The following is a 144,179-nucleotide window of genomic DNA, read 5'->3' on the forward strand; positions in this document are numbered from 1 at the left end:
AACAATGGTGCTCAATTTGCTTGGGCCCACATACTACGAGTGAATGCCCTACTTTCAGAGTAAAGTTTAACGGGACTTGTAACGCGTGTGGTAGGTATGGCCATCAAGCGAAGTATTGCCTAATGCTTAAACGCATCATGGAAAATAGACCGCCTATAGCTTGGGCAGACTCACCTCGAGTTCCTGCATTGATGCCTACCCCACCCATGGAGCAACAATTGCCATTATAGCACATGGTCCCTAGAACCCAAAATGTGGTCCAAACCACACCATTGCCACCTCCAGTGCTAGGACCGCAACCCCCTCATCCAAGAGTTACACCTATGAACCAAATAGGTTGCGAGTCATCTAGTACTTATGTAGATTGCGAAGAGGACATAGACTCTAGTATCACCTATGGAGTCGACATGCTTGAGGAGTGTCCCATGTACTATATGGAAGACCATTGGGGACAAATCAAACCGGTATATCAAGCTACGGCGCTAGCAGCAAGAGGCCAAAACATTAATAGTTTTGCCAGGAGACCACCTCTTCAGTGCTACGAATGTGGTGGACCACATCGAGTAGCTGAGTGCCCCATTAGAATGCAAAAGAATGCCGCACTAATGCAAACAAGTCAAGGAAGTGCATTGGCAATGCTAATACTCACTTGTAATCGTTGTGGAATAGATCATTTGATCGCACAGTGTCCTAACAATCCAAACGCACCGAAAATCACACCATTGAACATAATAGAGATTGTTGATGGGACACCACCAACTATAAACATAGCACCAGTGAATGCACTCACACGGTCGATGCTCCAAAAGAAAAATTACATCCTCGAAGAGAGAGATGCTGCATCCATTGGCCGAGCGAGAAAGAAGAAAACACGAAGAAAGAAATCCCTTAATGCTTCTAGCTCAAAACCTAGTTCAAAGACTAACATAGGGACAGGAGAGGATCCCGTGTATATGAATGACCTTGAGGATGACTCAGATTTGATAGAGACCACAGAGACCAAAACTATTACTACAAAGGAAAAAGCCAGTGAGGAGGATCACGAGAGGGAATTACGACGAACACCAAAAGAGTATTCAAAGTTAAACCACCCAGTTGCGAATCCCCAAGATAAGCCATGAGAGACAAAAAATGAGGATTGCAAGAGAAAGATTGGAACCTATCCAAACCCAACAATCGAAATTGAACGAGTCCAACAACTGAGGGGTTTGGTGGAAGAAACTCAACGAACATTAGAACCTGAACCCAAACATATCCAGATGTCAGACACAGTGTTTCCCACACAAGTTCAACCTCACAAGAACTACAGACCGTTAGCTATACCCAGTATCATTCGGGAAGAGAGTGAGGGTAGGACATCTGAAAGTGGACACACACCTTTCCTACTAGAGAGAATGTTTGGTGAGGGAATGCCCGACCCCCTTGAGGAAGTGGAGATTCCATCTTCACCATTCTCTTTTCAGGGTCCTACGTCCCACAAGATGCCATTAAATGTTGCCAAATTGATGGATTTCATGTCTTCAGAAGTTAGAACCACCATCATGTCCAAACTATATAAAGACCCCGAGCTAGTCTCAGCTCTTCGAGCCTTCCTCAATGGAGAATTACAGGCCGGATTACCACAGTTTGCACATATGAACAAACCTGACTCGGTAATGAATGATGAGTAACATTTAGCACCACCATCTGACCTAGCGGGACATGAATCTGTAATTGAAGTACACGTTAACAAGTTGGGGCAATACTTTGAAGGTGATGAATCTAATGCTACTCTACCAATCACTACTAAAGGATTAACTATAAAGGGAGTCCTTGACGGTGGTGCGGGAGTCAGCATGGTGACAAAGAGTTGTTGGGAGTCTATGGGGCGACCTCACCTTGAAGCCACAAGCGTAGTGGTAAAAATGGCTAATGGATCTATTGTTACGCCTATTGGAATGCTAAAGGATCTCAGAATCAAGGTCTTAGGACACAAGGTAAGGCAGACTTTCATTGTTATGGATTTTTCCAAGCATCCTATGTCATTTGAGATGATCTTAGGGCGTCCATTCATGAGGGAAGCAAAAATGGTGCATGACTGGTCCAAAAACCACGTCTACTTACAGTTCCAAGACTCTGTCATTCGAGTTGATCTTTTAAGTGGTCGAATGCATCCTCTATGAAATAAATTCATCATTGATAATCGATCAGACACAACAATTCACTCAGCTCCATTATAGTATTGTTACACGTGTAACGAAGACACGGATATTGGGGAGAACTCTCCTTATATGGATATCCTACCCGGAATGGCTGAGTCAGACAATGTCGATTGGATACACCTAGCGGCAACTATAGATACATGGGGAGCTATAGGAACAACCTGGGTAACACCAGATGGGGAAGAGATACCACACATTGCACCAGTAAACATGTTAGGTGTAGCGCATGTAACATCCGATGATAAGAAAGAGGCACACCTACCTGAGAGTGAAACCAATGATTCCTCAAAGGCTTCAGGCCAATACACATCAGAAACGGAATCTCAGGGAGAAATGGATTCAGAACCTGAAGAAACATCGAGTGAACCAAGTATAGAAACTGAACACTCAAGGCCTAGTACGACCATCTATGGTAATTTATATGAGAGTGAAGAAGATACAAGCGAAGACCTATCAGGCGAGTCGAGTTCAAACATTTACCAAAATCAAAACCTTGACAAGAAACAAAGGTCATATAAGAGACGACGATATCGAGCAAATGTGAGAGCTAGGATAAACAAGGAAAGATCTACTGCAGAATGGCTTAGCTATCTAGGGGCATGTGATGCTCATCGAAAGCTAGTAGACAATTGGGGTGAACATCTCCAGAGTGTCATGTGGTGCAGCCCGCGACCCATTGACCTCGCTCAATTGGAGGTTACAAAGCCGAAATTGAGTCGAACTATAGGAAGACGTCAAAACCGAGAGTTAGCACAACAACAAAAGGAGGCAGAACTAAAAGAAAGGTCTCCGTCAGGACAAGAGCCTGTTGACTTACATACGGCTCCTGAACATTTTAAATCTTATACCATGGGGGAGCGAAAGGTTGTGTATGCCAAAGCCCAACGAATACCTACCAATGGAAGCAGTGGAGTCTATGATGATCCAGCGGTAGTTAAAGAGATAGAATTAGCAGAACCAGGTGAGGAGTCCAAACCAGTCTTTATTGCTCAAGACCTTACCGAAACTGAAGAGGCTGTACTTAAGGAGCTCCTCAAGGAATACAAGGATATCTTTGCTTGGACATATCATGACATGAAGGGTGTTCCACCTTCTATGGTGCAACATACAATTCCCATGATCAACACTGCTAAACCCGTCCAGCAACGACCATATCCAATGAATCCTAAGTACGCCAAAATTGTACAAGAGGAGATTGAAAACTTATCCAATGTGGATTCATATACCCTATTGAGCACTCAGAATGGGATTCTCCAATAGTCATTGTGCCAAAAAAGAATGGGAAACTAAGAGTGTGCGTGGACCTCAAGAAAGTTAATGCAACTACTAGGAGAGATCATTATCCCTTGCCATATTCAGAACATGTGATTGAGAGATTTGCGGGCAAGGAAGCTTATAGCTTTTTAGATGGGTACTCTGGTTAAAATCAAATCACAATTGCATTAGAGAACCAAGCTAAAACTGCTTTTATCACAGAGTTTGGAGTGTTTGCATTTCAACTTATGGCTTTTGGCTTAACAAATGCCCCTGCTACATTCCAACGATTAATAAACACTGCGTTTAAAGAATTTCTAAGGGAGTTTTGTGAAGCTTTCCTAGACGACCTTTGTGTTTATTCTTCTTGGGAGAAGCATTTGTTATATCTACGAAAAATATTTGAAAGGTGCAGATTTTATCGCATTTCATTGAACCCTTTCAAATGCCAATTTTGGGTTAAGCATGGAGTCATTCTAGGGCATATAGTGTCCAAGAACGGGATATCCACAGATGAGAGTAAGATTAAAGCCATTGCCAATTTACCACCACCTACTAACTATAAAGGAGTTCAAAGATTTATGGGCCATGTCGGTTATTATCGAAGGTTTATTTTAAACTTTGTCGAAATAGCGCGTCCATTGTACAAGCTTCTTATCGAGTTTCACTGGACGGAAGAATGTCATCAATCTTATGAGTTATTAAAGAAGGCCCTAAGAAGTGCTCCAATCCTGCGAACACCTGATTGGAATGTACCTTTTCATGTGCATATTGGTGCATCAAATTTTGCTATTGGGTGTGTTCTAACTCAACCAGGAGAACATAAATTGGACTACCCTATTAGCTTTGCAAGTCGCCAATTAAATGATGCCGAGATGAACTACACTACTACAGAGCACGAAGGTCTAGCTATGATTTACGCATTAAAGAAATTTCGCTATTACCTTCTTACTACCAAGTTTGTGTTTTATGTTGATCATCAAGCATTGCTATATTTGGTAAACAAGTCGTGTTCCACAAGTCGAATTACACGATGGTTGTTAATTCTTCTTGAGTTTGACTTCACCGTTGTTGTGAGGCCTGGGAGGAAACATGTCATGGCGGATCATTTATCTCGTATCCCTAATGGCGAAGCTCCTACGGGAGTTGATGATGAATTGCCTGATACTCCTTTGTTCATCGTTGAGACAATGCCTGAATGGAGTGAAAAGATTGTTAACTTCTTAGTTAATGGTTTTCCACCCAAAGAACTACGAAAAGATATAGCTCGAAAATTAATCAAGGAATGCGAACCCTATTGCTTACTGGCTGGAACTCTCTATAAGAGAGGAAAAGATGATGTTCTTAGACTCTATGCCCACGAGGATGAGTATTTATATATTCTACAAGAGGCACACATGGGCGTAGCTGGTGGTCACTTTTCAGGAAAGTTGACTGCCCGAAAGATCTTACAGTCAGGCTATTGGTGGCCCACTCTGTTTAAGGATGCATCACTTTTTGCAAAGGGATGTGATGAATGCCAACGCTTCAAGAAGCCACAAAGAAGTGATAGGATGCCTCTACATCCCATCAAGGTAACCCAACCATTTGAAAAGTGGGGCTTAGACTTTGTAGGACCGATTAGTCCGGCTGCACGTAACACGCAATCACGATATATCATTGTGGCTACCGACTATGTAACCAAATGGGCTGAAGCAAAAGCAACACGAAAGGCGGATGCAAAAACAATAGCTAAGTTCCTCTTTGAGAACATTATCACACGTTTTGGATGCCCCTTTGAGCTTATGAGTGACAATGGAACTCATTTTATAAATGAAGTAATAAAAGAACTCACATCAAACTTCATGATATCTCACCACAAGTCTACACCCTATTATCCCCAAGCAAATGGCCAAGCTGAGAGTACCAACAAAACTCTCATCTCCATTTTGACAAAGACAGTTGAGACTCATCGCACTGATTGGGACCTAAAGCTTACATCAGCTTTATGGGCTTATCGTACTGCGTATAAAGTTGCTATTAATTGCACACCGTTTAAAATGGTGTATGGCCAAGAAGCAGTTATGCCATGGGAGTTTGTCATTCCTAGTCTTCGAGTAGCTTCTCAAGAAGGTTGGGATGGTAACCCCTTAGTGGAGCGATTATATATCCTAGAAAGGCTAGATGAAGAGAGGCAATTAGCGGTGCGAAATGCTCTAGTGGAGAAGGATAGGAGAAAGAAGTGGTTTGATAGCCATTTAAAGGATAAAGACATCAAGGTTGGTGATAAAGTTCTTATGTACGGGGTACGTAATGAAAAGAAGAAATTGAAATACGTTGGTAAGGGACCATATCGAGTGTGTGAAATTACCCCGCAAGGTACCATTCGTGTGGAGACTCTAGATGGAGTTGAAACCATTGGATTCCTTAATGGGAGTAAATTCAAAAGATATTATGATCCTCTAAGCCCGGAAGAGTTGCAAGCCATCCATCAAAAGAAGGCTGCCAAGGAGCAAGCAGAGCTTAAAAAAATCCAAGCAAGAGTTGAGGCTCGAGAACGACAACAACGTCTTAGACGCCAACGAGAGGCTAATCTGGGAATCGCGGAAGCATTTTTCAAGGACACAAATGACGACTCATTAGTCCAGAGCTAGTTTGGTCTCCAAGGCAAAACCAATTTATTCCACCTAGCTCAAGAAGGGGGGAGTTCCATGAAGCTTCTAGTTCCTCACGTAATACATCCATAGAGGTAAAAGCTTCTACACAGCCTCCATCTATAGTAGTGGACCTCCATGAAGCTACAAAAGAATCCACACCTCCCAGTGTTCAAGAATCACCTGATGAACCACTTCAAGTTCGATCCTAGGAGAGTACCTTACCACCCTTGCAACTTGACGAGGCACCTAGGATAATAGAAAACTACTGGCAAAAATCCTCACCTATTACCAACTGGAACAATTGGTTTCAAAGGGTGACGAGCTCATTTCAAACGGTATGATCTACCCAAGGAAGGGGGGAGCGTTTGCTGACAATCATCACTCACTCACTTTCCTCTCAACCTTTCCCCCTGACCCCTTAATCTCCAATCTTAGGGAATTTATATATAAAGCCTTATACTCACAAAAACAAGATAAAAAAGTAAAAGAGCAAGAGCCATAACACAAAATCATAAAAACAAATTATGCACAAGAACACGACCCTTGTAATATTTGCACTCTAACCATCATCTATTTGCGTGTACAGATATGGCTAGTACGCTAGAGTCATCCACTCCTGCCTTGGGTGAGAGGTACCCTCGTTACTTTTCACAAATATTTCACATGGTCTTTCCAGTGCTTGCATGTGAATGGGATTTGATAGGTACGCTAGCATATGAGAGGAATTTTGAGGAGTTAGAATGGCTGGTACGTCTCTTGACCACGTCTGATCCATACTTAGTAGAGAGCGTTTCTCCCATTGCACAAGCCTACCCTTTTGACCAAGATGACTATAGGCGTCTAGTGACCTTCTTAGTAAACATGGGCATCTATGATGAAGAAGAAAATTTACAGGACTACACAGATGGCACATATGGTCTCATGGATGATGACTTTGTTTATCTCGACGACGAGGATAGGGGTTTAGCTTTAGGGTTTCCCCCCAACCTCTACAATATCCTATTCCCTTGACTCTCTAGGGGGAGTGCAAATAATTAGGTTAGGGTTCCTTATGTTTTTTGTTGTGTTCAATAAGTGTTGGTACCTTTTCCCACTAATGTGCCTCCTGGAGGTATTCTTTTTGTTTCCTAGTGTGTACAGGAGCGTGTTGCTATTGATAGGATTTGGACTTTCATGGAATCTTTATCTCGACTCACTCTCCAAATCAAGCGCGACCATCGACACAAACAGGTGTTTCTTGTCCATTAGCATTGCCCCTTATCTTTTTTGCATCTATGATTGTCTGCTTTAATTGTGATTGGTAGGATAATATCCAGCACATTTGCTTAGTAATAAACATTTAATTCAATGTAATTTTTTGTCATAATCACTTGTCTAGGTTTAAAAATCAAGCAATCCGACTAAGCTAGTTTGACCAAGTTAGGTGTTAAAGATCTTCTCTAATACCATGGGGAATGCCTTCCTAATAATCAATGGTTACTTAGGTTCTTAATCCGATTTAGGCAGCATTGTGTGAAATGTATTAGGGCTTTCTAGTGGGCTTGACTCTATTGACCTTTAGCTTAAGTATTATAAAGGGAGTTTACTTGTGTGATGAGCCTGGGGAGGTGTATCAGTGTGATATGACCCCCCAAAGTTACAAAATTAAAATGATGAAAATGAACAAACAAAAAATCAAAGTGCCACACTGTAAAATCTTAAGCTGGAAGAGAAATCTCAGCTTGATTTGGTACTTCACTCACATGTATTGCCTATGGTACTAGAGCCCTAGAGGTTCCCAGTGTGGACGCTTTTCCTTGAAAAGCAAAAAACCCAAGGCATACAAAATACGCACACACATCAAATTGAATCACTGTGAAAAGACTTTGGGGGGTCAGAGAAAAAGTAATCAGTCAGGCGATGATTTCATGAGAAATTCCTTTTATGGTAGCTTAACTATAAGGTCTTCTAGATATAGCCTCTAGTCAGCCCTCGAACATGAATACTTGGCTCTCGCGATTAAACAACTTACTTAACCACAGAAAATTAAGAAGCTTACCCATGGTATTAATATTCAATCTCTAGTGCCTTTTGACCGTCAAATTAGCGACCCTAGACTTGTTTAATTTTTTACCTTTACATCTGTTTATGCATTTGATTACATTGCAATTTATATTCATTGCTTACAAATTGTTTGAAATTCTTTTACCAATCAATTTGTCTACCTAAAACTGCATATGCTTTTTAATCACTTATGAGAATGCAATTACTATGCCAATGTTGTTTGATTTTGCAGTGACTGAAGAAGGCTAAGGACATTCATCTCAAATGCTCTTCCACCTCGACGAACAAGCTTCAACTCAATAGCTTCCGAGGATGGAATCTACATCAGGAAGGGGGGCATGTTAACCCTCACGGCTCACGGACACCCCATCACCTACGACGGACATGTATTATGTATTTGGTAGAGTCAGGTACCGGGCTTGTCGAACCAATAGGAAAAGGGTAAGAGTGATCGTCGATGAGAGGCGCACTCTAACTGGGACATTCAAGGGATTAGTTGGCTAAGCATGGGCGTCCAAGTGTGAATGGGGTGAGCACATATAAAAGCCAACTAAACCTAAAATTCACTCATTCTCTCATTTTTGCAATAGAAGAGTGCTCTTGCTCCATCTCCATCTCCATCTTCTTCTTCTTCACCTCCTTGTGTGTGTGTGTGTGTGAGAGAGAGAGACAGAGAGAGAGAGAGAGAGAGCGCGATCGAGCATTGCGGCGACATGACGACGGTGAAGCGGTTGAGCGCGACGTAGCGGCATCTCCTTCTTCTTCGCGGCGAGGAATCCTCCACGGCAGGAGCATAGAGCGGTGAGTGACACACCATTGCCCTCTTTTGAGCTTACTAGTTAAGCTAGTTGTGTGCTTGGAGCCGTCTATGGCTCGCACACAGTGTTAGGCAAGGCCCTTGCTTCGACAGTGCGGCAAGGAGCGCACAATTGCTATATAAGGAACCTCTTTTTGAATAAGTATACAAATACATACACACATATATAGATATGTATGTGCCTCTTACTTAAGCTTCTCCCACCATCATAACCTTCCACAAGAAGACCCTCTCCATCCCTCAAGGAAGCTCTAATCCTCCCCTCTTCCAAGCATGCATAAGTTTAGCTATGGATACCTGGCTTCATTCTCTCTTTTAGCCTTTTCTCCTCTCTCTCCACTTAGGTTTTAAAAAGCTTTAAACTTCTCAAGCTTTCCTTCTCCCTCGTCCTATTGTCCTCGCCATGAATGTTGCTTACCTATCATTATATCCATCCCTTAGAGTACTCTCATCCATCTCCCCCATTTTCTCAAGTTCCACTTGCTTTACTGAACAATGTCAAGCTCATGCTCTCAAAGTCCATCCCATTTCAAAAAGAAGAGATGGAAAACAGAGAAGAAGAAGAGACACCTCTCCCTCTCCCCTACAATCAGTCTTGTCAAGGAACCAAGAGAGACGAGTCAAAGATTTCCAACAACGATCGAGTGGAGACAAGAATATGTGAACTACCTCTCTCTCTCTCTCTCTCTCTCTCTCTCTCTCTCTCCTTTCTTTTGGTTAGAAGTATACCTAAACTCCATCTTATGAATTTGAGTAGAAATGCACATACACCCTCAACCACAAGAGGTGTAGCATAATATTTTTCCATGTTGTAAATTTAGAGAATTCAAAGTCATATTACACATTCAACTGATCTTTAGGAATTGTAGATAAGGTTGTAAGCACTTACATAATTGCATGAGATTTATCACGCATTCCTAGAAAATTTGCATCTCACGAATTGTAACTATGGTAGAAAATATCATTGCACTCATATCTTCATGCATGTCAATTGTAATAGGGTAGTAGACCATAACCACCACATATGCTAGAAAAGTTACACCCTAAACCCATTGCATTCATCACACTCAACTTTAAGTAGGAATTAATGCATTATCACCTTCTCACAAATAGTTACATATTCAAGACCCAACACAAAACTTAAGGTCGAGTAGAAAATGTTGCACTATGCAAAGATACTAATAGTACTTTATTCATTTTTGTCTTATTCTCTCAAGTTTTCTTTCTTTTAAGGAATTAGGGGGAGTAAGGCGATAGCTTCACAGAAGTGACGAGCATGTTGCTTGAACATAAAACGTCCACCGCTTCCATGGAGATACCCCATGGATAGCAAATGATGCAAGAAAGAAAAAACAGGGATACGATCAAAGACGGGGTTAACTTTGAAACTTACATTGAGACAAAAACCTTAACTCTCAAGAGACTCATTATTTTCTTAAGGTCTTGTTCAAGTAGACATTAAAAAGAAATAGGAACTAAGGGATTATGACTCAATGAACATCATTTAAATTTCAACTAAGATTAAAACTTTACTGAGAAGATTTGACATAAATAGGCCTAACATAACATAGAAGTTTTAAGTGTAAAATATGGGATGCAATGGAGGATGGTCCTTTCTAGCTAGAACTGATAACCATTGGTCTATTTTGAGCTCAGATTCATTCAATGCTTCTAGGATTGGAATTGGATGGGAGGGAGTCCCTACCGGGTGGGAGGACTCGCAGATGCGTCTAGAAATCGGCCTAGTATGGGTGAGCTTGATGATCGAATAAGGGAGGAAGATGTGATTAAATTAAGGAACTCTTTTAATTGTTTGGTAAAAAGAAACTTTGGAAAGACTAAGGACCTAAATGGGCTATCCCGCAATTGTTCGCATCAACCGGACAGTTGCTATGCTTCTTGGATTATTTATCTAAAAGAAACATAGATTAAATTAAATTTTCTAAAAGCCTTTGTCAAACAAAATAAAAATAAATAAATTAGAAATTGTGTAACGATGTTGCCTACACACGCGGCAGAGGAGATAGGTTGTCTGAGTCTTGGAGAAGGATATTAATATGCCTGGAGAAGTGTATGTGATTTCTCAAAAGATAACTAGATAACTTTAATAGTACTAAAGAAAAAAGAATTAAAATATTCTAAAAGAAAAAAAGATAGAAACAACCTGATAAATGCGCTCACAAGGATATGCAACAGATTACATGTTGCTTTCAAATGCTTGAAATGTATTCTCTAGTTGACTTGATTGAAATCATGTTTTCCTATTATCAAAATTATATCTTGGGAATGTACATTTACCAAATGGCTCTGCGGGAGAGTGGATTCTAGAGGATTATATTGTTGACCCAAACGTTAATCCAAATGTTTATGTAGTATATTAAATGAAGAACGGAGAAAAGGATTTCGGGTATAAAGATCAAACTTGGGAACGTGGGATACAAGTAGTTGGTAATAACCCTAATCTTAGGGGAACACATTGACGGCTATGCTCGGTCATGCCCAAGAAAAAAGCGTCGATGATCTTGAACCAAGGGTGAATTAGAGAATTCCCGCCAATTGGCCCTAAAAAGTTTGAGTTCAATTTAGTTTGATGACTTCAAATTGAAAGGTTGATCTAATAAGGAAGTATTTCTCAGGTTTAAGGGATTTGTGTGGGAAAAATGAAATGTTATCATCCCCTTGAGTTGGCATTAGGAGCAGGAGGATTCTTGTCTTTGTGTCTGCCTCAAGGGGGAAGGGATGTTAGGAATCGTGGTGTATCCATTTGAAGATGGTGCAATTGCCGATCCCTTGCATGGCTCTCACAGGAGCAGTTAAGTGAAGGAGAGAATGCATCCTACCCAAGATAAAAGTGAATCATAATCAAACAAAGGGAAGATTCTCATCAAGAGAGCAAATATTTGGTAGGTAAACCATGACCTTATAGAGAGGTATCAAGCTCAATTTCAACATTTGAACACTGAAAACATATATCTTTAAGAAAGGCTACATCTAGAGATGTAACTTCATTCATATAAAATGCACGATATAGACAAAGCTAAGACCAAAAGGGAGCAAAGACTTGAGAGGAGAGCAAAGTAAATAATACCACCACATGTGTGTGTGTGTATGCCCAATTTCTTGACTTTTTAAACAATTTTGCACTCATTCAAGCATGATTTAGCCCACTAATTGCTCAAAAAACACATTTGCATGCAATCAAATGCCAAAACAAGTGACCAAGATGCACATACATCTAGAAATTATGTACATGCAACTAAATTGTACGAAGAAAAGCATGAAAAAAAAATATAGAGACTATTTAGCAACATAATGACACGGTACCACACGTTTTGAATATAAGTTTCTCAAACTTTCTATAGCCAATGTGCACCAAGTGCTTAATTTGTACCAAAATCTTAATAACACAGTGATTTTTTGGGAAACATAGAAAAAATTGATGACAATTTAAGCGGTGGCAAGATCTAAACTCCATCGCAATCAAGAGGATACCTCAATCACCATAATAGAATCAATTCATTAGCTTTACAACCAACTAAGCAGCCTCGGATGTAGGTATCCCCCTTGTGGGTAATCACACCAGCACTCCAAAATTTCAATTAATCGGATCACAAGTGGTGTTCAAGAGAACACATCACTTCCATGTAGCAATAATTGAATGCTCATGGGACAATTATGCCAAAAATGGTACTTATAGACAAGAATGCGTCTGAGTAGTATAGTGTGTGTATGCTAGTCTCTAATTACTGAAAACAAAGATGGATTAAGGAAAAAGGGAACAATACTCAATCTGTGAAGGGAAACAAATCACCGTTTTCCATCAATTTCTCTTTTATTCCCATTAATCTTGCTTAATGAGAGTCTTAATTTAACATTAAAAAAGAGCTCCTCTAGCTTAGGCAACATGTATTCCCAACACTGGTGCAAAAAAGTTCGTGCAATCATACAATAGGGAATCACAAAGAATCAACAACCACCTCAATCCACAAATAACATAGATCTGACTAGGGTATGGAAACATCTCATGTGAGTGAGAGCCAATCAATGGAGATGAAGAAGAGAAATTTGTGAGCATAGAAAAAGGTACATGTAAAGCCATCGCATGGGCATCCTTCTCTCTTCATCTCGACATACCGTTGTCAACACACGGGCATGGCAAGATGTGCACTTACTACTACACCTCTACACACCCTCTACTACAAGCGCACACAAATGGAATTGAGAAAGAAGTGCAAGTGGTAACAATGCACATACTATTGTGCTCTACATACACATACATGCTTGGAAAGGAGTCCCTCGGATGCACATGCGAGCAAGCAAACATACTCATGATTTCTACAATATCAATACACAAAGTCAAACAGTGGTTAGTGTGAAAGAAGAAGAAGGAAAAGAACTCCATAACTCTTTCCAAGCGCTCTCTTCTCCATTCGCTCAAAAAGCGACATTCACATTTACAAGTTGACAATGCTCGGACGCCCAAATCTTTTGGAGCTATTTATTACGTAAAGTAACTATCTATACTCACAATCTAGCATTGTAACTACAAGTTGTAACTCTAAAGAGCCCATTTGTTAACCCCCAATTCAACATTACAATTCAAACTTGTGTAGTGTGCTAAAATCACTACTCAACTGATGGAACTCAACAAACTTAAATCATATGATAAATAATGCCTCTCACATGAATCTACAATAAGTTGAGAGAAGTTTCTTGGGTAAAACTCAATAAATTTTATTCATATAATTCTTTACCAGACACGAGAGTATCATTTGTTTTACTTTAACTTTGTTTTGTTTGATCATGCACTCTAGATTTCATTACCTACTAGAAATAATTATGCATACTTGAAACGCTTAATGTGTAGCCCATATTAAAGTTAAATAATTGACATCTTTGTAGGCATCAAAAGCATGACTTTTTTTTTCATATCGCGAGTCATGAATGGCATGTTGTTTTTGCATGTGTAGAAAAAGAAGTGAGCATGAACACAACGTGCATGTCCAAGTTGTTTTTTTTTCGACACACCATAGGTCCCACTGGGAGAGGTGCTTTTCCCTTCCGAATATTAGCCATGTTACATGATCGGGCAAGGACCGCTAACCATCGGGCAAGAGCCACGCATAGGCATCACCATGGCCACCTAATTGATGCACCACATGCCGAGAACGACAGAGAGAACTCAAATTTTTTTTCTCGACACACCGTAGGGCCCACTGGGGGAGGTGCTTATCCCTTCCAAATATTAGCCATGTTACATGATCGGGCAAGGACCACGTACCATCGGGCAAGAGCCACGCATAGGCATCACCATGGCCACCTAATTGATGCACCACATGTAGGGAACGACGGAGAGAACTCGTAGCAACCAGCTAAGAACCTTCTCCTCGGGCGACAAGAGGATGCACTCGAATGTCCAAGGGCAAGATCCCTAGCAACGTGAACACCAAGTGAGCACAAGGTGTCCCTCTAGAGTGTGACCCAACAGGGGGTTTGAACCTTATCGTTAGACCAACTCTTTGGGGACAGAGTAGTTAACAATGTTATTACATAGATTGAGTGCTTTTGGTTTTTTAGAAAAGAAACCATGATAAGATAATGGGGTGTTGGCACAATCCTCCTCCAAAGTTACATAATAAGAGGAACATGTACCGTTTCCAATAAACACCTCCAAAGCAGAAAGATGAACAAGTGCCATCTTGTGGATAATGTAAATAAGTGGTTGACGACCTCGAAGTCTCCGAAGGGACTTACGAGGACAGCATGTAAACATGGCTGCTGTAAAATTGGAGTAACTTTTGCCGAATTGCTTCCCATCTTTTGAAGCCCATCATTCTTGCCAGCTCACATGGCTTCATCCTGACTCACCTTGGCCATAATGTCATTGGCACTTTTGTGTACAGTCCTCCTGGATAGATAGAAGCTTTCACAAGGAACAAGGGAAACCATGATATATTTGCCAAGGCAAGGGAGTACTGCACAAGGGAAAGAGATCCAAATCCATCATGAGATTCCAATGCAGGGATTGTTGAAGCATCATGCTGTGCTCCCAAAGACTGTGCTACGAGGGGATCTTTGCCAGATTCAAATTCGCGTTGAAGCTCGCCCACTAAAGTTGTTTGGATTCCACGCTATGTATTTTTACGTCAGGATGTAGTATATAGAGTATCTATGTTGTTCCATCGAAAGTTATTCCATTGATGAGGGGAGGGCATCATGCTTTAATGTTCTTGGTCTTTTGTGTTGGCGACCAAATGGACCAGTAAAAGCTTTGCATCTTGGAAAACCAATCAGAGATCTCTCATCACATTTGGGTTTCACATTGGATAACCAAACACCTTATTTGCTGTATTTGCACCAAATGTTACAAGGCAGGATTATGAAACTGAGGATCCATGCAGCTATCTAACCGTCCTAGATATTGGATGGTCACAGTTACGCCCTGTGCAAAAGCTAACAAGGCTGAACTTAAAGCCTAAATGCAAGAAGATGGTTAGCTATGTTCACCAATTACATCGCCAAGGACGGAAACAGAACAAATTTCTACATCAGCCAGCACCAACAAATCATGAGTCCATCCAGTTTCAGACGCTCTTCTTTTCTTTCTTGAGTGAGATAGGAATGGCATGCACCTATGGCCTTGTTGGTTTTCAACCAAACCCTGTTAGTCAGTAAGTGTCTTGCTTACAGATCCTTTTTGCTTGTTTCTAAGCCCAGCTCTCCTTGACGAGCCTGTACCCAGCTTGCTTTAGCTCTAGACAGAAACACAGGGTCTGGGTGCTGCTCAGCCACTGATCTTGGCTCCCTCAGTGCCATTACTATATATACAGAAACCACCACATTCACAGATGCCACCGCCAAGCATCCACTACACGTCGTGTGCCATTGTGGAGAAAGAGCTGCCATGCCTACTTTCACGCCAGAGACTGATTCAGTCTATCTGGAAAAGATCCATAATAGGATGTGGGCAGCCGAGCCAGTATATACTATAGAGGAGATTACTTCTCAGCTAACAGAGATACTACATGGAGCAGCACAAGAGGCATACCCACATACTCAGCCTGATCAGAAGAGAGGATCTGGGAACATGCCTCAAAACAGTTGGTACGACGAGGAATGCAAAGAGACGAGAACCCAGGTCCAGAAAGAGCTTACACTTGGGATCATCACATATAAGCAGTCTCGGATTGCTCTTCGGCGTATAGTACGTCCCAAGAAAAGGGCATTTTTAGCCAAACTGGAGAAGGATTTATATCAGCTCTTCTTGAGTCAGGACTCACATGAGGCCTGGCGTTTATTTCACGAGCACTCATCGCCTCCGACAATTACTTCTCCTGAGATTTTGGATCAATATGTAACATCATTATATACGGTATCTGGACAGCCTCCATTACCAGATCCGCTAGAGCCATGCCCTGCTACTAGTACTTTCTTTACTACGGAAATGGTGGAAAAAGCCATTGATAAGATGAAGACAAGAAGAGCATATGATCATGAGGGTTTAGTAGCAGAACATCTGATCCATGCAAGGGATCTACTTTCAGAAGTCCTTGCTCGTCTGTTTAATCGGGTCATGTGTGAAGGATTACCTGAATCTTGGAAATTTATCTACTATCGTACCTATTTTCAAGTCAGGAGATCCTATGATACCCGGGAACTACCGTACCATTATGGTGGGTCACACATTGACCCGACTGTACGCATCCATTCTGGAACAAAAACTGAGTAGATGGGCAGAGAATGAGGGCATAAGGGCAACAGGACAAGCTGGATTCAGGAGAGGTTATTCCACTTTAGATCATATTCTTATGCTCAGAGCCATTATTGAGGAAGGAAGAGCAAGCAGGAGAAGGATGTATTGTTGCTTTGTGGATTTTCGGAAAGCTTTTGATACAGTGCCAAGGGCCAGATTGATGCGCAGAATGCAAGAGTTAGGGGTCCCCAAAGAGATTATCTGGGGGATCATGGCCTTAAACGGGTCAGTAACTGGTTATGTACGTACTCCAGAAGGGATTCCGACATTGTTCATTCCACCGTCGGAGTAAAGCAGGGATGCCCACTGTCCCCTACTTTATTTGGTATGTATATAGATGAGGTATCAGATTACATTGATAGAGAGGGTGACAAAGGTGCCCCACTTGCAGGGTCATGGATCCCTTTGTTGTTGTATGCAGATGATATTGTATTGATAGTAGAATCACCAGATGGAATGCAGAGGCAGTTAGATGCATTACATAAATTCGCGGAGGACAGCGGACTGTCGATAAATTTGGGTAAAACCGAAGTTATGGTGTTTAACACCACACCGCAGTGGGTTAGGAGATCGGCACCTACATTTGCATAAGGCAGGGATACAGTACAGTACACAGATGCATACACATACCTTGGTGTGGTATTTACAGGACCGAAGTTTACTCTTAAGAAAGCAGCAGATGCTAGATTGTCAAGAGCCTCTGCGGCCTTCGGAGGGTTGGAGAGGATGTGTTCACAAGTGCAGTTTCAGGAACCACGAACAAAACTTTGGCTCTTTGATACTGTGATGGCCTCGGCTATGCTTTATGGGGTCCAGATTTGGGGACCATCTGTGGATCAGGATAATTGGAAGTCAATGGAGAGACCTTTGGTATCTATGATTTCCCGAATGATTAGAGCCAAGGCCTCCGTACCACACGCAATTATCCGAGCGGAACTAGCTGCCCCTCCGATAGACATTGAAGCTCTTACCAGATCAGTGTCCTTTATACATGGTTTATGGGATACAAATAATTGCCGATATACTAGATTGGCCCTCGAATCCTCTCGACAATTAGCAATGAAAGGAGATACATCATGCTGGTATGCGCAACTGTCCTAGTGGTTTCAATGACACGGGTTCAGTATGGAAAGATTACCCCCCTTCCAATACTCTCTTGAGGCTCCATCACTCGCAATCACACGAGCGGAGATTAATAAAATCATTCGCCAGGATCTTATACAGTTCGACACTAAGAGGACATGGGTAGACCCTACACAAGAATTGGGCACGAAGATGGCCGACTACAAAGAAAACTTCCTACAGTTATCTGAAGATGGTTTTGTGATTCGCCCGAGCTACATGGATACCCACCTGTCTCATGGTTTGAGATGTGCTATTGGTCAGATTCGTACATCCTCACACCAGCTGGAAATTGAATTTGGCAGATTTAAGGGAATCCCACCTGAGAGCAGAATTTGCAAGGGAATCCCACCTGAGAGCAGAATTTGCAAGTTATGCGGAATGGAGCCGGAGACAGAATTACACTACATATGCCATTGCACCGTATACTATGAGATACGTGGACGTTTCCATTGCCTATTTAAAGAAGGCTTTGGACCTCTAGATAGAGTCATGCAATACCAAGATCAAAGGTGCTTAGGCCTGTACCTACTAGAACTACATCGGCACAGGGATAATCTAATGAGAAGACAGAGAGCACTACAGCCTCAGAGGCAGATCACAGATTTCTTCGGATCCAGAGAAGCAGGAATGGAAGGAGAAGCAAGAGGCCGACAGCAAGCACAAAGAAGTACCCACATTCATACCAAAGGCACCCTCATTGACAGGGCGATTGAGCTTAGGAAATCGAGACGACCACGACCGAGATGCAGAAGCACACTTCATCGGAGGAGATTACAACAAAGGATTAGAAGTATTCTAGCCAGACACCAAGAATGCTCCTAAGAAGTTTATCTAATATTTTGTATTTAGTTTTTCGCATTTATTTTCACACTTTCACACTTTCCAGACATTGTAACAGATTCACCACTTTTGTATCAGTTTGGTCTCATAGGTCACTCTGGCCTTTTGAAGACGTTAATATAACATTTCATTTCATTTCATTTCTCTCTCTCTCTCTCTCTCTCTCTCTCTCTCTCTCTCTCTCTCTCTCTCTCTCTCTCTCTCTCTCTCTCTCTCTCTCTCTCTATGTGTGTGTGTGTGTGTGTGTGATTTAGCTCTTTTGAGGATTGTACACCCTACTCATCTTGTATCAGCCTTTGTATCAACTCTCACCCATTCATAATATTCCCACACGCACACCCAGATTGTGTTGTGATAGTCCCCCAGTCACTACTTTCACCCCCCTACTCATATCCTACACAGTTCCAGCTAGCTCCTTAGTTCACGTCTAACAGTTAAGATTTTAGTGTTTCACTTTACTTCATTTTATTTTTGTACCCAGACATTGTATTAGATCCACCAAGATTGTATCAGTTTGGTCTCATAGGTCATTTTGGCCTTTTGAAGATATTTAATATAACATTTCATTCTATTTCTCTCTCTCTCTCTCTCTCCAGACTTCTTTAGAGCAGACACTGGACACCCGGAGGAGCTACCACCACAACAGAGCTCGTCGCCTTACACCAAAGGCACACTGATCGATCGAGCGACCGAGATGGGGAGATCCAGACGCTCACGACTGCGGAGGACTACATAGCATCGACGGAGGCTGCAACAGAGGATCCATACCATACTGGCGTGACATAGGAGCCGTCCCGACAGAGTGCCTACCTTGGAGGACATTGAATCTCTATAGCCTTTTGGATACTGATGTACATGTATATGATGCCTCGATTGTCAGAGAGCTCCATTGTATCAGCTCACCCTTTGTATTCCCTTTGTATCAGCTTTCACCCCATCCCTACCCACTATTTTCTTTTCAGTACTTTGTACTTTTTGTACCCAGACTTGGTATTAGATTCACCACATGTAACCTTTTGGTCTCATAGGTCATTTTGGCCTTTTGAAGATGTTAATATTACATTTTCATTTCATTTCATTTCTCTCTCTACACACACACACACACACACAAAAAAAAATAAAAAATTATATATATATATATAGAGAGAGAGAGAGAGACACACACATACATACATACATACATACATACATACATATATATATATATATATATATATATATATATATATATATATATATATATATATATATATATATATATATATATATATATCAAGGTTGTTCTCGTTTGTCGTACGGGCGTTTCGCTCCGTAGGGTCTATCTCATTGTGGGCAATTCGTTCCGTGCGTTCGGTTTTTCTAGCCATTTGTGACCGTTGGTGGCAATTTGACGTTGGCTCATGAACGTTGCTGGCCATTTTTTGAAGCCGTTTTGGAGCACATTTGCACCACATTGCATCATGTATCATATGCATAATACCCAATGCCCATTGCCATGGCCCATGCTCTCCCTCTTCCTATTTAAGCAATGCCGCCACCTTGTTCTCCAACATGCACAAGTTACAAGCTCTCAATGCTCCCATGTGCTAACTTCTAGGTCTCGAGTGACAATCTCTCCCTCTTCTCTCCCTTGGGTCTCTCCCCCTCAAGCTCCCATTGAAGCTCTCAAGTGACAAGCTCTCCATCTTCTCTCCCTCTCAACCTTGCATCTCGGCTCTCATAATTCACGTCTCCTTCTCTCTCCCACCCCCACCCCACCCCATCCTTCCAAGTTCCCTCTCTCTCTCTCTCTCTCTCTCTCTCTCTCTCTCTCTCTCTATATATATATATATATATATATATATATATAATGTATTGATACTAGTAGCTACATACTACATAATGCCTCCTCTTCATGAAGCCTTTGAGAAGCATTGCCGCTGTTTTGTGCGGGTGGGAGGCAAGTAAAACGCTTGCAAGTGGTGGTGCAAATATTGCCCAAAAGATATGACCTCTTCCGCCACCCGTCTCATCATCCACTTGACAAAGATGAAAAGACAAGCGGACCCATGTCCTAATATCCCCGAAGATATCCTTGTGGAATGCAAGAGAAAGTACCTTCCATTGAAGACACACAAGCGTAGAGTCACCTCGGATGAGATCGTGTCGCCGGATGTTGATAGCTCCAATTCGGAGGAAGAGGCCTCTCCAACTATATACATGGCTACCGGTGCCACCGCGGCCTCATGTGATGGTGGTGCCATCTCCAAGAAGTCCAAGAAGTGCAAGGCGTCGCGACTCAAGTGATGGTGGCTAGCCTCCGAAGATGGCAAAGCAAGCTTCTCTAGCTAAATCGGTGGGTGGATGCTCCGGCCCTTTGTTTTTCCTCAAGGACAAACAAAGAATCGCGGAAATAGAGATTGCCCACACGGTGATTGAATGCAATCTCTCCTTCAACATTCTTCGAGCGATGGAAGAGGATGATCATAGCGTCCATGGGAGGGGTGGACGGGTGTGTCATACCAAGACATGAGAACAAAGAAGCTAGATGAAGAGAGGGCAAGGATTGACAAGTCACTTGAGCTCGTACGTGCCGGTTAGGCAAAGTATGGATGCTCTATTCTCTTTGATGGATGGAGCGACCGCAAGAAGAGGGGCATCATCAACATTCTTGTGTCTTGTCCTCTTGGCACGTACTTCTTGCGGGCGGTGGATGCGGGTTCGAGAGGGAAGAAAGTGACCGGGGCATTCATTTCTGAAGCACATCCATAAATCCATTCTTGAGGTAAAACCGTAAACCTCTCTTTGTCACAAATGCTTTTTGTGTAGGTGGGTGCGGAGCATGTGTGCAAGTGATTACTGAATATGCTTCAAATTGCAAGGCAATGAGTAAGAGGCTAGAGAAGGAATTTCCATCCATAGTATGGACTCCATGTACCTCTCATTGCCTTCACCTTCTCTATGAAGACATAGGGGATCTAGGTTGGGTGAAAGATATCCTCAACCAAGCACTCTCCATCATCAATTTCATCAACGGAAAAGTGAGGGTGCTCGCAATTTACCGCACCTACTCCGACCTTGAGTTGAAGAAGCCATCGGCCACTCGCTTTGCCGCTATGTTGCTACTTCTCGAGCGGCTCTATGATGTGCAAAAACAAAATACAAAAGACCATGGCCTCCGATGAGTTCAAGGAATGGATGAATGGAGAGTCCACCGCTTCCCAACAAGATGCAAAAGCTTGGCAGGAGTTTTGGCAAGAAGTTAAGGGTATTGTCATTGTGATCTTGCCCTTGTACAAGGCTCTCCGCATGACCGACATGAAGGGGGAAACTATTGGGCTTCTATGGCACTTCATGGAGGAAGCTTACAAGAAAATTGAGGAGTCTACAATCCTAGATGGGCCTCCCGATGGAACACGGTATAACTACATAATACATTCTCTATATATTTTCTCAATTATAATATATTTGAATTTTGTACCTTCTCTATATTTACATGCTTGTTTCTCTACTTAGTACATTTCCTCTCTCTTCTTGTAGTGATTACCTCGAGGACTCTCTCAAGAGGGACGACATTCTCATCCTAATAAAAAAGCAGTGAGATTGGATGAAGAGACCTATTCATTGCTTTATGGCTCTCTTGCATCCGGCTTACAAAAAGTTGGAACTCTTTGTAAATCAAGAGCTTTTTGAGGAGCGCAACAATTACCTCTTTAAGGTGCTAACAGAAGAGGACATTGGAGCATTTCTCCAAGAGGTAATCAACTATAGCGACCGACGTGGTGCAGTGAGAGAGAGGAGTGTTGGGAGCTCATCAGTGGCCTAGCTCTCTGGTTCATCTGGCGGGCCCGCTGTTTCCGCATCTTTGAGGCTCGCCCTGTGCCACCAGCAGAGACTGTTCGTGACTTTTGGCTAGAGCTGATCCATACTCTTAGAGGACAGCTTGAGGGACTATAGGGCAGCTCCGACCGCATGCGGGAGCGCCGCGAGGCTTTCCTTCGACTCTGGCGCCCTGTGCCTTTCTACACCATTGTCCAGGGGGTGCTCAGATGGCACTACTGTCCACCTGTGTGGCTCTTCCCTCCTCCCATCTCTTGATTTAGCCTCATTGTATATATGCTGTTTTTTCATTGGGAGAGTCTCCCCATCATGCTTGTTGTAGCCCTCTCCTGCAGAGGTGGATGTAGCCCTATGGGCAGTTTTCATTAACTAATAGAAGGATCTTTTTCTCGGAAAAAAAAAAAACTATAGCGACCAACGAGGCACCGCATTTACTTCCAACTTGTGTTGGAAGCAGCAATCCTTGGTGAAGCCTCTATTTTGGTGGGAGAGCTTTGGCTATCAATTGCCCACTCTCAATAGACTTGCTTTGAGGCTTCTTAGGATTGCTCATCGGGAGCATGTGAGCGGAATTGGTCCACATACTCCCTCATCAACACCAAAATCCGAAACAAGCTCTCAACGAAGCAATTAGAGCGACTTATCAAATTCACTGTTCTTGAACAGACCAAGCCCACGGACTCGATGTTGCTATGCACCCTCCCCCCTCCCCTCCCTCGCCATCGTCCCCCTCCCCCTGCCTGCACTTTGCCCGCTGCCTGCACAGTTCCCGCTCGCGCTGCCCCCCTGCTCTCCCGCTTTCGCTGCCTCTTGCACAGTCGCCCGCTGCCCCCAGCCCGCCTTTTGCTGTTCCTTGCTGACCAGTGATTCCACCCCACCCCCGCTGGTTTGCTACGCAGTGAACCTCCCCCGCTCCACAGTGCAGTTCGGTGGAAATTTCGCCCTCAACTTGCCCGTTTTCCCCCGCTCTCTCCTCGTTCTCGTTTGGAGTTGGTTCACAGCGACTCCGACCCACTTCACTCGCCTCGACGCCTTCGACTCCCCCTCGTTCGACTCGCAGTAGCAGACACAGAATGGCGGCTTCTGCTCCACCTCAGAGAGACTCCACTGAAGCCCCCTCGCCCGACCCCACAAAACCCACCATCCGACTTGCTCTTTCGCCAACAGAGCAAACGAGTCTAGAGGCACAGGTGGTGCGCCTCCAGGCAACCTCTATTATTTGCAAGATTCTCGGCACCAGACCCAGCAGAGGGGAAGTGCGCGATCTCCTTCACGCCTGCCTTCTCGCAGAGGTGGGCAAGATATTCGTTGTTCAGCTTCTTGGCTGTGGCTACTACCAGATAGAGTTTGAGACTCTCGAGATGGCGTCCAAGGTCATTGCAATGAGCCCCCTAGCCATCAGTGCAGTCAAAGCACATTTTCGACAGTGGCGCCATGGTTTCGACCCAGCTACCGATGTTCTTATCGAGGAGGCAGACTTACCCAGCTTCCCCGGCCTGAGGAGGCAGTACCTTCCACTCCTTTCCAGGATAGGCTTAGCAATTGGGACTGTCCTGAGACCTCACTCGGCAGCCTCCGTAGTTGCCAAGGCGGCCGGCATCCCCACAGTACGCGTTCTAGTTCGGGACACCCACACCCTCCCGAAGGTCATCCTACTACCTCGGGTGAGCGGTCGGTGGTTTCGACAGAGAGTGGAGTATTCGGACCTCCCGAATTCATCTTGCGAAGGCCTGTCCATGAAGGAGACCCCGACCTACTCCACAGGCCCAGCCCCAGTCCTCAAAGGCTGGCGAGCAGCACCAGGCAGAGTCACAGAGTATGCAGGTAGAGCCACCCTCCGAGCCTGGGGCCCAAGCAGAGGAGGGCTGGCAGCAAGTTCGTGGTCGACGTCGGCAGGGGCCACCACGTCAGCCTGGCACTCAGAGTGGCCCTCAGGCTCCTGCCCAGCAGCAGTGGGTTCCCACGAGGAACCATTCCGACCCTCTACAGAGTAGGATGAGGCCCCTGCTCCTGCCTCCACCTCAGCCTCACCCTCGACAGCCCCCCCTCCCCCCGAGTTTCCCCCCTCCTCTTCAGCCCCCCCTCCGCCTTCTGCTCCCTCCGCCTCTCCACCTCGCCCTCCTACCTTTGCCGACCCCCCCCCCCCCCCCCCCCCCCCCCCCCCCCCCCCCCCCGCTCCCGCACCCTCCCTCCCGCTCCAGTCCCACAATCGACCCAGGTGGCAGGGCCATCCTCTTCTAGGAGATCTCTTGGCAGCGCCTTTGCCACGAGTCGCTTGGCGAGAGAGTGTCAGCCTTTCTTGCGACCCCCTCTTCTGGTACAGACGTCTCCCTTTGCAGTAGTCCCTCGTGGTCTAACGAGTTTCGACATTCGGCGTCGGTGGGACTTCTTTGCCTACGACTTTACGCGGTTTCTCGGTGACTCCTCGCCAGACCTTGAGGCAGCCTGCTTCAAGATTCACATTCTGTTCCTTGCAGCTACGAGGATAGAGGCCTTGGACTCAGCGGTTGGCTTCTCTTTTCTCCTGTGCCGCAGGGACCAGACTGAGTGGACTTTAGACTCAGTGTTGGAGTGGCTACAGACACAAGCCCTAGAGTTCTCTCATCACATGGGAGACCTAGGGGTTAGAGACATGCTTCAGACTCTCTGCGCATTGGCCAAGTTTGTTGTCACACCTCCAGACGCAGCAGGATGTAGGCACATTGTGGTTCACTTTTTAGCTGATACACAGTGCCCGCCCTGCTATGTACACATACACGAGGACTCTTGGACAGAGGAGGTTGTTTTACACACAGCTCGGTCTACTTGGGCTTGGGCTAGGCACTCTTTGCAGTCACACTTATCTCGAGGACGCTCGGATCCGGATTACCTCGAAGATAGCACGTTTAGCTGCTGCAGCAACATCTGTTCTCTCTCGCTCCCCATGAGGATCGTCTCATGGAACGTTCAGGGATTAGGTGGGCCCTAGTTTCAGCGTCAGAGAGGCAGTCTGCGTCAGGAGCTTCAGCGATGCCTTGTGGGAGGAGAGATAGACCTTCTTATGCTACAGGAGCATCATCTATGTGAGAGCCGCATTAGACATTGTGGTTAGCTTTTGCGTGGACGGTATGATACTTTTTGGTCAGCTGCTTTTGGACCTGGAGGCATCCAAGGTGGGATATGTATGACTATTGCGGATTCTTTGCAGTAGGCCATTGTGGGCAGAGGGATTATTGTGCCTAGCAGGGCTCAGTGGATCACTATGCAAGTTCAGGGTTGTCTTGTGGGCTTCCTGAACATCTATGCACCCAATGTGGCGAGTGCTCAAGCAGAGTTTTGGTCACAGATTGTTGAGTCTCTGCCGCAGCCAGAGCAATGGTGCATAAGGGGTGGTGACTTCAACATGTTGGAGGACCCCTCTGACAGGATTGGTGGTAGCCATGCTATTGTGCATGGAGTTGAGCTGGTAGCTTGGGAGAGGTTTTGTATGACTCTGAGGGTTTCGGATGTGTAGCAGCATTTTAGCTTTGTGAGGCCCCTAGATAGCCTGGCCTTCTCTTGTTCGGACCGTAGAGTGGGAGGAGTGAATCTATCGCTGATAGATCGCTTCTACACTACTGACCACTTCTATGACTTGGGTGGGACAATTGGCATTCTGGCAAGAACTTCCTTTTCGGACCATGCACCAGTGATCCTCACTATGACTGACAGGCAGAGGAGGGGAAGCAAAATGCTACGCATCCCTGAGAGGATCTTGGTGGACTCTACACTCAGAGAGCGAGTGGAGGCTCTTTGGATAAAGAGCTTCGACATGCAGGATTCTCCTGCTGATAGAGTGGCCTCAGGACTAGCTCAGCTTAGTCGATTCTTCCTTCAGGAGTCTGTAGCTCGCTTGGCTGCAGCGAGAGAGGAGGAGCAGCGTGTCCGACGAGGCGTTGCTTCCTTGCAGACGATGCAAGAGCAGCATCCAGATAGTCCTTGGTTGGAGGAGCAGTTACAGCAGGCTCGCCAGGAGCTTGTTAGCACAGAGGAGAGGCACCATGAGCTTGCTTTCCATCGACACGCATCTCAGTGGACCCAGGTGGGGGACAGAGTTACAGGCACTTTCTTTGAGGCAGTGGGACCTCGGCATACGCATGCCAAGGTCTATCAGTTGAGGAGGCCCGACGGGTCAGTTGCTTCAGAGCCAAAGGACATGCGTGCAGTTGCTACTGACTTTTACCGTGATTTACTGTCTGTAGAGCCTCAGTCTGAGCGACAAGATGCATGCAGAGAGCAGGTGTGGGCACAGATGCCTTGTCTTGTGACTGAGGAGATGCGTCAGAGGCTTGAGCTGCCTCTTCAGCTAGAGGAGGTGCACACGGCTCTTAGTACACTCCCCCGTGGTAGCTTTCCAGGTGAGGATGGCTTGACTCCTAGTTTTTTCTTGGAGTACTGAGACTTGCTTGGCCCAGATCTTTGCAGTGCTTTTCAGTACATCCTGCACACAGGAGAGATGCCTGACAGCATGAGTGAGGGCCTGATCTAATTCATTCCCAAGGCGGGTGGCTCCTTGGATGAGATCCGACAATGGCGCCCCATCACCATCCTCAACTCAGCCTACAAAATTCTTGCCAAGGCTCTGAGTTTGAGGATTCATCCACTTCTAGAGAGCATTATACATGGGACTCAAACAGGTTTTGTCAAGGAGCGTAGTATCCTTGACAACATCTGTACTTTTTGGGAGACTTCTGCCCTAGCGCGGCTCCGTGGTGAGGATCTGGTGATTCTTCTTCTCGATTTTGAGAAGTGTCGTGCATAAAAGCAATACGCATTTTATGAGTTCCTCAAAGATTTAACTTTGATCAAAGATCTGACCTCTCACTTAAAGTGAGGGTCAAAAATTCAGGAGTTAGATTGAGTTCTGTTACTCCAAACTTTCCCCGGATAGCAATGTATCCTTCGAGGAGAGGTAACAAAAATTCGTTGTTTCTGTGTTCAATGGTTCTCGTCCCACTGCGGGGATTGTATTTTTATGTACATCAAGGTGTACACTCTCAGCTTTTATTGCTGACTCCATCTGCTGCAAAGTATCTTGCAGATAGGTTTACAAAATTCGGGCAAAAGTCCTTCGTTAAATTTGTTCATCTTTCCTTCCTCAGAGAGGATCAAGAATGAAGCTACCTTGGCAAGAGTGAACCACTACTTGCTTTGACTCGCTCGTGTTCCTATTGGGCAAACCAATCCCAATCTTTTTGAATGCCCTCCTCAAAGCGTAGAGGAAAAAAATTTGTCGGAGAATTCAGCCTTGAATTGTTGTTGTAAGTTCCTTGCAGAGCTTTGGTATACCACCAAGTACTTGCAATCCCTCGGAGGTGTTTGGTCACATGCCTCACCTTCGACACTTCTCAGAAATTGCCGTTTGCAAAGGCAACTTCAAACTGTCGAATAAAAGCAATAGCTTTCAGGACATCTTCCCTTCCGTCAAAAGTATCAAGCTTGACTGGAGTGTTCCTAGGTCTAGAGACCTTCTTCATATCCTTCCCGAAATGACGGGATTTCTTGGCTATGGTTCTCGATTGATGTTCATGGATATCTTCTGGGTTCTTAAGTATCTTGAGCATTCTGCTTCTCAGATTCTCTAGTTTCTTGAGCATTATGCTCTTCTCGCCTTCTCAGAGAATCCCAAGTCTTGTGTCGCCTTCTTGCAGAGAGAAAAAAAATTCCAATTCTGCGAGCTTTTCCTGCAGGACTTAGGTTTCCGCCTGCTTACTTCTCTCTTGGCTTGTCACGGCTTCTTCCCGTATCTTCCCAGAGTCGTCCTCCTTTACAGAGAAAGACCATGCTCTGATACCACTGTCACAAATACGGAAGCGTAGCTGCTCACTCAGATAAGTATCATGCGGAATTTAAGAGAGACAGTTCAACATGACGAGTATGGAGAGAGAGAGAGAGAGAGAGAGAGAGAGAGAGAGAGAGAGAGAGAATTGACACAGTATTGGGGACCAAAAGATGGGCTGGTCCCCCCCCGTCAAGAGTATTCTTTTATTCAGGGAGAATTCGTATACAAGCACGAGAACCCGAGGAAACCTCTCCGTTCTGTAATCTTAGAACCGAAGGTCGTGCTTTCCCGTAAAGGGCTTGGGCACAAGGCCGTTCCTTCTCGTAAGGGACTTAGGCGCGAAGCCGTACTTTCCCGTAAGGGACTTAGGCGTGAAGCCGTACTTTCCATTAAGGGCCTTCTCGTAAGACGGGAGATTCCTACAAAACAAACCACACAAACACTCGACAACAATTCGTTTGGCGAATCCACAATAGATACCTGTCGCTCTTGCGCGGGAAAAAGCGACTTCCGTGCTTCGTAGTCTCGCGATCTCGTGCGACAGAGTCTTCTCTTGCTGACGTTGGTACCCCCCGTGAGTGAGGGCATGTGGTGCTTTTATAGCTCCCTGGCCACGGCACGAATAACTACTAGCGTAGAAATCACGGCTGGGTTTTTTTTTTTTTTTTTTTTGGGCGTTGTTCTACCCGAAATAGGGAGAGAGAATTCGCTGGCTGGTTTTGTTGCTTTATCTTCTAAGTGGCTGCCCACTTATTAAGTGGGCGGCCGGCATATTTTAAAATTGGTCTGAACCTGCCCAAAAACTCAATAAAACCTTAAAAGTTAAAACCAATGCATTTCACAACACTTCCCAGGCGTCCCTGGATGCAACCACATGCACGAATGCAATGCAAACATAGATTCCTCACGGGAAAGCGTCTGCCTTCCCACGATTGTTCCTGCTTTTCGTAAAAAGCTTCATTGAACCCATCTTTATTCTTGTGCTTGCGTTCTTACGCATATTTTCTTACTCAGTTCGGATTTCCTCCTTAGACCCTTAGTGTGTCCCCTTACCGATGAACCTGTCACCCATCTTGTGACTCATCAGGGACCACCATTACCTGGTCTTCTCCCACCAAACTAACAGGCCAACTCCCTCACGGTGCTTCTTGTCACCCATCATATGACACACCAGAGTTGTCTGTTTCCTGATGGCTCTTCTTACAGATCTGTGATTCCTTAACTTATTAGTTAACTTGTGCACATTTCTTATTAAGGTCCTAATTCTAGAAAATAGAAATTAGAAACAAAATAGTCAAATTAGTTCAGCAATAGAGGCCCCCCACGTTGCAGAGTGCTGTTTTCAGAGGATCCAAGTGGTGAGCATCTGTTGGAGGACTTGTGTCATCGACCCTGACCCAGCAGCTCTTGAGACTGGACATTGGAGATTGTGGGCTTGAGAGAGCTGTCCACTGGCACGAGTAGAGTGGGATCCTGGAGAGTGGCTTTGGAGGGACCCTTTCTCTTCTGCAAACACACCCCGGTGTCCCTTTCTTTCAGTACATTGTTCGACTGGGACGTCACATACTGGCAGCACAGAGAGAGGTTGGCCCTACTGCAGCACCTCATTGGCAGGAGGAGGGTCTCACAGCTGAGTTCTTGGCAGCTTTTTGGGAGAGGTGGGACTCAAGACAGCCGAGGCGAGTCACTTTGTTCCAGTGGCTGGTTGCACACAGAGCTACAGCAGTTGGGAGTTGGCTTGTTCATAGTGGTCTCTCGACCGCATGTGCAGCTTGTGACCATATTGTGGAGAGTCAGCGTCATTGTCTTTGGGACTGTCCTTTGGCACAGCTAGTGTGGCTTCGTGTTCTTCGGCTGATGCCAGCTCAGGGTGTACTCCGATGGCATTACCGTCCACCTGTGTGGCTTTTCCCTCCTCCCATATCTTGATTTAGCCTCATTGTACATATGCCGTTTTTTCATTGGGAGAGTCTCCCCATCATGATTGTTATAGCCCTCTCTTGTAGAGGTGGTTGTAGCCCCATGGGCAGATTCATTAACTAATAGAAGGATCTTTTTCTCAGAAAAAAAAAATTAGAGCGACTTATCTATTGTCGCTCCAATTTACGCATGTTGCGCTCTATGCATGTGATGCCTATCGCTCGACAGGTATATATTATAATCACGAGTCACCACTCAAGACTCCATACTACATAGTCTACTCCACTTTCTATATTGTAGTCTTTAATTAGTTTGAATATACTAATTATGTTTTCATTGTCGATTGTTGTAAATGTCAAATAGGTCAATGTGGATGAGCTCACACTCACGATTGACACTCTAAAGAGTGTCAACAAAGAGCTCTACTTGGAGCTCGAGGAGATTGATCGCTGGGTTTCTCGCACACGATCACGCAAGAAGGTTGTCATCCATGGAGTTACATCGGCTACGAGAGGTAGAGGTAGAGGTGCAAGGGCTTCCACTCCCCGTGGTGGTGGTAGAAGCAAAGCATCAACAACACCCACGGAGGCTCCTAGGACCTATGTGCGGCGAGGCTCCGGAAGCGGCTCTTGTGTGGTGGCCATCACCATGGAGGATAGAGAGCCTAGAGAGCCAAAGTATGATGATGAAGGCGATCTCATTAGTGATGGAGATTATGAGCCGTCATCCTTCGACTCTTGTGAGGAAGAGGATGATGTTGATGAGCAAGGCTCGGAAGAGGAAGATGAGGAAGATGATGAGAGCACTAGTGACTAGAAGCTCTTAGACTTGTTACTTTAGTCTTTGCTATTTAGTCCAGAGTTACCCGGAACGCGGAACGGGAACGGCGACGGGGACCCTCGCGGAACGGGGGAACGGCCAAGGGTCCGAAACAGGAACGGCGCGGAACGGGAGGCATAAAAAACACCCAAATAATTCTTGAGAAGGGAATGGGTGTGAGGGGGTGCATTTTAATTTTTGAGTCCTTGCACACTAAAAAAACACCTAATGTTCATTGCAAATTTGCAAAAAACTGCCTATTTCTTCCCATTTTTGAGAGTTGGCTGTTCCGGGCCGTTCCGAGGCCGTTCCGGAGCCGTTCCGGCCGGCCGTTCCGGTATCAGGTGGTCACCCGGAACGGCAAAACGTTCCGGGGCGTTCCAGCTTGGCAGAGGGGGAGGGAACGGCGTTCCGGCCTTCTAGGGCCTGCGGAACGCGTTCCCCGGTAACTATGATTTAGTCTCTCCATTATGGTGTGCCACTTTTTGAGTACGTTGTAACCCCTTGGTCCCCCCACTTTTTTGTATCATCTTAGGTCTTGACTCTCTACTTATCATTTTGTGTAGTATTGTAAATTGTAATTTGTACAAATGTCAAGTTAAAGTGTAAATTTTAAACCCAAGGGCCTAGGCCCTAAACTTAAGAATTATTTGTTTTTTAATTTTGAAAGAAAGTAACGTCATTGTACATCATAATTCTTTTTAGTTCGTTTAGTACCGCACATCGTCGTACGTGTACAAAACGTGCGGGACCGTATGAGACCACTATGATATTATATATATATATATATATGTAAATATATAAAAGAAGTCGGGCTTGTTACCCTTTTGTATTATGTAATCAGACCACAGGCCCGAAGGCCTTACATGCACACCAAATAAAAGGGATTTGATATTGAAACAACCCCTGAGCTATTCAACAACCACAAACCTTAGGGTGATACTACTCTAAGCTGGGAGCAAGGGAGTAAGGGAATTGCCTGAAGCAGAAACAGGCCACCCAGACTTTGTAGAAGGCTGAAAACTCCACCAGAGAATCTTCAATATCCAACTTCGAGCCTCCAAGGCTGTAGCTAACGGAGCATCCCATCAAAAGGAACATCACCACTTGCACCAAACTTTGAAGGGAAGAGCCTCTAGCTACCCCCAGCAGCTATCAACACGGCTATCACACTCTTTAACCTGCACAAAACAAGCCAAATACGAGGTTGAGACTTCCCTATCCCCAAACCGCCCTACCCCAGCACCAATCCCTAGCCATCCATTAGAGTGTCCACCAAACAAGGAAAGAAACAACAACATGCGCGCGCGCACACACAACTCTTTTTTTTTTGTAAAACTTGATTGATTTACGAGTGGGAAACCTCAAATCGAGGAAAATCCACTACAATAAGAGGTACAAAAGACAAAGCACCGTGGTGCTCTGAAAACTATAAACAATGAAAGTAAATCCTATAAGCTGACAATATTTCACAATCTCTAATGCCCCAGTCCGAACACGAACGCTCGCTGCTGCCCTCGCTCAACCCCGCTACACACGCTCTGCACCCCCCCCCCCCCCTCTCTCTCGCCACCGCTCGCCCCCCCCCCCCCCCCCCCCCCCCCCCCCCAAACAGCCTTCCTTGCGCTGCCCTGCCCGCTCGCTCGCTGCCTGCAATCAGCTCCAGCGCGTAGCAGCTACAGCGCGCAGCCAGCCCTCAGCGTGTCCGCCCCAGCCCGCACCTCAGCCGCCCGCCCCAACCTCGCACTCCCGCTCTTTCCGCATCGCAACCCCCACCCTCTCCCCCCCGGTTTTTCTCGGCTGAATTCGTCAGCACTTACGACGTGCTCGGCCAGCAGAGGGCCACCTCTCATCATCTTCATTTCGCCCTTTCTCCACGGCAGTAGACACTGATGGAGGCTCATGATCCACCTCAGAGGGACTCTCAGGAAGTCCCCCTCGCCTGACCCCGTAGAGCCCACCATCCGACTTGCTCTTTCGCTGACATAGAAAGCGAGCCTCGCAGCAGAGGTGAAACGCCTGCAGGCGACTTCCTTCATCTGCAAGATTCTCGGCACCAGACCCAGCAGAGGAGAGACGCGCGATCTTCTCCAGGCCCGCCTTCTCGCCGAGGTGGGCAAGATCTTGGATGTTCAGTTCCTCGGACACGGCTACTATTGGATAGAGTTCAAGACCTCCGAGATGGAGTCCAAGGTCATCGCGATGAGTCCCTTGGCCATCAGAGCAGCTCGAGCCCACTTTCGACAGTGGAGGCATGGTTTCCATCCAGCTACAAATGTTCTGGTAGCAGAGGTAGACCTTCCCATCTCCATCTGCTTTCCCGGTTTGAGAAGGGAGTACCTGCCACTATTGTCCAGGATTGGCTCAGAGATTGGGACTATCCTGGAGACACCTCGCACTGCAGCCTCTGTAGCTGCCAAGGCAGCCGGCATCCCCTCAGTATGTGTTCTGGTTCACCCACTCTCTCCCGAAGGTCATCCTACTACCTCGGGTGAGTGGGGGTTGGTTCCGTCAGAGCGTGGAGTATTTGGGCCTCCCGAACCAGTGTTCCATTTGCAAACAAATGGGCCATTTGGCAAAGGCCTGTTCTCACAGGAGACCTCGACCCACAGCGCATGCGTAGCATCCCAAGGCTGAGCAAGCCCAGCAGCCAGACACACAGGACGCACGGGCTGGTATCTCGACTAAGACAGCTAACACTTGGCAACAAGTGCCTAGCCGCCGCCGATAGAGGCGGGCTCGCCCCACTGCTTCCCTTGGTGGCCGACCTTCTGCAGCTCGGCAGCACTGGGTTCCGATTGGGAGCCGTTTTGACCCCCTTCAGCAGGACCCGCCTCAGGAGGCCTCGTCCACTTTTGTTCCTCCACCTCCAACCCCTCCTCCCTCAGACGTTGCCGCTCCGCCTCCCCCACCTCCACCTTCGCCTCCCGTCCCTCCTCCCTCACCGGTGGGGCCCTCAGCCTCATCTCCCAACCCCTCCACCTCTCCTCCTCAGACGCAAAGGAGTGGACACGCGTCTGCCGCAAGGAGATCTCTTGCTAGTGCTTTCGCTACGAGCCGCATGGCTCGAGAGGGACAGCCCCACTTGAGGCTACCTTTTTTGGTGCAGACTTCTCCTTTTGCAGCAGTCCCTTAAGGTTTGACTAGCTTTGGCATTCGCAGACGCTGGGACTTCTTCGACTACAGCTTCACACGGTTCTTGGGTGACTCTTCTCCCGACCTAGAGAAGGCTTGCTTTTGAGTTCACATCCTCTTTCTTGCAGCTAGAGGTAGTGAGGCTTTGGGACACAGCGGTAGGTTTCTCCTTTTCATTGTGCGGTAGAGATTCCACAGAGTGGACCCACCACACAGTTCTTGACTGGCTCCAGACTCAGGCTACTGAGTTCTCACATCACACAGGTTACTTAGGGGTGACAGGTCTGGTGCAAACACTTTGGCCTCTTGCCAAGTTCAGCGTGACACCTCCGGATGCAGTGGGTTGCAGGCACATTGTGGTGCATTTGTTTGATGACATTTGTTTCATTGTGCGGTAGAGATTCCACAGAGTGGACCCACCACACAGTTCTTGATTGGCTCCAGACTCAGGCTACTTAGTTCTCACATCACACAGGTTACTTAGGGGTGACAGATCTGGTGCAAACACTTTGGCCTCTTGCCAAATTCAGCGTGACACCAGGGATGTTTTGATCAGCTGCATTTGGACCTGGAGGCATCCAGGGAGGGGGTACGTATGACTATTGCGGATTCTTTGCAGCAGGCCATTGTGGGCAGAGGGTTTATTGTGTCAGGCAAGGCTCAGTGGATTACTATGCAGGTTCAGGGTTGCCTCATGGGCTTCCTGAACATCTATGAGCCCAATGTGGCTAGTGCACGTGCAGAGTTTTGGTCTCACATTGTAGAGTTTTTTCCGCAGGCAGAGCAATGGTGTATTGGGGTTGACTTCAACATGTTGGAGGACCCCTCTGACAGGATTGGAGGTAGTCATAGCACAGTGCATGGAGTTGAGTTGGCAGCTTGGGAGAGGCTAGGTATGACTCTGCAGGTTTCAGATGTGTGGCAGCATTCTAGCTTTGAGAGGCCCCAAACAGGCTGGCCTTCTTTCATTCGGACCGCATAGTGGGAGGAGTGAATCTATCTCGAATAGATCGCTTCTACACTAGTGATCACTTCCGTGACTTGGATGGGACTGTTTGCATTCTGGCTGGGACTTCTTTTTTGGACCATGCACCAGTGATCCTCACAGTGGACAAATAGCAGAAGGAGGGGGAACACGATGCTTCGCATCCTTGAGAGGGTCTTGCAAGACTCTGCGCTCAGAGAGCGAGTGGTGGCTCTTTGGACAAAGGGCTTAGAAATGCAGGACTCTCCTGCTCACAGAGTGGCTTCTGGACTTGCTCAGCTTAGTCGGCTATATCTCCAGGAGTCTACAGGCCGCCGCCTGGCTGCAGTGAGAGTGGAGGAGCAGTGTCTTTGACGAGGCGTTCCTTCCTTGTAGAGGATGCAGGAGCAGCATCCAAACAATCCCTGGATGGAGGAGCAGTTACAGCAAGCTCGCCAGGAGCTTGTTAGCACAGAGGAGAGGCGCCATGAGTTTGCTTTCCATCGATAGGCATCTCAGTAGACCCAAGTGGGTGACAAAGTGACGGGGGCTTTCTTTAAGATAGTGGGACCCCGACATACGCATGGCAGGGTCAGCCAATTGAGGAGGCTTGACAAGTCACTTGCTTCAGAGCCAGAGGACATGCGAGTAGTTGTTACTGACTTCTACCATGACCTGCTGTCAACAGAGCGTCACGATGCATGCAGAGAGCAGGTCTAGGCACATATGCCTTGTCTTGTGACTGAGGAGATGCGCCAGAGGCTTGAGCTGCCTCTTCAGCTAGAGGAGCTTCACGCGGTTCTCAGAGCACTTCCCCATGGTAGTTGTCCACGTGAGGATGGTTTGACTCCTAGCTTTTCTTAGAGTACTGGGACTTACTTGGCTCAGATCTTTGCAGCGCTTTTCAGTACATCCTACACACAGGAGAGATGTCTGATAGCATGAGTGAGGGTTTGATTTACCTTATTCCCAAGGAGGGTGGCACCTTGGATGAGATTCGACAGTGGCGGCCCATCACCATCCTCAACTCACCCTACAGAATTCTTGCCAAGGCTTTGAGTTTGAGGATTCACCTACCTCTAGAGAGCATTATACATGGGACCTAGACAGGTTTTGTCAAGGAGCGTAGTATCCTTGACAACATCTTTACTTTTTGGGAGGCATCTACCCTCGCGTGCCTTTGTGGTGAGGATCTGGTGATACTTCTTCTCGATTTTGAGAAGGCCTATGATAGAGTTGACTGGTACTTTTTGGAGGGTACTCTACGCAGGATGGGTTTCTCAGATGCCTAGATCAGAGGTGTGTCGGCTCTTTACAAACGGGCACACAGTGAGGTGCTGTTGGCAAGTGGTAGAGGAGATCGCTGCATGCTCACACGTTCGGTCAAACAGGGCTGCCCTCTTGCCCCCTTCCTCTTTTTGTTCTATGCTGAGGCGATGAGCAGGTTTTGGGTTTCACAGCAGGTTGGTCTACGTGGCTTAGCGCTCCCTATTCGGGGCGATGAGCTTCTGGATGCTGAGTTTGCAGACAACTCAGCCTTGTACTTGGAGGGCCAAGAGGCCACCTCCGCAGGTGTGAGTAGACTCTTGAGACCTTTTGTTGTGCATCAAGCGCACTAATCAACTGGAGAAAGACAGTGGCTTTCTCGATTGGTAGTGCTCCTACGCCTGATTGGCTACCAGGTGAGGGTTTCAGATGGATTCCTCCAAGGATTGCAATTCGATACTTGGGTTGTCAGGACTTGTCTCCTGAGCAGCAGATTGCTCCCCTCCTCCTGTCCATCAGGAGTAAGCTGTTACATTGGACCTCCGCACGACTTTCTCTGGCTGGCAGAGTTGTAGTGACCAACCAGGTATTGTTGGCTTCTTACTGGATCTTTTCGAGTTCTTGCATCAGCCAAGTAGAGAGGCTGATCAGGAACTTCCTTTGGTCAGGGCGTGACACTCAGTTAGCCTGGGCTAGAGTGGCCTGGCAGGTCATCACTCTTCCGTGTTCTCAGGGAGGGTTGGGGATCATTGACCCAGCACAGCAAAGCAGAGCCCTTCTTGCTAAGTTTGTTGTCAAAGGATTGCTTCCAAGGGAGGAGTCTCGGAAGGAGTTTTTGCTTCAACGGCTTAGTGCTAGAGTGCCCCAGGCTGGAGGCCCTTGGAGACCTTCGACCATATGAATTTTCACAGAGATGCGCAGAGTGGGCCTGAGCAGGAGACTGGAGGACCGTTTTGTTGTGAGTCTGCTACGCTTCTGGGAGCAACTGAGTCTCATGTTTCTTGGGGTCCCATGGCAGAGGGTCCAGCACGCACCTTAGGTGACTGGTTACAGTTTTCAAGCTTGTTAGAGGAACTTCAGAGCATCCAGCTCTACAGGACATGAGAGGGGTGCAGAGCATCTGTCAGGACATCACAGAGGCAATACCAGCTAAGTGGCTCACACCTCTCGAGTCAGTAGCGCCCAAATGGATGGGGGCCTTCACGCGACTAGAGGTTCTTATCGCAGTTCGGGCTTGCTCAGAGACTGTACCCTCCCTGTTTTTCAAGCTACAGGGTGAGGGTTGTTTACACCGAGTTTCAGTAGAGGCCCCACAGGTGGCAGAGTGTTGTTTTCAGAGGATCCGAGTTGTGGGCATCTGGGGAGGTCTAGTGTCATAGATCCTGACCAAGCAGCTCTTGAGACTGGCCACTGGAGGCTGTGGGCTTGGGAGAGCTGTCCACTAGCACAAGTGCAATGGGATCCTGGGGAGTGGTTTTGGAGGGACCCTTTCTTCTCAACCGACCATCCATGTGTCCCTTTCTTTCAGTACATTGTTCGATTGGGACGTCACATACTAGCAGCACGGAGAGAGGCTCGTCCTGCTGCAGCACCTCATTGGCAGGAGAAGGGTCTCACAGCTGAGTTCTTGTCAGCTTTTTGGGTGAGGTTGTGGGACTCCAGACAGCCGCGGTGAGTCACTTTGTTCCAGTGGCTGGTTGCACATCGAGCTACAGCAGTTGGGAGCTGGTTTGTACATAGTGGTCTCTTAGCAGCATGCGCAGCTTCTGACCATCCTGCGGAGAGTCAACGTCATTGTCTTTGGAACTGTCCTTTGGCACAGTATGTTTGGCTCTGTGTCCTTCGACTGATGCCAGCTCTTTCCTCAGCACGGGAGTACACTTGGGGGGCAGCTGCTTGGTCCACTCTCATGGGCCCAGCACTTCAGCTTGAGCTATCCTCCACCAGCAGGATGATAGTGATGCAAGTGGGTCGGCCTACACTCTAGCCTACTACAGAGCTTACGCCACAGGAGTGGTGCAGTGAGAGAGAGGAGTGTTGGGAGCTCATCTGCGGCTTGACACTCTGGTTCATCTGGCGGGCCCGCTGCTTCCACATCTTTGAGGCTCGCCCTGTACCACCATCAAAGACAGTTCAAGATCTTTGGCTACAGCTGATCCATACTCTCAGAGGACTATTTGAGAGACTCCAGGGCAGCTCCGACCGCATGTAGGAGCGTAGAGAGGCTTTCCTTCGACTCTGGCGCCCTGAGCCTTTCTTCACCATGGTCCAGGGTGCGCTCAAATGGCACTACCATGCACCTGTGTGGCTCTACCCTCCTCCCATGTCTTGATTTAGTCTGATTGTACATATGCTCTTTTTTCATTGGGAGAGTCTCCCCTTATGATTGTTGTAGCCCTCTCTAGTAGAGGTGGTTGTAGCCCTGCGGGCAGTTTCATTAACTAATAGAAGGATCTTTTTCAAGGGGGGGGTGGGGGGGGGGGTGGGAATGTTATAAGCTTGAGATATCTCCCACATCATGGGCAAAGTGAAGTGCTTGTCCAAGCGAGAACTTGAGGTAAGAGAAAGAGTCAATTTCCATGCCATGAAACATCTGGGAGTTACGTTGATGCCACATAACCCAAAATCTGACGCAACTCAAGAAGACCACAAATGAAGCCTATCGCTGTTGGAGCACTCCAAAAATCCAGAATCGTTTATGATAAATGCCAGCTGGAAACCGAAGGCGCAGCACAGCGGACACCTGCTTGATGAAAGTATTGGAGCAGCGGCAATCCCAAAGCAGATGCGTCGCCGTCTCATTAGCCGCATGACATCGGACACACCAAGAGGAGGCAATGTGCCGCTCATGCAACATAGCACCAACAGGTAGAGCCCCCACCATACATCTCCATAAGAAAATACGCTCTTTGAGAGGAAGATGATTTTTCCAAATGCAAGCCCTCCTAGTGTGCATAACTTATCCATAGATAAAAACTGTAACCCTTTCTTACAGTTGGATGTGGAACAGTTCGGAACAGCCCGGAATGGCCAAATTTTCAGATTTTGTTCTTGTGAGCCAAATTTTTAGGTTTTGGTTTTCTATCTTGTGAGCCTCTTGCTTATAAAATGCCCCTTCACAATGCACACAAGGCCCAAGCTTTCAAGGGCCAAGCCTCAAGCTCTATCCTCTCGAGTCTCGACTCTCAAGCTCTAGCCTCTTTCAAGCTCTCAAGTCTACATAGTACAAGCTCTCTCCCTATCTCTCTAGAACTCTCCCTCTTCCTCTCCCCCTCTCTCCCTCGTGCCACGTTCGCCATAGTAATGTTGAATGGTCTTCAAAATTCAAATCAAGGTTTGTGTGAGTATTAGAGTCAAAGGACTCTAATACTACTTGTTTTCAATCACACAAAGCTAAAAACTGCATTATTTGGGTGTTTTTTATGCCTCCCGTTCCGTGCTGTTCCCGTTCCGAACCCCTCCCCGCTCCACGGGGAGCCCCGTCGCCATTCCCGTTCCGCGTTCCGGGTAACTCTGCCAAAAATTGTCAGACATAAGAGACCCAAGGCATCGTTGAGGCCAGGATAAACGTGGCAAATAGAATTGCCCATAGGCCACCATAATGCATTCGACAATTTTCCAGTTGTCTCGCTCACTGCTGTTGCTCTCACGCGCATCACTGCACTCCTCCCTAATCCCCCTTGCGCTTCCCTGAACCTGCCCGCCCCACCCCATCTCTCCCCCCCCTCGCGCAGCCTAGAGCCGCCCTGCCCCATCTCTCCCCCCCTTCACGCGCCCTCACGCTGCCCTGAGCTGCCTGCCCGCCCCACACTCCCTCCTCGCGCTGCCCGCAGCCTGCCCACCATTCTCCCACTCCCTCCTCGTGATATCCTTCGGTGTTGTTCCCCAGCGGCATCGACTTACCTTGTCGCTTCACCTCGCTCTCCTCAACGCAATGGAGGATTCTGCTCTGCCATAGAGGGACTCCACTGAAGCCCCCTCAGTTGACCCGCAGAACCCACCATCCGACTTGCTCTTTCGTCGACAGAGCAAGCGAGCTTAGAGGTAGAGGCGGCACGCCTTCAAGCCACCTCTGTTATCTGCAAGATTCTCAACACCAGACCTAGCAGAGGGGAGGTGCGTCATCTCCTCCAGCCCCGCCTTCTCGCAGAGGTGGACAAGATCCTCGATGTTCAACTTCTCAGACGTGGCTACTACCAAATAGAGTTTGAGATTCCCGAGATGGCGTCCAAGGCATAGTTACCCGGAACGCGGAACGGGAACGGCAACGGGATCCCCGCGGAACGGGGGAACGGCTAGGGGTCCGGAACGGGAACGTCGCGGAACGGGAGGTATAAAAAACACCCAAATAGTGCAATTTTTAGCTCCTTGTGTTTAAATACAAGGAGTATTAGAGTGCTTTGACTCTAATACTCACAAAAAACTCGTTTTGAAGACCATTCAACCTTGCTATGACTAGATGATGAGAGAGAGAGAGAGAGAGAGTGAGATGGAGAGGGAGAGATTTGAGAGAGTGGGAGGGAGAGGAAGAGAGCTTGAAGGCTTGAAGCCTTGAGCCTTGAGAGAGTGAGTCTTGAGAGGGAGTGATCTTGAGAGTGAGAGGGAGAGAGCTTGAGCCTTGAGGATTAGCTTGTGAAGAGAAAGGGGGAGGGGGGTGCATTTTATGAGTCCTTGAGGCCTTGCACACTTTCAAAAGAAGCCCTAACATTTACTTCAATTTTTTCCATTTTTGCCAAATTTGTTTGTAGCAATTGGCCGTTCCAGGGGCATTCCGGAACGGTCCGGGGGCGTTTCGGAACGTTTCGGAACGGCCGTTCCGGTTTGCATTGGCCACCCGGAACGTCAGACATTCCGGGACGTTCCGGAAGGGAACTGCCCCCCGGAACGCCGGAACGGGGGCTAGGGGGCGTTCCCCGGTAACTATGGTCCAAGGTCAATCTTGCATGTAACTCAGCCTCCATGAAAGGAAGTTCTATATTTGCCGCTGGACGAAAAGGATTGGAGCGACATGCCATAGAAAAAGATTGCTTGTCTAGCTTCTTGTGTGAGAATAGCGAGATTGGCTACTATTGCAGCATCAGTCTTTTCTCACTAATCCCATGAGGATTGTCTCATGGAATGTGCATGGTTTAGGTAGGCCCCAGTTTCAGTATCAGAGGGGCCCCTTGCACCAAGAGCTTCAGAGATGCCTTGTGGATGGTATGATTGATAATCTTAGGCTTCAAGAGCACCATCTTTGTGAGAGCCGCATTCGGCAATGTGGTCAGATTCTACATGGCCGCTATGAGACCTTCTGGTCAGCTGCTGTCAAGTGCAGCGGAATGAATGTTGAACTTTGCTCAAGATGAGTGCTCCGAACTGTGCTCAAGGTTCCTTTTTTCTTATGGAAGGGAGGGCCTTCCGTTCTTAATGAGAGAGTGCAATGGAAACAAACAAAGTGAATGGACACTATGCGTGAAGGTGAATGATTACTGAGAGATAGTGGTCAGCTGCTGTCAGGTGCACCGGAATGAATGTTAAACTTTGCTGAAGATGAGTGCTCCGAACTGTGCTCAAGGTTCCTTTTTTCTTATGGAAGGGAGGGCCTTCCGTTCTTAATGAGAGAGTGCAATGGAAACAAACAAAGTGAATGGACACTGTGCGTGAAGGTGAATGATTACAAAGAGATAGAGAAAGAAGACAATACAACACCGGAGATGTTGTCAAACCCTCCTCCAAGGGCCCCACTCTCGATGGCGAGAGCGGTCTACTATTGATTACACAAATCTGTACAATGCTTGGACTCGCCGTCGATGTCGACGACGATGAGGACGACAACGAGACGGGCTGAAATCTGAAAATGCTAATGGCTGAAATTTGCAAATCTTTATCTGCTGAATTCTGACTCTATGTCAGTGACGATGTCCATGACAACGAGGTGACGACGACGCGCTGAAAATGCAGATGCTGAAATCTGCGTTTTCCGGGCTGAAACTACAAACTTCGACTGATCTGACCGTGCGACAAGGATCTGCTGCGGGAAGGTGAGATTTGCGAAGTTCGGCGGTTCGACTGCGGGTACAGACTGCTGAAAACTGAAAACGCTGATGCTATCTGATGTTCCGTCGCAGTGAATCTGCAAAACGCTGAAGTGTCTTGCAGATGCAACAACGCTAGGGCTGAAAATCTGCTGCTAGAGGAAATCCACTGACACTAGGGCTGATCTGCTGTCGTCAAGTGGATCTGCTGTGTCTGCTAATGCCGAAGCTGCTCTGCAATGCAAAAATGCCAAGGCTGATCTGTCTTCAAAAACGCTAGGCCATGCTGTTCTGATCCTGCTGAGATGTTGCATGTTGAGCAAGGTGCTCCTGCTGCCTCTTCTGCCAGAAAGTGCTAGCGCTAGGTTTCTACTTATACAAACTTAGCAAAATTGCCCTACCTACTTTCCAACAAAAGTCACTTAAAAGTAATAAGTGAAAAATGTCAACAATAGGAAAAATAGGTCTATGCACTGTAAAAATGCTACTGATGTGATCTGACTGGAATCATCATGATGGTCATGCGGTGTGCAACCAAAGGATATGCATCTAATCTAAGTGTTTGGTCGTGCACAGTCTGCGAACAGACTCAGAAAAGTGCCAGATCACTTCCTATTCTAAACTGACTTGACTAAACTGAACCCTGGTCATGCTGTAGCTTGTCCACAGACACATAGGGTTGGATGTGTCATGTGACAACCCCTCCTTTTCAAAGTGAGGTACTAGTACCGAACTGTATGGCGTCGAGGGAGATCACCAATAGCATCCGGAATCAAGGACTCTTCGCCGGCCCACTCTGATGCGTGGGTCATGCGATACTTGAACTTCATAAAGGTCTGCAACGCTTGCTTCTTTGGGCCGCGCCGAAAGCAACACAAAGTCTTCTATGGCTCCTTCGATGCTTCTACTTCGTCTAGAGTCATGCTTCTTTCTTCTTCAAGAATCTCCATGGCTGAAATTTCCTGAAACCACTTTCAACACAAAAACATGAACATACCTATTCCATGTAAAGTGACTGGAAAAAATCTTGTCTTCCTCAAAGACTGTGTATGCACTCTAGATGAACAAATAGACGGAGTGCCAACCCGTTCACCACACACACGCAAACAATGAGATCAAATAGTGTCTTTCTGATCTAAATCAATCAACTTTGGCAATTCACAACGGAAATGCCCATGTTCATACTTTCTTGTGCTCTTTCTACAACTGTGTCGGGCCAAGGAAGAGACATGGAATGTGACTTCCTTGAATGCATACTTTTTAGATTTTCATGAGAAATCCGCATACATTCGTGCTCATTCATGAGTGAAACGTGCTCAACGTATAATATGTCATGCCTAGGAAAAGGGATCACATAAAACCGCGGACTAAAATACAGGAAACATTCACGTGTGAAACACTCGATCAATGCCTGCTGACTAATCATATGAACACATAGTACTTCCTGTGGGGGTTCTTTGGACCTAGGCTTGAGAGCCAAGATCGGTTCTTCCTGAGGGGTTCTTTGGACCTAGGCTCGAGAGCCAAGATCGGTTCTTCGTGATTGATCGAATCTACAATGAGGTTGGCTTCACTAGAAAAAGTATCTACTAACACATCATCCTTGCGAACAATCACATCATCTTCATGCAAATCATCATGCTTGTGAGAAATCACAGCTTGATCCTCATGCAAATCATCATGCTTGTGAGAAATCACATCTTGATCATGCAAATCATCATGCTCATCATCATGCAAATCCTGTGTGTGTCGCAACATCTCTTTCATGTGTCGGGCGCTCTGTTTGGCCGCCAAGCGCGCTTGCTGACGCTCACGCTCCAAGCCGGCCTTTCTTTCTGCTTCTCTTACTTTGGCTTCCAAGCGGTACTTACACTCTATGGCTGCCACTGTTTCTTCGTAGTCACGATCTATGGTTGCCCTTCTTTCTTCGTGTTCTAACTTCCTGTCCAGAAACAACTGCGGCAACTCCTTCATAGGAGTTAGTGCAATCCTTGGCGTAGATGGGGAAGGGGGAGGGTCCGAAAAACCTCCTGGTGGGGAAAATTCTTCTTCGCCTCTCTCATGCTCATCGCCTCCAAGCGAAGTATCCATTCCGCTTCGAGTGATGACCATCCACTGAAGTCATGGGTTCTTGTGGGTTCTTCTGATCTTGGGTTCTTAAGTTCACGGTTCTTGGAGGTCTTGGTTCTTGGGGTTCTTGAGGGTCTTGAGGTTCTTGAGTTCTTGCGATTCTTCTTTTGCTTGCAATCTGTGTTAGAGAAGGATCTTCTCTTCACCCAAGCTCTTCTCTTTCCCGCGGGCGCACCCCTTGGCGGCCTTGCGCTCACACCAAGGTTGCTTTTTCCCACCTCACATCGATTGGCCGGCCGCTAAGTGCACGGTCCGCTCTCAATGAGTGGAAAGAGGCACAAGGGGAGGCTGGACAAGCCCTTCTTTCTTGGGTTTCCTGTCACTCTTCAAAAACACGATAAGGAATCGACACGCCCAAGCGAACTTGGGTTCGTGCGACCTCAACAAGCAAAAAAAATGTATGTGGTTCTTGTGGTTCTTTCCTTGAATGATATAGAACACTGCCAAAGCTCTGATACCAATGTTAGGTGTAGCGGAATGAATGTTGAACTTTGCTCAAGATGAGTGCTCTGAACTGTGCTCAAAGTTCCTTTTTTCTTATGGAAGGGAGGGCCTTCCGTTCTTAATGAGAGAGTGCAATGGACACAAACAAAGTGAATGGACACTGTGCGTGAAGGTGCATGAGACTGAGAGATAGAGAAAGAAGAGAATACGACACCGGAGATGTTGTCAAACCCTCCTCCAAGGGCCCCACTCTCGATGGCGAGAGCGATCTACTATTGATTGCACAAATCTCTACAATGCTTGGACTTGCCGATGATGTCGACGACGATGAGGACGACGACGAGACGGGCTGAAATCTGAAAATGCTAATGGCTGAAATCTGCAAATCTTTATCTGCTGAATTCTGACTCTATATCGGTGATGATGCCGATGACGACGATGCGACGACGACGCGCTGAAAACGCAGATGCTGAAATTTGCGTTTTCCGGGCTGAAACTGCAAACTTTGACAGATCTGACCGTGCGGCAAGGATTTGCTGCAAGAAGGTGAGATCTGTGAGGTTCGGGGGTTTACTGCGGGTATTGACTGCTGAAAATTGAAAGCGCTGATGCTATCTGATGTTCCGTTGCGGTGAATGTGCAAAACGCTGAAGTGTCTTGCAGATGCAAAAACGCTAGGGCTGAAAATCTGTTGCTGGAGGAAATCCACTAACGCTAGGGCTGATCTGCTGTTGACAAGTGTATCTGCTGTGTCTGCTAATGCCGAAGCTGCTCTGCAATGCAAAAACGCCAAGGATGATCTGTCCTGCAAAAACACTAGCTTGATGTTGTTGCAAAAACGCTAGGTCATGCTGTTCTGGTCCTGCTGAGAAGTTTCCTGTTGAGCAAGGTGCTCCTGCTGCCTCTTCTGCCAGAAAGTGCTAGCACTGGGTTTCTACTTATACAAACTTAGCAAAATTGCCCTACCTACTTTCCAACAAATGTCACTTAAAAATAATAAGTGAAAAATGCCAAAAATAGGTCTACGCACTGTAAAAATGCTATTGATGGGATTGGACCGGAATCTGATGGTTATGCGGTGTGCAACCAGAGGATATGCATCTAATCTAAGTTTCTCATCATGCACGGTCTACGAACAGACTCACAAAAGTTCCAGATCACTTCCTATTCTAGACTGACTTGACTGAACTGAACCCTGGTCATGCTGTAGCTTGTCCACGGACACATAGGGTTGGATGTGTCATGTGACAGCTGCTTTTGGGCCTGAAGGCATCGAGGGAGATTTATGTATGACTATTGCGGATTCATGACAGCAGACCATTGTGGTAAAGAGGTATTATTATGTCAAGCAGGGCCCAGTGGATTACTATGCAGGTTCACGGTTGCCTCATGGGCTTCCTGAACATCTATACGCCCAATGTGGCAAGTGCACGAGCTGAGTTTTGGTTGCATATTGTAGAGTCTTTGTGGCATGTAGAGGAGTGGTGTACTAGGGGAGATTTCAACATGTTGAAGGGCCCTCGGATAGGATTGGATGTAGCCATTCTACTATGCACACGCCTCAATTGGCAGCTTGGGAGTGCTTACGTATGACCTTGAGGATTTCCGATGTTTAGCAGCATACAGGTTTTGTGTGGCCCCCAAACAGCTTATCTTTCTCTTACTCTGACCGCAGAGTAGAAGGAGTGAATCTATCTCGCATTGATCGCTTCTACGCCAGTGACCGCATCTGTGGCATGGGATTATGCACCAATGATTCTTACTATGACAGATAGATAGAGGAGTGGGAGTGCCATGCTACACATCCCCGAGAGGATTTTGCTAGATACAGAGCTCAGAGAGCAACACTTTGGACAGAGAGTTTGGGCACTGAGGGCACCCTTGCTATTAGAGTGGCCACTGGACTTATTGAGCTTAGTCGCTTCTTCAGATCATGCGCCAGTGATTCTTACTATGACAAACAAATAAAGGAGTGGAAGTGCTTCATTCATTACCTTTGTTCTAAGTGGACACGCCACACAAAGAGCCTGATGAAAATAAAGGTATCTTTAATAGAACAGGGAAAAACTTTGGTACCAGTTTGTAGCTGTTGCGAGATTTCACCAAAGTCGGGTCATCAGGATACACCTCGGGTAGAGATTCCAATTCTTGATGATGTACACTTGTTATGGCATTGACTTGGGGCCGTCACAAAAGAGCATCCGCAACCACATTCTTACTTCCAGAAGTATGTAGAATTTGGAAGTGAAAGATTCTCAGACAACTTTCATTGAGAGAGTAAGTATCTAAGACTTTGATGATCTGTCTTTATCGTAAAATTTGCTCCCAGAAGGTTGTGTTTCCAAACTGAGAGAGCATGAATGACTGCCATGAGTTCCTTCTCATAGATGGAAGCATGAAGCTCCGCATCACGGAGTCGTTGCCTTCTTGATCGAGAACTGATCCAATGCAATCGCCTAAAGCATCACATTCTACTTCAATGGTTTCTAAAGATCAGATACAATGAGGATGGGTCCATGGGTAAGAAGATACTTGAGCTTTTCAAAAGCTTCCTTTATTTAGCCCCTCATACAAAAGATATCTTTTTCTTTGTGAGATCATAGAGAGGTGCAGCTACATGAGCGAAATGGCGTATAAAGCGTCTGTAATAGTAACAGAGGCCAAGAAAACTTCGTACATCATGAACCGAACCAGGTTGTGGCCAGTCCGAAATGGCTTGAACCTTTGCCAGGTCCATGCGTACTTGATTATGGGAGACAATGTGTCCCAGAAAGTGAATCTCTATCAAGAAAAATTCACTCTTCTTAGCATTAACTTGAAGTTTATGATGTTGCAATTCTTCAAACACAGTCTGTAGATGTCGTTTGTGTTCCTCCTCTGCGTGAGAGAAGAATAGAATGTCATCAAAGAAGATTCCTATTAACTGTTGGTGAGGACAAAAATTCGGTCCATCATTCAATTGAAGGTTGCGGGAGCGTTAGTAAGGCTGAAAGGCATTACTAGAAGCTCGTACAATCCGAAGGTTGTTTGGACTGCAGTCTTATGTATGTCTTCAAGAGCAATACGAATCTAGTGGTAGTCGCTTTTGATATCTATGCGGCTGATATTCGTGCCCCCTGTACTTGTAGCTTGTCTAAGATATCATCGATTCGGGGAATCGGAAATCTATTCTTAATCGTAACGTTATTTAGAGAACGATAATTGATACACAAGCGAAATGTACCATCTTTCTTCTGCACAACCAAAACTGGTGAACAATAGGAAGAAGTGCTTAATCCAACAAGACCCTTCTCGAGAAGTTCATTCACTTGTTTAAGAATTTCCTCCTGTTGTAAGAGACTAACGCAGTAAGGTGGCTGATTTGGGGGTAAACTGCCTAGAACTAGATCAATACGATGATCTTCCGATCTCTGAAGAGGTAATTCATCTCGAAGGGTGTCAATAAAACAATCTTTATATTGATTAAGAAAAGTTCGCCATTCTTTATCTAAATTTGACATGACATTTTCAGCACTCATCTCTCTATCTTTGACAAACATCAAGTAAGCAGAAAGACACTTCTTTATTTCTCTTTTAACAGTGATGTGACTGACCATAGGAATTGGCCAGCCACTAACAGTAGCATTTACATCATACTGCTGCCCTTTAAAGGAAAAGGACAGTTTCTTGTTTACATAGTCTGGGATGGGATGGATTTTTTCGGGGGGGTCACGTGAGTGCAGGAGAAGGGGTTGTTTAATATCATTTTTTCTCACATTTTCACTACAGAAGGGTATAATAAAAGGGAACTCAGAAAACAATTCACATATTGAATAGAAAAATGGTGCATTTTATTTATCTAAAATTCATATATAAGAACTTCTATATATAGTCCTTGGACGCACGTGATATACACAATTTATACATAGTGACCCCCCCAAGTGGATTTTGTAATGCCAGGGCATACCCAAGATGACATCACATGTAAAAGGGCAACTAGGAAAGACTCTCAATCAGAGTACTTTCCGATCTTCAGATTCAACTGTCCTTGGATAGGAGTGGAATATAGTCAAGCCTTCAAAGGTTGATCCTAAACTAATTGGAGTTCCCAATCTCTCAAGCGTGCGACCAAGAGATTCCGAGGTATCCAATGAAATGAAGTTGTTGGTGGAGCGTGGATCAAACAAGATCAATACTTTTTGTCCATTCAAATTGCCCCACCCGTTGAGTAGTTGCCTTTTTTCTTTCTCCTTCCTGGTGTTGGCTTGTACATCAGGTACTGATTGCAGGAGGAGAGAAACCTTTCTTAAGCTGTGGGCAATCCGGTTTCCTATGGCCTTTCTCACCACAATAGAAACATTTTCCCTCTTCTATGTATACCTTCAACTGAGAGGGGGTGAGGAATTTACTTTTCTTTGCTCCCTCTGGCTTCTTTTCTGGGGCCTTTGGGCTGATCTAAAGGCCGCTTTCGAGTGGGGGGTTTTGCCTTAGTGGTGAGAGCCTTTTGCTTTGCATGAAAGATACTAAACTCCTGTTTACGAAGAGTTCCCTTCGAATGCAAGTTACCAGCTAATAGGGCAGATTGCATCCTAATTTGAAGATTATTTCGGAGAAAAAGTTTCATATTTTTCTAACTCCCGGCTGGAATCCCGCTTCAAACTCGCGCATCTTCTCTGCATCCAAATTTTTTATAAAGGGAGTAATCTTAAAGAGGACAACCCAAAATTTGTCGACGCAGTCGAATAAAGCTTCATGCTCTCTTTGGGAGAGTCAATCCCATTCTTTCTTCACATCATCGGCAAAGTCGGGAGGAAAGAACTGAGCTTAAAACTCCTTTTTGAATTCCTCTCAGTCTATGGGTTTGCGTTTCTCCAGAATTGAGGTAATTCACCAATTGCTACTCACACCGCAGTCTCTCAAGGACTGACGAATTTCTACATCCGTCACCGGTGGGACTTCTTCGCTTACAACTTCGCCCGCAACTCTTCTCCAAACTTTGAGGCGGCTTGCTTCAGAGTCCATGTGTTGTTTCTAGCAACTAGAGGGACAGAAGCCTTGGACACAACGGTCGGTTTCTCCTTCCCTTTGTGTGGCAGGAACCAGACTGAGTGGACCTTGACTCAATGATGGACTAGCTTCAGGCTCAGGTTCTCGCGTTCCCTCATTACACGGGAGACCTGGGGGCGACAGATTTGATACAGACTCTGTGGCCATTGGCCAAGTTGTCTGTGACACCACCAGACACAGCAGGAATTAGGCACATTGTGGTACACTCTTTTGCTAACACGCAGAGTCCACCATGCTATGTATATGTACATGAGGACTCCTTGACAGAGGAAGTAGCCCAACGGATGGAACGCTCTTCTTGGGTCTGGGTTGGACAAACTCTACAGTCACGACTATCTCGGGGTCACTCGAAAGCAGATTATGTCCATCCAAGCCGGCCTCGAGGATAGAGAGGTTGGTTGCTGTCGCAACATCGGTTTTCTCTAACTGACTCTATGAGGATCCTCTCATAGAATGTGCAGGGATAAGGCGGACTCAAGTTTCAGCGTCAGCCAAGTCGCTTGCGCCAGGAGCTTTAGCGATGCCTTGTGGGCTGTATGATTGATATTCTTATGCTTCGGGAGCACTATCTTTGTGAGAGCCGCATTAGACGATGTGATCAGATTTTGCGTGGTCGTTATGAGACATTTTGGTCAGCTGCATTTGGGATTGGAGGCATTCAGGGAGGGGTATGTATGAGTATTGTGGACTTAGTAGAGGTATTATTGTGCCCCGCAGGGCCCAGTGGATTACTATGCAGGTTTAGTGTTACAGAGTTGGACACCCCAAGTCGAAAATCTGGAACGACAAACGAGAGAATCACTTAAAATACTTCACAACTTTTAAAATAGAGTCCACACGGCCCGGCGTTCCGTGCCTAGAGGTATTCGTCCCAAAATCTCGCGCCCCTTTCGGTATTTATTTTATATTAAAATATCAACAGAGTTACAGTTTCGCGCGTGCCCTCTTTGCTTACATGCTCGTCAGCAAACTGAGGGGAGAAATGGCATTGGGTTCAATTTAAAGGCCATTGAAAAGCAATTACATGAAAAGCTTCAAACTCAAAAGCAACTCGCCCAAAAGTGACCAATGTGAATCGCAGAAATCCGTGCAACCTGCCACGTGGCATGTCGACGCAAAACGCAGAGATTCGAATTGCTGCCACGTCAGCATTGTCAGCGCCAACTGCGTGCCTACTATACAGTTTGCCATGTCATCAACTCGTACAGTTTTGCCCTGTTATCAGTTTGTGACATACCCCCCTCTTGAAAGAATTATAATCGCCCTCGATTAAACCTGGAAAATCGGACACTAAGCTATAAACCAGTTCATTAGACATTGACTTTAGGTACCGACGCACTAGACGACACAAATCTAGCAGTTGCACAAAGACGACAGTCACTTCACATTCACATATGGAAAGGTATCAAATTTTATCGCTTGTCCGCGCTCCTTGAATTCTTTGGTCTTCTTGCTCTTATCTTCGGGAAAGTCGTATTGATTGACTCTATAAAAGTGCTTCCTCTTAGAATAAAAGAGCTGGTCATCAGAGTCCAAGCTCTAAGAACTCCTCATAACTGTTAAAAAATATCGAGATCTGCGATGGGATCTGATTTTCTTTTCCTTCTTCTGGTTCTTTCCATTGTCTTTGGTTCTTCTGTCGTTTCTTGCCCTTCCTGTCATCATCACTAGAATGAGAAGAGGAAGAGCTACCGGAACTGTCAGAAGAGGATGAGGACGAATTGGACACACCCTCGAAGTGTACACGCTTCTTGGCTTCTCGTGCATTTGCAAAAGAAGACAGTTGTAGACGGCGAAGACAGTCTCAACAGGCGGGAACTGTCTCCTAGAAGCCGAACAGTGGATCAGTCAGTAATTACCACAGCGGTTACCACAGTAACCTCATGAGGCTATAAATAGGACCCATTACATTGTAATTCAGCTGATTGTACTTTGGGCTGTCTCCTGGAAGCCGAACAGTGGATCAGTCAGTAATTACCACGACGGTTACCACAGTAACCTCATGAGGCTATAAATAGGACCCATTACATTGTAATTGGGTTGATTGTACTTTGGGCTGCTTGTACTTTTGACTTCTTACTCCTAGTCTCTTGTTTTTAGTCCCTGAAGGTGTTCTTGAGTTACAATCTCTTCACTTGTAATTCTACTCTGTAATCATTACTACAGTAGTCAATTGGGCTTCAGTCTGTTATACCTTGTACTCGTTCTTCATAAACTCTCAATCTGAACCTAAAACACTTTCCAGTCATTCAATCTATTTCTAGTCCCAGTAGAGTATTTCAGTTCAGTTTCCATATTCCATTCCAATTTCACTGACTGAACTGACGACTTCCAGTAGCTGTAAATTCTAACATTGGAATCAGCTATCTTAAAAGATCAGCTCCAATTCCATTTTGGCGATCACGGTGGCTAGAGTTGTTTGCTCATTGACCAGATTGCTTCTCCCAGTTTGAATTTTCAGCTAAAGTTATGGCACCCAAAACCAATCATGGTCGTAAACCATCCTACCGCGTTGACCCTATCCCTGAGGAGTCAGAAAGAGATTCTGATCCTAAGAATGAACCGGGGACTAAGACTAAGTCTCAGGAGGAGCACAGTCATGCTGATGAGACTAAGGAGTCTCAGCACTCCAGTCAGTCCACAAGAAGAAGGGCTGAGAGGGAAGAAGGCAAGGCCAAGAGTTCTTGGACTACACATAGGGATGAAGGAGCCAAAGTCAATAAAGGTAGTCACCATAGTTCCAGTAGAAAAGCCAGGGAGGAGACAGAAACTGAAACTGAAGAAGAAATTGACTCGGATGCAGACACAGACCATTACAAGAAATTTTCAAGGAGTCAGGTTCCTAAGGTGAGAAGAGGCAGAAACGATGCTGATCGACATGATTACACCTCTTCATTGAAAATTTCTTTTCCAATATTAAAGGTAAGAAGAAAGATGACCCGGATGTTCATGTCCAAGCCTTTGAACAATATGCTGAGTTGAAAAATATTGATGAAGATGACTGGGGGGAATACTTTCCTCAAACATTAAAGGAGGCAGCAAGGAAATGGTACTACCATTACCCAGCTTGCCAACTCAGATCATATAACAAACTACTCAAACCTTTCCGACTGGAATATTCAGATAACAGAGGAGATGAGGATATCCTTTGTGAACTGGATAAGATAAAGCAAAGAAAATTATCAATCAGAAGTTATGTTGAGAAAATCAAGGAGCTGAATAGACAGCCCGCAGGAACCACCATTAGAAAAGCGGTTGCGGGCATGGTTTTTCAATGGTTTCCGCAGTAATAAGTTTAGGGAACAAGAGGTTCCTGCACCAACAAAGAAATTTAATGATCTGGTGCAATGAGCTCTGAAGCTAGAACAGCAGGCTAAGAAGGAAAGGAGTCATAAGAAGACGAGGTCTAGTAGTAGCAGTACTTCTACTGAGAATTTTGGTTCAAGTAAGACCTCCAGTAGTTCTGAAAGTAGCTCGAATGAGAAGATCAAAGACAAAGCTAAGAAGGGGTCTTGGTCTAGAAAGATTGATGAGATGGCCCGGCAGATTGCTGAAATCAGCCAGACCAGACAACCAGTAAGAAGAGTGGAAACTGGTGTTCAAAGTGTAAATCCAAAGATCATGTTTCCAATGAATGTCCACAGTGTACTTACTGCAAAGCTTACGGCCATCTATGGAACAACTGTGGCATTCGCATTCATCATTTCAAGAAGGGAAAAGATCTGTCTGTGGTGGCATTTACCAATGCTGAACCAGTAAAAGTGGAGCCTACCAGTGTACCCCAAGAAGAGAAATCAGATATCAGTGGTGCTGGTACGGGGCGCGGCAGGTACTAAGGAGGTACTGGCCGGGGCCGGGGTCGTGGTAATTTCCAGAGTCGAAGTCTGAATTGCTATACTTGTGGTAAGTATCGGCATTTCGCGACTCAGTGTCCAGAAACACCTGTTACTGCGGCTACTGAGGCGAAGGTCCCAGAACCAGTTCCTGTACAAGCAGTTACACGCAGCAAAGGGGTGGTTATTGAGGAAATCCCAAATAACCCAGCAAAACCAGTCACTCCTAAAAGTAGCAAATGAGCTCAGCAGAGAGAGGTGTGGAAAGCCAAGGGTAAAGAAAAGGTGGTTGATGAACGGCAGGAGCAGAGAGAATTGGTGGCGAGAATCACAGAGGATTTAGCCAAGAAGCTACCACAGCAGCCAGAGAATTCTAATGCTCGGTCATTCAGAAGATACCAGCCCAGCCTTCTAAGAAAGCACAACCAGATCAGACAAGGTTTGGAACACTTGAGACCATGTTGGCTGAGTTCATGGACTGATGGAAGAGTTAAGGATTGATAAGGGAGCTGAAAGCACTAGAACAAAAGAATGGTATTGTGCAGATACTACCAATTCTTCAAGTTCTGATAACAACTCTCATCATGAGAGGGAGGAAATTCATGTCAAGATTTGTGACAGAATTCAGAAACTCACGGTGGACTTAGTAGACATTAGAAAAACTTTCCCTGAAGCAGCGAATTTCATCAGACAGCGAAGGAAGGCTGAGGCGGAAGCCAGAACGATTGACTTGGCTAATGTCAGAGATGATGAAGTGCCGGTGATCCAGGTAGATTATAAAGTTAGGAAACAGTGAGAGCCACTATCTGGTGTCATACTGGATGGAGGAGCAGGGGTAAACATCCTGGGGACACATCTTCAGCAAAGGATGGGAATTACAAATCTGAAACCTCCACCTTTCAAAGTTCGAATGGCGGACCATCAAGTAGTGCACGCAACTGGTATGATAGAGAGTATGCAAGGAAAAATTCAAAACTAGCTTTCTAGTATTAGATGTGCAAGGCGCGTATGGGATGCTATTGGGGCGTCCATGGCTGCGAACGGCACAAGCTGTTCACGACTATGCTAATCAAACTCTGGCAATACAAGGTGCCAGTAGCAGGATTCAGATTTAGACGAACAACACTAGGAGCTGGAGAAAGGAGCTGAGACTCGAAGAGCTTTGCCAGAAGTATAAGGTGAAGAAAATTGAGAGAATGCTCGCAACAATGAATATTTTTCCATTAACCGAGATAGATCTCAACGCAATGTTACTAGACAAAGATCAGGTTGAAAAGCAAAAGAAGCAATTTCCAAATCAGTTCACTAAGCAGAACTTTGGACAACGGCCAGTTCAGCTGACTCGAAGGCCAGAAAAACCAGTTGATTCCAGTACACCAGTGGATTCTGAACAAATACACTCGGAAGAAGTTACTGAAAATCTGAATAGCAGTTCAAAGCTCAGGGGACCGTCTTGGGATTACACTGAGGAGTCAACCAAGAGAAAAGACGGAAGGCCTAACTGATTACTTCCAGATGATCAAGAAATAGAAGAATGGAATTTAGGTTCTGAGGAAAATCCTAGATTGATCAAAGTCAACAAACATCTGAATCCTAAGATGAAAGAGAAGGCCCGACATATGTTCCAACAGTACAAGGATGTGTTCGCATGGGAACATATTGATCTTAAAGGAGTAGATCCAAACGTATGTTAACATCGAATACCATTGAAACCAAATGCCATATCAGTACGGCTATAGCGATACCGAATGAATCCAAATTACGCTAAGAAGGTCAAGGAAGAGATTGATAACCTTGTAAAGACTGAGTTCATTACTGAAGTAATTAGTAGTGACTGGTTGTTTCGTATTGTGGTGGTACCCAAGAAATATAGAAAGCTTACAGTGTGTGTGGATTATAGGAAGTTGAACGCTCAAACAATTAAGGATCCCTTTCCATTACCCTTCACGGATATGTTGCTTGATGAAATTGCAGAATATGAGATGTATAGCTTTATGGATGGTTATAGTGGCTATAACCAATTACAGATTGCTCCTGAAGACCGGAGTAAAACCACTTTTATTACTGAGTAGGGAGCATTTATGTATCTAGTAATGCCATTTGGTCTTTGCAATGCACCAGCCACTTTTCAACGATGTATGATGGAAATATTCAGTGAGTTTCTTCATCGATTCCTTGCCATATTTATGGATGATTTCACTGTATATTCAACAGAGGAGAAGCATTTACTTTTTCTTGAAATGGTTTTCGAGCGCTATCAGGAAAAGCGGATCTATTTGAACCCATTCAAATCTGTTTTCTTAGTCTGGAAAGGACAGCTACTGGAACATGTAGTGTCCAGGAATGGTATAGAAATAGCCAATGACAAGATCCAGTGTGTCCAATAGGCCAAGGCGTCTTGGAATGTGTCAGAGTTAAGCTCTTTCTTGGGATATATCAATTTTTATAGAAGATTTGTGCACAAGTTTGCTTCCCAGGCATTACCTTTGTATGAACTTACAAAGAAGACCAGCAAGTTCAGATGGACTGATGAATGTGAGGAGAGTTTGCAGAATTTAAAGAATGCTATTATCAGTAAGCGAGTCCTTCGACAACCAAATTGGGACGTCATTTTTCATGTACATGTCGATGCTTCAGGACTAGCGATGGGAGCAACAATGGCTCAGCCAGAAGGAAGAACTGATTATCCAGTGTACTTTGCCGGTCGCAGGTTCAGTCAGGTTGAACGAGGGTATACAACTACTGAAAGAGATTTGTTGGGCAAGCTATTTCATTTTTATGTGGATCATCAAGCCTTATTATTTCTGATTAATAAAGTCATTATTCAAGGCAGACTGATACGCTGGATGATGCTCTTGATGGAATTTGAATATCGTATTTTTCATAAGCCCGGCAAAAACCTTTGTTTTCGGAGTCGGGCAGGGCAAGCCCGACCGCTCCCCTTATCCACCATAAAAGTGGACAAGAAGAACGACCAGGACTATGCCCCGAGAAACCGAAGGCAGACGCTTTTGTCACTAGTTTCCTCTGGACTCGGGAGGCCAGAATTATCTACACTCATAGGGCGATGACTTTTCCCTTGAGAGACCCATTTCGGTGGGCGTGACAGCGACCAAGTACCTCTGTTCAGAGGCCCAGGTACTGCGGGACTTGCTTCGGTCTTCCCTTTGGAGTTGCCTCCTCCAGGTAACTTATCGCTCACCTCACTAAACTGCCTTTGAAACCCGACGGTCTTCCCCTAGGAAATGCCATACCCGCTTGGAAGCGCGTCGGCTCACAGGTGGCGTCCACTGAGGCTGGTAATGTCTCCCATTATGCATTTCCCAAACCCTTTTAGGTGAAGTTGACCCCCCCGGGGGGGGGGATGGCAGTTGGGTGCTCTCGTAGCTCATCTGGCTTCGCTTGGGGAGAATTACGTCATTTTCCCCGGAAGGGATCGGATTCAAATAACGGCATAGGAAGGGGAGTATTATCTCCCCATCTGCCTATGCAGAGCACCTAAATACCGGGGTACAGCTTCACCAAGGAACTTCGCCAAAGGCACGTGCCCTGCAGTTCCGTCCCTCGAGTGCAGATCACGGCGTACCCAAAAGGGCAACCGCTTCCTTGTGGTGTTGATTTCCTGTCCGGGAGAAAGGATGGCTACTCTGAGGTGTCTTTAAGAGACGAGCCAGTGGATGCAGAACTATTTCAATTAACAGCTGCACAATCAATTGATCCAGAATTGTATGAGATATATCAATTTCTTTCTAAGGGAGAATTCCCAGATAACTGGACTCAGAATCAAAAGAAGGCTCTGATTATCAAGAGTCTGAAGTTCACCATCATTGGCGGATCACTTTACAGATTGAGAGTCGATGGGGTTCTTTGCAGATGTGTGCCTATGGAGGGACGAATGCAAGTTATTTCAAAGGCACGTAATGGGGATTCTAGGGGACATTTTTCTACTGATATCACTTCCAAAAAGATTCTGCATGCTGGCTTGTGGTGGCAGACTTTAATATCTGATGTCAGAAACTTTTGTAAAACTTGTGATATATGCCAAAGAATGGGCAGACCCACGGCAACAAATATGACTCCTCTCACACCGGTTCAGCCACTGGGTGTTTTTATGAAATGGGATCTAGATTTTATGGGTCCCTTCAAGAAAATTACTCCAAGGAAGAATAGGTATATATTGATGGCCACTTGTTATGTGACCAAATGGGTAGAAGCTAAGGCTCTTCCCAACAACACGGCAAGATCCACTGCTATGTTTCTATTTAAAAATATTGTTTGTCGATACGGATGTCCTGTGGAGACTGTGTTAGACCAGGGTACACACTTTATCAATGATACTATGGACATTCTCATGGATATGCTTTCAGTCAAGCATCGGAAATCAACACCATATTATCCTAGATGCAATGGGCAAGCCAAAAGCACTAACAAGACTGTCAAGACTATTCTCACTAAGATTGTGCAAAAAGAGCCACACTAGTGGGATTTGAAACTTTAAATTGCTCTCTGGGCATATCGAATAGCTTATAAGGTCACCACGGGATTGACACCATTTAGAATAGTATATGGCTTTGAAGCTGTTGTGCCTATGGAATTTGTCATCCCCAGTCTTAGGATGGCAGTCGAGTATGGGTTAGATTTTAATCACAATCTGAAACAGAGACTAGAGGAGTTAACATAGCTGGATGAGTTAAGGCAGAGGGCTATGCTGGAATAGGAAATTGTTCAGCAAAGAAGGAAACACTTGCATGACAGACGAATCAAAGTCAGGGAGTTTCAGAAAGGAGATTTGGTTCTGTTATATCAATCAAAACTAGGCCCTAAAAAACCGAACTTAAAGATAGCTTGGGCAGGTCCATATGAAGTTGATTGGGCGTTGTCCAAGCACAGTAACATTAAAAGATTTATCTGGATTACTGTTGCCAAGGGTATATAATGGGGCCAAAATCAAGCTCTATTATTCAAAAGACAGAGAGACTTCCAGGGATAAGAGTACTGATAGTCTGAGAACTGAAGATTAGGAAATTCTAGAATCAATTATTTTAAGCCTTTTTCATGTACAGTCGGTTCAAGAGCCAGTCAAAAGGTCAAAAAAGTCTCAGTACGACAAAACCATGGCAGTACCAGAATCAGTAAAGTGTCAAAACCAATATCAACTTTTATGGGAAAAAGGGTCTGTTGGACTATCAGTAGTAATCATTTTAGAGAAGATGGAGAGTATTAGCCAATGCATGTGTGCCACGTCATTTGCGGTGCACAGGACTCTAGGAACGGTAAGTAGTGGAGCTTTTATGGCAGGAACGCGTATAACAGTAAGGCGAGTAGGTATTTTTCCTCGTAAATCTCATGTGCAACGTCTGCCTACTGTTATCCATTCGCCATCGCCAAGCTCTGAAGTTTCGTCACTACAAACACAAACTTCTTCGTCTGAGGAAACTCCTGATTGCTGTATATCTTTACCAGCCGGTTTGAAGATTCAAGTAAGTCCTCTTCTTCTTTCTCTACTGATTCATCGTCTTCACGGTGTATGGGTAGGAAGAAAATGTCGAAAAGGATGCAAGAAACTTTAGAGGAAACCCAAGCACTTACTGCTGCTGCAAAAGCTTCTCTTCCACTTATCCCTCACAGTAAAATATAGCGGTATGTGTTTATTGAGCAATCCGAGGCATTACTCCGACTGTGGGATTTTCATGTGGTTGTGCAAGCCACAAGAATTGAGTTTGACACAACTATCATTAGACATACTCTTGATTCCTTCAATGTTGATGAAGGAAGTGCTACGGTCTATGGTAGGAAAGTGTCGGTAACACCTAAAAATATTGCTTTTGCATTCAGGATGTCAAATGAGCCAAAGCCATCTGTAGCAACAGCAGAACAGATCAGTGCAGTCCTAAAACAAGATGATGCTGCCAAGAAGAAACGCAAAGCCAGTGCGCAAGGGGTTCCAGTAGCGGGTCTAGACATTCCCGCTGCTTACCGCTTTGTAGCTGAAGCTGTGAGTCTCAAAAACAACCTAACTTATGCGTCAGAAAAATTATTTGCTATGTTACTGGCAAAAAGATTGGACGCCACAGTTCCAATAAATCTATGTCAGATTCTATCACATAATGTGCTTCAACAAACTGCTAAGTTGAAGTCCCAAAATATTTTCACAGCTTGGTATGTTTCGCAGTTCATTTACTAGGCAACTTCTCCGGACGCTCGTGAGACCAGGTAAGGATGGCTTGGAGCCGGAAGCCCTTTCCGGTAACTAACAATGTGGATTTATCATCAGATGAAGAAGCCCCAGATAACCAGTAGCTCTCACTGGACCAAAGAAGAAAGCCACGCAAGAGGAAGCTGACAGTTCTAAAAGATCAAAAACTACACTGGCCAAAAGCAGTGCTTTCCTTAAGCAGCTGGAAAGTTGGGTCAAAACAGTGTCTGTTGAAAAGACTCCAGCAGACCAGACTTCAGCTTTACCAGCCCAAACAGCCTCCAGTCCAGACCACTGGTGGAACCAACCAGCCAACAGGGCAAATTTCAGCGACCACCAGTGCAGGAAAAGACCAGTCAGACAGGACCAATGCTGAGCAACCAATAGGTCAGACTGATAAGGGAAAAGGACCAGCACCTTCGAGTCTACTTGGTAAAGTTTCCATCCCTTACAGTGAAGCGGCTTTGCATTTAACCAAGAAGGACCGGTTACAACAGCTACAGACTCATCCTCTCAAAGGACGCCTACTCCTACACAAATCTGATTATGCTACACTACCATATATGGCTCTTGTCACAGTTTATGAGCCAGTTGCCTGTTACCAAGCAACGTTGAATGATGGTTGTTCAGTACTTATTCAGTCGTCCTGGAACACTAATGTGAATGCTATAGGACAAATGTTGGATGCCTCAGTGTCTAATGATGAATTGACCAAGTTAAAGATTGAACTGAGAGAGACTGAGCAGCAAGTTGAGAAGTTGGAGTAAGATAGAGGAGCATAATCATTGCGGCACAGTATCCTTGAAAATCAATCAGCTAGGACCATTCAGCATTTAGAAAATAAATTGTCAAAGATGGAGTCTGAGAAGAGAATGCTTAGAGAAGAAAAGGCATAGGCTGAAAGAGCTGCTGAGTCCTGACAGATTTGAAACCATGCTACGAATGAAGAGAGTTGATTTCAACTCATTGCTGACCAGCCACACTGCATTGAAAGCTACTTTAACTGAAAGATATATCTATAATAATTTGGCTAAGATACTAAATCCAGAGAGGAATGTTGTTTTCAATATAGATAATCTGAGCGCGCTCATGGAAACAATGGAGAGTGATTTGCAGGATAAACTTTCTGAATACAACAGTGCTTTATCAAATCAAGCTATCCTTGACTATATTGAACAACAGAACAACCTCAATGAGGATGATGATAAAGTAGTAGAAGAGGAAGAGAAAGAGGATGAAGCAGCAGAAAGGCATGATGATGATGACTCTCCTCCATCTCCACCTTCAAGATCTGGTGCTGGTGGAGCAGGGGCCACACGGGGAAATCAGCCCAATACAAACCAGCCAGACCATTATAGGGGTCAGCAGTCGGGTGATCAGCAGGCTGGAGATCAACAATTCAGCAACACTGGGAATTTACCAATACACCAGTCACAGCACAGTTCGGATGAGAAGGGGAAAGGTAAAGCTATGACTGAGGTTCTGGAAGGTGATGAGCAACATTTCGTTACAGCTCATCACACTAAACAAGAGACTAAGACATCAGCAAGCTCCTATAACTAGGATGTATCTGGAGAATGATGTTCTTCTGTTTGATCTTGAACGATTTCAGCGACTATATGTCAAAGCCAGAGAAATGGTCCAAGATTGGAAATCAGTTGCTTTCCATGACCAAGAGGTGTGCCAACTGCCTGAGCATCCTAGCAGAATTCAATTGCTAGAGAGAGTACCTGAATGGGTAATAACCTCTGATGACAAACTAGCTAATCCACACTGGCAGCGGCAGTCTATTGCAGACTGTCATTCCCTAGCCATCGAATAAGAGCTCCTGCTGGGAAATAGGCCAACCTATAAATGTATGAAAGACGTCAGAGGTCAATTGAAAGAAGTTTTACTGCAAATGCAAATTGCCAGGAGAGTTCTGGATCAGAGGGTACAAGCTATTATTGAAGATCAGGCTACCACCGGTAAGGGGCCTTCAACTCAAATGAGAGTAGGAGAACAAGCAACTGCTCTCCGAAGACTGTTTCAACTGGTCACAGTAACTAGAAAGATGATGCAGCAGGAGAACCAGGCTGTCCTCAATTTTCTGAAGTTTGTACCCGATTCCCCAGTCCTCCTATATGCTTTACCAGCTAGAGAAGCTGAGCTGCCTAGGTTTTTCCCAGCACTGTATCCTCAACATCCAGAACTAGTAGATCGGCTCACATACTATACTGTTACTGATGATCTTCAGGATTGGTATTAGCAATCCACTGTAGAATGGAAAACCTGGCAAACACTGCTCAATGATGCTCTTCAATTAAATGATCCTAGGGAGCTAAAGGAGGAGATACAGAGGGTTAAGCTGTGTATGGGACAATGGAAAATCCAGCTTAGAGGTCTCACCAAGATAACAAACCAGCTGTTGCAACTTACTGTGAAGTCCTCTAAAATCCTTGAAAAGGATGTTACGGCTAAATCAGGCATGGGACCACAGTACAGAGAGATAGCTGAGATTCTCTTTGAAGCTAGGATTAAAACAAATCAGCCTCTTCCAGAAGGATGGATCCATACAACTTCGCGTTGTCATAAATTGGCCAGAACATGTCTAACAAAAGGCAAACGCACGCTCTATGATCCCGACACCAAAACCTATCATCCTCTCACGCCTTATGAAGTGGAAATGACCACAGAAAGGCGGGATCAACTTGAGCAGGAGGCCATTTACAGACTTATCCAGAAGGACAATGCTGGCACTGCGACTTCTGAAACACCAGCACGACCGAAGGGCAAGAGGAAGCGGTTTCAGTGGAAGGATACTGGGTAGTTCCATCTCAAAATCCGATGGTGGATTTTTCCAACCATTCTCAGTGTCAGACGGTGGATTTTTCCAGCCAATTTCAGAATCAGACAGTGGATTTTTCCAGTAACGTGCTGGAATTTCTTTGGCTAGACACCCTTGGAATTACAATTATAGGGGTGTCAAGCACTCAACAAGCATGAAGTATGGTATAAAGTTAGCAATACCAGGAGAGTTAGCAACTTCAGAAGAGTACTATCATGAGAAACATAGGCCAACTCATGAGGAACATCGGCCAACCCAGCAAGCAGGCAAAGAGGTTCCTCAACACCTCAGAAGAATCAAACGGTGGATTTTTTTTCAGAAATTTTGGATTCCTACCAAAATTCAAGAAAGGAGGGAAGGATGTAGACGGCGAAGACAGTCTCAACAGGCGGGAACTGTCTCCTGGAAGCCGAACAGTGAATCAATCAGTAATTACCATGGCGGTTACCACAATAACCTCAAGAGGCTATAAATAGGACCTATTACATTGTAATTGGGTTGATTGTACTTTGGGATGCTTGTACTTTTGACTTCTTACTCTTAGTCTCTTGGTTTTAGTCTCCGACACTGTTCTTGAGTTACAATCTCTTCACTTGTAATTCTACTCTGTAATCATTACTACAGTAGTCAATTGGGCTTCAGTCTGTTATACCTTGTTCATAAACTCTGAATCTGAACCTGAAACACTTTTCCAGTCATTTAGTATGTTTCTAAACCCAGTAGAGTATTTCAGTTCAGTTAACTATTCCAGTTCAGTTTCCATATTCCATTCCAATTTCACTGACTGAACTGACGACTTCCAATAGTTGTAAATTCTAACACTGGAAACAGCTATCTAAAGAGATCAGCTCCAATTCCAACTGTAGGCCCAAATAACCAGGGTAATATGTTCCCTTGCTGCGTCTCTTTCGAGGCTTCGTGGTCTTTAGTAGTTGGTTGACTCGTCATTCGTTCACATCATGAAGTTTATCTTCAGTGTACATCCACCCGATAGGTGGTTTCTTTAGTGCAGACTTTAATGGCGCATCGATGGCCGTATGCGGGTTTTGATTGCCCATTACTTTCTTCTGATCCGGAATTTTTTGGGTGAGTTCGTCTCGTTCTTGCGTGATTCGTCGTTTGAATCCATGTGTGTCGCAGTAAAAGGATCGGATTTCCAAGTAGAGCAGAAATCGATTAAGCTTTGATACCACTATTATAGACTTGGATACCCTAAGTCGGAAATCTGGCACGACACACGAGAGAATCACTTAATATACTTCACAACTTTTAATATAGAGTCGACACGGCCCGGCGTAGTTCCCCGTGCTTAGAGGTATTGGCCCCAAAATCAAGTACCCCTTTCGGTATTTATTTTTATATTAAAGAATCAGCAGAGTTACAATTTCCCGCAGGCCCTCTCTACTCAGATGCTCGTCACCAAACTGATAGGAGAGTGGCAATTGGCAAAGTTTTACCAACTTACAAAGTCTTGCCGAGAGGCCTATTTTTAAAGAGAAGTTCCTGCTAACTTACATGCACCTGTACGAATTTCCACGATTTACGTTGTTGACGTGGCAACTGCATGGTTTTCCACAAAACACGTTGACTGTTTTTGGGCACCAGCTTTTGAGCAAGTTGCTTTTGCGATTCAAGCTTTTCGTGTAATTTGCTTTTCAAGACCAAGGGCCTTTAAATAAGTGGAGACGGCTCAGTCTCTGGCACTCTTCTGGGTGAAGTTGCAGAGCACGAGAACCGGCATTGTACTAAGTTCAAGTAATATAAAGAAATACCGAAAGGGACGCGCCAAGGTTTGGGGCCAGTACTCTTTGGGGTTGAATTCTACCGCTCCATGTCGCGTGTGCTCTCTCTCTCTTTTTAAGCTCAGTTGTTATTGAAGTGCTAAAAGTCAGTTCAGCCTGTTCTTTTCTATCGGCATGTGGTGCCCGTCCTGTGACAGCAAGTTTGGGCGTAGATGCCTTGCCTTGTTACCGAGGAGATGCGTCAAGCACTAGAGCTTTCTCTCTAGCCAGGGGAGCTCCATGAGGCCCTCAGTGCACTCCCCTGAGGTAGCTGTCCAGGGGAGGATGGTTTGACTCCCAGCTTCTTCTGTGAGTACTCGAATTTGCTTGGTTCGGATCTCTGCAGCGCCTATCAGTACATCTTGCACAATTGAGAGATGCCTGACAACATGAGTGGGCTTGATCTACCTTATTTCAAGGGAGGGAGGTTCCTTGGATGAGATTTGGCAGTGGCGACCCATCACCATTCTCAACTCAGCCTGCAAAATTTTAGCAAAGGCTCTGAGTTTGAGAATCCAGCCACTACTTGAGAGCATTATACATGGGACCCAGACAGGTTTTGCCAAGAAGTATCCTTGACAACATTTTCACCTTTTGGGAGGCGTCTGTCCTCGCTCGTTTCCGAGGAGAGGATCTTATGATACTCCTCAAATTTAAGAAGGCTTACGACAAAGTTGATTGGATTTCTTGAAGGGCACTTTACACAGGATGGGGTTCTCAGATTCTTGGATCAAAGCTGTGTCAGCCCTCTACAGGTGTGCGCATAGTCAAGTGCTCTTGGAAGGGGGGAAGAGGGGAGCGCTTCATGCTCACGCGTTCGGTTAGACAAGGTTGCCCTCTTGCCCCTTCCTTTTCTATGTTAAGGCGATGAGCAGATTTTTGACTTCACAAGACGTTGGCTTGCGTCATTTAGAGCTCCCTATTAGGGGAGACGAGCTACTTCACACTGAGTTTGTTGAAGACTCAACCATGTACTTGGAGGGCCAGAAGGTCGCCAAGTGAGGGCTTCAGGTGGATTTTTCCAGGGACTCCTATCTGGATCAAAGGTGTGTCAGCCCTCTATAGCTGTGCGCATAGTCAGGTGCTCTTGGCAGGGGGAAAGAGGGGAACGCTTCATGCTCACGCGTTTGGTTAGACAAGGTTGCCCTCTTGCCCCCTTCCTCTTTCTTTTCTATGTTAAAGCGATGAGCAGATTTTTGACTTCACATGACGTTGGCTTGTGTCATTTAGAGCTCCCTATTAGGAGAGAAGAGCTACTTGACACTGAGTTTGTTGAAGACTCAACCATGTACTTGGAGGGCCAGGAGGCCAATCTGCATAGGTGTGAGCAAGCTCTTGAGGTGTTTTGTTGTGCATCAGGAGCATTCATCAACTGGAGGAAGACAGTGGCTTTCGGGTTGGCAATGCTCCTACGCCTAATTGGTGTCGTCGGGTGAGGGCTTCATGTGGATTCCCCCAGGGACTCCTATCTAGGTTGTCAAGTTGGCTTGGATTTGTCCCCTGAGCAGCAGACTACTCACCGCCTCATGTCCATTAGGAGGACACTGCTTCACTAGAGTTTAGCACAGCTCTCTTTGGCAGGCAGAGTTGAAGTGGCCAACCAAGTGTTGTTAGCTACCATGTGGTACGTCATGTCTTGCTGGATCTTCTTGAGCTTCTGTATAAGCCAGCTAGAGAGGCTGATCAGGAACTTTCTATGGTCAGGGAGCGACACCCAGCTAGCCCGGGCCATAGGTGGCCTGGCAAGTCTTTACCTTACCATGTTCTCAGGGGGGGTTGGGGATCGTAGGAGAGAAGAGCAAAGCAGAGCCCTCCTTGGGAAGTTTGTGGTCAGAGGACTGCTTCCAGGAGAGGAGCCCTGGCAAGAGCTGTTGCTTCACCGGCTTCGAGCTCGATTTCCTCATGCAGGCGGCCCTTGGAGTCCGTCCATCAAGTGGATTTTTACAAAGATGCACAGAGTTCGACTCAGCAGGAGGTTGAAGGACCGATTTGCTACAAGCCTTCATAGGTCAGAATATTACAAAGGCTTTACCAGTTGAGTGGCTCACACCTCTAGAGGCAGCAGCTCCCAGATGGATGGGGGCCTTCACAAGACTGGAGGTCCTCATTGCAGTTCGAGATTGCTCGAAGTCAATAACTCACTTGTTCTTTCAGGTTCAGGGAGAGGGTCACCTTCACAGAGTCTCAATAGAAGTTCCACAGGTTGCAATGTTGCTTTGAGAGGATACAAATTGTGGGCATCTGTGGGAGGACCTGTGTCATAAATCATGACCCAGCACATCTTGAGACACGCCACTGGCGGCTTTGGGCTTGGGAGAGCTGCCCTCTGGCACGAGTACATTGGGACCCGGGAGAGTGGTTTTGGCAGGATCCTTTCTCTTCAGCCGATCACCCTAGGACTCCCTTTTTCCAGTACACAGTTCGCTTGGGACGTCACGTACTGGCAACAGCACGGAGAGAGGCTCGTCCTGCTACAGCACTTCATTGGCAAGAGGAGGGTCTCACAACTAAGTGCTTGTCAGGTTTTTGGGAGCAGTTGTGGGATTGCAGGCAGCCGAGGAGAGTTACTATGTTTCAGTGGCTAGTTGCACACAAAGCTATAGCAGTTGGAAGCTAGCTAGTACACAGCGCATTCTCGGCAGCCTGTGACCATCCTTTGAAGAGTCAACCTCACTGTCTATGGGACAGCCCCATGACACAACAGATTTGGCTTCGGGTTCTTCGGCTGATGCCAACCCTTTCCACAGCTCGACAATACACTTGGGGTGTTGCAGCCTGGTCCACTCTCACGAACCTTGCACTCCATTTTGAGTTGGCTTCCACCAACACGATGATAGTGATCCAATGGGGTCGACCCACTATCACAAACGGGAGCACACACAAATAATCAACAAGGTGAAAATAACAATCTTTCAACTTAAAGAATCGAGGGAGAAGATCAACACAGTATTTGGGACCAGAAGATGGGCTGGTCCCCCCCCCTTAAAGAGAATCTTTATTAGAGAGAATCTTTTTACAAGCATAAGAACCGGAGTGGCCCCTCCCGTTCTATTCTTAGACTCAATGGTTGTTCCTTCGCGTGAGGGAAATCCAAGAGACGAGCTCTCCATCCTTTTTTCGTCTATATTCGGAGTCGAGGCTCGGCAAACAAATTCCGAATTCCGTTCCCGAAATTCCTAAGCGTAGGCTGAGGCCTTCCCGCTTCTCCTTCGCAATGAAGTACCTGCGGAAAACACACAAAGCAACAACTTGTAGAGCGTATTCACAAGCTTTACCTGTCGCTCCTTGCACCTGAAAACGACTTACGTACGCTGTCTTCACGCGAGCACTTGCAAATTCCTGCAGCAAAATCCTCCCACTTCCCATTTTGTGTCATAGAGAGTGGGGTGAGTGTTGCATTTATAAGCTCTGAGGACCGGTAGGAATAGCCAGTCCAAACCCGGCAAGAATAGCACAAAGAGAGAGTGAGGGCTTGCGTCCAGCAGTTAGAGAGAGGAGAGAGAGTAGGGGCTGGCGCTGGCAGCTAGCGAGAGGAGAGAGAGAAGTCCAACGCTGGCTGTTTTTGCAGCCGTACAGAGATCGCTCGTGTTTTTTTTAATATGTTCTTGTTTTAATTTAAGTGGGCTGCCTGCTTATTAAGTGGGCAGCCGGTCACCGTTTTAAAAAAAACTCAAAGAGCTGAAAATCGATGCTATGCAATCACATGCAAGGCGTCCCCGAGTGCAATTCTCAGGCATAGATGGAATGCAAACACAGATTTCTAGTAGGAAAGCGTCTACTTTTCCCAAAAAACACATAAAATATTCCGCTTTTAAGAAAAAGCTTCTCCAAACCCATCTTTATTCTTGTGCTTGCGTCTTTACCTGTATTTTTTTTTTAGTTCGGATTTCCTGCCATACCAACGGAATATTCCCTTTTCGATGCTCCCATCACCCATCAAGTGACGCATCACGACTATCCGTTTCCTGGCCTCTCCTACCGAACTAACGGTACAACCCCTTTCCGATGCTTAATGTCACCCATCATATGACACATCAAAGTTGTCCGTTCCACATTTACATGTCCTAATTTCAATAAAAAGAAATTACTCCAAAAATAAGAAAATAGTCCATTTAGCAACATCCCTCTGGCTTCTAAACAATTGTCCTCAATTGTAGTGCTTGTACATATCCTGGGATAAGATGCTAATTCTTGCTCGGTCATCCACTGAGCGTCTAAAGTAGAATAATTCTTTGAACTTTTTTTTTCCGAGAAAAAGATCCTTCTATTAGTTAATAAAACTTCCATAGGGCTACAACCACCTCTACTAGAGAGGGCTACATCAACCATAAGGGGAGACTCTCATGCGATCGGAGCTGCCCTGAAGTCTCTCGAGTTGTCCCCTGAGAGTATGGATCAACTCCAGCCAAAAGTCCCGAACAGTCTTTGCTGGTGGCACAAGGTGAGCCTCAAAGATGCGGAAGCAACGGGCCCGCCAAATGAACCAGAGTGTCAGGCCACAAACGAGCTCCTAGCACACCTCTCTCTCGCTGCACCACCACTCTTGTGGGGTAAGCTCTGTAGCAGGCTGGAGTGTAGGTCGAAACCCCAGTATTACTATCATCCTGCTGGTGGAAGACAGCTCAAACTGTAGTGCAGGGCCCGTGAGGGTGGACCAAGAAGCTGCCTCCCAAGTGTATTGTCGCGCTGTGGAAAGAGTTGGCATCAGCCGAAGGACCCGAAGCCAAACCTGATGTGCCATAGGACAGTCCCATAGACAATGATGCTGACTCTCCAAAGGATGGTCACAAGCTGCACATGCTGCCGAACAGCCACTATGTACTAGCCAGCTCCCCACTACTGTGGCTCGTTGTCCAATAAGCCACTTGAAGTGACTCGCCGCGGCTATCTGGAGTCCCACAACCTTGCCCAAAAGTCTGCCAAGAACTCCGCTGTGAGACCCTCCTCTTGCCAATGAAGTGCTGCAGCAAGACGAGCCTCTCTCCGTGCTGCCAGTATGTGATGCCCCAATCGAGCTGTGTACTGAAAGAAAGGGATCCCTCGGTGGTTGGCTGAAGAGAAAGGGTCTCTCCAAAACCACTCTCCAAGATCCCACTGCACTCGTGCCAAAGGGTAGCTCTCCCAAGCACAAAGCCTCCAATGGCCTGTCTCAAGAGCTGTTGGGTCAGGACAAGTCCCTTCACAGATGCCCACTACTCGTATCCTCTAAAAACAGCACTCACAGATTAGCACTCCGCAATCTGTGAAGCCTCTACTGAGACTGTGTAGTCGACCCTCACCCTAGATCTTGCAGAACATGGAGGGTGCAATCTTTGAACAAGCTCAAACTGCGATGAGGACCTCTAGTCGCAAGACGGCCCCCATCCATCTGGGAGCTGCTGTCTCTAGAGGTGAGCCACTCAGCTGGTATAGCCTCTATGATGTCCTGACACATGCTCTGCACCCCTCTCATGCCCTGCAGCTGGATGCGACGTAACTCCTCTGGCAAAGCTGAGAACTAAAGCCAGTCACCTAGAGTGCGTGTTGGACCCTCTGCCATGGGACCCAAGAAACATGAGGCCGAACTACCAACCAAGTGGCATTGGAGGGCCAGGAGGCCAACCTGCACAGGTGTGAGCATGCTCTAGAGACGTTCTGCTGTGCATCAGGCGCATTGATCAACTGGAGAAAGACGATGGCTTTCTGGGCTGGAGTGCTCCTACGCCTGATTGGTTGCCAGGTGAGGGTTTTAGATGGATTCCCCTAAGACTGCAGTTCGCTACTTGGGCTGTCAGGTTGGCATGGACTGACAGAGTTGTAGTGGCCGACCAGGTGTTGTTGGCTACTATGTGGTACATTACATCTTGTCGGTTCTTTTCAAGCTCTTGCATTCAGCCAGGTAGAGAGGTTGATCAGGAACTTTCTTTGGTCAGGGCGTGACACTCAGTCAGCCCAGGCCAAAGTAGCCTGACAGGTCATCACTCTACCATGTTCTCAAGGGGGTTGGGGGTCATAGACCCAGCACAACAGATCAGAGTCCTTGGAAAGTTTGTTGTCGGAGGACTGCTGGAAATGCTCCCACGCCTGACTGGTTGCCAAGTGAGGGTTTTAGATGGATTCCCTCCAAGACTGCAGTTCGCTACTTGGGCTGTTAGGATGGCATGGACTTGCAGAGCTGTAGTGGCCGACCAGGTGTTGTTGGCTACTATGTGGTACATTACATCTTGTCGGATCTTTTCGAGCTTCTACATTCAGCTAGATAAAGAGGCTGATCAGGAACTTCCTTTGGTCAAGGCGTGACACTCAGTCAGCCCAGGCCAAAGTAGCCTGGCAGGTCATCACTCTACCATGTTCTCAAGGGGGGTTGGGGGTCATAGACCCAGCACAACAGAGCAGAGCCCTTGGAAAGTTTGTTGTCAGAGGATTGCTTCCAGAGGAGGAGCCCTCGAAGGAGTTTTTGCTTCAGCGGCTTAGAGCTCGAGTGCCTCGGTCTGAGCAGGAGACTGGAGGATCGTTTTGCTGCGAGCCTGTTTCGCTCTTGGGAGCAGCTTCGGAGTGGCATGAACCGGTCTCGTCTACCTCCTGCCAAAACCAGCTGACTTTGTGCACGTCTGTAGAGAGCTGACACACCTCTGATCCAAGCATCTGAGAAACCCATCGTACGTAGAGTGCCCTCCAAGAAGTCCTAGTCAAGTCTGTCGTAGGCCTTCTCAAAATCGAGAAGAAGTATCACCAGATCCTAAACTCGAAGACGCGCGAGGGCAGACGCCTCCCAAAAAGTGAAGATTATGTCAAGGATATTGCGCTCCTTGACAAAACCTATCTGGGTCCCATGTATAATGCTCTAAAAGTGGCTGAATCCTCAAACGCAGAGCCTTGGCTAGAATTTTGTAGGCTGAGTTGAGCATGGTGATGTGCTGCCACTGCCGAATCTCATCCAAGGAGCCACCCTCCTTGGGAATGAGGTAGATCAAGCCCTCACTCATGCTGTCAGGCATCTCTCTTTTAGTTCATAGGGCTACAACCACCTCTACTAGAGAGGGCTACAACAATCATAAGGAGAGACTCTCCCAATGAAAAAACAGCATATGTACAATGAGGCTAAATCAGGAGATGGGAGGAGGGAAAAGCCACACAGATGGACGGTAGTGCCATCTGAGCACACCCTGGACCATGGTGAAGAAAGGCCCAAGGCGCTAGAGTCGAAGAACTCCTCTCTATGCTCCCGCATGCGGTCAGAGCTGCCCTGAAGGCTCTCGAACTATCCCCTAAGAGTATGGATCAGCTCCAGCCAAAAATCTCGAACAGTCTCCGCTGGTGGCACAAGGCGAGCCTCCAAGATGCGAAAGCAGCGGGCCCGCCACATGAGCCAGAGTGTCACACCACAGACGAGCTCCCAACACACCTCTCTCTCACTACACCACTCCTGTGGGTAAGCTCTGTAGTAGGCTAGAGTGTGGGACGACCCTCCTGTATCACTATCATCCTGCTGGTGGAGGATAGCTCAAACTCTATTGCCGGGCCCGTGAGAGTGGACCAAGCAGCTGCCCCCCAAGTGTACTGCCGCGTAGTGGAAAGAATGGCATCAGCCGAAGGACCCGAAGCCAAACCTGTTGTGCCATAGGGCAGTCCCAAAGAAAGTGACGCTGAGTCTCCAAAGGATGGTCACAAGCTCACATGCTGCCAAGAGACCACTGTGTACAAGCCAACACCCCACTGCTATATCTCTATGTGCAACCAGCCACTGGAACAAAGTGACTAGCCACGGCTGTCTGGCATCCCACAATCTCACCCAAAAAGCTGACAAGAACTCAACTGTGAGACCCGCCTCCTGTCAATGATGTATTGTAGCAGGACGAGCCTCTCTCCATGCTGCCAGTATGTGACCTCCCAATCGAACAGTGTACTGAAAGAAAGGGACACCTCGATGGTCGGCTGAGGAGAAAGGGTCCCTCCATAAACACTCTCCAGGATCCCACTGCACTGGTGCCAGTGGACAGCTCTCCCAAGCCCACAGCCTCTGGTGGCATGTCTCAAGAGCTGCTTGGTCAGGATCTATGACGCAAGTCCTCCCACAGATGCCCACAATTCGGATCCTCTGAAAAAAACACTCTGCCACCTGTGGGGCCTCTACTGTGACTCTGTGTAATCGACTCTCGCCCTGTAGCTCGAAAAACATGGAGGGTACAGTCTCTGAGCAAGCCCGAACTGCGATGAGGACCTCCAATCGCGTGAAGGCTCCCATCCATCTAGTGCTCTGCTGACACGAGAGGTGCAAGCCACTCAGCTAGTACTGCCTCTATGATGTCCTCACACATGCTCTGCACCCCTCTCATGCCCTGTAGCTGGATGCTCTGAATTTCCTCTGACAAACCTGAGAACTAAAGTCTATCACCTAGAGTGAGTGTTGGGCCCTCTGCCATGGGACCCCAAGAAACATGAGGCCTACTACCAACCCGGTGGCCTCTTTGAATGCTGACCATGGGGTTCCAAACAAGGGGTTGTCTCAAGCGCTCCTCCGTGCAAGTAGGCTGGTGCTGCTCCATGCCTCTCCGTAGCTTCTCCTAGGAGCGAAGCAAACTCACAGCAAAACGGTCCTCCGATCTCCTGCTCATGCCAACTCTGCACATCTTCGTGAAAATCGATTTGATCGAAGGTCTCAAAGGGCCTCCAGTCTGAGGCACCGCCTAAGCCGTTGAAGCAAAAACTCCCTCCAGGGCTCCTCCCCTAGAAGCAATCCTCTTACAACAAACTTCCCAAGAAGGGCTCTGCTCTGCTACACTGGGTCTATAATCCCCAACCCCCCTGAGAACAAGGTAGAGTGATGACCTGCCAGGACACTTCGGCCCAGGCTATCTGAGTGTCGCGCATTGACTAAAGGAAATTCCTGATCAACCTCTCTACCTCGCTGATGCAGGAACTCGAAAAGATCCAACAAGATGTAATGTATCACATAGTAGCCAATAACACCTGGTTGGTCACTACAACTCTGCCTGCCAAATAAAGTTATGTCGCGCTCCAATGTAACAGCTTCCTCCTAATGGACAAGAGGAGGGGGGGCAATCTACTGCTCAAGAGACAAGTTCAAGCCAACCTAACAGCCCAAGTATCGAACTGCAGTCCCTGGGGGGATCCATGTGAACCCCTCACCTCGCAACCAATCAGGCGTAGGAGCACTGCTAACCGAGAAAGCCACTGTATTCCTCTAGCTGATCAATGCGCCTGATGCACAACAAAGTCTCAAGTTCCTGCTCACACCTATGTAGGTTGGCCTCCTCGCCCTCCAAGTATAAAGCTGAGTCGTCTGCGAACTCAGCATCCAGTAGCTCATCGCCCCGAATAGGGAGCGCTAAGCCACGTAAACCAACCTGCTGTGAAACCAAAAATCTCCTTATCGCCCCAGCATAGAACAAAAAGAGGAAAGGGGCAAGAGGACAGCCTTGTCTGACCGAACGTACGAGCATGAAACGATCTCCTCTACCTCTTGCCAATAGTACCTGACTGTGTGCACGTCTGTAAAGAGCTGACACACCTCTAATCCAGGCATCTGAGAAGCCCATCCTGCATAGAGTGCCCTCCAAAAAGTCCCAGTCAACTCTATCGAAGGCCTTCTCAAAATCGAGAAGAAGTATCACCACATCCTCACCACCGAGGCGCGCGAGGGCAGATGCCTCCTAAAAAGTAAAGATGTTCTCAAGGATATTGCGCTCCTTGACAAAACCTATCTGGGTCCCATGTATAATGCTCTCTAGCGATAGGTGAATCCTCAAACTCAAAGCCTTGGCAAGAATTTTGTAGGCTGAGTTGAGGATGGTGATGGGCCACCACGGCCGAATCCCATCCAAGGAGCCACCCTCCTTGGGAACGAGGTAGATCAAGCCCTCACTCATGCTGTCAGGCATCTCTCCTAAGTGTAGTATGTATTGAAAAGCGTTGCAAAGAGCTAAGCCAAACAAGTCCTAGTACTCTAATAAAAAACTGGGAGTCAAACCATCCTCACCTGGACAGCTACCATGGGGAAGTGCTCTAAGGGCCGTGTGGAGCTCCTCTAGCTAAAGAGGCAACTCAAGCCTCTCGCGCCTCTCACAAGACAAGGCATCTGTGCCCAAACCTGCTCTTTGCATGCATCCTGACGCTCTGGCTGAGGCTCTGCTGACATTAGGTCACGGTAAAAGTCAGTAGCAATTGCACGCATGTCCTCTAGCTCTAAAGCAACTGACCCGTCAGGCCTCCTCAAATGGCTGACATTGGCGTTCACATGTCGGGGTCCCACTGTCTCAAAGAACGCCCCTGTCACTCTGTCACCCAACCTGGGTCCACTGAGATGCATGTAGATGGAAAGCAAACTCATGGCACCTCTTCTCTGTGCTGGCAAACTCTTGGCGAGCCTGTTGCAACTGCTCCTTCAACTAGGGACTGTCTAGGTGTTGCTCTTGCATCCTCAACAAGGAAGCAACGCCTCGTCGGAGACGCTGCTAGTCCTCTCTTGCTGCAGCTCGGCGGGCCGAAAACTCCTGAAGAAAGAGCCGACTAAGCTTAGAAAGTCCAAAGGCCACTCTGTCAGTAGGAGAGTCCTGCATGTCCAAGACCTCTGTTCAAAAAACCACCACTCTCTCTCTGAGCTCAGAGTCCAGCAAGACCCTCTCAGGGATGCGTAGCATCATGCTCCCTCTCCTCTGTCTATCTGCCACTGTGAGCGTCATTGGTGCAGGTTCAAAAAAGATGTCCTAGCCAAAATGCAAACTGTCCCATCCAAGTCACAAAAGTGGTCACTAGTGTAGAAGCAATCTATCCGAGATAGATTCACTCCTCCCACTCTGCGGTCCGAAAGAGAGAAGGCCAAGCTGTCCGGGGGCATCACAAAGCAAAAGTGTTGCCACACATCTGAAACCCGCAAAGTCATACATAGCCTCTCCCAAGCTGCCAACTCAACTCCATGCAAAGTAGCATGGCTACCTCCAATCCTGTTAGAGGGGTCCTCCAGCATGTTGAAGTCACCCCCAATGCACCATTGCTTTACATGCGGCAGGGACTCTACAATGTGAGACCAAAACTCTGCACGTGCACTCGCCACATTGGGCGAGTGGTCACTAGTGTAGAAGCAATCTATCCGAGATAGATTCACTCCTCCCAGTCTGCGGTCCGAAAGAGAGAAGGCCAAGCTGTCCGGGGGCATCACAAAGCCAGAGTGCTGCTACACATTTGAAACCCGCAAAGTCATACATAGCCTCTCCCAAGCTGCCAACTCAACTCCATGCAAAGTAGCATGGCTACCTCCGCTCCTGTTAGAGGGGTCCTCCAGCATGTTGAAGTCACCCCCAATGCACCATTGCTTTACATGCGGCAGAGACTCTACAATGTGAGACCAAAACTCTGCACGTGCACTCGCCACATTGGGCGCATAGATGTTCAGGAAGCCCAAGAGGCAACCATGAACCTGCATAGTAATCCACTGAGTCCTGCTAGGCACAATGATACCTCTGTCCACAATGACCTGTTGCCAAGAGTCCGTAATAGTCATACATACCCCTCCCTAGATGCCACCAGGTCCAAATGCAGCTGACCACAATGTCTCATACCGTCCACGCCAAAGCTGACCACATCGTCTAATACAGCTCTCACACAGATGATGCTCATGTAGCATAAGAAGGTCAATCTCTCCTCCCACAAGGCATCGTTGAAGCTCCTCTAGCGTTGAAACTCGGGCCCACCTAATCCCTACATCCCATGAGACAATCCTCATGAAGATCGAGAGAGAACTGATGCTGCAGGAGCAGCTAACCATGTTATCTTTAAGGCTCGCTTGGATAGGGAATAATCCGCATTCGAGAGTCCCCGAGATAGGCGTGACTGCAAAGAGTGTTTAGCCCAAGCCCAAGAAGAACGAGTCGTGCGCAAGGCAACCTCCTCTGTCCAGGAGTCTTCATGTATGTGTATATGCATGGCGGGCTCTACGTATCAGCAAAGAAGTGAACCACAATGTGTCTACACCCTGTCAAGTTTGGAGGTGTCACTGAGAACTTGGACAACAGCCACAGAGTCTGAACCAAGTCTGTAACCCCTAGGTCTCCCATGTGATGAGAGAACTCGAGGGCCTGTGCCTACAGCCACTTTAACACTGAGTCCAAAGTCCACTTAGGTTCTTCCATGCCGCATAAGGGAAAAGAGAAGCCAACCGCTGAGTCCAAGCCCTCTATCCCTCTAGCTGCAAGGAACAATACATGGACTCTGAAGCAAGCTGCCTGAAAGTCTAATGAAGAGTCGCAAGCTCGTCAGTCCACGAGGAACTGCTACAGAGGGAGACGTTTGCACCAGAAGGAGGGTTGAAAGGTTGTCCCTCTCTCGCCAAGCGACTCTTGGCAAAGCACTGCCAAGAAATCTCCTAGCAGCCGAGGATGGTCCTGCCCCCTGGGTCCGCTGCTGCAAGGAAGAAGCAGGAGGAGATGTGGAAGCAGGGGGTCTAGCGGGAGGAGGAGAGGGGGGGCGGGGAGCGGTAGTGGGAGGAGGGCGAGGTGGGGAGGCGGAGGGGAACTCGGGGGGGGGATGGGGGGGGGGGGAGCCTGAGGTGGAGGGTGTAGCAGGGACCTCGCCCTGCTGAAGAGGGTCGGAACGGTTCCTTGTGGGAACCCACTGCTGCTGGACTGGAGCATGGGGATCACTCTGAGTTTCAGGCTAGCCTGGTGGCCCCTGTCAACGCCGACCACAAAGCTGTTGCCAGCCCTCCTCCGCTTGATCCCCAGGCTTGGAGGGTGGCTCTGCCTGCGCACACTGTGATTGTCTGCTGCTATTGGCCAGCCCTTCAAGGCTGGGACTGAGCCTGAGGTGTAGGTCGGGGTCTCCTCCGTGGACAAGCCTTCGCAAGATGGCCCATCTGGACGAATAAAACACTGATTCGGGAGGCCCGAATACTCTATGCTCTTCCGGAACCAACCTCCACTCACCCGAGGTAGTAGGATGACCTTCGGGAGAGTGGGTGTCCCGAACCAGAACACACTGTGGGGATGTCGGCCGCCTTGGCAGCTACAAAGGCTGTCGTGCGAGGTGTCTCTAGGACAGTCCCAATCTCTGAGCCTGTCCGAGATAGGAGCCGAAGGTACTCCTCCACAGGCCGGGGAAGCAAACTGAGATGGGTAGGTTTGTCTCCTCATCAAGAACGTCGGTAGCTAAGTCGAAACCATGGCGCCACTGTCGAAAGTGTGCCCGAACTGCTCGGATGGCCAGGGGGCTCATCGCAATGACCTTGGACGCCATGTCGGGAGTTCCAAACTCTATCTGGTAGTAGCCACGCCCGAGAAACTGAACATCGAGAATCTTGCGCACCTCTGCTAAAAGGCGGGCCTGAAGGAGATGACGCACCTCTCCGATGATCTTGCAGATGATGGAAGTCACTTGGAGACGCTCCACCTCTACGGCTAGGCTCACTTGCTCTGTCGGCAAGATAACAAGTCGGATGGTGGGTTCTGCAGGGTCGGGCGAGGCGGTTTCTAGAGAGTCCCTTTGAGGCGGAGCATGAGCCTCCATCTGTCCACTGCTGAGAGTGGGTCAAGAAACCAGAACCAGACGACTTCCAGGAGCTTCGACTGCGAAGGACAGGCCCTCAAGGTCGAGGCGCAAGGGAGAAACAGGATGGGGGAGCTGAAGGCAGCGAGCGGGGGGCTGACGAGCGAAGGCAGAGGAGCGAAAGGGGGGGCTGGCACATGAGGGCGGCAGCAGTGGGGAGACAGGCTGCGCGCAGGAGCCTGCAGCAGCAACGCGAAGGGCAGCGTCAAGGAGTGGGGGAGGAGAGGGAAGTTCAGCAATGGCGAGGGAAGGGGGGGCAGCGTTCAACAATAGCGAGGTTCCCCAAGTGCTGTCAGGCATCCTGTGAGCAAGATGTACTCAAAACCGTTGCAAGGTCTGAGCCAAGCAAGTCCCAATACTCCAAGAAAAAAATGGGGGTCAAACTATCCTCACCGGGACAACTACCTCGGAGAAGTGCTCTAAGGGCCTCATGGAGCTCCTCTAGCTGAAGAGGCAGCTCAAGCCTCTGGCGCATCTCCTCAGTCACAAGACAAGGCATCTGTGCTCAAACCTGCTCTCTGCATGCATCCGGACGCTCTGCTGACAAGAGGTCATGGTAAAAGTCAATAGCAACTGCACGCATATCCTCTGGCTCTGAAGCAACTTACACGTCGGGTCTCCTCAACTCGCTGACACTAGTGTGCGCATGACGGGGTCCCACTGTCTCAAAGAACGCCCTAGTCACTCTGTCACCCACCTGGGTCCACTGAGACGCTTGTCGATGAAAAGCAAACTCATGGCGCCTCTCCGCTATGCTGGCTAGCTCCTGGCGAGCTTGCTGCAACTGCTCCTCCAGCCAAGGATTGTCTGTGTGCTGCTCCTGCATCCATAAAAGCAACGTCCGTTGGAGACGCTTCACCTCCTCCCTCGTTGTAGCCAGGCGAGCCGTAGACTCTTGGAAAAAGAAGCGACTATGCTGCAGAGGCCACTCTGTCAACAAGGGAGTCCTGCGTGTCCAAGCCCTCTATTCAAAGAGCCACCACTCGCTCTCTGAGCTCTGAGTCCAACAAGATCCTCTCAGGGATGCATAGGATCGCGCTCCCCCTCCTCTGTCTGTCACAGTGAGGATCACTAGTGCATGGTCCGAAAACGATGTCTCAGCCAAAATGCAAACTGACCCACCCAAGTAACAGATGTGGGGTCCGAGCGAGAGAAGGCCAAGCTGTCTAGGGACCTCACAAAGCCCGAGCACTACCAAACATCTGAAACCCTCAAAATCATACATAGCATAGCCTCTACCAAGCTACCAACTCGGCCCCGTGCACAATAGCATGGCTACCTCCAATCCTATCAAAGGGGTCCTCCAGCATGTTGAAGTCACCCCCAATGCACCATTGCTTTACATGCGTCAAAGACTCTACAATGTGAGACCAAAACTTTGCACGTGCACTTGCCACATTGGGTGCATGGATGTTCAGGAAACCCAAGAGACAGCCCTGAACCTGCATAGTAATCCATTGAGCCCTGCCAGGCACAATAATACCTATGCCCACAATAGCCTGCTGCCAAGAGTCTGCAATAGTCATACATACCCCTCCCTGGATACCACCAGGTCTTAATGCAGCTGACCAAAATATCTCATATTGACCACGCAAAAGCTGACCACATCGCCAAATGCGGCTCTCACAAAGATAATGCTTGTGCGGCATAAAAGATCAATCTCTCCGGCCACAAGGCATTGCTGAATCTCTTGACGCAATCGACCCACTGATGGTGAAACTGGGGCCCACCAAATCCCTGCAAGTTCCATGAGACAATCCTCATGGAAAACGAAAAAGAATCGATGTTGCAACAGCAGCTAACCGCGCTATCTTCGAGGTTGGCTTGGATGGGGTATAATCCACATCCGAGCATCCCCGAGATAGGCGTATCTACAAAGACTGTCTACCAAATTCTTGAACTTTACCAAATACTTCCGTGTAATCTTCCCCGAACTTGAGTGGCCGCTCCTGATGATGAATTATATGCTCCGGTTGGAGTATTTCTTCCGTTTCCTCAACCTCAGGAGGTTCCTCAACAATAGGCTGACTTGAAGGCGGTCCCACATATGGCCAGAGTAAATTAACATGGAAAGCATATGGATCTTCCAATTAGATGGTAATATAATCGGAACATCACATCGTTCACTTGATCAATAATCTTAAACAACCCATAATAACGATTGGAAAATTTTACCACCTTCCCTTTATGAGTCGCTTGTTTCTTTAGTCTTGCCTTCTCAAACTTTAGTAAGACTAATTGACCGACTGCTAAGTCCAGATTCCGTATGTGCTTGTCTGCACCTTTCTTATGTTTTTCTTGAGAGCACAAAATTGCTCTCTTAACTTGTCCGTAGGCCATGCCCAAATCTCGGACAAACTCATCTACTGCAAAAATATTATCCTTAGAGACAAGGATCGATGGAAGCAAAGGCTTACCATAAAGAATCTCAAGAGGTGCTTTCTCCATAGACGAAAGTACGGTATTGTTATACGCGTACTTGACAAGGGGAAAATACTTCTCCCAATCTTTCTAACACATAAGATTTCATCATATCCAATATTGTGGAATTAGTGGTCTCACTTTGCCCATCCATTTGAGGATGATATGCAGAAGAAAAATTCAACTTCGTGCCAAGGTATCAAACAAGGCACGCCAAAAGTTTCCTGTCATGCTAGCATCTCGATCACTGACAATAGACTAGGGCATCCCATGATGCTTAAAGATCTGTGCTAGAAAAATCCTAGCCATATGATCCTCTTTGGTCGTTTTCTTGACTGGAATAATTTGAGCTTGCTTGCTAAGTCTGTCCACAATGGTCCAAATCGCATCATTTTCAGTCTGAGTCTTTGGGAGATCCATAATAAAATACATGGCAATACTCTCCCAGAGTTGATCAAGCAAAGGCAAAGGTTGGCGTAACCTAGGCGTCTTATGCCAATCGTACTTTACCTTTAGGCAAACCAAGCATTCTCTGGCATATTGATCAATGTCTGCTTTAAGGCTTGGCCAAAAGAAATACCTTTCCGACGGTGAAGTCGTACGGAGAATTCCTCGATGACACGCAAAAGACGAAGCATGTGCTTCTTCCATGATTTTCTTCCTTAATGATTCCGCCACGCAAATTGCTTGGTGGTGATAGAGGTAACCATCCTAAATGGAATAGGGATATTCATTCTCTCCGTTCTGTAGCTGACTCCAAACGGAGGAGAAGTCGGGGTCACTCAGATACATACTCTGGAAGTGATTCCAATTCTTGGTGATACGCACAAAGTAACTGCATTCACCCTAGGCCATCTAGACAATGCGCTTGCAACCACATTCTGACACCTTGTTGTCTCGATCCCCATTTGAAAGGGATCTTCTTCCTTGTTAGAGTCCTGCTACTTGAACAAAGCACTTCTTTCTTTCCTTCTTACTGGAGATGTGGCTTACAATAGGGAATAGCCAATCCCCTGCATCAGCAATTAACAAAAAATTTAATGTTCTTTTCCTTATGCTCGAAAGCGAGGGTCTTTTCTACATAATCTGGGACCGGTTGCATATGGTAGTGCCATGGCATACCCAAGATGATATCACATCCCTCAATGGGTGCCATCAAAAAGCATTCACGGTCCTTGTACTCGCCAATCCAAAGATTGAGTTGTCCTTGCACGGAAGTGATCAACCCCTCGAATGCCGATCCGGAAGTGATTGAAGTTCCAAGCTAAGCCGGTGTAAGGCCCAAGCGTTCTGCAATTTCCAGTGAGATGAAGTTGTCCGTTGATCCAGGGTCGTAGAGGATCAACACCCGCTGGTTATTCACGGATCCCCAGCCTTTAAGGAGTTGACGCTTCCCTTTTTGGTTTTTGTATTCCCTTGCACATCAGGAATGGAATTCAAGCTCAGTGGAGCAGGTTCCTTCTTCGATTGTTCCTTCTTTGAAGATGCTTGTTCGTGTCATTGCTGCCGAACAGGTCAGTCGGGTTTCATGTGTCCTTTCTCACCACAATAGAAGCATCTTCCTTGCTCTTTGAAGGTCTATACTTGGTTCGATGTGAGATACTTGAGCCGTTTTTCGGTACCCTCTGGCTTTTTAGGCTGATCCAGGTCCTCTAGGGGACACTTTTTGCCTTGGTTTCCATGGTCATCATAAACCTCTCTTTGCCTTGCACAGTACGTGCTATAGTCCATCCGTCTGGGGGTACCAGTGGAATGTAGATCCTCAGCAATGATTACCGACTCCATCATCCTTCATGCTCTTCCAAAACGGTGGTTGAAGGCCTACTTCGAACTTTCACATCTTTTTCTTGTCGGAAATGTTCATGAAAGGCGTAACTTTCAAAAGAACCGACCAAAACTTGTCAACATAAACCGTGACTTTCTCATGTTCCTTCGGAGCGAGCCGGTCCCATTCCTTCCGAATGTCCTTCTCAAAATTAGGCAAGAGAAATTGTTCATGAAATTCAGCTTTGAATTGAGCCCACGTTCTCGTTTGTGTACCTTCTAGAATCTTGGCTAATCACCAGTTGCTTGCTGTCTCCTTGAGATGCATCCCAACATGACGCAACTTGGATTTCTCGATGAAGTTTTTGTTGGCAAAAGAAACTTCAAACTGCGTGATGAAAGACGGTGTCTTGGAGAAAAATCTCCGTCCTATGTAGTTGTCAAACTTCACAACCTTGTCACCTAATTTGAAAACCCGCATCTTGTGGTGACGCCTGCAGTTATCCTTCTTGATCGGGGGCTTTTCTTTAGTATTACGTAGGGAAGTAGTAGGAGTTTTCTTCTTTAGAGAAGATTTAGATATTGTATGAGAAGTAGATGCAGTAGTATAGTCAGGAGAGTATATGTAGAGCGGATAGTGTGTCGTGCTCTCTACAGTGGGTGCTCCTCAGTGCAATGTGCGTGACAATCTCACTCAAACAGACTGAAAACAAAGGAACAAATAGACAACAATTGAGCTCACAGAGACACAACAGCAAACCACAACATATGACTCGACTATCTCAAAGAACTGATATGGACTCTCGCATGGCAGCACACTCAACTCGAGCCCAAGACTCACAGGTACAATGGGATGTCGAGGCTGAACATGTGCAGGGATGGTGAAGACATGTTGTGTGTATAGACTCACTCCTCTAGACGACGACGCTAGACCATATATCTAGAAGATAATGATCCTGACCCAACAGCTACTACTCACATGTACCCCCATAAAGAGCCACCAACGGCTCATAAATGTCAGCCATCTAATCTATCTCCAAACTGAATGGTGGTGACCTAGCCACGATGTCCACTAGACCAGTCCATATCTCTGCTGCCACGTGTCACTGCCCAGTCCAGAGAGTTTGTCCAGTGTGAACCAACCTAGACCAACTGTACTAACTGTGTGTCCTGTGAAAGTGACACTGTAGCCTGCTATAGGTTGCCCGCCACAAGACCGCTCACCGTCTCGGTGAGAGGAATCCTGAAAAAACTGTGAAAGAAAACCACTAGGTACTGCATCCGTACATCTTTCCTGAAGCAAGTACCAGGCCCATGACCTTACATACCTCAAAAGTGTAGTTAAAAACACTGCACTGCTTGCAATCGCCTTACGCCTTTAAATAGATAGGAACCCAATATGTATGATTGCATAGTCCAAGAATCCCAATTGGGCTTTGGTCCATGCTTGCAGTTGCAGAAGAACCTTGCCACACTTTTTGCAACAGCACTCTTCTCGAAAAGAGGGATGACCATAAGCCTGAGTAACACCGCAAATAGGGTTAAGCTCCATCATGATGGCAGAACAAAAAGCCTTCACAGTAACAGGATGGTAACCAGGTGAATGCTTGAGAGCCACATGCTACTGGGCTGATCATGCGGGGTGGGGAAAAAACTGGCTGAGGCTGAGAGGGGTGGGAAGGGCTAGATATGGGCGAGGGGGGGAGGGGGGACTAGATAGGAGCGAGAGGAAAAAGGGTAAAGAGACTGGGTGGGTAGGGGCGAGGGGGTCTAGATAGGGACGAGCGGTGGCAGGGGGTGAGTAGGGGCGAGGGGAAGGGAGGGGGTGGGTAGGGGCGAGGGTTGAGTAGGGGGTAGGGGCAAGGGCAAGGGAGGGGGTGGGTAGGGGGTGTGAGGGCGAGGGGGAAGTGGGTAGGGGCGAGGGTTGAGTAGGGGGTAGGGGCGAGGGGTGGGTAGGGGGTGTGAGGGGCGAGGGGGAAGTGGGTAGGGGCGAGGGCGAGACTGGGTGGGTAGGGGCGAGGGGGTCTAGATAGGGGGTAGGGGCGAGTGGGAGGTAGGGGGTGTGAGGGCAAGGGACTAGGGGCGAGGGTGAGTGGGCATGGGGACTAGGGGCAAGGAGAAAATGGGTAGGGGGATGAGGGGTGTGAGGGAGAGGGTAGGGTGTAGGGGATAGGGGGTAGATGGGGGCAAGAGGGTGTGAGGGGGTGGCAGGTAGAAAATATCAATCTCCAATGCAAGTATGGCCGGAAGAGTTCTTCTTCCATTTCAAACGAATTCCATGGTCCACTGGCTGAAAGTTGAGATGCTACAGAGCGCGGCAGTTGATGGAGAGCATGAGGAGGTACCATGAGCAAGACAACTATCATGAGCAGGTATTTCATACAACTTGCAAGCAACATCCTTTTGTTGTATCCCGTCTTGAGGAAGCTAGACACAGAGGAGAGCTTTGTTCTGGTCAGAGAAGCAGGCACAGGGGCTGATGGGGCTGATGGGGCTGCTGGTGAAGGGGGGTGAACTCCTGTAGAGGGGATTTCTTTCCGCTTCTATGATTCTTCATAGGCTCATCAAATCCAAAGGTTTCCACCAAGGGCATATCAGGAGTAGCTTCTATGACCTTCAATCTTTGAACTGTCTCAGGTGGCTCATTAGGTTTAGTTACTGTGGAAACATTGGAAGAGAGTGTACCTCTAGGCAAGGAGTGAATAGAGACTCCATAACAGGGCATAGATTTGGTAGCTTCCAACCACTCCAACAGATCTTCGTCTGACCCTCCTTCTAAGAGAATGGGTTGCATCGGGGAGCCAGAAGTATGTATCCACATTGCATCGTTTCCCCAATCATGAAGTGCTTTAGTGTGTCGCAGCCATAGTTACCGGGGAACGCGTTCCGCAGGCCCTAGAAGACCGGAACGCCGTTCCCTCCCCCTCTGCCAAGCTGGAACGCCCCGGAACGTTTTGCCGTTCCGGGTGACCACCTGATACCGGAACGGCCGGCCGGAACGGCTCCGGAACGGCCAACTCTCAAAAATGGGAAGAAATAGGCAGTTTTTTGCAAATTTGCAATGAACATTAGGTGTTTTTTTAGTGTGCAAGGACTCAAAAATTAAAATGCACCCCCTCACACCCATTCCCTTCTCGGTCCCCGTCGCCGTTCCCGTTCCGGACCCCTGGCCGTTACCCCGTTCCGTGAGGGTCTCCGTCGCCGTTCCCGTTCCGCGTTCCGGGTAACTCTGGTCGCAGCCATGGTCTTCCAATGAGCAAGGGAAATCCGCCCTAACCTGGGGAAGACAAACCACAACAAAATCCAAGTTAAAAGTAAAGTCTTGTACCTGCCGAGGCACATTGTCCACTATGCCCACTGGGTAGACTATCCGTTGGTCGGCCAATGTAACTGTGAAGGGAACAGGGCGTAGGCTGTAGACCTAGAGCTAACATAGTGAACTCGGGCATCCGGTTGATGCCAGATCCACCATCCACTATTACTCCTGAGAATTGCCGACCCAAAACGGACACTGTCAGGCGAGGGCTTCTATAATCAGTGAGTGGAGCAGCGGGATTGGATATCATATAGGACTCTGCAGTCGCACTGGGAGGTGCCCGCCACTAGGACCTGCTCCAGGGTAAAGTGACTGAATAACTGCAAGGGTGTCACTTTTGAAACTCGCATCTAGCCGCAACATGTCATAGAGGGACACTTGTTGGAAAGTGTTCTTCAAGACTGTCTCTGTTGTAAGCTTTTCTTGTTCTACCAGTGGTTTCTCTGGTACCTTGATCTTCTGTAGATCTGAAACTGCTTCCAAGAAAGATTCATCAATATCGGAGAGCAAAGATTTGGATTCCATCATGGCACGGGGGATGGCTTGTTAACAGCTGAAGGCAGGGTATCCACTAGTGTGAGAATGTGTGGGGGATGAACTTGCTGGAATGCTAAGACCGCGAGCGGCTCTCTGGGCCCGGGTGAGGACGCCAAATGGCTCTTCTACCAACTGCGGCGGCTTATTTTGAGGGGTAACCACGAGGGTAGAAGGGGGCGGCTGAGAAACGGTGCTAACTGCTATCAAATTGAGCTTGAACTCATTCTGGCTTTGACTTGGGTTCGAAGCCGTGGATGCATGAATTTTAGGGCAATCCTTACTGTAGTGATCCTTCTTTTCGGTGGTAAACACAAGATATATGCTAGCTAACACTCTTTATGCTAGTTAACATACGGTGCTGCATGCACATTAGGATGTTGATTGTCACACTACAACATAACATGAAGATATCGACGCATCATATATCGACGGCCATGCCTTTCCACGCGTATATCGACGTAATTAGAGCACGTCGATATATGCGTCGATATACGCATCGCAATGCGCGTCGATATACGCGTGGAAAGGCGTTATTTGCCAGGCATATATCGACGCAAATTCCCACGGGTATATCGATGCAGTTTCCGACGCAAAAAAAATTGGGGGAAAAAAGGGAAACCCGCGTGCACAGGGGCTATTTTCGCCTGCTCAAATCTTGGCCGAAACCTGCTGCGCAGGTATTATGTCACTCCCCCCCCCCCCCCCTCTCTCTCTCTCTCTCTCTCTCTCTCTCTCTCTCTCTACATCGTGTGTGTGTGTAGGAAAGAGAGAGAGAGAGAGAGAGAGAGAGAGAGAGAGTGGTGTGTGTGTGTGTAGGAAAGAGAGAGAGAGAGAGAGAGAGAGAGAGAGAGAGCGGTGTGTGTAGGAGAGAGAGAGAGAGAGAGAGAGAGAGAGAGAGAGAGAGAGAATATTAATGTATGCGTAGGAAATTAAAATTAAAGAAAGAAAAATTATAGAGAGAAATGAAATGAAATGTTATATTAACGTCTTCGAAAGGCCAAAGTGACCTATGAGACAAGAAAGTTACAATGTGGTGGATCTGATACAAAGTCAGAGTAATAAGATGACAAAATGAAAAATAAAATATTATGGAATCCTAAACTGCTGGGTGTGGACTAAACGGCTAAAACAGCTAGCTGGGATAGGTAGATCATAGGAGATCCAACATCTATCGTTGGCGGATCTCATCAATCTCCTCCATGGTCAGTAGTCTGATCGGGCGTTGTGCATGTCGAGCCAAAGTGACCTGGATCCTCTGATGCAGCCTCTGTCGATGTTGTGTAGTCCTCCGCAGTCGTGGGCAATCTCCCTAGCTCAGTTGCTCGTTTGATCAGTAGAGAGATAGGGAAGTAGAGAGAGAGAGAGAGAGAGAGAGAGAGAGAGAGAAAGAGATAGGGAATAGAGAGAGAGAGACAGAGATAGGGAAGTGGAGAGCAATACAGAGAGAGATAGGGAAATAGGGAAATAGAGAGAGAAAGAGAGATAGCGAGAGCGAGATAGAGAGAGAGAGAGAGAGAGAGAGAGAGAGATAGCGAGAGCGAGATCGAGAGAGAGAGAGAGAGAGAGAGAGAGAGATAGGATACGTAGACAGAGAGAGAAATAGAGAGATAGAGAATGATATATATATATATATATATATATATATATATATATATATATATATATATATATATATAGAGAGAGAGAGAGAGAGAGAGAGAGAGACACTACTAGAGATCACTTGAATACCGACGCCAACTTACCGACGTCATTGGCGGGCATCGGTATGTGCATCGGCAATACTAGAGGGAGCTCAGATTTTTAAAAAAATTCAAATTTCAATTTTCGTCGCGTATACCGACGCAGATATCGACACATATACAGTAGCGTATACCGACACGTATACAACAGTGTATACCGACACGTATACAGCAGCGTATACCAACGCCGACTGGTAAAAACAAAACCGCGGGCTTATTTTCTGCGCGTTTCCAAAAACTCATTCTCTCTCTCTCTTCGCTCAACTCGCAGCCAGATCTGCACCTTTGGACTACTACGGCTTGGGCAAACACCATCACATCTTCTCTACTTGCTGCAGGTAAGCCTTTTGTCCTTGTTTTTTGGTTATTTTTGTGTGTGTGTGTGTGTGTGTTTTTTTTGCAGATGTGGAAGCTACTCCGGAAGCTTTGTGCACACATACGAGTGTATGTGAGTGCACAATCTCATTGCTCTCACACACACACACAATAATTTTAATTTTGGTTTAATTTTGTATTTAAATTTGTTATTTAATTTTAAAATTCAAATTGTTATTGTTGTTTAATTTTAATTTGTTATTGTTATTTAATTTTATATTCAAATTTGTTATTGTTAATTGTATTTTAGGGTTTCTTGAAATTAATGTTAGGGTTAAAGTTAATTAGTTTTAGGGTTTTGTATATCCAAAAATAGAATAAAAAAGCTTTAAATACATTAACAAAAAGTTTGCATATCCCTGCATGACCAACGGAAACGTTTGCATCTTACTGTCATCATTCGGCATTCTTAGTGACAGCATGTAAAGCACACACAATCACTCTCGCTCTGCACACACAATCTCTCTCTCTCTCTCTCTCTCTCTCTCTCTCTCTCTCTCTCTCTCTCTCTCTGTGTGTGTGTGTGTGTGTGTGTGTGTGTGTGCAAAGAACCAGTGGCCCGGGCGTACACACGCTCCGTCGGCGCCGCGGCTAGTACGAGAGTAGAAGAGAAGAAGAAAAGGGGAAGGGAGGAGCGACAAAACACAAAAGGCAAAGATGGTGGCTCATTGCTTGCTCAAAAAACCATCACAGCGCTCCACAGAGCTTCTCTCTCACTCTCCTCTAGCATTTTTAATAACCGGCCGACATGTGACACTCCTCTTTAGCTTCTTTGACTTCATTTGACCAGCTCAAAATACATTTGAAGCTCAACTCTCACCTTTACACATGAAAGTCCTCTAGGGAGCAACAACAACGCCGTCGTTACTCTTAGAGACAAGCTTCCTCCTCAAAAAAGATTGGGCGGGGGCATATAACAAGCCATAGGTCAAACAGATAGAAGAAACGCCCAAAATACAAGCCGTTTTTGAAGTCCGGTTGGGTTTTTCTACGGAAAAACGCAAACGGACTTCATAAACGGCTTCTACACCGTAGGTCAAATCCGGTTGCGTTTTTCTATGGAAAAACGCAAACAGACTTCGGAAATGGCTTCTATGCCTACCGAAACCATCCATAGTCCATTAGGTAGTCTTAAGGAATGTCAAGAGCGTGTATGGCAAGCCGTAGATCAAACAGATAGAAGAAACGTCAAATACACAAGCCGTAGGTCAAATCCGATTGCGTTTTTCTACGGAAAAACGCAGACGGTCTTCGGAAACTGATTTTATGCCTACCAAAACCATCCATAGTCCATTAGGTAGTCTTTAGGCAATGTCAAGAGCGCGTATGGCAAGCCGTAGATCAAACGGATAGAAGAAACGCCAAATACACAAGCCGTAGGTCAAATCCGATTGCGTTTTTCTACGGAAAAACGCAGACGGACTTCGGAAACTGATTCTACGCCTACCGAAACCATCCGTAGTCCATTAAGTAGTCTTAGGGCAATGTCAAGACCGTGTATGGCAAGCAGTAGGTTCAACGGACAGAAGAAACGTCAAATACACAAGCCGTAGGTCAAATCCGGTTGCGTTTTTCTACGGAAAAACGCAAACGGACTTCGGAAATGGTTTCTATGCCTACTGAAACCATCCGTAGACGATTAGGTAATCTTTAGGAAATGTGAAGAGCGCGTATGGCAAGCCGTAGGTCAAACAGATAGAAGAAACGCCAAATACACAAGCCGTAAGTCAAATCCAGTTGCGTTTTTCTACGAAAAAACGCAAACGGACTTCGAAAATGGCTTATATACCTACCGAAATCATCCATAGTCCATTAGGTAGTCTTAAGGCAATGTCAAGAGCGTGTATGGCAAGCCGTAGGTCAAACGGACAGAAGAAACGTCAAATACACAAGCCGTAGGTCAAATCTGATTGCGTTTTTCTACGAAAAAACGCACACGGTCTTCGGAAACTGATTCTATGCCTACCGAAACCATCCGTAGTCCATTAGGTAGTCTTTAGGCAATGTCAAGAGCGCGTATGGCAAGCCGTAGATCAAACGGATAGAAGAAACACCAAATACACAAGCCGTAGGTCAAATTCGATTGCGTTTTTCTACGGAAAAACGCAAACGGACTTCAGAAACTGATTCTACGTCTACCGAAACCATCCGTAGTCCATTAAGTAGTCTTAAGGCAATGTCAAGACCGTGTATGACAAGCCGTAGGTTAAACGGACAGAAGAAACGCCAAATACACAAGTCATAGGTCAAATCCGGATCCGAAGATAAAACGAGAACTCTTGAGACCGTTTACATAGATTGTCTGAAGAGCACGTCTGTGTGTGTACGTATGTTGCACCCACAAATCTAGGCTTTAATTTGACCAATAAAGATATGATTTACCCGGTGGTCTTGATCTCCGTGCAGCTCTAGACAAAGTGGAGATTTTAACCCACCGGGCATGAAGAGATTGTCTATTTTTCACGAACTGCCGTACTGGAGTGATTTGCTTATTAATCATCTGCTCAACCCAATTAAGAATGTGGGAGAGATCATATGGAAGACCATTACTGGAAAAAGGGAGAGCAAAGCTCAGAGAGATGACCTACAGGCTGTGGGTCGAATGCCAAAGATGTGGCCTCGACTAAAGTCCAATGGAGCGTATGCTATTCCAAAAGGTCCATGGGTTTTGAGTCGTGCTGAAGAGCAACAAGTGAAGAAGACCATATCTTCTTTCCAGACTCCTACTGGGTGCATGCGATGTTTGAAAACGGCCTTTACTAGAGATGACAATCTTAGTGGTCTTAAGTTGCATGATTGGGACAAATTTTTACAGTTTATCTTACCAATTGCCATAAAAGATTGTCTGACATATGACATCAGATGTACCATTTATAAAATTAGTGAGCTAGTGCGTTGAATCTCATCAAAAGAGATAAGAAAAGACAGCATAGATGCAACTCACTTGAATGCAATCGAAGCAGTGTGTATGGTGGAGAAGTATTTTCCAACTAACATTCTTACCATCCAAATGCATTTGCTTGTGCTTGTGGTCGATGAAGTTGCAGTTTTGCTGGAGCCATCAACAGCAGATGGATGTTCTTCTTAGAGAGATTCATGAAGACTTTAAAGGGGTTCGTTCGTCAAAGAGCTCGTCCTGAACGTAGCATGGCTGAAGGATGGCTTGTTTATGGTTATGTTTAACTTTCTGGTTATGCTTATGGTTATTGTTTTGTTTGTGGTTATGGTTATCTGCATTATGGTTTTGATCAATATGGTTATGGCCGGTTATGGTTTTAATTTGGTTATGATTTTGCACAAATTAAGTTCGTTATGGTTATGGTTTTAAGTTGGTACGGTTATAGTTTTGCACAAAGTTCATTTCATTTCTTTCATTGGCCTTAAATCTCATGTGAGATCCTACATGGATAGCATGTAGGAGGCGTATACATGATATGGTTTTTTTTTTTAAGTTTATGTAAAAACAAAGGAAACTCTGCCGAAATTTCTGTGCGCGGAAGCACGGTTGATTTTGGTGCTGCTCGCTTTCTTGGGTAGAGGGCAGGAAGTCTGCTGTGGCTGTGTCCATCTTTTCACTGGGCACAGGCCAGGCTACCTGCCCTCTGCCCAAGAAATTTTTTTTCTGTTATGGTCGTCGATATACACGTCTATATACCCATCCATATCTGCGTCGCTATCTACGTCTATAACTGCGACGTAGATATGGACGCAGTTATAGACGTAGATAGCGACGCAGATATGGACGCAGTTATAGACGCAATCATATCAGTTATAACCATATCTGCGTCGATATCTGCGTCGTTGACACCTTTTTTTGTTGTAGTGTCAATATGATTTGTTTTCATGAAATTGCTGGATGTCCTAGTTAGCAATCTGAATACTGATCATCATTTGGATGTTGTAGGTTGAGTTCTTTCGTAGATTCAAGGAAAAACATCCAAATTGCAAGATTGACATGAGAATGTTTGAGATGTTGAAGCCATTCTTTTGTAGGTTGCTGAAGGATAGATACACATGTTATTGCGAATACCATGTGCAAATGTCTTATTTGAAGGACACACTGAACCACATGCGCTCTCGTGCCTTTGGGCTGCATAGAGAAGGTTGTGACTGTATATGCAGTATCTGTGTCCCAGTTGAGAACATTAGCAAGGGTTGCTTGGCTTCACATCACACGTTCAAAGGTGTCACACATATGTGGGAGTCCGTTCTCTGTCCAAAGCCCGCAAATGCAGTTTTCCATAGAAGGGAATGCCTGATGGGAGAGTGTTTGACATGTGGAGTGAATATGTTGGAATTCTGCTGCTTAGAGACAACAAGGCTAGGTAATAGTATTAATGTGAAAGTATTTGCATATGTACAAGCTCAAGACAAGTATGAAAGATCTTTTGCAGAAAGAAATGCAGTGTTGGGAGTTTCTTCAACTCTTGAAGACCAAGTTGGAGCTCTTTATCACTCATAACTATGTGGCTCGATGGCAAGGACAACAATTCAAGGATTGCCTTCTTCGATTTCCAGACGATGTCGTCGTGTCAGTTGTTGATTTTGCAGAGAATTATGCCTTCAAGGAACAAAATGAGATTCAATCAATGCATTGGCATTCTAGTCAAGTAACCATTTTTGTAGACATAACATACTACCACAGGGCAGGGGAGGTAGTCAAAACCATCAACTTCTTCATATCAGATGACAAGGTGCATGACACGTTGTTCGTGCAACACTGCTTCATGCTACACAGTGACTGGTTACAACAAGAGCGTGTCACTCCTAAGCAATATTGGGTGTGGTCTGATGGTGCGGCCTCACAGTTCAAGGGAGCCATGCCTTTTTACTTCGTTGCAAGATATGGTGGACTCACAGAGATGGGGATGAGCAGGTTCTTCTTTGGATCAAAGCACGACAAGGGAGAGCATTGAGCTGTTGTTTAGCATCCTGCAGTCGATTTCTGAGATGGTCATTTGCACTCATGATGTGCTGCAAATCAGAGAGCCCAAAATATGGCAGGCTTGCTGCCACTTTGTGAGAGCTGTTAATAGAGAGGGGTGTTGCCCTGGCAGCAAAAACAACGTTTGGAGCTACTTGGCCAACGCAATCGTCCTTTGTTTCCGCGGAGCCCACCTTTGTTTTTTGACTTGAGGGGTGGGTATTACGCACCCTCCACTTTTCAACATGGTATCGTTGTATCTTTTTTCTCGAAGGTCCTGCAAATGCTGGACAACAAACTCAGCCCAATTGAGCTGCATGATTGAGCCACTTGCAATTGCCACTGGACTGAATTGTTTTACAAAACCCTTCGCAAAAGCCAAATTAATTTCCATGTTGGTGGGGGGCTTCCGGTGCACCTTGTAGTGCAACTGAAGTAGTTGGTCGTAGATGTAGCTACGAATGCTACTGCATTTGAAGTGATATTTGATGCGATCCTTCGTCTCTCTGAATACACTAAACCACTCCAAATCTGTAATCTGCTCCCACTTCACCAATTTGGGGTCATCACCATCCATGGAGAGGCCATGGACAACATTAAACTCTTCTGCTGTTACACAAACCTTTTCCTGCAGTGGGATGTTCAGCTTGGGAGCTTTCCATCGGCCTGCACACCACACAGGCTTATAAGATTAAAACCTTACAAAACCCCACTAGAATAGGGTTGTCAAGTAATTTCTACACAGGCAGTTGCGCGGGCTCTCCTTAGATGCAATCATCTAAGCATGCACCTTGAATGCCTAAGGCAATGCACAAGCACCTGATCAGTGTGAGAGAATCCACAACTAGATTGCAACCAGTGGCTACTGCAAAAACAAGCATATAAGCTGAATGCATAGTCCTCTATGTTGATTGTAGCACATGCTTAGCAACACAATTTTCTCATGGATGAGAGAATTCACTAACAGATTAGTAGTCGGGGCATGCAGGAGAAATGTGTCATGCTTTGCTTGATTTACAACTTCCAAATGTGGCCCCCTCATTGAAGAGAGAGAGAGAGAGTACCTGAGTCCTGCTTGCCCTTCCCTGCATGCATGTACTTTGACATTGGGGATCCTTGGGAATTAGAGACATTCAATCTTTTGCAGGGCGAAAGAGAAGCAACAGAAACTTTGCCCCTCGACTTCCTTCTCGGTGGAGTACTGTCAAGATTGTTGTTGGAGGTGGCTAGCTCCAGTGGTGAGCTAACCTCCACTTGGGCTGAGTGCTGGCCTCTGACTGCAGACCTACTTGCAGCTCACAATCGCTTTCCTCCCTCTCTCTGACCTGTGGCCCCTGTGTTGTGCTTTCCTCCATGCTTCATGAAAATACACCACTATCTCAACATAACGACTGAGCTTAACTGTTAGAGATTTTAAAAATATTACGATTCATTTTTTTGAAGTCCAAGTATTACACTTTGTATAGTTCATGATGGTGGCCCACACACTTGAAAAAACATGACTGTCCTATCCATGTGTTAGCTTACAACATGTGCTTGTTGGCATATGTTAACTAGCACAAAAAGCGCGACACGTTAACATGCTTTCACCCCAAAAGAGAGAGCCACATAATAAATGAAAGAATAACTTAAAATCGTCTGTCACAAAAAGGACAAGCCATTGCAAAGACCGCTTCAAGGAGATGCACCCGTCTCTGGCAATCCAAATTAAAGAATGACCAACTAATGATGGGTTCATTAATAGCAAAACTACTTAAGCTCTCAACGGATATATATTGATAAAGCTAGATGTTCCCATTACCAAAAATCAATTACACCGTGCACATTGCCATTGGAACTCTGAATGTAAGATTTGAGAATATATGGATCTCTGCTACTACAGTAAAGTCTGAAGAGGTGTTACGTCTATGGAAGAGGTGCCAGTAGTGGTGCAGGTGCTAGTTTAAGAACACCAGGATCCCCACTTCAAACAGCGGATTGGTGTCTTGGCGATCTCGCAGTTGCATGTATTGTATGCGTATGTTTACTTACATCCAGCTTCATCCGAAGAACAAAACACACCCGACTACGTACACGCGCGCGCGCGAGAGAGAGAGAGAGAGAGAGAGCGCTCGTACCTGTGGCATCCAAAAAAATTGATGATGGCCTGAAACAACAACACACACCGAAGCTGAAGGCCAACTCAGAGAGAGAGAGAGAGAGAGATTTTACCGTTGTAGGAACATTCCTATCGCTATGTGAGGACTGATTGGTGACACGTAGGCAATTTTTAACGGAAGGAAGGAGAGAAAGAGAGAGAGAGAGAGAGATATGAAAGTAACCTCTTTTCTTCTCTCTCTCTCTCTCTTCCCAAAAGACCCCCTATATTTTGTCACAAATTCCCAAAATGCCCTTCAACTTTTCCAAAATTCCCAAAGTACCCTTGGTCCGTGAGATTAAATTTCTTGAAAGATGAAAAAATTTGTAGCTTTTCATAAGAAAACTGATTGTCTATCAATACAAGATGCTAAAACTAGAATTTGGGTATATTGTTACGTAGGCTTTAGAGATGAATTTCTTCATTATTTTTAGACATAATTGCCCTATTTGCAAGGTAGTTTGTGACAAATAACATGCTAAGCACTAAAAAATGGATCTAAATTGTCAAAAAGGAATAAATATTAGAAAATCTTGAACAATCCAACCAAAATAGATGGAAGGGTATTTTAGTAATTTTTGAAATTTGAGGGGTATTTTGGGAATTTCCACGAATTAGAGGGGTATTTTGGTAATTTTTCCTACATTTTAATTTGGAAAACATAATTTTGTTATCTATGTGCGTGGTATGTTTGAGGTGGACAACATTTGATAGCCAGAAACTCTACCCTTGCAATTTAGTTGCACTAACTTTTGCCATTGTTGTGATTTAACACTCTGGGGTTTACCAGAAGGTTAGGCAATATGCCGGTACCAACCCAGATGAACAACTTGAAGGATACATCCTAAATGTAGGCATGCTCAAGGAAGGCCTCACCAAGGTGGTTCCTTTTGTAGACCTTGGTGACCCAACTGACATCCAAATCAAAGGGAATAGGCCAGAGTTTGCCATTATGACGTAGATGACAAGCTCAAGGTAATGAAGCAGACCAAGTCATTATAAGGTATATTAGTGTGGATTTCAAATGAGCTGACACCCCTACAACTAGAGAGTAGAGCTAGAGAGTTGGCCAAAGTCAGAGAAGCGAGGGAGCAAGGGAAATGGGTAGTTTTTAGAGGAGGAAAAGCTATCGTTAGAGATTTCAAGAGTCCACCACCCACCTCAAAGACATCTACTTGACACTTGTAAAATCTAGCCACTTTAAACACATGGTGAGCTATACCATTGTAATATCTATTTCTCATGAGTCGTGAGAGTTTTGAGGTTAAGGAGCACATGCACTTTTTTTGTTTCTCATACCCGAAGTGGATTGTAACCAAAGATGTACCTGATTTGTCCCGTGGGTCGACTTTGGCCTTCAGTGGACATTAATAGAATTTCTTTCCTCTCTCTCTCTCCCTCCCTCTCTCTCTCTCTCTCTCTCTCTCTCTCTCTCTCTCAATTGTGGCAACATTTGTTGGATCCGATAGGCAAGAGTTGCTAGAATTGACACCCCTACCATTGGGATTTAGGCCCACTTTTAAAAAACTTTTACCATTAATGTAATTTAAGGTGAGGTTCACTTGCAATACCTTGTGAACTCAACAAAAAAGGTTATTTAGCCCCATTGTGTTATTTTTAAGATACACAAGGGTACCATTAAAAGGGAGATGCATAAATGATCTAGGAAATATTGTGCTATATTCATGATAAAGATACAAAAATGGGCTTTTTTAAATTAGGCTTTGGACGCATGTGGTATGCCGGATTTACACAGTGTGAACGCTCAAGTCTTTTTCGCTTAGATTTTAAGCAAGCACCTATGTATACTTCTTTGGTTGAACAAACGTTACAAAAAACAAACTTGCATGGTCTATTACAAGTACGAAGCTTTCAAGAATGTTATTTTATCCCTTGCATATCCCTCATAAATGTTCTCGAAGAGAAAGTGGTTTGATAAAGAGTGTCAAGTAGCTCAAAAGGTTTAAAATGAGGTTGGATGAAGACAACGGCAAAGAGGTTTACGGAAATCATGTAAATTCATACAATTTAATTCTTGAGAAGGAGAATTTAACTCTTCATCCAGCCATCGGGAGAATGAGGATTTCCCTTCATCCTTGGACCATATATAGTCGTGTAATGTGGTGTCCACAGTGGTCGGGCCACCTGGGCACTACGACCAGGCGATCTCCTCCTAAACCTCATTCTCCAAGCTCTTCGGCTAGAGTGCAGTCAACTTTGTCACTGTCATTGTAGGTTACGTGACCCCCCCCCCCCCCCCCCCCCTTTTATAAAGAGTTTTTGTCCTCGAAAACAACATAGAAAAATCTCTTAGCAATCACTACGACGTGCCCAGGTTGTTTCTTCCCTTCCTCATGTAGTGATTTATGACACTTTCAAAGCTTGGTATGGGTTGTTTTTCTTAAGCACAATGACAATTTGTTCAGGAAGAGCTTCAAGGAGAACTGCTATTTTGTTTTCTTCATCAACTAGTGCTTCTATGTAAACTAGTCGGGTGCAAATTCTCTTTAATCTATTGATAAGACTGGAGAGATCTTCTCGCTCTTTCATCATCAAACCATATAATTGCATTTTTAATGAGATTTTAGTGTCTTGATTTAGCACTAAACATATGTTCCAGTGTTTGCCAAGCATTGAGTGTAGAGTAGCTTCATCCAAGTAGTGCACACAATTATCGTCTACTGCAGTGAGAATTATGCCTAATGCCTACTCATCTTTGCTTTGAAATTGTGTTATGGATGCTCTGGTCTGTATAGTCTTTCCTTGCCCTAAAGGTTTTACCACTCCCCACAGTTGCTTCTTTATTAGATAGCCCTTCAATTCGACTTGCCATGTGTGAAAACATGTGTCGTCAAACTTGTCTAAATCTTCTTTTCCCATGGTGCACCCTATCTCATGTGAGAGAAGGTCTTACCGTTTTCATTTACTGAAAGGGTAGTGTATAATCCCCGAATTACAATGCAAATAACTTCATCTCAAGCGGGATTCTTATGAAAAAAATTATTTTGTGAAGTCACTCTTCACCTCTTGTGAAGCACTTCTTCACAAATTTTAAGTTCTAGATTTTACTGATGAAAAATCACCGGCTTGTAAGGAACCACAAGGTGGGATATTTGAGCCTTTTCATTAGTGGGAGGTTTGGCATGTGGTCCAAAATATTGGCTTCGGTGGTCGAGTAGTAATGCCCCTTGATTTGAGTGGGTTCAAAAGGAGAACAAAAAACTTTCGGTGGCCCAGGTGTCGTAGCACTTTTATAAAATTAATATTGAATTCCTTTTTAATCAAGCTGGATGACGCCGAATCTATAGAGCGTGGAATCCACGAGCTGACAGATCAAGGATTGAAGCAGAAGCTTGACAACCCGGCCCGCCGGCCCGGCCCCGGACTCAGCAGCCCCTCTTGAATCCTCGTCCGTTTAAGCTGCAATGGTTACCTTTGTAAAGTGAATACAAATAGAACCAGTGCGGCTGTGTGAGGGAGATCAACTGAATCTAGATAGTAATATTGGGTATGCAGGTACGGGAGTTCATATACGAGGAAGACACACACACACACACACACACATGTCAGACAGGGACTTGTGAAGGCTCAAAGGCCATCTTGATGAAGTGCCACCAAGGTGACGTGGGCTTGAAATTATTGTTTAGCTGGCGAGGCTTGGCAAGGCCAAGAATGGCAAGCATAAATATGGCAGGTTCGGCTGATAGCACACTGTAAAGGTCATAGTAGCAGGTGTGCAAGAGGTGAAGCTTTGGCTGGTGGCACGCTCCACCAGGCTGTCAACGCTTTGAGACTGAGATAACATGGATATGGCAAGCCAGCGCAAAGCCGCTAAACTTAAAGATAAGGTGCAGAACAACAAGATATCATGAGTGTGCTTGATGATGAAGCCGAGCAAAAAAGGAGCGCTGAGTGGCCTTGATGTAAGGCCCTATTAAGTCGATTGCATTGCAAGGCTCGCGTTCGCCAGCCTTGCGGCCCGCTAACCCGCAAACTGCAATACGACACAACACACCGAATGGAGCTGCCAAGATAAATCAAGTAGCCCCTAGCTCCTTCACGTGAGTGAGCCTCAAAAATACACCTTTATGCCCGCGTTAGCAAGAGCTCACACAATACGCACTTAAACTCTTGGCAGGGCAATTAGGAGGGGCTAATGATGTTCAAAACCTACGCCTAAGGGCTCTAAATAAAACTCAAGCGAAGTCTTATTGAAACATGTGGTTGATAAATTGAGATATGATTCTTAACCCAAATTGATCACTAAGTAAAGAGGAAGCTAACAAGAGATAAATAAAAGCCTAATTACTCATACTAATCGGAATCTTGTTATGGTAGTGGCCAATTGTTCTTTCCAACGACTAGCCCGATCTTGATTAGGAGGTTACAAGCGATTAGCAGTTTTATTAAAGGAGAGAGAGTAGTTTAGGACCGAAGGTGGATAATTAAAAAATGCTAATTATACTATTAGCTCAAAAATACAAGTGAGGCATTCATGGGGTGAAAATAACATAGTAGAGTTTGATTATTGATATGTTGAAAATGACAACAATGGTTGCCTGTTATATGGGCTTGAGCTACAGCTTTATGCTTACATCATGGATGAGAATTTAATGATTAGGCCAAAAGAAAAAAATCAAGTGGAGAACTTGTATGCTTCCTTTTAGAGCATGTTTTGACTCATCTCTTGTTTTCATATGCAATTGAAACATGTGTAGAAAACTCCATTCTCCAACCCATGAATTGATTCCTTTAATTTACTAACTTCGTGGAAGATAGAATTAACCTAAGAACTCTCAGGTAACTCTATCTTGTAGGCTATATATGTCCCCAAGTTTCTTCACGATTTTAAAGGGACTACAATACCTAGGAGAAAGTTTGTCACACTTTTTCATTTTCATGGTTTTTGACTTCGTAAGAACCTTTAGCTAGGAATACAAATTCACCTTCTACAAAGGTAAATTTTCTTCATCCTTTATTAACATAAGTCTTAGCACGAACAAGGCACATGTAGAGAAGAGAGACCACTGAGGTAGAAAGAGACAGGACATCTAAGAGAGAGAGAAAGACAGAGAGAGAGAGAGAGAGAGAGAGAGAGAGAGAGAGAGAGAGAGAGAGAGAGAGATGGGAAAGGCTCTCCATGCTAATAACAACTGCTCATACAAGTGACCAAGGATGGTCCAACATAGAACTACTGGCATAGAGCTAATATGCATGAATGGCTAGACATGATGCACACACAACAACGACTGTTATTGTCATATGCTCTTGCACATGAGACCATCGACATGGTCTCCACATGGGCCACCCTAGCCTCTTGAGAAAGAGAGGGCCAATGCCTGCAACCCACATGTGGTGCTCTAATCAAGATGATCACATCGTCTCTTTCTAGGTTCTCTGCAAAGAAAAACTCAAGGTGAGAACCTGCCCATGAGCTGCCGAAGTGTTTCCTTGTTGTAGGGGATGAAAAACTATAGGGATGAATGTGGAAAACACTAGGCAATACTGAACAAAACACCAGTAAGAAGCCCTCCCTACCGCCCATCGCCCACCTAGGGCTGCCCTCTATGGGCATCTTACACCCCAAGGTCTTGTGCATAACACCCCTCTCATGGTACCCCTACCCACACCTATATAGCTCCAAAGTCTGGGTTGGCCAGCTATCCACCCACCCCACGACCTCATAAATAGCAGAAAAGGCACGAAGATCCCAACAAGGCCATGGAAAAAATATGAGCAAGGCTGGGAAAAATAGCTCCAGCCTGTGGGAGCCTAATGACCATGGAACCAAGCCAGAAACTTGAGCTAAACATGGCTAAACACATTTAAACGAAATGAGAAAAGACCTCACATTGGTCATGCACAGCCACAAAACAACCATCATTTCCCAACACCTATCCTTGGAAGAAATTGAGACCAACTAAATGAATCTAGAGAAATGCCAATACTCTAACACCCCCTCTAAGCTTCTCAAAAGGAAGAGAGTCCGGGAAGCTAGAGCGAGCATTCTACAACTGTAAAGAGAGGGTTTCTTGGAGAGGATATATGTCATAAAATTTCGAGGTCAAACAATACATGGATATTATACCATGCAACCACTATCCTTGAAAGATGTCTAGGAAGTAAAATGATTTCTATTGAAATTAAATCTAGCTCTAATGAGAATCTCCTCTTAACCAACTTTGAAATCGCACAATCAACATCTACAAAAGCTTTCTATTGCTGACCACTCCAAGAGAATGCATCAAAACTTAGGATAAAGGGATAAACTAATGATATCTGGATCATTCGCAACTCTCAAGTGCTCCATCCTCAATGAGAGAGTCAAAAACTTGCACCATTCACATAGCAAATTCTAGAATCTCCAAACTGCTATGGGAAACCAGGGCTATTGAAAAATCAAATGTCCTTTGATGATGAAGAATCAAAGAACTGCTCCAACAACCGTATATCATGATGAATTTCAAAGTATATCTAAAGGATCCTGAAACTTTATTGGAATTGAGATTGAATATTTCTCTCAATCTTCATCTGTCTAGAACATGTCCCTAAAAAATATCACCCCACTCTTAGAGCGAATTAGGAACATACCTCCAACAAAAAGGAACATATACCAATATTGAGGTTGTAGCTAATATGGAAAGATCATGAGACTCTACACCCAAGCTCTGCAAGAAAGAACAAGGTCTTTTAGAAAGCCACCAAATAGATTGTGTATTTGGTTAAGGATCAAGAAGCAATTATGACGATTGGAATGCAATAAGCTATGCTTTTATGTGTGATTGTGTGCTTGGGTGTGTGTAGATGAGTGATTGTAGTGAATTTTGGTTTTACGATGTGTTTTTTGAGAGGATCTGGGTGCTGAGATTCCAGTTGAGTTATAGAGAGGCAATTTGTGTGTGTTTCTGGGTTTGTTCCCATTCCCCCTCTCCAATGGAAAAGAGATACCATCACACCACAAATTTGATTGACAAATCAACCATCCAATTGGCTTAAGGAACAAACATACACCAAGATACTAGCTTCACTATGATCTAAAGCACACCCTCCAAAGCCACAAGAAATGGGCAAGGAAATCAAGGACTAGAAGACATCGTGCATGGTACTCCCCTAAATGGAGCATTAGTAGTCAATTGGAGATAATAACTTGGAAGCCCACTCTGAAAGCAAAGTATCCTCAAAAGTCCTCTTTGAGGTAACATCTAAACCCCGTGTTGGAATAGAGCAAACATTGTCACACTGAAAGCTTCATAGCTAAATCCAAGAGCTCCTCTCAAGGTAGGAAACCCCCTTCCTGCTCAATCTTGGAAAAGAGAATGAGTACCACGGATGTGTCTTGTAGTGACTTCTACATGTTTAGAATTTATGAGTTTCTAGCCAAAACTTGTTGGGCCTCACAAACCATACTTCCTCCTCGTAGGCAACCAAGAGGGGCAAGCCACCTTGTCACCTCCTCAAGCCCTATCACTCGTCCAATCCTCTTGCTCTTGAGGGGACGTCTCCTCGGTCTCCTCATGAGGTGGGCTCCAACTACACTAGTTTATGCACACAATACTAGGCACCGTCCGAACACAACCGCATCCATGCAAGGATGCCAAAATCCCTAGTTGTGTGGGATAGGAGGCGGCCTGGGCTTTCTCCTGATCTTGCTTTACTGACCTTGCCAAGCTACACAAGCGAGTACGAGTTAGACAAGATGGAGAATAATATTTGTTTACATAAACGCATTGCAATAAAAAAAACAATAATACTTCAAACAACTTGAATCAAACAACTCTGCAACTTAAAAATAGTAGTTTTTTTGATTTTGTGTTTTCTGACTTTTTCGCAAACAAACCCTATCTTTACAAAATGTGAACAAAAGATGCTTTAATAAGAGTGTAGCATTCTTTTTCTTTTTGCCTAAATGTAAAATTTATGCCATATTTAGCAATCTTTTGTTCATGAAAAAATGCCATATTTTGGCGTTTCACTTTGACGAAATAACGGATCAAAATACGTAGTCTCTTTTGAATCACTTTACACAACATGAGACATTTGATAGGCACAAACATGACATGTCATCTATTTTACCAAGAAGTTTCTAATTATTATAAATTTTAATGAAATAAATTGTATGCCTAAAAAGCATAAAAACGTCAATTAAATCTAACCTCATCATTATTTTTTGGTGTGGGTTACGCAATTATTGTCCTGATGACGAGGGCATCGACGCGAGCTTTGCCATTGGCTCCTGCACCTTTTGTTTTGCCTGTTCTCTTTTGCTTGGATGGCATAATAGAGGTGAGAATTACTATGAAAGTAGAGGCACAAGGAGTGTGTGGATTATGTCAATTTGAAGAGCGTGCGATGAGGATTCCAACGGACCAAACCGAATCAAAATCAAACAAGTTTAAAGTGGTGGAGAGGCTACTTGAAAGTGAGGTAAAAAATACGTGAGGTGCGGGTTTAACTTCATTCACATGCGGGGAGAACTATGGTGAATGGGTGCCCTTAAGTTTGAAGGGCTCTAAAGGACGTTAGTGTGAGAGGCTCTCTGGGGGGCGAAAAGTTGACCCTCCACGACGAGGTTTGGGGGGGGGGGGGGGGGGGGGGCGGGGCTATGACAAGGCATCAAGCATGTGTGCGTACTGAGGGGAGGGGGATTTTCTATAGCTACAAGGGGGAGAGTTTCGGAGAATAGAAGCCGGGTGCAAGCGATGTGGGTGCACCTTGGAGTGTGTCACCTTGGCACCCATGTAAGGCAAGCACTATAAGAGGAGAAATTGAGAACCGCCTTTATTACTACGGATTAACAAATGAAAATGGAAAGAGAAAAAATAGCGTTCACGGTAATAGACACGGCAACACACACAACAATGGTTTCTCAACAATAGGCGTGGGTATATACCCTCAACTATTACCGCATATGTTGTTGCATCTATTATCGCGTATATTGCCGCACCTATTACCGCTAAACGGCTATTAAAAAATAAAGGTTCTCATTTGGACCACCAAAAATGAGCACCTTTATTTTTGACCTGCATAAAACATTTGAAAAATCAATTGTTTTTTGAAAAGTACATTGAAAAAATCAACAACAAAATTTAAATATACTTTACCTTGACAATTTAAGTGCAAACGATCAACTATTTAAAAAAGTTACAAATAAGATGGAAAATTTAGTTCACTTGTGTATACATATGCTCATAGTATTTTTCTTGTGCCACATTGGGACTTTAAGAGAGAACTATAAATAATTTTCTATCTGTCCAAGTCCTACTCCTCCTCCTCCTCCTCGTCCATAGGCACATATTTTTGATCTCCTTGACTCTACATTAACCCATACCAAATTAACAACTCAAAACAATTAAAACAAGGACCTAATTTTTTTGGTGAACATTTTTCGGCGAGCGCTTTTGAAATCTAGCGAGCAGATTCAAAAAAGATTCTTTCTCCCTTCTCAACTTTGTTCTCTCTCTTGGGTCTCTCTCTCCCTTCTCAACGTTGTTCTCTCTCTCTCTCTCTCTCTCTCTCTCTCTCTCTCTCTCTCTCTCTCTCTCTCTCTCTCTCTCAGATATGTGTGTGCTTTGACAATGGTTGTATGTGTGTCAAAAAAATAAGTGGTAAATGGTTCTATCACTATACCACCCAAGCTTCTTCTTCTCCATCGTCATCTTTCTATCTCTCTCTCTCTCTCTCTCTCATATATGTGTGTGCTTTGGTGATGGTTGTATGTGAAATCAACATGCCTCTTTCCTTTCAAGAATAAGCTCTTTAATATAAGGTTCACTTATGACCCATGATCTATCAATGCAACAACCGGTTCTCTGAATCACCTACCTTTACCAAAGTTTCAGTAGTAGCCCTGGCCCAATGTTTCGTGTAAAATGGTTGCGAGGTACATCTTCTCCATACTCATCCTCATGAAATTTGACATGCTTAACCCGTCTTGGAAGCTCATCGTTGTCGACTATGCTTCCCCATTCATCTTTGATTCTTCACCTAGCTCTTCTTCATTAACACTACCCATGGATAATAGCTTTAATTTGTTCATAAATGCTATGCACCCCCTGTGTCCTGATTGGGTCATTTTCAGGCCCATACAATATTTGGCACTTCCTTTTCATGAGATCAATAATACTATCATGGAATTCTCGCTTTGCAATTCCTAGGATCTCACCTAGGGTGAACTCCACCCTACTATTCAGAATGTGTTCCTCAAGTACCTTCCTCACATCAGTAGCCTGTTCAATATCAGATCTCAACTTATATGAAGGGCCTCATGCTTTTCCCGCCGTTTTCTTCTTCTTGGCTTCATCCATTAAGATGTCGAGCGGGGTAAGAGGCGCTCTTGAGCTAGACTCCTTTCCATTTGGTATCTGTGATATCGTCGTTCTCTTTGAATTTCCTACCAGATCCTCTTCCCTCTTTCACTTCTCTTCTACAAAAGCTTCATTGTTTTGAGATTTAGCTATGTATTCATATAATGAGAGGGAATTATAGGGTCTTCCCACCCATTAGTCTTTCTAATACAATTTTCCACTTGACACAACTGCTAATACCCAACCTTTTCTTTCTTTGTTGTTGTCATAGCATATGGCCAGAAGAGCCCATTCCTGTTAGAACCTTCAATTGGTTTTTCATGCCCTTTGTTCACACTGTAAGCTAGTGCTTTAGCTACACTTGCATGAAGTTCCTGCAACATCTCTTCCATGCTTTTCTTCATACCACCTCTTCCATATTTGGTCTTTAGAGGCAACCCAGTTTCTCGTAAGTGTATCAGACCATCTTTCCAAAAAACCACATCTTTACGCTTGGCTTCAACAAACTCCTCGCACTCATTTCTGACATGGTCAAGTCTGCCACACCACATACAATATTGACTCTCACTTCCTCTCTGTGGACCGCCTTGTCTCGACCAGGAAGTTGAACCTTTCTCTTCAAGCTTCACAACTTTCAAATTGATGTTCAATTCCTGGATCCCCTTCACAAGCTCATCCATGAATGACTCCTCTAGCTTTGGAATCTTCTCCTCTATCGGCACAAGAACCTCTTCTTCCTTTTCTCCTACCTCTGCATTCATCCCAACCAACTTATTCAATCTTTTTTGCCGTTTCACCACCATATTGATTGCTTCAATCACTTATTTCGCATCCGATTTCAGCCCCAACTCCCCTATGGGATCCTTGAGGAGATCCACTAAGCTTTTTTGCAATTCAGATCTGCAGCCTGCACAAAGAGTTCTACGTTTGCCAAATTAAGAACATCCCGTTCGGTTGCAGACAATTGGGTAAATATTTTTTTAAATTCTCTTAACAATTTAGGAGCAAATAGCCCCTTATTATGTTGTTGCACCCACTTCAAAAAACTCTTTTTTTGTAACGATCTCCTTATCCTCAAGAAAATATTCATCCTTGAGAGCTTGTTTGAACATCGCCCATGTAGCACCATGTGCAGTTCTCAGTTCCTCAATCTGTGCATGTAATACAAGCACGACAACGAGTACAAAATTCTCCACTGCAGCATGCTCCTCTGCTCCCTTATCTTCCATAACCTGCTCATAAACCTTGCAAAATTTAGAAATGTCATGACCTTCAAAGCGTCCCAATTTATCTGTCACTCTTGTCTGGCTTCATGAAACCGAGCTTTCATTTCTCTTTTTGAACTTTGAGTCATCATCTGTTGATGGTGCAGATGTTGTTGATGCATAAGTGCAACCAATTGCTGCATTAACTGCTGCATACCATTATCTTGGCTTGCCGACATCACTACTTCTGTCTACCCCGGTCAGATTCGCATCGGGTTCACCAAATTTGTCGGAGTGCGTGTCTCTCCAGGGTTGACCAAGAAAGCGTTGGGCTTCTAGCTGTAGGCGGAGAAGTAGTCCAGATGCAAACTGAGGAAAACCAGTGCGATTGAGGCTGATTTAGTGTTAATAAGACGATAAAGAGATGCTTAGAGAGAATTGCACGAGAATTTCATTGATCGAAACATAATTAATGGATAAAATCCAGCTTGGAACAGATATTAACAAATAATTGAAGCTGGCAATTAGAAGATGTTTCCATTAAACGGATATCCAGAACCCTTGATACAAATTTGTTGCATATGCCAACGTCCGTATGCCTGTTGATTTGAAATCCCTTATTCAGATAATCCAAACCGGATTGAAATAAACCACAATCTGCCATATAAACTTCAATCTCCTAAGCCCTGCTCGTACCCTTTTTCTTCTTTGACTCCACTGTCTCCTCCCAAGAAGACTATATCCACTATCCTTGAAAGCTGCCTTTTTGGGTGCATCCGACCCTCCTATTTTTAACCCCCCCTTTCTTAATTTAGCTTCTTCATGGCGTGTGTAATCCTCGCTTTTCCCTTTTTTTTGCCCCTTAGATGCTATCCTTAGCTTACCTTAAGCTCCATGGCTCAATACTTGAACACTAGTACTGGTCTCACTAGTGACTGGGAACAAGGACCATCGGCTCGGCCACACCACTGGTCTCACTGGTACTGGCCTCACTGGTGACCGAGAACAAAGCCCATTAGCTCGGTTGCGCTCATTGGTCTCACTGGTACTGGCTGACGGCCTACCCGGCACAAACTTGGCTCCGACAAAACTTCAACTGCTGATAAATTGACATCCTGGTACTGGTGCAGCTGGTAATGGCTGATGGCTAACTCGACACAAACTTGGCTCCGATAAAACTTCAATAGCTGATAACTTGACATCTTGGTATTGGTCTCATTGGTGACCAGGAACTAAGCCCATCGGCTTGGCCGCCCCAGTGGTCTCATTGGTACTGGCCTCAGTGTTGACCGGGAACAAAGCCCATCGACTCGGCCGCACCACTGGTCTCTCTGGTGCTCGGCTTGGCCACCCCACTGGTCTCACTGGTGCTGGCCTCACTAGTGACCGGGAACAAAGTCCATCGGATCGACCGCACCACTTGTCTCTTTGGTGCCCGGGAACAAAGCCCGTCGGCTCGACCGTGCCCATTGGTCTCACTAGTTATTGGGAACAAAGCCCATCGGCTCAGCGGCCCCACTCATCTCACTAATGAACGGGAATAAGGCCCATCGACTCGGCCACCCCACTGGTCTCACTTGTACTGGCCTCATTGGTAACATTGTCCATAAGTTTGTCAAAACCTCGAATATGTATGCAGATTTGCATCTTTCACCCGTGCACGCAAAGCAACATGACAACAAAGGACCGCAAGCGACTTGCAGTCCATATAGACTGCCACATGGACTGTCGCATGGACTACCACTCGGCGCTCTGCTGTCTGCGTGGAGTGCCACGCAGGTACCATGTCAACCTGGTGCGTGCGTGGCACTCCATGCGGAAAGCAGAGCTCCATGCGATAGTTCACGTGGATAGCAACGGGTCTCCCCGACCGCCTGTTGCCCCTACCGCCGCCTCCCCAATCGCCGTGTTTTCCCCCGTCCCCTTCCGTCTCGTCGCCTCCCTGCCGCCATCACCGCCCTGTCGCCCTTCTCCCTTCTCCTTGCATTTTTTGCCATGTCGCCTCCCCCTACCCCTTGTCCCCTACGCACCCCATCCCCCTTTGATGCCCCCTGCCCTCCCCTCCCCTTGCCCCCCCCCCCCCCCCCCCGCGTAGCCCGACTGCCGCGAGAGAGAGAGAGAGAGAGAGAGAGAGAGAGAGAGAGAGAGAGAGAGAGAGAGAGAGAGAGAGAGAGAGAGAGAGAGAGAGAGATAGATAGATAGATAGATAGTTCTATTATCGTCCTGGGAGGTCAAATATGACCTATGGGACCAAATGAACATGTCACGTGGTGTGGGTGGAGTTCATAAGTGACTCTCGATGCTCAAAAATGGCTGAAATGAGCGTCGCAATAGAGAGTCCACATCGTGGTTGGGAGAGGAAGGTATGTAGGGAGAGCTCATGGCTGAATATATGGGGAAAAGAGGACCTAATGTGGTCAAAAGCTGAGCACTCAAGTAGTGTGTGGTACTCACTCTCTCGCACTTGACGAGGGCATAAGGTGCAAAGTCGATGACACTCCTCGCCAGTGCCCCAACGTCCTATCTCGCAGCGTAGAGAATGGGAGCTAAGACGAATGGAGGCAATGGTGCGGATCGCACTCAACGGGATGGGCTCAACGATGTAGGAATGGGTTCGGTTACCTCGTTCCGAGAAGAAGAGAGATTTGTAGTTTGGGGCAACGTGTGTGGTGTAATGGATGAAGCGAGAACCTCCGGATTTCTCCCAAGCCATGATACATTGGCGTTGTAAGAAGGCCTCATTAACTTGGGAGTCGATCGACGCATCCTTGACCAAGTGACATGCATCCCATCTTCCAAACCATTTCTTGATATCAAGCATCCACCCCGAACTTAGTATTTTGCTTTTGCATGTCTTTTGAACCTTTTGACTTGCTTCATATGCAATTCTAGGAAGTCGATGCAAAGGGCTACGTTGTGTCTTACGCATGTACTCCACAACCCTTTCCATGCCCAAGACCTCAATGGGAAGCGATCCGGACTCAAGAAGTAAGAGCATGTAGGGTGTTTGTGTCTTGACTTGGAGAAAGTTGGTGAGAAAATGCTTTTGAACATTCTCAAACTCTTTCCAAGTAGACTTCCCGATGCTTCCACCCCACACCTCCACTCCATAAAGAAGCACCGGTGTCACCAATGTGTCAAAGAGGTACTTTTTGAGAGCCCAACACTTGATCTCTCCTGCATTGCACATGTTCTCAAATGCATAATAAGCCCTCTTTCCGGCTTCCAAGCGACGCATTGCACAATCCTTCCATTTATGATTGGATGGAACCTCAAGGCCAAGGTACTTGAAGTGATCTACCACTTCAAGTTTCTCATTGTTGTATACAATGCATGGATTTTCATCATTGAGGGTCTTTACAAGCATAACCTTGGTTTTGGATCCATTCACGATCAGCCCGCTATGTAGGCAAAAGCGTTCCAAGACACTCATAAGCTTTTGTGCATCTTCTAAGGTATGTGCAAGAGCACTACATCATCGGCATAAAGCAAAAGCATGATCACTGCATTTCCAATCTTAACCTCTTCTATGCCTTCTTGCTGCATAAAATCAAGAACCATGTATTCCAATTCATCAATGAGTAGCCCAAAGAGGGTTGGGGAAAGTGGGCATCCTTGTTTGACACCAATAGTGCTTGCAAAAAATTCTGAAATTCCATCTCCCATACGTAATCGACATATCACTTTTTGGTAGATGCGAAAGACTGCATGCATAAATTCTCTCGGCACTTGAAGGCTTTGCATACGTCTCCAAAGATTTCCTCGCGGTACCATGTCAAAAGCTTTCTTGAAATCCACAAAGCAACAATACAACTTTTTTCCTTTCAATCGAGATGCTTCCATAAGAACTCGAAGAGTGACAAGGTGATCAATAGTGCTATGATGCTTTCGAAAACCTGCTTGGCCAAGCGCACGTTTGCCATTCTTTTCAGCCCATTCACTTATCTTCATCTCCATGATACATCCAAATAACTTTGCCATCAAAGAACCAACCATTATAGTGCGATAGTTGTTCACATTGTTCACATCTCCTCCTTTGTGCAAAGGTTTGATCCAATTTGCACTCCAATCATGAGGCATGCCATACTGAAGTGCAAGGTTAAACATATCGCATATCCAATATCGTGTTTTCTTGCTTGTCCATTTAATCATTTCAGCCTTGACACCTTGAAGGTCACCTGCCTTGTGAGTAGCAAGTTTCTCAAGCGCGCGGCATACATCTTCAATGGTAAAGAAGGGAGACATAAATGGAAGGGAGCTACAACCCTCCATCTTATCAACATTGGGTTGCTCATAGAGGTTCTTACAATGCATATACATATCCTCAAGAGTCAAGTCACCAAAGCTCTCAACGCGCTTGCCTTTTAGATTTTGCCAAAACTTGCCACATGCATGTGCTTTCTCTTGTGCTAAAAGAAGTTGTTTTTCGACTTCCCACCTTCTCCTCTTCTTTTGAACAAGTGCTTTGTATGTGTGTGAACATTCCAAGTAAACTTCCTTGTCTTTGATTGCATCCAATCTTAGCAAGTGTTTTCGGGCTTGACTACATTCCATGTCAAACCATTTCTTCTTGGTGCTACCCTTCTTAGACCTTTTGCAAGACATGTGTTTCGCCGAAAAGCATTCCTTCGCACAAGAGAAAATTACTTCTTTGAAAACTTTCCACTTGCATTCTAATGTTGGGCTCCCTTGATGCTCTATCATGCTTAACATTTGGTCCACCATATCAGCATATATAAGTGCTCGTTTGAAGTCTAGACGTAGGTACAAATGATTCACATCATGATTGGAGGCTACATGCTCGGGCCGTTTACCACACTTGAGGTCAATACATAACATCCTATGATCCGATTCCGGATTCCATTCACCAAGTGTAAAGCTTTGTATGCATTCTAGAGTGGCTTCTGAGAACAACATATAGTCAATCACGCTAGCACCATTGTGCTTTCTACATGTAAAGTCATTGGTGCCTTGCCATAGAGATACACCATTTGCAATGAGCATTCCGGTACTATTGCACATATGTAGAAGTGACTTTCCATAGTGATCCACTTCGTTTGCATCATTAGAACTTCGATTATACATGTATGAGTCATCCACTCTTCTTGATACATGCGGCATGTCGACTTGTTGTGTGTCGTGTTGTAACATATTTGTGCGAGCATTCATGTCTCCAAAAACAATGACTTCACCTTGATCCTTGTAATGAGCAATGTATGGGGAGAGAGAGAGAGAGAGAGTATGGGGTGTGATTCACGCAGGGCAAGAGAGAGAGAGGGAGGGAGATAGAGATAGAGAGAGAGATAGAGATAGATAGATAGTTCTATTATGGTCCTTGGAGGTCAAATATGTTCTATGGGACCAAATGAACATGTCAGGTGGTATGAGTGGAGGTCATAAGTGACTCTCAATGCTCAAAAATGATTAAAATGAGCATCGCAATAGAGAGTCCACATCGTGGTTGGGAGATGAAGGTATGTAGGGAGAGCTCATGGCTGAATATATGGGAAAAAGAGGACCTAATGTGGTCAAAAGCTGAGCACTCAAGTAGTGTGTGGTACTCACTCTCTCGCACTTGACGAGGGCATAAGGTGCAAAGTCGATGGGACTCCTCGCCAGTGCCCCAACATCTTGTCTCGTAGCGTAGAGAATGGAAGCTAAGATGAATGGAGGTAATGCTGCAAATTGCACTCAATGAGATGGGCTCAAGGTTGTAGGGATGGTTTTGGTTACCTCGTTCGGAGAAGAAGAGAGATTTGTATTTTGGGGCAATGTGTGTGGTGTAATGGCTGAACAAGAACCTCTGGATTTCTCCCAAGCCGTGATACATTGGCATTGTAATAAGGCCTCATTAACTTGGGAGTTGAACGAGCATGCTTGACCAAGTGACATCCATCCCAACTTCCAAACCATTCCTTGATGTCAAGCATCCACCCTGAACTTAGTATTTTGCTCTTACATGTCTTTTGGACCTTTCGACTTGCTTCATATGCGATTCTAGGAAGTCAATACAAAGGGCAATGTTGTGTCTTAAGCATGTACTCCACAACCCTTTGCATGCCCAAGACCTCAATGGGAAGTGATCCGGACTCAAGAAGTAAGAGCACATAGGGTGTTTCTGCCTTGACTTGGAGAAAGTTGGTGAGAAAACGCTTTTGGACATTCTCAAACTCTTTCCAAGTAGACTTTCCGATGCTACCACCCCACACCTCCACTCCATAAAGAAGCACTGGTGTCACCAACATGTCAAAGAGGTACTTTTTGAGAGCCCAACACTTGATCTCTCCAGCATTGCACATGTTCTCAAATGCATAATAAGCCCTCTTTCCGGCTTCCAAGCGATGCATTACACAATCCTTCCATTTATGATTGTATGGAACCTCAAGGCCAAGGTACTTGAAGCTATCTACCACTTCAAGTTGCTCATTGTTGTACACAATGCATGGATTTTCATCATTGAGGGTCTTACAAGCATAACCTTGGTTTTAGATCCATTCATATGAGCCTGCTATGTAGGCAAAAGTGTTCCAGGACACTCATAAGCTTTTGTGCATCTTCTAAAGTATGTGCCAAGAGCACTATATCATTGGCATAAAGAAAAAGCATGATCACCGCATTTTCGATCTTAACCTCTTTTATCATTTCTTGCTGCATAAAATCAAGAACCATGCCAGCACCCTCCAATAGTGCTTCACCCATGTCCGCAACCATCCATGCACACAATATGCCCAAAGCACTTTAGCATTTCTCTGCACCCTTGCTTGCCTCATCAACTCACTTGGCCCTGCAATCACATATTCTACACAAACCAACAATTTTGACCCTCTGTCCCAACCATGTAAAGTAGAGTTTATCTCAATGGAACTCGATATCCAACAGATAACATACCTCACTGCTGCACTTACAAGCATACACTTCAACCATGTATTGCATACCTCTTTAGACAACTTGGACTCACCCTCGACATCTCTTTTATTCTCCATAGAGCATGTCTAATGCACTGGACTCCCCACCTGTAGAGGGACTAACCCTCGCATCACCTGCACCATGGTCAAAGCTTTATCCACAAGCACCTGCATCTCTTCATCCATGGTATCCTCAATATCATCAAAGCCCCAATAAACTTCACTTTCATAACATACCTGATCCAAGAGGCATGTGCTCATAGTATCATCCTGGCAATCCATAGGAATCTCCAGTTGCTTCTCTTCTTGGTCAACACCTAATAGATCATGAGCATAAAAAATATGCCCAGCCCCCTTGTTTTCCGCTTCATCACCAACCTCTTGTGGACTCCATAGGACCGCTTGGCTATCCATAGACTCAAATTTATCTTCATTTGCAAAGCTTTGAACCAATTGCACCACCATAGCAATCTCCACTGCTACCTTCATCAACATGGCCGCCAATATAGCACTGCATGTCACCTTTGACAGCATATACTCTCTCACTTGCATGGGCACTTCAACCTGTTCTTCTTCCACATTGGCTATGACCACATCATTAGCTAAACAAGAAGCCACCTTTACCTTTACTAGCATTGGCTTCTCAGACTCGGTCTCCTCGCCATAGGACGTGGGCTCATATGGTCCATTTTCCTTGCTTGTCTCCTAGAAATTAAAATTGGCCACTCCATCTTCCTCAACATCATACACTGACCCAATATCAATGTCTTCAGTCTCTTGCTGATGCACAAATGATTGACCTTCATCTAGGCTTTTCTCCCCTTCTGAACCCTCGGTTGCAGCAACTTGATTGCAATCTGCTATCTTGTCGTAGAAGCTTTCCACAAGAATAGACTCTACCTCTTTAATCTGCTATGGAAATCCAACACCCGCTACCTCTTTGGCACACTGGATCACTTCAACAAGGGGCTTATCCTCTTTGACAAGCTCATCCATCACTAGCACATACACATCATAAACTGGAAACCTCCAAGGAACATAGTTGATTTGGCCTTACCTCAACGGGATTTGCATTTTGCACAACCGGCAATACCTTTGGTTGAACCATAGAATACTCTGCTAGCTTTGCAATGGGCACATAATCTACAGGCTTCAACAAGCCCAGCTCCAGCTTTCACTTTACCTTTTTGCTTTTCATCTTGGCCATATACACCATGTCTTCATAGGTATTAGCACTGTCTTCCACCTTATCTTTGATCTTCGGATGCAAGCACTTAAGAAACTTTGACAAATTCAAAAATTGATTGCCTTTCACCCTAGTGGAAACCTCTAACTATTTCCAATAGGTTTCAAATTGCCCAAAGAAAACGGAAAAATCCTTACTTACATTGTGGCATACCGCTTTCAATCTTGCACCAGCCTCTGTCGGGGTGATCACTTCTCAAAACCTATCCAAAAGCTGCCTATTCAATTCCTTCCATGAACTTTGACCATTAGCCTTCAAATCATCGTACCAAATATTTGCACGTTCACGCATCAACAATGGCACCATCTGCAACTTTTTTGCATCCGTCAACATATGCATTGATAGCATCCATAATTCAAAACTTGCCAAATCAATCCTTCGGGTCTTCAACACCTATGAGTATGGGGCCAAATCTTGGCTCCATCATCTCTGCTATCTTCAAACACAACCTCCGAATATCTTGACCATCCTTGTGAGTTTTCAAACATTGCTTTAGCCTTGAAATTGGAGCATCAGACAACTCCTCAATGGGGGCACCAAAAGATGGATGGGGGGGAAGGGGAAAACACCCAAAACACAAACATCACGCCTCTTAATAGCTCAGGATAATCAATGTACCCCAATCCACTAGAGTTCACCTTCAAAACTTGCACAAGTGACATCATATCACACCAGATTTTTTCCATTTATGATCGTGCCACAACACACACCGCTCTTTCTTTCTCTGTGACAGACACAGATGCCCGGGGAGGCACACACATTTCGAACACTGGCACCATAAAATTGGAACAAAGCAAAGAGAAGAGGGGAGGAAAAGGGAAGAAGCGGCACCAAGAATCGACATGGTTTGGTTCAATAAATGCAAAAAACCTCTCTATCACCACCATAAAAACTTGACTACAACTAGCTGGGCATGGCAACCTCGAGCATCAAGAAAATTTCCAACTTTGGCTTCATCACTTGTGCGACTCTCCTCGTTGAGAGCGACAGGAAAAAACACCCTGATAGCACCCTCGTTGGCTCCAAATCCTACTCTAAAACGCTCCCTAGAACACTCCTCCAAGCTAGCCTTTGCCAAGGAAACACCACTTGTGAGCTCCAGCCTTCTTCCCCTCCTTCGAATCCCAAAAAAGCTCTTTTTCCTCTCCTTTGCAGCCTGGGAACACCCCCTCCGAAATTTCCCTTCTTCTTCTTTGACCTTTCCTTTCATAGCCCAGGAATCCTCCAACTGAGGGCTCCTTCTTGGCAAACAAATCCTCTCCCCCACCTTCTCCTTTTGCTCTCCAAGCCACCCCCCACCTGCAAAAAAAATGCGTCGTTATGGGCGTGTGAGCCTCCCTTTTTTTAGCTCCCCATCTATTATCTGCCTCCCTTTTCCATGTGTCAGGCTACGCTTGACTGGGCCTCACATTGAATCCCAAGCATCCATATGAGCTCATCCTTAAGAGGGGCTATCGGTGCTCCCACTCTCTCTCATAAAAGGTTTTCCCCGAGGGGCACGGGAATCAACCCTCGTAGGTGCCACATCATCATTGAACACGGCTACCAAACATCACCGATGCCCACCCCATAGCATTAGTGCCGCTGGCACCTCCCTCTACTCCCCCAAAACCGCATGTGTATGCTACCACACAGCCGTGCAGAGCCCAGCTCCCACTCCCCTATTGGTTGAATATGAGCCCTTCTTCATGTAGTATATACACCATGGTTTTTGTATATCTCCTACCTTCCATATGGGATATCTTAATGACACGTGGCGGCCCCATGGGATGGCCATCCTCCAAGCTCTAAAAAGTTCACCAGAAAATCTCCAAAAAATCCCATTTTTTGCCCAAACTTCAGACAACTGCCAAGTAGTGCTCAGAGCTCCCTTTGGCAACGTGTAAAACCATGCTTGTAGACCCGGTCTGCGACTTTGGTCTATGCAAGCACCACCCCATTCCGATCTCTCCGGGCATGTCAATCAATGCACTCAAAATTGGGAAAACTTTGTCTGGCATCATGTCCCCGTCACATGGCAGAAACTTCAACTCCCAGTACCTTGTTGATCAAGACTCTGTTTGACATGCCGTCACTTTTTTTCTACTCCATATAATACATAAAATGCATGCAGTCCCTCACAAAGCTCCAAAATCATCATATGGCACATCCACCGGAGGCAGCCAACCTAGCACAAAGCAGGCCCTCGACAAAACTTCAACTGCTAATAACTTGACATCCAAAGCTCCGATTGCCGATTTGAAAAGACCAACATGCTCCATAAAGCAAGCACTACACATCCATAACTCCAAACTGGGTTGGACTACTTAGCATAACTTGGCCTATACGTCTTGAATCCGCAATCACTCCCAACTTCAAAGCCCCGTATCTTGCACACTGTGGCTCCATTTGATGAGCCGTCTGGACCTGCTCCTTTAGCACCTTAAGCTCTACATATTTGGAAAAAAACCTAAAACCTTGGACATTGTTCATCGACCACCCTATTTGGACCAATCTGGAGCCCATTTTTGGTCTAGAAAACCACATAGAGCATTCATTTTCACTACCACTTGACTGTCTAGGCTCTTCCCATATGCTCTAGCCCTTTACCATGCATCTATAAGCATACACATCACTGCCTGTGTCCTCTGCTAGGGTCGATACAATTTGGCTGTACCAACGTGTTTTGAAACGTGATCACTCAATGTTATTAACGTGTTCACAAGTTTGTAATCACGTTAATGAAATCCCTGGTGCATGCGTGCGCGCACACACACACACTCCTCAATTTTCTTGGCTATACACTCCCTCCTTGCTCCCTTAAGTCGTCGTACTCTTTGTCTCATTCATTTTTATGTTATCTCTCTAGAGTTCCTCAGACTCCAAACTCCCCCCCTTGTCTCTACCATTATACTCTCACACATATGATTAGTAGCACTCACATATTCTAGGCCTCAACATCCAAAGTCTAGTTAACCTTTAGGTGTGCACAGATTTTAATAAGCCATGAGGTTTTTACCTATGCTTATAGGATTTTTACTTTGTATTTAGTCATACATAATTTTCATCCCATCTAGCTTAAATCACCCCAGGTTCCAACTATCCTTATCTCTCTATTAGCTAGTTACTCCTCTTGATTTCCATTAAGGCAACACACTTAATTTTCTCCTAGTTGATAGGACATGAGCATTTAATGGAAGCCAAAATGTAAGGATCCTTTTCCTCTTTCTAATATGGTTACACATTAATAGACCAAATCCACTTTTACTAGGTGGTGTAGCCTTTTCCCACTTTATAGGACTGTGTCTTTTTTATAATCTTGTATTAAGTTATTAATATCCAATATACATAGCCACAAAGGAAATCTCTTCATACTAATGTAGCTAAATTGGTCATCCAAAACAAAAATTGGTATTAGAGCAAGAGTTTTGAGCATTTAATTTTCTTGATTGATTAATTAAGGGTCCGTTTTTTACAGGTAGTCAATGGAGCTACTTCAACTATTGCAAACATCAAATCAAGGAGTTTTGAGGTTAATTTGCATTCTACATCAATTACTTTGAGTGCAAAGGAGTAACTTTTGGAGCTTCAACATGCCTTCTAATATTGAGAGAATGGGTAATTCATTAAACTCATGCACTTCTTTTGAGTGATGGCATCTAGGTAAACTCAGGTTCCAATTACAAGCCTTGCCAAAGCAATCAAAACCTTTTGATGCTAAAGATGCAAAAACTTCAATGAAAACATTGTATGGAGCTCCAAGGCAATCAGACTAGACCTATGGATCTTCAATCAAGGTTGCTTGTGGTTCACACACACCAACAATTTTGCATGAGGGCAAGAGAATGTGGTGAATGACATGAATGGTTGAAAGCGGGTTGCATGTATTTTTTTTGTGAAGAGACTTTGGCAACTTGCAGCCATAAGGATTTCCCATCAAGGGTAGAGCACCCCCCCACACATTAGCGACATGAACAGTCCAGGGATTTAATATTCACATGATCACGTGTGTTTTCTTGTGATCACATTGTTAATTAACAAATTTCTCAGTTCAGAAGTCTTCACATTTATAGAAAATGACATGGTGTCCTAAAGGGAACCCCATGGGCCGCTAGATTTTCCCGTCGGTACAATGCTTTAGCCCGTCGAGCCCCAATGAGAGACATGCCCAGCCTAGTGGCCTATGCACCCACCATGCCGGACATGTAGTCCAGCGGGCGCCTTAGGGATCTATTTATAGGGCGTCTAGGGCCCCTCCATTTTCTTCATAATTCCCTTGCACTCCACCTCGCAACTTCCTAGGTTGTGCGCTCCTTGCCGCACTGTCGAAGCAAGGGACTTGCCAATACACCGTGTGCGAGCCACAAATGGCTCCAAGCACACAACAAGCCTAAACTAGCAAGCTCAAGAGAGCAAAGGGTGTGTCACTCACCGCTCTACGCTCGCCTTCGTGGTGGATTCCTCGCCGCGATGAAGAAGAAGCTGCAGTCATGCCGCGCTCAACCGCTTCGCCGCCGTCGTGCCTTCGTAATACTCGATCGCACACACACTCTCCCTCTCTCTCTCTCTCTCACACACACACACACACACACACACAAGGAGGTGAAGAAGAAGAAGATGGAGATGGAGATGGAGCAAGAGCACTCTTCTATTGCACAAATGAGAGAATGAGTAAAAATTAGGTTTAGTTGGCTTTTATATGAGCTCACCCCATTCACACTTGGGCGCCCATGCTTAGCCAACTAATCCCTTGAATGTCCCAGTTAGAGTGCGCCTCTCATCGGCGATCACTCTTACCCTTTTCCTATTGGTCCGACAATCCCGGTACCTGACTCTGCCAAATACATAATACACGTCCGTCGTAGGTGATGGGGTGTCCGTGAGCCGTGAGGGTTAACATGCCCCCCTTCCTGATGTAGATTCCGTCCTCGGAAGCTATTGAGTTGAAGCTGGTTCGTCGAGGTGGAAGAGCATTTGAGATGAATGTCCTTAGCCTTCTTCAGTCACTGCAAAATCAAACAACATTGGCACAGTAATTGCATTTTCATAAGTGATTAAAAAGCATGTGCAGTTTTAGGTAGACAAATTGATTGGTAAAAGAATTTCAAACAATTTGTCAGCAATGAACATTAAATTGCAATGTAATCAAATGCATAAACAGATGTAAAGGTGAAAAATTAGACAAGTCTGGGGTCGCTAATTTGACGGTCGAAAGGCACTAGAGATCGAATATTAATACCATGGGTAAGCTTCTTAATTATCTGTGGTCAATTAAGCTGTTTAATCGCGAGAGCCAAGTATTCATGTTCGAGGGCTGACTAGAGGCTATATCTAGAAGACCTTGTAGTTAAGCTACCATAAAAGGAATTTCTCATGAAATCATCGCCTGACTGATTACTTTTTCTTTGACCCCCCAAGGTCTTTTCACAGTGATTCAATTATGATGTGTGTGCTTATTTTGTATGCCTTGGGTTTTTTGCTTTTCAAGGAAAAGCGCTCACACTGGGAACCTCTAGGGCTCTAGTACCATAGGCGATACATGTGAGTGAAGTACCAATTTAAGCAGGGATTTCTCTTCCAGCTTAAAATTTTACATTGTGGCACTTTGATTTTTTGCTTGTTCATTTTCAACATTTAAATTTTGTAACTTTGGGGGGTCATATAACACTGTTACCCTCCCCAGGCTCATCACATTAGTAAACTCCCTTTATAATACTTAAGCTAAAGGTCAATAGGGTTAAGCCCACTAGAAAGCCCTAGTACATTTCATACAATGCTGCCTAAATCAGATTAAGAACCTAAGTAACCATTGCTTATTAGGAAGGCATTCCCCATGGTATTAAGAGAAGATTTCTAATATCTAGCTTGGTCAAACTAGCTTAGTCGGACTGCTTGATTTTTAAACCTAGACAAGTGATTATGACAAAACATTACATTGAATTAAATGTTTGATACTAAGCCAATGCGCTGAATATTATGCTACCAATCACAATCAAAGCAGACAAACATGGATGCAAAAAGATAAGGGCAATGCTAATGGACAAGAAACACCTGTTTGTGTCGATGGTCGCGCTTGATTTGAAGTGTGAACGAGAGAAAGGTTCTATGAAGGTCCAAATCCTATCAATAGCAACACGCTCCTGTACACACTAGGAAACAAAAGGAATACCTCCAGAAGGCACATTAGTGGGAAAAGAGAACTTCGCTAATCTCTCAACTCTACAACAGAAACACTCCTATCGTACTAATCTTACCTACCCTCCCTCTGAATTGTCTCTGTTATTATATCAGCTATATAGCTCCCTGACTTTATCTCACCCGAGGTGTCAACTATTTTAATAAAGCTTTCCTCTTGAGGGCTAATGTAATGGAGTTGGCCTACTAACTTGAGAATGGTGGAAATTAGAGAGAGTTCTTTTGTGAAATTACTTTGTGAGCATAGCCGGTGAGCATAATTGATGGTAGCAACATAAACATAGCACTTAGTTAACTTGGCATGAACAATACTTTTGTAAGAGAGAGAGTTTAAATAACATGACGACAGTTAGGACCGGATTTATGTGGAGCCGGTCCCCCCTCCAATAGGAATTTGTATAATAGTTTCTCCCATCAAGAGAGACTTGTTACAATACAATTTTTTAGTTCCTTGTGACCTAGGTGATGCAATGAAGATGGAAAGATTCATGCATCATGAACATAGCATAAAATTTGTAGAAAACATTAACTATCCCAAGCCTCAGTCCAAAGGCCTCAAAAACCTTCGAAGGTGGAGAGAGCTAGTAGGGAATGCGGACAGGGAAGAGGAAGAAGAAACATTTTGTAGGAGATAGAATTAGTTCCTCAGTTATCATAGTAATGAAAATGGCATACATAATAGCATAGTAATGAAAATGGAGAAGATGGCAAGATTAAGCATTGAAACATGGCTCTTGGTTGGATTTTCATTCCATAGCCAAGAGTATTGGTGTCGGCTCTCAACCTCTCTACTTGATTGGAGAAGGAGAGGGAGCTCTTGCACTTTGCACAATACACAATTCAGGATGTGTGTGTGTGTGTGTGTGTGTGTGTGTGTGTGGGGTATACCCCCCCAAGCATGCCCCTAGCTTCCTTGGTTGACCCCCCCTTGTAGCTCATGCTCTAAGCTCATTGGACCCCTCTAGGCCTAGCCAATCACAAGCAGGAGGCATTACAAGCAACAATGTTAGTCTTGGGACAAGTGTCACCCTTTCCCCTTTGAGAGATAGGACTTGTAAATGTAAAAACAATTAATTAGTTCTACTAAATTATCATTCGACCCCTTGGGTGACCAACTAATAGGCTTTAGGCACACCATGAGGGAAACATGAGGAGGAATTTGACAATTGTCCTAAATACTTTGTTTGTACCAAGCTTACCTTGTGTGAGGGTGTGTGTGTTCTCTTTCTACCCCCCTCTTGCAGGGCTCATCCCGTCTGTGTAGGGATAGAACTTGACTTTATCATACCTTACCTCAAGCACCTTAGTCAGCAAGCATAGCAAAGCACCTCAACCTTGGGTGGTGTTCCCACAAGCACCTCAAGCCCCCTAGTCGGCAAGCACAATAAGCAACCTTAGTTAGCAAGCATGACAAGCACCTCAAGCACCTTAGTCATCAACACAAAAAGAACCTCAAGCACCTTAGTCAGCAAGCACAACAAGCACCTTAGTCATCAAGCACAACAAGCACCTCAAGTACCTTAGTCGTCAAGCACAACAAGCACCTCAAGCTCAGCCCTAGCTTACCTACGGTCAAAGGGCTTTTTAACACTAACCTTTGGAGGTCTTTAATAAAGCTAACCCGAAGGTCTTTTAAGCTCCATTGGCTAGCCTTGCTCTTTGACATACCATCTCTCATTTGGACCCCTTTATCATTGGCCCCGTGTTGAGATAGATTTGAAAGCACATGTCTATATTCTAACCCTTGTTCCCATTTATTCTCCCACATTAAATGATCTATTTAATATGAGAAAATCATTTGGGTTGGTTAAATATTAGATTTTATGATATTACCTCTCTAGAGAACAAAAGGGAGAGGAGCTAGGACTCACCATCCCTTTGTCAACCAATTCTTGTACTTGAGTCATGGTCTCCTCTTGTTGATCTTGAGAAACTCGATAAGTAGGCTTGTTACGCGGTGAGCTTCTTGGTAGGAGCTCAATTCGATGGTCATCATCCCCTTGTTTTGGAGATAAGTCCATAGGGATATCATCGATGAAAACATCTTGGAACCCATTTGAAAAAGTAGACAAGTCTAACTCTTCTTGATTCTACTATTTTCATTTGATAAACCATTAGCGGATTCTTTGACAAAAAGAATATATGCAAAAATCAAGCTTTTCATTGAATTATCAAAAGTTGGTGAATTAACAAGTGGTATGGTACGACCAGACTCATTATCATCTATATACATGTTCTTTCCCCTGTAGGTTAAGTAGATTCTCCTTTCAGGGAACTTCATGAAGGCAGCCATGCAATCAAGCCATGGCGTCCCTAGGATAGCATCCTCATGTTGGAGAGGACATATGAAAAATCTTCTTTGTCGACATAGCTTTGGACATGGAGACTCAACTTCCCAATCAAGGGAGTAACGGAGGCTTGCTGTCCCTTGAAAGTTGTGTCAGCCGTTACAATATCTCCCATCTCGAAAGCTTGAATGCCCATCTTAGTGGCCAACTGCGTTGATATGAAGTTGTGAGTAGAGCCAAGGTCAAACAGGATGGAGGCATCATGATCCCTTACCTTTCCCCAAGCATAGGGAAGATATGATCCTTTGCAATGAGCATCCTCTTTTGGAGATTCGATGGTAGGAGCCCTAGTAGTCTCATTGTGAGCATTTTTCTTGCGGCAATAACGATAGCCATGTCCTTGCTCCCCACACTGAAAACACTTAAGGTCCTTGCGAAAAGCTTCAAGATCTTCAAGAGAGAGATGTTTTTTTGCCTTTGTAAACTCCATTCTCCTTGGACCAATTGTTATTGTTGTTGTTGTTGGAAGTGCCTCGGGAAGAATTTTGGGCATTAGTTTTCCCCTTTGCATCATTTTTGTCTTTGTTTTCCATGGTCTTGACATTCCGTCTAGCCCCTTGTTGGAAATTGATGCTTGAAGAAAGCACGGTGTGATGGATTACTCCAATGATAGAACCAAGCCGTTGAGAGTTGACGTATTCGGTAATCTCTTCAGGTAACCTCCCACAGAATTGTTGCTTTTGCTCGACAAAGTCTATCTTTTGGAAGACAATAGCCTTGAGATGTTAATCCCAAAACTTGTCTACATATTTGTGGATAGACTCATGGGAGAGAAGCTTTAAACTGCACCATTCGGAAAGAATTTTGTCCTTTGCATCGCTTGCAAGGAATCGCTTCATGATGGAAACTCGTAGAGTTTTCCATGTCTTTGGGGATTCACCATTGCCACGAATGATAGCCCACCATTGACGAGCCAATTTTTGGAAGTGCATAGCTACATTGCGTAGCTTGGAGGACTCCCTGAAGCCCTTGTCTCCAAAGGCCGCATCAAATTTTTGGATGAAGGCCAATACTTTGACGGTGGAACCAAAGGTGCCATCATAGGTGAGAAAAGAGATACTCTCTCCTCTCTCTTTGAACATCTTTAGATTTTTTGACCTTCACCATGCAGGGTATGATTTGCGATGTCCTCCCCTCTTGTATTGTCTAGGAGAATAGCCATAGATTTCATCGGAAGAGGAGGAAGGTGAAGAAGAAGGAGAAGAGGGTTACCCTTTTCTTCCTTTGTTTCCTCTCTTCCCTTTTGGAGTGACAAGGAGAAGGACTGTGTGTTGATTTTTTCATCTTGGGAGGAGTTGATGATCGTCTAGACCGTCGTCTTCATGGAGCCACATCTTTAGAGGAGCTTAGAGTTTCATTTCTTTCTTGCTCTTTGGATTCCTCATCTCATATGGGAGAGATTCTTCTTTTGGGGTTCTCTTCAAGAGGCCTTCTAAGCTCTCTCTCCTCTTGGAGAGGAACAGAAATCCCATAAGCGCGAAGTTGTTGAGTAACTTTGGCTTGCAAAGCAGGGTTGCCCATAGCTTGTTGCAACATAGTAACAAGATAATTGACAAACATGGGGTCATCATCATTAGTACCTTCATGTCAAAAATCAAAGCTATCAATGTTCATTCTACTCTCTTGGTTATTGTCAGCCATGTTACAAAATTTGTGTACCTACTTAGTGTATGCTTTGACAATTCAAAACCTTAGTTTTGCTACTCCTCTTAGTCTTTGAAAATTGGCACTTAAGTATCTACATCCATATCTCAAAGTGGTTATAGAGAGTAGTGGAGTGGGTCTAATATTGAAGAATTGCCAAGGGCTAGCTTGTTTTGGACTTCTTATGGCTCAATAATGGTAAAAAAGTAGACAAGTCTAAAAAGACCCCATTATTAAGTCCAAATCTCCCGAGGTGTGCACCATATCCCACATACTGGGTTCAACAAAACCGATAATAGATCGAAGTTCCACTTACCCTAATATAACTAGCAAAATCAACCATTTATGGGCTACTTAAGGAGCTCTCTTCTTAAGCAAGAAAAGAAAAACCGAATGCTCTGATACCAATGTAATGGAATTGGTCTATTAACCTACGAATAACAGAAATTAGAGAGTACTTTTGTGAAATTACTTTGTGAGCATAATGGGTGAACGTAATTGATGGTAGCAACATAAACATAGCATTTAGTTAAGTTGGCATGAACAATACTTTTGCAAGAGAGAGAGAGTTTAGATAACATGACAACATTTGAGGACCAAAATTTATGTGGAGCCGGTCCCCCTCCAATAGGCATTTGTATTATAGTTTCTCCCATCAAGAGAGACTTGTTACAATACAATCTTTGTGTTCCTTGTGACCTAGGTGATGCAATGAATATGGAAAGCTTCATGCATCACGAGCATAACATAAACTTTGTGGAAAACATTAACTCAGTCCCAAGACCTCAAACACCTTTGAAGGTGAAGAGAGCTAGCAGGGAATGCGGGTAGGGAAAAGGAAGAAGAAACATTTTGTAGGAGAAAGAATTAGTTTCTCACTTATCATCACTCTTCTTGCTAGCATACATAATAGCATAGTAACGAAGATGGAGAATATGGCAAGATTAAGCATTGAGACATGGCTCTTGGTTGGATTTGTATTCCATAGCCAAGAGTGTTGGTGTAGGTTCTCAACCTCTCTACTTGCTTGGAGAAGGGGAGGGAGCTCTTGCACTTTGCACAATACACAATGAGTGTGTGTGTGGGAGAGTTGTTAGCGGCTGGACACACCCAACGGAGGATGATTGCCCGACGGGATACTAATTTCCTTTGTAATTATTCCTTAATTGAGAAGAAACCGTCATTTCACCTTTGTAAATAGTGGGGCTTGCAGAAGCTTCCAAATTGTATCCCATTTTTGACATTTAGACTTAGTAAATGGTTAAATTGGAACATTAGGGTTTGAGATTGTAAGGTATTTATACCACTTTTGACCTTAATGCAAAAAACCTTTTGTCATTTTTATAAGTTTTGTCTGTGTGAGTTGAGCGTACTCTGTGTAGAGAGAGAGTGAGTTTATCTGGACGCTACGCGCACTCTGGTGGTCGGAATCGAGTGCGAAGAAGTGCAGCGTGTTGCCCCCAGAGAGAGCTACGCGTCAACGCCTACATTGCGTGTGTACAACCCGGTTTTGCGAGATCGATCCACGAGCTATATCTCGTGATTCGATGAGCATACGTTGTCTATTTTTTGCATTTCAGTATATCCACGCGTTCGTAATGAGTAGAGATATACATTAGACACTTTAGTTTTCAGAAACGACGACCTGCAAAAACCTGTCAGACATCCTACGTGATTTTGCACCGGGTGTTTAGGGTTGGGGTTTTGGGTCACAGACCTTAGGGAGAGCGACCTATTGGTGTTAATAGGGTTTCCTTCAAGTTCTATAGCGTTTCGAGAACGTTTGATGGATATTTGGCTCTTGAAAGCGTTGTAGGAAATCTCCTCTTGTGTACTCTTGAAGGCTGTAACTTAGACATTGGGTAGAGACCTCTGTAGGATGTAGTCAATAGTCGGTCGAGTGTAGGTTGACACCCTATGCTTGCTTCCACGCGCCTGAGGGTCGAGCTTCATCCTTAGCTGAAAAATCTTGTTAGGTGAGTTCTCGGTGTGCTGACGTCTGTCGCGGTGTATCAGCCAACATTGGCGCCGTTGCCGGGGACAAAAACCCTAGGTAGGTGACCTAAACTAGTCCTTGAGGATAGGGATTCTCTGGCTTGCCAGAGTCTTATTTTACATTTAGATAGGATCAGAGGGTGGTGGACTCTCTAGGTCTTAGGAGGAGTCTAGGGAGCGAGTGTCTGGCTTAGATCCTTCAACTTAGGTAGTATTAGGTAGGAGAGTAGGAGTTGGAGTGGTAGAGGCAGTGAAAGGATAGCTTGAGAGTCCGGAGAGGCCAGGAAGCAACCGAGACACCAAAATCACCATCTCACATGATGAGTAGGAGTAGGGTAAGTAGGACATCATGATTTATGATCGGGAGCACTTCATGCATGCTATATTTGCTGATAGGCTCATCAAAGAGCTGTAAACGACAGAAAAGAGTGTTTAGAAGGGGCTGAATTGAAGTTCAAAAGTTTTTGTGAGTATTTCTGAGAGAGCTGCCGAGCATAGGGAGTACTTCTATCAGAAAAACATTAAATTTTAAGACAGTAGACATCCTACGCATAGCATGTCTCCAGGGGGAATTTAGCAGGGAATTTGGGGAAACTGAGGTCACCAGTGTGTTCAGAGGGTGGGTTTCACCCTAGTAACATATAGACTTGAGTGCTTTTCCCTTATTGGATTGCCCAAAAGCTAAAAGGCAGACTCAAAAAACGTAAAAGTTCAGAAAAGGTTTAAATTGGGAGAAATTTGCATATTTTTGCACTTGTAAGGCATATTGGCACTTTCTGAGAGCATAGGAAAGGCAAACTAACACTTTAGTCAGAGAAAAGGAGCAGTAGACATCCTACGTGTAGGATGTCTACAGGGTGTTCTGGTGAGAATTTTGAAAATATAAGTTAACCAGTGTGTTTAGAAGGCAGCAATTACCCTATATTCACTTGGAAAGGGGAACTTGACCATATCTTGACACGATAAGGCCAAAAGACGGAAATTGCCAGACATCTTATCCAAATTGGGCCCAAGGCATAATTTTTAAGACCAAAACCATAAGATGTCTTCATGAGCATGATCTACATGATTTATCGAGTGTATGAGAAAGGTTTCATCTCAATTGGGTGAGAAGATTGGGTTTTAAGCAGACTTTAGCATTTTTGACTGAAAAAGGAAATCTAAGCATAGCATTGGGTTGCTGATGTCAAGGGGAAGTTGTGGTTCAAATCTGGAGTCAAACAGAGCACTTAGACATCCTACACGTAGGATGTGTTCACTATGATTTAGCACTCAAAATCCAACTGTGAGCATACCAGAGTGATCAGCACCTTAAGAGGAGTCCGTGGTTCGAATTTGGAGCAATTTTAAGCAGTTAGACATGCTACGCGTAGTATGTCTAAGGCATGATATTGAAGTCAAAATCTGACTGTAGGCATAGCAGGGTGTTGTATAGCCTGAGGCAAGTCTCCTAGTCAATTTTGGTCCAAATTGGAGTTGATTTGACTGGTCGGATCAACATCAGGCTGCTGGAATAGATTTTTGATTAGTTGACCAGCTTATAGGTGTCCAAATCAAAAAGCGAGAACAGCTGTGGACTCAGCACATCAAGGGGAATCTATAGTGCAAATTTCATCCAAAACAGAGCAGGTAGACATGCTATGCGTAGGATGTCTACAGGGTCTTATTGAAGTCAAAATCTGATTGTGGACATAGAGTGATGTTCCAATTGACTTAAGAGTTCCAAAACTTCTTTCAGAAGTGAAATTGGACCTAGTTTGACCTTTTGACGGAGAAAAGATGGAATTAAGACTTTACCTCTAGACTGAAAAACACTCGGGTAAAGTACAGTTCCAGATTAGCAGACCTAATGAAGAACATCCGAAGTATATAGAGTATAGTAGTGGTTGAGGTTAACCCTCTAGTTATACCAATCATTACTAAGACCACCTCTAGCGGTTAAATGCTTTGATTCGATTTCCAAAATTAAACGCTTGTGTATAGGTATATTCAGCGGCGGCAAGGCAAGAAGTTGTGCGGAAATTGATCCCTTACGAGGTGAGTGGTTGGATTTGTGATAAATTGCATTGCTAAGTTTGATGAATTTAAGATCAGGAAGACACATTCCTAGAGACCAAAAAGTGGCAGGTGATCAGGGTAGCTTAGTGTCCACTGAGGAGAGTGTAACTCAGGCAAGGCTAGATCCATTAGCACCGTTCATTGAGGAAGGTAGTGATACTGACACTTCATCAGATAAATCCTTCTTCATGATGGGTAGTCAACAGCCAGGAGGTTTCTTCGGCGAAAGACCAATGCTAGGAGGAAGTACCTCCCAAAACCCTTTGAACAATGCCAAGTTCACTATAATCTTCTTAGAAGGAACAAACTCTAGGGGAGCCCTAGTTTATTTTGACTATCGGGGATGCAAGTGTATTTGTATAGAAGAAAGACCTTCTCAGAGACTGGAGATAATTCGAGTCTATGATGATGGAGATAGATTCCGAGACGAAAAGGGGAACCACTATCTGATAGTTAGTAACCCTGAGGATTACAACAAATATGGAGATAATGTGGAAAAAGGAAAAGTGGTATCAGAGGCTCAAGAGCCGCCTCCAAAAATTGATCGACCTGGAGCTCCTTATATGTATGATAAAAAAACAACCAGGGTCTCTACCTATAATGAGAATGTGGGAATTTACAAGCATGACAATGAGGGAGTAGTCTCTTATTTTCAATGCAAAGAACCCTACCCAAATGAATTAAGCAAAGACAAGGTTCTTTACTTATTCTCTTATGAAATTGCTATGGGGAAGGATATCATTTTTGTTGACAGGTACGGGAGAGAATACAAACGAATTCTCCCAGAGGAAGTAGAAAAGGCAACAGTTCTAGAAACATCAACATGCCTCCGAAGAAGTACCAAGGTCCACCTATACCCCTAGCAAGTCAACAAATCCATTTTCAGAAGAGTACGAGACAACATCACATTCTAACCGACAACAGACGTTCAACTACCAGAACCAACAAGCAACCCAACCATCATTGCAGGCATGGCTTCAATAAATTGTGACATTAGAACAAGACCGAAACAGAGATGGTTATCCAGCCGCAAGAGGGCTAAGAGATTTATAAGAACCACCACTCTATTCACAATATCAAGGCAAGAGTAAGCCAAAAACTCAAGAGTCAGTAGAGCCCGGAAGACAACCCATAGAACGAGTTCGAAGAGATGAACCACCTCTTGCAAGAACCATAAGAAATTATGGCTTAGGGCACCTCTGGGAGAGGAACCCTCCCACTACCAAAGGCCACAGGAGGTATATCGAGTAGGACGAGGAGAACCAATGATGAGATTTTTCGACCATCGTAGAATTAGACCTTCCCAGGTGCAAAAATGGGTAAACAAGAAATACACGGGAAACAAAGATCCTAGGGATCATGTAGCAGCCTTTGTGCATGTTAGATCTGAAGAAGTGTTGGACTTCCCTACTCAGTTTGTAGGGTTTGGGCTTACCCTAGAAGAGGATGCCACGACTTGGTTTGACTCTGTGGAGCGTAGAGATTTCGAGTCTATGGAGGAGGTTTTTGACGAGTTTATTGAGGAATTCTTACAAAGGGGGATAGCTCATAATACAGTCTCACAAATCCATAAATTCAAATAGAAAGAAGGGGAATCTGTGCGAAAGGTAGCCCTACGACTAAAAAGATATGTGAAGTTCTGCCCTGTGGAAGAACTACCAACTTAGTCCAAACTTATTTTTATATTTATTCAAGGACTAAGGAATGCAGATCTTCAGAAGGACTTACATATGAAGAGGAGCACGATGTTAAATGAGTTAACTAAGGAGGCTCTTTACCTTGTAGACAATTGTGCAGTCTACAAGGAGGGTGAATTCAAGGATCTTGATGACGATTCATCCTCACAACAAAGTGGAAGCAAGTCCGCTAAGATAGCACCGAAAGGAGAAGTAGCTATAAGCCAGGAGCAGCTTGTGGAGGAAGTGCTAAAAAAAATTAATATGTATGCCAAGCCTCAGGCAAAGCCTCAGGCTAAGCAGCCGAAGTGGTGTGCTATTGAACAAAAATGGACAAACCATGTGACAGAGGAATGTTATTATAACAAGGGATATGTGAGAGAGCGACCTTATGCTCCCCAAGCTCAGGTAGCATCTCCTCAACTTCCATCGATGCCTAGGTATCAAGCAGGCAACCTACCAGGACCTGTAGGTGTTGAAAGACCACAACCAGTATTGGGGCAACAACCACCCCAACCAGGATTACGACCAGTCGACATAAGATACACACCAACGGTAAACAAACCAGAAGAGAAGGATTTGGTACCTATGCATGCATATTACGAAGATTCCAATGGATATGCAAAAAATCCTGTCTATTATCCACGATTTTGCACATGAAGGTGCTAATGAAGATGCTCCCATGTTTATCAAGTGTCTTGTTTCTAAGTTGCAACAAGCTATGGGAAACCCAGCCCTACAAGGTGAAGTTTTCCAACAACTTCATAGTTACGGGATTCTCCAAACTCCCCCAAAAGAGAGAGCACCTGAGAAGTCTCTTCAAGAGATTTCCAAGAGAGGGCTCTCTACGGTGAGAGAAGACGAGAACCCATATGAAGCGTTGAAACGATTACTAGCGGGCTCACCTCCATCCAAGAAGAAAGGTGAAGTCTCTACTATAGAGCCTTCCCCAAGAGAAGAAGAAATAAGTGAGTCTCCCAATACTTCTGAAGGTGTGGCTCCAAGAAGACGGCAGCCTCAACGATCTCCAACTCCCCCCAAGAGAGAAAGATTTCCGGAAAGTCCTCCTCCTCGTTATCACAAAAAGGAAGAGAGGTACCAAAAGAAGAAAAAGGAGAGAAAGAGGTCACCCTCTTCTCCATCTTCATCACCTTCCTCATATTCCAATGAAGGTAGCGGATCTTCTCTCAAAGAGCCCAAAAGGAAAGGCCATCGCAAGTCCTATCCGGTATGGAGAAGGTCCAAGAAGCTGAAGAAGTTCAAGGAGGGAGGAAAGGACACCACTTTTCTTACCTATGATGGCACCTTTGGTGCTACGGACAAGATCTTGGCCTTCATCCAACAGTTTGATGTGGCCTTTGGTGAGGAGGACTTCATGGAGTCCTCTAAACTGCGTCAAGTATCTATGCATTTCCAGAGCTCCGCTCGTCAATGGTGGGCTAGCCTACGAGCCCAAAGGAAAGCTCCAAGTACATGGAAGGCTTTAAGATCTTCCATCATGAAACAATATCTGGCCAGCAACACTAAAGACAATGTCCTCACAGAATGGCAAAGCTTGAAACTCTCTCCCTACAAGTCTATCCAGAAGTATGTAGATAAGTTTTGGGATTTACTTCTCAAAGCTAGTGTCTACAAAAAGATAGGCTTTGAGGAGCAAAAGCAACAATTTTGTGCGGGTCTTTTTGAAGAGATGGCCGAGTATATTAACTCACAAAGGCCTAATGCCATATCGGCGGTCATACACCATACTATGGTCGCCTCTCAAATCAATTTTCAACAAGGGGTTAAGAGAAACTCTAAGCCCATGGAAGTGAAGGATCAAAATGATCCTAGAGGGAGGAATAATGCTCAAACTTCCTCCAAAGGCAACTCTAGCAACACCGATAACAAAGCTAAGGATAAAGGAGTCTACAAAGGTAAGAAGAGACTCTCTCCAACAGAGCTAGAATGTTATCGTAAGGATAACAAATGCTACAAGTGTGGACAACAAGGGCATGTCTATCGTGCTTGTCCCCAAAGAAATGCACGCAACAACCCACCTTGAGTTCTATGTTGGAAACTCCAAAAGAGGATGCTCATAGCAAAAGGCTTTTGTTTTTCCTAAGCTAGGAGATATGTACATACATGTTTATGAGTCGGGTAGCATCCTATCCCTTGTAAATATGCATGCGTTTCACAAGTTAATGAAAATCTATATATTTATATACATGATTTTTGTTAGAAAGTCTATAAATGAATTCAATGTTTCAACCAATAACAATAAAAAAAGATGGGAATCAAGAGGAATTAGAATTGTCTACATCGTAAATGGATTCCAAAATGTTTTTATTGATGATACCCCCATGAGCTATCTCCACAATGAGGGGACAATGACCATGCAATGGACCTTTTACCATGAAGCTCACTACCTAATAAGCCTCCTTATTGAGCTTTATAAGCTCCACAAGAGGAGTTCAGAAGGCAATAGCATGAACTGGTAAGTTTTGAGAGAGAGTAGGCTTTCCTCTAACCAAAAGAAAAGTGGATTTTTTAAAAGAGATTCAATGATTAGGTCATATTATCTCTAAATGTGGTATTTGTATGGATCCACAAAAGGTAGAGGTAATAAAAAGATGGCCTAATCCAAGGAGTCTACATGAGTTGCGAAGCTCTAAAGGTATGAGTGGATACTAGAGATGCTTCATAGGAAAAATTCATGCTTATAGCAGGTCCAATACATGAGTTAACAAAAAAGAATGTTAAGTGTACATGGACTACAAAGAGAGAAAAATACTTTTGAAAAGTTCAAAGAGAAACTTATCTCTCAACTTATGCTGACACTACGGGATCTCTCAAAGCTATTTGAGGTCCAATGTAATACCTGGATGCATGCCTTCAAGAAGAAATTTGCTTCAAGAAGGGAATACCATAGAATACAAGATTCAAAGCCTCAAATCCAATAAGCAAATGTTAGACATATACAAAAGGAACTACAAGCTGTTTTACATGCCATTGACACATGGAAGTACTTCTTGCGGACTCCATCCATGATACAAACCAAGCTCTTCGACAATCAAATGAGGTGGGAAAATTTCTTTTTGCAATTTAAATTTTACATTGCTCACATTGCTCGCAAGCACAAACATGTAGCCGATGCACTTTCCCGATGGCCAAGGGTAGATAGGGTATCAATAGCAACTTACAATGAACTATGTTTTATGATAGTTAAAAATGCTTCTAACCCAGGCTTTAGGGATATGATAATAGCCTTTACAAATGGAAGAAAAAGAACCACTCACGTTAGAGGATGGTTATCTTCCATACCTCAATAGGCTATATCTTCCTCACTTCCCATGCTCCTCCCATATGCGGGGCAAAGAGTAATTCGAATTTACTCTTTTAGGAATAAAATCATACTTGTATTGGCTTACCAAGAAACAAGAAAATACAAGAGTATGTTTCAAAATGTATGGTATACCAAAAAATGAAGTATGATAGAAGGACCATGGCTTGCCAACATCTAATTGTGTCGGATAGAAATCCTACCATGACTTCTGATAGAGTCTCTATCAGAACTAGAGTAACCCTCTTATGTTGGCCTACTATTCCAACAGATGGCCAAAAGGAAAATCACAAAACTAATGATCCTTGATCTACTAAAAGCTTGTGATTTGAGGTAGATCAATGCTCAAAATGGGAGAAGTACTTACCCTAACAACAATATGTTTCTAATAACATGAACATACTTCTAAGGGGAAAGTACCTTTCGAGGCTAAAGACGGAAGATCCAAAAGTCCCTCGTAGCTTAAGGTACCTGGGAAGATATTCATTGAAAAGGAGTATAGCTGAGATCAAAACGAATCTTTTTAGAAGATTTAACAGGCTATGTCCATCTATTAGCTAGGCAAAAGAGGCTCCTGCCATTAGGCATAAAAGAGCCTTACCCTTTAAAGAAAATGAAATTTTTCTTTGGGTCTTACTAAACTTCACCAAGGCTCATTACACACAAGAATCCTACGGTCCATTAAAGGTATTATGCTAGCTCAGCACAAAGATACTATGGCCCCTTCTAAATTTTGAAGCCCATCCATAAGATGGATTATCAATTAAAGTTGCCCAACTAGTGGCTCATATATATCATTTTTCATGAGATCCTATTCGAGCGTTATTAAGGAGAGCCACCAATAGAGGCTATACATGAAGACCCATTAGAAATCGAGGATGAAGCAAACGAGCTCCAACCCAAGTTCATCCTTCAACAGGAACACAAGGTATTAAGAAATGGTAAGATTACTGACAGTATCTTATTTAATTTAAGAATTATCCTTTCAAAGATGCTAAATGCATGCAAAGAACATAGCTTAAGGATAATATGAACCTTTTTAATGATGATTACAATGACACAAAAGAGTAAGCAAATGTAAAAGAAATGCATTTTAAATGATCCATGTTTTTGTCTTATAAGACTCTCTTTTTATGTTTTGTGCACAAATTCTAAGAAGTATGCATACTTAGGATCATGTTTGTGGTGACTACGTATCCCAAACACCAAGTAGAACTTGTCACTCTACTTTGGAAGTATGATATGGACTAAAAAGAGCAGACATGCTTGCGGCAGACAATGTCTCTCAAGCACCAAGTGGATTAGTCATCCACTCTGGAATGATGTCGTAGGGTAAAAATGGATCCTCTACCTGCTAAGACCAATGGACTAATGGGTGATACTCTACCATCTCTACCTCATAGTCGAGGACGACTATGATTTCAAGAGAGAGGTAATGTCATAAAAACTAATATCTAACCAACCCAAATGATTTTCTCATATTAAACTAATATCTAACCAACCCAAATGATTTTCTCATATTAAACTGATCACTTAATGTGGGAGAATAAACGGGAACAAGGGTTAAGATATTCTGTATATGTGAAATCATGATTATGTTTTCAAACATGAACAAAAAGCATGATTATATTGATAAGCAATCGAAATTTCGGCAGCATAACGGTATGAAAATTCAAACTAAAAAACTTCCCATTCCATACTTGCTTCCGTGCAGCAGTGAATGCTCACGGGAAGAAGAAATTACATAAGCAAAAAAGCATATGTTGGTATATTACTTTGGTAAATCCAAAGCTCTCAACAAACTTCTATCTAGTATAATAAATATGAAATCATGGCTGAATTGATAAGGACGATCAACACCAACAACATGTTTTCAGTAATACCAAAAAAGTGGCACCCAAACACCATGGTCACACGTCGTTCCATAAAAATCACAAACTAGAAAAAATTATAGATAATACCAATGTTGATGTCAATCAAGGGCAATGTGATCCGGGCTCATATTGTTGTCAATCAGTCTCCTCATCGCTATTTGCATCAACTGCTGAAATAGCACGTACACATGGAGCCTTGAAGCGTGAAAGATGTTGATGGAAGACCTCTGGATCACTATCTATGCAGAGACAGTGTCTAGACAACTCAACGCAAACATTGCCCAAGCCACCACATCCAAAAAACATATCAACAATGTAGGTGTGCTCCGTAGTAAATGTCCGCACAAGCCAGCTAAAAAAAGAAAAAAATATGAGTATTTTTACTTTATGTAACATAGTCCAATAACGCATAGTAGGAAGCATATATTCTTACCGAAAGAAGTCAAGGCTACACTCGGCGGCACCTCTAAGAGCGTGTCCTCCAATGTACTCTCCGTCGGCGCGCTCCACTAGTATTACAAACTTGGCATCGAAAGAGTTGTTGTCCACGCTCTCTCCATCTCGTCGATCGTAGATAGGACGTTGACCCTTACGATAAAACAATCCTAGCAATAGTGTTTCCACCTACAAATTACAATTAGAATGTGATCTAATTGAAGAAAACTACAAGCATGCTTTTCAATCAACAAATAAATTTACTTACTCTCTCAATCTCAATGGTCTTTCGCACATAACCATCGGGGATCAAAATAAGGATGGTGTGCATCATTTTGAATCCCATCTCGATGGCATGGCTAGACAGAATGCCAAAGTGATCAGTGGAGCTTAGGGTGATGTACCACCCATTGTCTGCCACATACTTTGAAGCTATTATGGCCACTTTCTTACTTAATTTTCGAGAGAATTGATTCCATGGAGGGACCTTCATAATACGCATTGTTAATTTAATTAAAGTTCCAAAACTATCATAGACTGTCCATTGTGGTTTTGAAGGATGCATACCTCGTTCTCTGAAAAATTTTCAACTTTAAAGTTTGTTGGAAAATCCGCAAACAAAAGAGTGGCCACTTCATTGCTCTTTCCCCCATCAACATGGGCTGAATGAAGAAAATCCAAGATCCTGCATACGATCAAATAAATGTATTTCAAACATTCACAACACACACCACACATAGTTAGTCTTTCTTTTCACATGTGTTTACCATTTCTCATCATCGAGAGAAATTTTGTAAACATCTAGCATGTTCCCAATAACGTTCACATCACAATCTATGGAAGGCACTGCATAATCAGAAAATAAAATATTTCATCAAGAATTGTTGAGTAGAAAGAAAGTGACAGCTAGATGTCTATACAAGCAAGTTTACCTGTGGAGCCTTGAGCACCTTTTTGGTTCTTTTTGGGAGACTTCTTGGGCTTCTTGGATCTAACAAAATCCAAGTGTTTCTTTATAGAGGAGATTGTACTATTGTTTACTCTTTTCAAAGAGGTGGCTTTCTTGGAAGCTGAGCCAATCTCCTCAATACCATTTTCATTTCTTTCAAGAACGTGCTCTAAAGCAAACAAAAATATATTTCTCACAAACATAATCTAAATAGTATGAGCACTTTAACAATTTTGTAGTTTTTATAAATGCCAAAAATAACCTTTATATAAGTTCCCTTCATCACGTGGGTAGGTGCCTTGAGTGTAATCTAGCCACCAAGGGCAATACTCAATTTCCCAAGCAATCAAACCATAATCTCTCATCCATAGTGGATACATACACTCCTCACAAGAGAGGTCCCTCCAACTTTCAACAGCAATTGGCAACTTCTCTAACAAAGTTTGATCGTAAAGCTGAATTAGCCATCTACATAAAATGCAGTTAACTTTATTCGAGCTACTTTCCTAAGTGACTTATTTATTATACAAACTCTAAGTAAAAAATAGAATAACAACCATAAAGATATCAATTGTATTACCTGAATAATACTCTCCTTGAAGATTCCATAAGCTCTGGAATTTTTTCATCCGACTCTTTTGTGTTGAGCTTACTCCAAAGCTCCGCAAAAGCTTTATCAATGTGGTCCCTCAATTGGTGATGAAACCATGCTTCAAAGCCCTCCGGCATTTCTTCAATCATTTTCCCTTTGATCCTCAAGCATTGCTTCAAGATACTTCCCCAATACCACTCTTTACGCAAGTACATTCTAAATTTCATTGCACTAATATAACGCTCAGAAGTAACATCATCTACACGGCAATGCCTCAAAGAGTGCAATATTTCCTTTTTCCTATAGAGCAAACAATAAACAAACCATAAATGCATTGATTCATTTGATGATTTCATGTGTATTTTTTATCCAAAAATTATTACCTCTCTGGTGATATTTTAGAAGTTGCCAAAGAGTGGACTTTGTCTCTTGTAAGGCCCACTTGATCCTTTTCTCTTATCCAATTGCAGTTAAATAATAAAGAGAATAAGCTCCCCCTCTGCACTTCTATCAACAAAGACAAATTGACATTTCACAGAACAATGTTTCCACTTTATCATTGAAAATTCTACAACAACAAAAAAGAAAATTAGAAAGCATAGAGTAATACAAGTCAACTTTACATTAAACAAAAAAGAAATCACTTACGTGTTTTTATTAAGCGCATCCAAGTTTTCAAACGGTGATTACCATCCCTAACGATAAATTGTTTTCCCCTTAAGTCTTCCCACTCAAGGGGAAGGGAATTATCAAAATCATCGCTTATTTCTCGCCAAATAGGCCCCCATTCATCTTTGTCTAAGTCGGAAACATAATGTTGATCATGGCCTGGCTTCTTAAATGACACAAGAAATGGAGCTCCAAGCACACTGTATCCAGACATCTCAAACCTTTTCACCAAGCCCTCAGTGCCTGGACCCACCGCTCTAATGGATTCATTTTCCATCAATCTGCAAAGAGGAATAATTCGAGGAGGTTCCCCACCTCTCTTTACAATAAAACCCTCTACAATCTCCTCCAATATTCGACCATGAACATCCTTTCCGAATACTGTTGGATGATCGGGAGGTTTAGCAACAATTGTTGTTGCTTCACACACTCTGTGAGCCACCAATTCACCTTGTGTAGCATGAATATCTATGAACACCTCTTCTTCATGCACATCACTCAATATATCCTCTTCTTCATGCACATCACCCAAAATATCCTCCTTTCGATGGACATTGGAAGAAGCAATGGAAGATCGTGCATTGGCCCTATGCCCTGTAGTGCCAGACCTTAATGTGTATCCTACTCCTACAAGCAAAAGACAATAAGAACACAAATAGTTTAGTGAGTATGATGAGACAAAAGAAAAGAAAACAAATAGCTTAATGTATTTGAATTTACTTTGAGAGATACCTGTCCTGCCACGTTTAGATGGTGTACGAGCCATAATCTATTAACCACAAACAACAAAAATCTTCTTAGCAATGACAATACAAATATAAAATTCTAAATTTCGGCAGCATAACGGCGTAAAATGCAAATTAAAAAAAAAAGCATTCTCAACTTGCTCATGGCAAGGAAAAATACAAATCCACTTTGACATTTGTATACCTCTTCTCTACAACGACCTGTTCTTACATCATTGTAATTGTTACTGTAAGTGTGTAGGCAAGTGTGTTAAAGTGTGTGAATGCAAGTGTTTATATGTGTGTGTGTGTGGATGTATGCATGATTGTGTGTGTGAATGTAAGTGTAATATGTGTGTCTTTATGCATGATTGTGTGTGTGTTTGTGCTATGTATGCAACTGTGTTGATGTTGTGAATGCAAGTGTTTATATATGTGTATGTGTGTATGTATGCAAGTGTGTTGATGTTGTGAATGCACGTGTTTATATATGTGGGTGTATGTATGTGTGTGTATGCAAGTGGATGTGTGCATGATTATGTGTGTGTGAATGTAAGTGTAATATGTGTGTGTATGCAAGTGTGTTGATGTTGTGAATAAAAGTGTTTATATATGTGTATGTGTATATATGCTTGACAATACAAATATAAAATTCTAAATTTCAGCAGCATAACGACGTAAAATGCAAATTAAAAAAAAAAACCATTCTCAACTTGCTCATGGCAAGGAAAAATACAAATCCACTTTGACATTTGTATACCTCTTCTCTACAACGACCTGTTCTTACATCATTGTAATTGTTACTCTAAGTGTGTTTAATATGTGTGTATGCAAGTGTGTTGATGTGTGTGAATGCAAGTGTTTATATGTGTGTGTGTGTGGATGTATGCATGATTGTGTGTGTGTGAATGTAAGTGTAATATGTGTGTGTCTGTATGCATGATTGTGTGTGTGTTTGTGCTATGTATGCAAGTGTGTTGATGTTGTGAATGCAAGTGTTTATATGTGTATGTATGTAAGCGTGTTGATGTTGTGAATGCAAGTGTTTATATATGTGGGTGTATGTATGTGTGTGTATGCAAGTGTAATGTGTGTGCGTATACATGACTGTGTGTGTGTTTGTGCTATGTGTGCAAGTGTTTTGATGTGTGTGTATGCAAGTGTGTATCACTGTGTGTATGTGTGTGTGTGTGTGTGTGTGTGTGTGCTTACCTGCGCACGCTCGCCCGATCCACCGGAGGAGGTCCAATGGAAGCTCCATTGGAGCTCCTCCATGCCTTGAAAGGCATGGTGAGAAAGAAGCGCGCGCGCTGCCCTCTCACCATGTCTTTCAAGGCATGGTGAGAGGGCAGCGCGCGCGCTGCTTTCTCACCTTGCCTTTCAAGGCATGGGAGAGCTCCAATAGGAGCTCCATTGGACCTCCTTCGGTGGATCGAGCGAGCGTGCACAGGTAAGCGCGCGCGCACACACACACACACACACACACACACACACACAGAGTACCTTGTCTTCTCTTACTCCTTCTTCACAGCAAAACTCCACTTTCTCTTCACTCCACTTTCATCTCCTTCTTCAAAGAAAAACTTCACTTTCACTTCACTCCACTTCAATCTCAATTAAAACTCCATTTAAACTTCACTCCACTTTCATCTCAACTACTACTTTTTTCACACACACCATATATTACAAAAATGATATTGTGGTATAAACACTCACACACACACACACACATTCATTCATTTATATATATGTATATACACACACAAAGATATACACAAAATGGATTCATATATATAGTTTTACTAAAAAAATACTATGTTTTTTACACACACACACACACACACACACACACAACCATATATTTAAAAAAATGATTGTATGTGTTTGTGTGTATAAAAAACGTAGCATTCTTAAAGTTAAGTTATGCGCGCACACACACACACACACACACACACACACACACACACACACACACACACAAAATGGAAAAACTATGTGCACAGTTAAATATCTTATGTGCACATACATTCAACTTAAATACACTCAACTTAAAAATATCTTAACTTAAACTATGTGCACATACACTCAATTTTTAAAAATGCTACGCTAAATATATTAACTTAAACTATGTGCACATACACTCAACTTAAAAAAATGCTACGTTGTTTACACACACCCACAAAATCATTTATACATACGCACAGTAATGTATATAACTTAACTAAAATAATTATATACACACACTACCAAAAACACACACACATATATATAAAATGGCAAGATGGAATCATATATATAACTTAACTAAAAAAATTGCTACGTTTTTTATACAAAGCCAGTCATATAGAATGTTATGTTTTTTATACACACACTCACACAATCATATATATATATATATATATATATATATATATATATATATATATATATATATATATACACACACACACACACACACACACACACACACACACAAAAGATGGAGACACTATTAGACTGCATTAAATGTAGTCCTTGAACCACCATTTAGAAATTAAATGGCCCCTCAATTTGATGACATATTCCACTGCACATACATTCACAACCGTCATATATTAAATGCACTTCTTCAATTATGATTTTCATTATTCTTTGAGCCGTCACAAGATTTTATGCAACTGTCTTTTCGTCTATCTACCAATCTTTCACTTTCATTAACCTTCACATCTTTCATTAACTTTCACCAGTTTCATTAACCTTCACTTTATCTTTAACTTTCATTAACCTTCACCACCTTCACTTAATCCACCACAGTTTTCTTGCATCTCCACCCTGTAATCTGTTGCTTGAGAGAATATGTCCAATATGAAAGTAACAATAACTTGGAAGGTTGGTGGTCAGATAGTCAACCACGACATTCAGTTGAAGGGAAACTCATTGTTGCTTAGTGTTTACTATTTGCAAAGTTTACTGCCTCCATCTTACCATTTTCAGTCACTATCTGCTCTTATTGAAAGTGATTGTGGCCTAACAAAAGTCTTGCTGCAACCACAATGGGATATAGAAGGTCATCAGCATTTCTTAATAGATGGTTCTTTTTCGAGCTTGTTTGAGATGCTTCATTCAGACACATTTATACAGGTATCTGACAATGAGAAAGGAAATGACAAAGAGATATCTGAAGATGTTTTAAGCATTGTGCATCTTGAAAGTAGTGGTGACTATATAGGACAGCTCAAAACTCAGTCAATCGTCATTTGGATTCAACAAAATCCAGGGGCAAAAAAGTTAAATGATCTGTTAACATTATGTGGAGCTCCTTTGCAAGTTGCTGAACTTCCACAACATTATGATGGAAATTTGTATTTTGAGTTACCTGCGACTCGGGATAAAACAAAACGAACGACAGGGATGGAACAACGCTTTGATGGTCACTTGTGGACTCGCCCATCTGTGACAACCATGGCAATAGCATGCACAATTCGTTTAAGCCACTGTTTGGGATTCATGCAGTGCAATTATTCAACGTGTCCTCATTATATTAAGGAACAAGAATTAAATAGTAGAGATTTTCATGGATATTTAAACAGACAGGTGAAAAAGGACTACCTTACAATGGAAGAGAATACAACAATAACTTGTCATTATTGTCAGAAGGTTGTTACTTGTGTTGCTGCTTGTCCCTGCAAAATCTATTATGGTTTGCCTAGAGATGGTACAATGTCGCGACTGGCAATACATGTTGGTAAACATTGTCATAATGTTAAGGCAGGAACCTCTAGGGCTGCTATTTCAAGAGTGCGAAAACTGGTAGGTGCAGTACTAAAAATAGAAAAGGGTGGCCCAAGAAAAATTCAAATGTTGGTGGCTCAACAACTTGTTCTTCACTCCTTGATTGGTGAGGAAGCTGAAGCTACATCCGATGTACAATTCAATGATTTTTTGGAAGAAATGATTCCACTGGTTCAAACCAAAGGGTAAGAAAACTCAATTTGGTTCCTTGAATTTGTTAATTTTTTAACTATTATAAATTTAGCCTTCTTGTGATGCATCGTGTAGGTTTTCTTCAATTCTTTCAAAGGAGAGGAAGAGTCAAGGTGCTGTTATTGGGGATGGATATGATAATATTTTATTGCTTCAAAAAAAGTGCATGTTTCCTTTTTTTCATGGGAGTAGATTTCCTGGACAGGGTGAAGAGGATGACAAGTGCTTCCTATTTAAAATGTCCACTAAAGGACCAGGTTCTGGGATTGATCTAGTAAATCGGATGAAAAGAACTGAAATTGGTGACTTGAGAAATGCGTGGGTACATTTTGATTTTACCCATAGAATAGATGGATGGGCAACAATGTCATGCTCAGTTTATGATCCGAGGTAATCTTTAAGTATTTAAATATCTCGTATTTTTTTATCATTAAATAAAAGAAGATGTGTGAAAATGTTTATGTTGAATATCTTGCAGCATACGATCACTACAAATAATTGCTATATGTGAAACTAAAGAGGAGGATGCAAAGACTCAAGTTATTTTTTGGGAGAGCCTTAATTCAACAATGAAAAAGTACGGACATGGTGCAACTGACTTTGCTGGTTTTATGTCTGATGAAGCTGGTGTAAATTGGAATGCTATTCAAACAGTCTTCAATGGCGGGCCAGATAAT

The 144,179-nt window shown here is 44.7% G+C and overlaps 1 protein-coding gene across 3 annotated transcripts; it reads right to left on the reverse strand.

The window, feature by feature from the left end:
• Positions 1-31,826: 31,826 nt before the first annotated feature.
• On the reverse strand, positions 31,827-95,486 carry LOC147446684 (uncharacterized). Of its 3 annotated transcripts, none has more exons than XR_015189946.1 (3): positions 95,399-95,475; positions 94,346-94,637; positions 31,827-32,208 (listed from the first exon to the last, which is right to left on the reverse strand). XR_015189946.1 is itself a non-coding variant. In XM_086526283.1 (3 exons), exons 2-3 carry the CDS (start codon positions 94,386-94,388, stop codon positions 93,433-93,435), a joined length of 558 nt encoding a protein of 185 aa, XP_086382409.1. In that variant the 5' UTR covers positions 94,389-94,637; positions 95,399-95,476; the 3' UTR covers positions 93,026-93,432. The 3 variants fall into 3 exon arrangements, 1 of the variants encoding a protein (XP_086382409.1); XM_086526283.1 differs by lacking the exon at positions 31,827-32,208 and adding an exon at positions 93,026-93,947 and having other exon boundaries at positions 95,399-95,476; XR_015189945.1 differs by lacking the exon at positions 94,346-94,637 and having other exon boundaries at positions 95,399-95,486.
• Between the last annotated feature and the right edge of the window lie 48,693 nt (positions 95,487-144,179).

Source organism: Adiantum capillus-veneris, chromosome 12 (genome assembly GCF_014529385.1).
Source record: "Adiantum capillus-veneris isolate H3 chromosome 12, ASM1452938v2, whole genome shotgun sequence".
NCBI classification, from domain to species: domain Eukaryota; kingdom Viridiplantae; phylum Streptophyta; class Polypodiopsida; order Polypodiales; family Pteridaceae; genus Adiantum; species Adiantum capillus-veneris.

Excerpts from the sequence above, each read along its gene's own strand:
- LOC147446684 (XM_086526283.1), bottom strand. The coding sequence starts at position 94,388 with ATGTCAAAGTACATGCATGCAGGGAAGGGCAAGCAGGACTCAG. Across the intron at positions 93,948-94,345 it reads GAAGGGCAAGCAGGACTCAG|GCCGATGGAAAGCTCCCAAG; the intron begins GTACTCTCTCTC and ends TGTGGTGTGCAG.